Below are 143,334 nucleotides of genomic sequence, written 5' to 3'. Positions count from 1 at the left end.
TAACCCTGCACCTCGTTGCAAACGCTGAAGTCAGGGCATGGGCTGTTAAGCCAGCTAAATGCACTAGAGCAGGAGTTCTTTTGACAGGCATCCGTATGCTGAAGTGAAACCGTTCTAGCCTTTCCCTCAGGAGGGATAGATAGAAAAGTGAATGCGAGAGAGTCCTGAACTCCTCTCCTGGCAGTGGGACAAAGCTGCAAATGTTGCACTGCGCCTTCGCTGAATGACTCCGCCGAGGCCTGTTAGATGGGGAAAGGAGCGTGTGGCCTGGAACTGCAGGCTAAGAGGCATCTGTCTTGATGGTTCAACTCCCCAGGGCTATCTGGCACTGCAAGAACTGGGCCCTCTTTGATCTCGCAGGCAGCGCTAGGGCAGGAGTGTCTGTCTCTAACCTGACCCTTGGGGCCCTCTGGGGTTAATGCAACAGTGCGCGTGTGATGGTGGATTGAAAATGACTCTCCCTGTGCTGTGTCTGGTGACTCTTATGTTGAAGTGTTTGTTCCCTGGCACTCTGGTGAGGGGCCACTGCCCCCCGCCTCACACTGCCTACTGAGGTGCACTCTGGTCATGTCCACACTCCCAGTGCATTGCACATGGTAGCAGAGTGGTTTCGTCTGTTAGCAGGCCTAGTGGTCTGGGCTTCCGACTCCAGTCTTCTATCAGTTCAAGATGTCCTGGCCCCCTGCAGAAGGTCCCAGCTGGACTGGGTCTCTTTGCTGGTAACCCCTAGCTCTGCCCTCCTTGGGCCAGGAGTCATAGCTCTGGGGTAGGTAGGGGGACCTGGGCCCTCGTTGGCACTGGGTCCCAGCCGAGGGCCCTGGAAGTACAGTGGTGCAAGAAGGCCTAAGTTTGGCCAGCCTCTCGCGCACCTTCCCTGGGCCACTTCTTAACACCCTCTGCACCTCAGTTTGGGGTGTGGTCGGAGTTGACGTAAAAGCCTTTTCTTCAAAATTTCTGCAGTCTAGGCCTGATGCCTGCGGCCCTACTGTGCCTTTGCCCACGGCTCTCCTTCCCTCCCAGGGACTGCTGGGTGGGGAGCTGGGGGACGTTCACAGCTGGAACAGAATGGTCCCAATGGGCCCCTGGGGGAAGCCCATCCCCAGCTCATGACTCTCACCTGCCTTGGATATTAGGGGGCAGGGGCTTGGTCTTCTCCCTCTTCTTTGAGGGTAACAGAGTCAAACTCACCCCTCAGCCTCCTGCTCAGGAGGAGACCCAGGCGTGGGGCAGTCTGGGGGAAGCTCGCTCCATTGCCACCTGCACGGGACCTGCTCTGTGGCTAAACAGAGGGATTTAGTCTCCAGGGCCATTGTTGTTTGTGTTATCATAGGGTCTAGGTGGGTCTATACTGGGGACTTAGATTACCATAGCGACAGCTGTCAGGGGTGTGAAACCTCTCTCCCTCCCCCCCCGAGCACCCTAACCCCTGGTGTAGACAGCGCTAGGTTGATGGGAGAATTCTTCTGTCAACCAAACTTCTGCCTCTCGGGGAGGTGGATTAACTCCAGTGATGGGAGAACCCCCCCTCTGTTGGCATAGGTAATGTCGACACTGAAGTGCTGCAGCTGTGCTGCCATGGCAGTTTAAGTGTAGATGTGTCCCTCACCATGAGCCAGGACCCCATGGTGCTCAGTGCTGACCACAGACCCAAAAGATGCTCCTTGCCCCAAGGTGGCACTTTTAGACTGTAAGGTATGTGGGGCAGGGACCATCTTTTGGGTCTGTATGTACAGCACCTAACACCAGGGCCGTCACTAGGAATTCTAGGCCCTACTGTAATGCACCTAATAAATTATGTACAGGCCCCAACACAATGAGGCCCTGCTCCATGACTGAGGCTCCTAAATATGGAGATATACCTATGTCTTAGAAGGGACCTCAAATGTCATTGAGTCCTGCCTTCACTAGCAGGACCAAGTAAGTACTGATTTTGCCCCAGATCCTTAAGTGGCCCCCTCAAGGATTGAACTCACAACCCTGACTTTAGCAGACTAATGCTCAAACCACTGAGCTATCCCCCCAGGTACTGCTACCTTACAAATAATCAATAATAGCCTCTTACTAGCATAAGCTGGGAAGGAGCGTCTAGTCTTGATGTTGTGGACATAGCTGGCCACTTCTGTTTAACTTTCACATGAGACCTGCTCACTAGGAATCTCAGTTGGTCTCTTTCCCCACCTCCCTTCCTCTTAATCAGTGAGAATAAAATCTCCCCAGTGCAGAGATACTGATGTTCAGTCATTATCTTTCAATCCGAACGCAGTCGAGCTTCTCAGCTCAGCCTAGCAACGTGTGGCTTTGTGCTGTGCTGTGAATGTAAATGCTAGTGTCGGCGGTGGCATTGATGTGATGGCTAAATGTCTCTCTCTTGGGGAGGGGAGCAGAAGCTTTTTATGAGGCGTTGTTAAAAAGGGAAATCGGCAGCGCCACGGATTTAATTCTGGCTTGCGCAGCAAATGAGGCAAAGAAATGAGCAAATAAACCAAGAACTTGCTTAAAATTCAGGCTAGGCGACCAGGGACTTCATGGGATCAGGCCTAGCCTAGATTCTAACCTCTGGGCGTCGCAGGGGAAATGCAGAACATTTCAGGTGGATATAATAATAATATCTGGCTCTTATCTAGTGCTTTTCATCAGTAGATCCTAAAGTTCTTTGCTAAGGATCAGAATCATCACCAGCATGCAGCGAGGGGGTGAACCCACAAGTCTTGTTCTGCCACAAGAATGACAGTTTTCACGGTAGCTAATTTTGTTTCCTACTGCTGGTGGGAGGCGCCAGATCAGAAGGCTCCAAGTTATACCCAGATGAATAATGAGTAGTCAAAGTGGGAGCTTTCCTTGCCATAGTACAAGGCACTGATGAGACCTCATCTAGAATACGTGCACTGTACTTGTCATCTATGCTCAAGGAAGGGGGACTTGCTACAGGATGGTGGGCAGGGATGCTATCCTGGGAAGCAGGGACTCTGAAAAAGATTTGGGGGTCATGGTGGATAATCAGTTGAACATGAGCTCGGGTGGGACTCTGTGGCCAAAAGGGGTAATGTGATCCTAGGATGTCTAAACAGGGGGTGGACTAGGTCTGGAGGCCCACTGCTGGAGGCCTCATGGTTCTGCCACACCCAGCCCCAGAAAAGGGCAGTAGAGAGGTCCTCCAAGCTGCCTAGAGTAGCTGTGTGGGAAGCAGCCAATCAGGGCCCAGCAAGCTAGTATAAGAAGAGCTGCAGGGCCGGACTGAGGTCAGTTTCTGGCTGGACCTGAGGGAGTGTGGAAGGTGTACCAGGCTCGCTGAGGGAGCTACAGGGCTTTGGACACAGATGTGCTGGCAGAGGTTGAGAGGAATGCGAAGGAGCTCTGGGTTGGCTGCTGGGACTTCACCAGGACAAGGTCCTGAGGTAAGAGTGAAGAATGTGCTGGAGCCATGGGGAAGTTACAGGGTCATGGCAGATAGCTGCTATCTTTAGGGTCCCTGGGCTGGGACCTGGAGTAGAGGGTCTGGCCTGGGTACTTGCCACTGGGAAAGTGGCCTGGACTTTGATACACCCGAGAAGGGGAACTGAACTCTTTTAGTGGCCCAGCTAAAGAGCTGGGGCCGGAAAGGCCCAGCGAGGCGAAGAGTCTCCAGGGAGGGAGCCCTGGGCAACATGGTCCCAAACCAGGGCCAGGACTGCTTGAAGAGCAGGAACAATTCGAGGCAGCCCAGATGGGGCTGAGAGACAGTTCATACCAGGATGCTGTGATAGGCCCTACTGGACTGATTGAGGGTTGAGCCCAGAGAGAGGGCTGCAGATCGAGGGACCTTACAGAGGGTGCTGAGAGAGGCCCCCTGTTGGACTTGTATCCTGGAAAGGATTTGTTTTTTTGTTTTTGTGTTTGTTTGTGTTTTTTTTAATCTCACATACAGACTGTGTGACACGGCCGAGTCACTGAAGATTCACCACAAACATGCAGAGAGAGTGCAGGCACATGCACTGAGGCAGGGGAAGCTCACTAGAGCTGAGTTCACCCTGTTACTGGAGTGCTGTATCCAGTTCTGGTGCCCACAATTAAAAAGGATGTTGATAAATTGGAGAGGATTCAGAGAAGAGCTGTGAGAATGATCAGAGAATTAGAAAACCTGCCTTCTAGCCATAGACTCAAGGAACTCGATCTATTTAGCTTAACAAAGAGAAGGTTAAGAGGTGACTTGATTAGTCTGAAAGTATCTGCCTGGGGAACAAATATTTAATAACGGGTTTTTCAATCTCTAGCAGAGAAAGGTCCAACACGATCCAATGGTGGGAAGTTGAAGCGAGACACATTCAGACTGGAAATAAAGGGTACATTTTTCATGGTGAGGGTACTTAACCATTGGAACAATTGACCAAGGGTTGTGGGGGATTCTCCATCACTGACCATTTTTAAACCAACACTGGCTGTTTTTCCCCAGGTCTCTGGCCTGTGCTCTACAGGAGGTCAGATTAGATGATCACAGTTGTCCCTTCTGGCCTCGAAAACTAAATCCATGAAAGATGAAATCCAACTGAAAGAGGCCCAAAGCAGGGCTACTGAGATGACTGGGGAATAGAGGCTTGTGAGCCTAGCAAACTGGAGGCTGAGAGGGCATGTGATTGCTCTCTATAAATACATTGGGGGTGGGAGGGAGGGTGAACGTCAGGATGGGAGAAGAACTAGCGAAGCTGAAGGGCTATACTGGCACAAGAACTAATGGGGACAGACTGGCCATAAATACATCCCTGATGGAAATGAATAGAGAGGCTCTAGTCATCAGAAGAGGGAGGTTCTGGAACAGCCTCTGGGGGCTAAACAGCCAAACTCATTTTTAATATGGAGCTTGGCAAGTTTGTGAACGGGATTATATGACAGGGTTGTTTATGGTAGCAGGAGTCTGGTCTCAATGTTCCTTACGCAGGCCTTGCCAACGTGCTATGTGGTGGGACCACACCTAAGGGCTACCCAGGAGGTGTAATGAGCAGAGTTCAAACGAAATGCCCAGGGGAATGAAGAGGAAAGCACAGACTAGTGATGAGAGACAGAGGGATGTGGCTGGTAACTACTGCATCTGCTTTGAAAAAAGCAGCAAAGAATCCTGTGGCACCTTATAGACTAACAGATGTATTGGAGCATGAGCTTTCATGGGTGAATACCCACTACGTCAGACGCATGTAATGGAATTTCCAGAGGCAGAGATAAATATGCAGGCAAGAATCAGGCTGGAGATAACGAGGATAGTTCAATCTGGGAGGGCGAGGCCCTCTTCTAGCAGTTGAGGTGTGAACATGAAGGGAGGAGAAACTGCTTTTGTAGTTGGCTAGCCATTCACAGTCTTTGTTTAATCCTGAGCTGATGGTGTCAAATTTGCAAATGAACTGAAGTCGGGTCCTGACATTTTTTTTGCTGTAAGATGGCTACCTTTACATCTGCTATTGTGTGGCCAGGGAGGTTGACATGTTCTCCTACAGGTTTTTGTATATTGCCATTCCTAATATCTGACTTGTGTCCATTTATCCTTTTATGTAGGGACTGTCCAGTTTGGCCAATGTACATGGCAGAGGGGCATTGCTGGCACATGATGGCATATATAACATTGGTGGATGTGCAGGTGAATGAACCAGTGATGTTGTAGCTGATCTGGTTCTCACTGAAGGACTGTCTGGATATGTGGACTCTCTACTCAGACCCTACACCACCAGCACTCCCAGCTATCTCCGTGACACCACTGATTTCCTGAGAAAACTACAATGCATTTGTGATCTCCCAGAAAACACCATCCTAGCCACCACGGATGTGGAGGCTCTCTACACAAACATCCCACACACAGATGGAATGCAAGCTGTCAGGAACAGTATCCCTGATGATGCCACAGCACAACTGGCTGCTGAGCTCTGTGACTTGATCCTCATACACAATTATTTTAAATTTGGTGACAATATATACCTCCAGACTAGTGGCACCACCATGTGCATCCGCAGGACCCCACAATATGCCAACGTTTTTATGGCTGACCTGGAACAACGCTTGGTCAGCTTCTAGGAGTGGGAGCACAAAATCTAACTGGTTTCAGGACTGAGCTTCATATGTTCATGGAGGGGATGGTGTGATAGGATTGCCTACTATGGCATGTGGCCCATCAGCAACTGCTAGCAGCAAATATCTCCAACAGCCAGAGATGGGACACTAGATGGGGATGGCTCCGACCTACTACAGAGAATTCTTTCCCTGGTGTCTGGCTGGTGGGTCTCACCCACATGCCCAGGGTCAAAGTGGTTGCTATATTTAGGATCAGGAAGGAATTTTCCTCTGGGTCAGATTTGCAGAGACCCTTGTTTTGTTTTTTGCCACCTTCTTCAGCATGGGGCACAGGTCACTGGCAGGTTTAAACTAGTGTAAATGGTGGATTCTCTGTAATTTCAAGTCTTTAAATCTTGATTTGAGTACTTCAGTGACTCAGCCAGAGGGTAGGGGTCTATTGCAGGAATGAGTGAGTGCAGGTCACAGAACCTCAGTGTGCAGGCAGTCAGACTAGATGACTGTGCTGGACCCCTAAAGATTGTGCCCAGGCATAGGTGCTGGAACTAGGGGTGCCCCTTGACTTGAAGTGGCTTCCATTACAGATGCGCCCCGACTTACACAAGCATTCCATTCCAGGACGCCTGGTGGAACTCGAATTTTGCTTATGTCAGAAATGTATACCCAACCATTATGCAAAAAACCCCCCAACCAAACAACAAAACTATTTCTAGCTTACAGAACTCTTCCTGTAAGTGCAGATTTGCGTAAATTGGATTTGTGTAACTTGCGGGGGGTGTCTGTATTTTCAGGGTTTATAGTTTGGTTCAATGGCTCTCAGCACCCATGCTATATTGTTCCAGCACCCCTGTTTCCAGGGGGGCTTTTGATCTTCTCAGGGTTTTGTTCCACTGTTGCTGTTTCTGTGCTGGTCCACTCCCAGCCAGTGCAAGGTCTAACCCCATCTTCCCCACCTCCCACTGGAAGCCTCTACCTCTCAGCAGGTAAAATAAATAATATTCTGAGCCAATGGAGTTGGATTCAACCTGGACTTGAAGCTGTTAGTTGCTGACTGCTGTGCTCCTGTTGGACTGCAAGTGTTATGCAGTTTGGGGCCTATCTGCTTCTCGGAGAGGAAACTGGACTCCATTTCCCCCAGCTGACATCGGGTGGTGGTTGATAGTCAGTGCTGAACCAGGGATGCTGACAATGAGATAAAACCACAGTCTTTACTGCTTGTCTTTTAAAGATCCTATGACACGTGTCACTAGCCCCAGCCTCCTGGTGACATGTGATCCTGCCCACTTACCATTTCCTCTGTGGATTGTGTTCTACTTCACTTCTTGTCCGAAACAGCTGCATATTATTACTGGACGCTGTTCTGCCACATTACACCCCAGAGGCAGCTGCACTTCAGCAGCTGGGTAGTGACTTTTATAAATGCGGCCTGGAAGATGCTGTGAGTTGAAAAATGCTGCGGCAATGGAAGATCATCGGGATTGTAATTCTGCTCACACCGTGCAATCAGATCCCTGCTTCTGGGGAGGGCACTTCTGTCCATCTCTGAATGTTTTAAGAGTCCGTATGGGTTTTTTTCTCGGCAATAGCTTTCAAACCACAGAGCAGTTGCTGTGAGTAATTCTAAGGCGTATTGTGTCTTACATGATCTCTGGTAAGGAGTCAGCAAGCAGCAGATCAGTTCTGCCAGCCTCAAAGGCAGAGGGTTTTATAACGTTGCATATATTTTATGCAAATGCTGACTTCCCTCTTGGGGCAATGTCTGTGATTAAAGCTAATAAGGTTCTGACTCTAATAGTTAGAGTCCATAGCATCTCTATTAGTCTGCCTGCCACTTCGCCTTTGAATACATCCAGCCTCATTAGGTTGTGGGGACACCTTTGGTTTCCCTGTGGCTGTGTACGCACAGTGGCTTGTATAACATTGATTGATGCCTGTGCTGAATCCTTTGTGGGATGGTCCTAAGGCCGGATAGCTAATAAATCGCAGGTTGAAACGGGAGCTGCCAATGTCCAAAGGGAATTAGATTCACATCTCTTGCCTCAGGTCTAAACGGCCACAAAAGGTGAAGGGGAACATTTTCAAAAATGCCTACGTGACTTACAAGGGAAGCTGGGTCTTCACGATTGGGTTCCCCATCAGGAGATTGGAGACGGATGGGATGGGAGCAGAGCCCGAGAGAGCGAGAGGACTATGAGAGAAAGCAAGAGCCCGAGGAAAAGCTGCATGAGAAGCAGCAGCAGCGTGGACTGGTGATGGTGGAGCGGAGAGACATAGGGGGCTGCCCAGGGGTCAGTGGGGAAACACGCCTGCGGGGGCGAGACCCTGGGACAGAGAGAACTGTGGTGGTGCAGCCCCAGATGCTGAGGGACTGTGGAACCTGGGTGAAGTTCCCTGGGGTGAAGCCCCTCTCCCTGCCTATGGCCCAGATCCCTGTGCAGACCCAGGAGGGGTCAGGCTGGCTGGTAGTTGGGGTTCTCCAGGATATCGGCTTGGAGGCCCTGTTGGGGGGTGACTGTCTCCGTATGGGACAGGATCCAGGCCCTGCTCCTGTAACGGCCGAGGGTTTGAATTCAAATCCAGGGAACCAATTGGCTAGGATTGAAATGGTCAGTGAAAATGCAAATGACCTGGCTGGCAGAGGGGAGGGGCTGCTGGGCTCAGGATACCTGCCTACCTATAACCAGCCCCCTGGGGCTGAGTGGGAGGGAGAGATGCTCCCCGGCCCCCTGCACACCGGAGACGGGGCTCAGGCTGGCTCTGATGCTGTGACCAGAGCAGAGAGCTCGCTGCCTGCCCCCACTGGGACAGCAAGGGCAGTGCTGAGCATGGGGGGAGCTGAGACCCCAGCTGAGTGGGGGGACACCCGGGCAGGGCAGGTCAGCTGCCAAACAGGTTTGCCTGGTCCAGACATGCTGCTGGGAAGTGATTACACAGCAGGAAGGGAGCTACCAGGGACAGGGCTCAGGGGGGCTGTGACCCCAGGCCCAGCCAGCGAGAGGGAGCAGGTCCCACTCCCTGCCCCAGCCGCTGAATCCCAGACCGAGCTGCAGAGGGATCCCTCCTTGGAGAAGCTGGGGGAACTTGCTGGCCACAGTGCTGCAAACCCCCTTGGGGAAGGCTGCAGGGACAGAGTCCTGCAGGAGAAGGGATTCCTGTACCGGGAATGGGCTCCCCAAGGGGAAGTAGAACTGGGGGGAATCGGGAAGCAGCTGGTGGTGCTCCAGGAATCCACAGGGCTCTTCCAATTTGAGCTGCTGGATGGGAGGAGAGTGAGGGGACCCCTGGACCTGAAGAGGGAGGATTGGATGGAGAAGGGGGAAGACCCCCGGGGGGATCTCTTCCCTGAGGTGGGAGCCAATCTCCCCATCAGGTGTTCCGCATTCAGAGTCATTGGGAAAGCAACCCAGATCCTGGAGAGAGAGGTCAGGAACATGCTGGCTTTAGATGGGATCCAGCCGTTTTACAGCCCATGGGCCTCACCCATGGGGCTGATCCCCAAGGGAGACAGGAAGATTTGGTTTTATGGGGGCTATCAGAAGCTTAAAGCCATCACAGTGTCCGATGCCCACCCCATGCCTAGGCCTGGGGAGATTCTAGACAAGCAGAGGGAGATGGAGAACTTGGCCCTGGCAGACACTGATAACATGTGCATCTTTAGCCAGACCTGGGAGGAACAGGTGTCCCAGATGAAGAGGGGGCTGGGCTGCCTCAAGGAGGTGGGACTGACATTAAAAGCTGGAAAGTGTAAGGTGGGGACGGCAGAGGCATTGTGTCTGGGCCACAAGGTGGGAAGCGGCTGCTCAAGCCCAGAGCTGGCAAAGGCCAAGCTGAGGGCTCTTAACCAAGACAGCCCGAATTGCAGCCCAGAGTGCTGGGAGAAGACCCCATCCCAGTTTGAACCACATGGGTATTGGGGATGGCAAAAGGGTTCAAGCCGCATAAACCTTCCCACATGCGGCTTGCAAGTGCCATCAAGCACACCCGACCTAAGGGAGGGTGTGAGACTGGACTGTCCTGGTGTAACTCACATCGAGGAATGGGAGAGATGCTGGAGCATCCATAGGAACGTTGGTGGGTTTGAACTTCCCCAGGTCACTGGCTGGAGTGACCTCGCTCAGTTCGGTCTCAAAGGGGGGAGAGATGTGACGAACTGGGAAAGTTCTTAATGTTTTCTCTGAGTACTGTGTTGGTGCCTCAGTGTCCCCATGGCACTTCTCAAGTATCTGGCAGAGCAAAGGGCCAGTGCACCTAAATGCCTGGCACTCTGTCTCCTAGCAACTGATGGCCTGGGCCCCTCCTCTGCAAAGGTGCCAGCTGAAGGTGTTGGAGACAAAGGGATCAGGTGACCTCCTGGCCCTGGAAAGGGGCTGAGCAGAGAGGAGGGGCTGGGAGGGGTGGTTAGTCTGGAGCTGGCTGGGGTCAAGGGTGGAGGGCAGACCTGGGGGTCTGGCTCACTGCCCCCCCCCCAGAATGGACCCAGCCGATGGGTCCGGTTCGCTGTACCTACAAGCTCTGTTTTAGACCCTGTTCCTGTCATCGAATAAACCTCTGTTTTACTGGCTGGCTAAGAGTCACGTCTGACTGCAAAGTGGGGGTGCAGGACCCGGTGGCTTCCCCAGGACCCCGCTGGGGTGGACTCGCTGTGGGAAGCGCACGGAGGGGCAGAGGATGCTGAATGCTCCAAGGAGAGACCCAGGAGGTGAAGACGTGTGAGCTTCTTGCCCTGAACAAGTCTGCTCCAAGGGAGAGGAGGCTCCCCAAAGTCCTGCCTGGCTGGGTGGGGAGCAGTTCTGGAGCATCGCCCGGGGACTCCGTGACACAGGGTGGATGAGTGTCTTGCCCACAGTTAACAGGAGAGTTGGAATAGACCCCAGGCATCCTGCCACCCAGCAGGCTGTGCAGCAGCTAGCCAGCTGGGACAAGGCGGCTTCTGCTGGAGTCTGTCACCAATAAAGCTCCAGCTGCTAAGTGGTACCGACAAAGCGGCTCTAATTGCCCGTTCAGTGCCTGAAGTAGCTCGGCTTGACATTCCCACCCACGTGGCATGTTTAGCACAAGGCTGAGACACCCTCTTGGGAAGCAAAGGCCGGTGCGGTGAGCGTGAAGAGTGAGCTCAGTTTTCATGTGCTGGAGGCGATCAGATAATGGAGGCGCTCAGGGGTGAGAGGGGCTGGTATTAGCGAGTCCCTGTGAAAGGCAGGTAAGCAAGGAGCACCTGTCTATCTCTAGGGTGAGCCAGGCTGTGGTTGCTGTGAGGGACCTGCTGGGAGACGCTGCACAACGGGCTGTCAACAACCCGCCATCTTCTTAACGGAGCCTGCCAAGCCAACCCGCGACTGCCTCCTCGCTGAAGGGCAGAGCCTTGGGATGGCCGTGGAGTCTGGTGTGACATTGTCTGTCTTAGGATCCCATCTGTGGTTGTGGCCACTTGCTGGCCCCAAGGGGTGGCGGCTGGCTGCAGGTTGATCCTGGCCTGTTCCCATGCACTTCAGAAGGGCCCAGGAGTGGTGTCACCAATCAAAGCTGGGTGCATACATGGTCGGGTCACTTATAAGAGTCTGGTTTCTGATGTCAGACCATTCTTCACACCACCTCGACGTGCCAGAGAAATCTGGGCAGGACAAGTGGGCCCACAAGGGGTGCCTGAACAGCAAGCTTGCCTTTGGTTGGTCGAAGAGATCTGTGTACCACAGTGGGCTCAGGTTTTCCCTGATCTTCTCAACCATTCTGATTGTAACATCCTCACGACAGACGGGTGGAGGAAGCATATTGCTTAACGTGGGGCACCATGGTCCTGGGGTGGGTCAAATTGTCCCACTTAAAGTGAGCATGGTTGAATATAGTTGTGTGTCAGATTGCTTGACGTGAGCTGAATGGAGCCAGACCAGTGCACAATATTCTTTGCGGGGTAACAGAGGGCTAAGCCAGATGATCAGAGTGTTTTTTAGCATTTGCTCCCCGTGAAGTCCTCCCAGTTTGCTTAGAAGGTTGTTACACATTGTCCTCTTAGCCCCGGCTTTCCTCAAAGGGTTAAGACGTGAAAGATCTCTCTAGGGTTACTCTGAGGTAGACTGGGTGGGATTCCAGTTTTAAGTGATGACCACTGAGGAAAAATTTCAGTTCTTGATCTGCTCTGGCTTTATAAAGATGGAAGACGCTCAGAACTGTCTTGGTTTCACTTGGTTGTAATTGTCACCGGCTGCAGTATTTAACCATCTTGATCAAGTCTGCCCTGATGGTGTCTGGGAATGACTGGTTGTACACCTTAGCACAGGGGTCCCCTACACCGTGTCCATGGGTGCCATGGCACCTGCGGGGACATCTGAATGTGCCCGCATCTTGGCCAGCGGTGGAGCATCCGCTGAAATGCTGCTGAATTTCTGTGGCATTTCGGCGGCGACGCCTCTCGATGATGCTGCTTGCCACCGGCAAGTGACGTGATCGAGAGGCGCTGCCTCTGAAATGCCACAGAAATTCGGCGGATGCTCCACCGCTGCCACGGTCCTTCGTCTGGCGCCTGCCAGACGAAAAGGTTGGGGACCACTGCCTTAGCACATGTCATTGGCATATGTGAACTTGCGGGAGTGGCTGAGTGGAACTTTCCTTCCCTTTCCTAACGTTCTGGTCACTTTTTTGACTGCTGCTGCACATTGAGTGGATGTTTTTCAGAGAACTATCCACAATGACTCCAAGATCTTTCTTGAGGGATAACAGCTAATTTAGACCCCATCATTTTATATGGATAATTGGGGATTGTTTCCCAATGTGCATTACTTTGCATTTTCAACACTGAATGTCATCTGCCATTTTGTGGCCCCATCATGCAGTTTTGTGAGATCGCTTTGTAACGCTTCACCATCAGCTTTGGACTTAATTATCCTGAGCAACTTAGTATCCTCTGCAAACTTTGCCACCTCACGGTTTACTTTTTCCAGATCATTTATGAATATGTTGAGCAGCACTGGGCCTAGAACAGATCCCTGGGGGACACTGATATTTACCTCTCTCCATTCTGAAAACTGACCGTTTATTCCTACCTTTGTTTCCGGTCTATGAGAGGACCTTCCCTCTTATCCCATGACTGCTTAGTTTGCTTAAGAGCCTTTGGTGAGGGACCTTGTTGAAAGCTTTCTGAAAGTCAAAGTACACTATATCCACCATATATCACCTTTGAGCCCAAACTAGCTTGACAGGGACCCCTGTGGTCAGGAAAGGAATTGCTGCTGAGCTCAAACGGAGTCCTGCAAAGGGCAGGAACCTAGGATTTGCAACCAGGAGTTGGGTGTGGGGAAGAGAAGCACAAATGAGGCACTGAATTCACACTGGAGCAGAACTAAACAACCCCCCCCATCCCCAAATCTGTTGATCTGACTCATCCACTGGCCAGTTGATTCCTAGATATTATTTATTGCAAGGCAGATATATAACTCCTAGTTCTTTCTGTTTGATCTAGGCACTAGTGACTCACTGGCTTCAGTCAAAGGGATTTGTCAGAGCTCCCTGTGTGCCTACCTGAGCCTGTGCTCTCCATCTTCTACTAAAATGGGATTTGCCTTCTCTCTCCCCCACCATCTCTCTTCTGCTCCCTCAGAGCCTCAGCAAAATCAGCCTGCAAGGCACTTTGCCTTTCCATAGCTCGCCCCTGTGCAATCTGTGTGTCCACTCCAGGGCTTTGGTACCCAAGAAAATTACTGAGGTGACAGTCCTGTCTATTGCAACTGGCGAGAAATGACTCCTAGTGGGCATGGCTTGTATCTGTAGGGACTGGGGTGTGAACCTCTCTGCAGCAGGAGAGGTGCAATGAACCACAGCTGCTTACAGAGAGACACCACAGTGTAGTGGGGATCCTACCTGCAGCCCTCCAAATACTGGCTGCACTTCAGTTAAAGAGCCAGCTCAGAAGCTGTATGCATTAGCAGGCCCCCCTGCATGTGGCACCAGTCTTCCACATGTGCCCCACACCCCATTGGCTGCTGGGTTATCAAGGAAGCCAATCAGCATCAAAGGATGGTGATTTTTGGTGACAGGGACAGATCTCCACTAGGAATTGGGTGGCGCCTATGAGGTAGTTTCACTTGAGCCTCCTAACTGCCATCAGACAGCCATGTCTCTTGCTTGCTTCTTGCTCTGGGCTGGATTTGAACCGGTGACCTTGAAGCTAAGGGCTCGGTAGCCCAGGCTTTGGGCTATGTTCATAGAGCACGCTGCCTTTTGTGGGTTTGCGTCTCACGCTCACTGATCTCAGGAGACAGGTGTGAGATGCCCACCCGCCGCCTGGAGGCACTGTCTGTAGGGTGACCCTTGACACACTGAGGCCATTCAAAACCTAGGAAGTGAACACCGGCATCCTGGCCAGATCCCAGCTCAGGGTGTTTGGAAGCCAGGACTGGATCAGGTCCGTGTGGTCCAGCATCTTGTCCCAACAGTGACCAGCCCCTGCTGCTACAGCGCAAGGTGCAAGAAACGCCCTGACGGACACTAATGCAATAACTTGCTCTTGGGGGAAGTTCCTTCCTAACCTGAAGCAATTAGGCCCTGATCCTCAAAGGTATTTAGTTGCCTGACGTAGATGTCTAAACACCTTTGAGGATCTGGCCCTCAGTAGCTGCCTTATGCCCTAAAACAGGAGGGTTAATAGAGACATGAGGTTCCACTTCCGAGGCAGAGAAAAACTGGCCAGTGGCCACCCCTTACCAACTAAAAGGTCCTAGGATTGACCCAGCTGATGAATCTCAGCTCTGTCCTGCTTCCAGAGCCCTCAGAGGAATCCTACTACTGTATCCCAGTACCCCAGGAACCTGTATCCTGAATCCCAGGAACCCCAGGTTTTCCCGCCCCACTGCTTATCCCTTCCTGCTGGCAGGCCTCAGGCTCATCCTGCTTCCTGGGCTCTGGCGCTGAGAGGAGCTGCCATGGTTGTAGGGGTGAGGGCCCAGCACGCAGACCCAGGTGCCGGCTGTGCGCTCAGCCATGTCACTTGTATGGCTGATAGTTACAAGGTCACTGCCTGCATGGCTCTGCCAGTGCACAGCAACGAACCAACCAACCCCAGCATGTTACATCTTTTCACCAGCAAGGAGCAGAAAAAACAGCCAGGCTGCTTAAAAAATGGCCAGGTTGCAACTCTAGCGTCTGCAATGCAGAGCGGAATTGTGCCTGTAGATGTTGAACTTCACAGGTTCCTGTGGTTGCCATTTACAGATCTACACCTGCATGTCCAATGAGCTGGGCAACCTTGAAAAACTCCCGGTGCCGCAGCAGCGTTCGTCGTGGGATGTAATGAGACAACCCCAGGATTGTGGCGAGGACGCTAATTGGTGCAAAAGCACTTAGCAAAGGCTAATAGCTCTGCCAGAGGAGCTGAGTATCAGGTTGGGTAATTAGCTCCCGATTACATGGCCCAGGTAGGAGATTAGTTTCTTATTAATGCAATTAATGCCGTAGCACTAGTTTAAGTATTTAATTGGCTGATGAGGAAGCAGCAGCTCCAGGCAGGTGCAGCTCAGCTGCCGTGCTGGAAGAGCAGGGAGTTCTCCTAAGCATGGCGGGGTACTGAGAGGAGAGGAGAAGGCAGGGGAATCATTCGATTCAATGAGCGAACCGGGCTAGATTCTCATTACTGGGGGAAGTGCAGTCATTCCACTGAAGTGAGGGACCCCCTGCCAACTCCCAGCTCTTTCAGAGGCTCTTGTGGCCCAAACATCCCCAAAGATTGGGGGAACTTTGCAGCTGGATCCTGGCTTTGTGCTTTCTGTCTCTGCTCAGATCCTGGCTCTCGCTCCTGCCCCGCACTGGGGTGGTACCAAGCTGCCCTGCCCCAGCAAGAGTGCTGGGGGCCCAATATCTCCTAGCGCTCCCGAGCGGGAAGGACGGGCCAGGTTTTTAAAGGCATTTAGGCACCTAACTCCTATGGGAACCAGTGGGCTTTGGGCTATGTTCATAGAGCATGCTGCCTTTTGGGGTTTGCGTCTCACGCTCACTGATCTCAGGAGACAGGTGTGAGATGCCTGCCCATCGCCTGGAGGCACTGTCTGTAGGGTGACCGTTGAGACACTGAGGCCATTCAAACCTAGGGAGTGAACTCCTATGGGAACCAATGGGAGTTAGGTGCCTACATACTTTTAAAAACATGGCCCACGGTGCCTGCCGGCTGTACAATTCCTTAGGGCAGCTGGCCGCCTGCTTTGCTGGTCATTGGAGAGAAGGGTTAAGGGCCAAGGCCTCACCTCCTTCTTGCTAGTCGTGGGGGGGTTGTGCCCCCGGAGGCCCCAGCAAGGGCTCTTGCCTGTGTGTGTGGAAGGGGATCAGTCCTGGCTTGCGCACTAGGCAGAGCCACTTCTGGCTTTGGCTGAGCAGATTGGCCCTGAGCATAGGTGCTGTAACTGGAGGTGGGGAGAGGCTGCAGTACCCCCTGGCTTGAAGCAGTTTCCATTATATGCAGGATTTACGGTTTGGTTTAATGGCTCTCAGCGCCCCCCACTATACACATTGTTCCAGCGCCCAGGCCCTGAGCAAGGAACGGCCCCGTTTCTGCTCTGCTCAGGAGCCCTTGCCTGTCTCTGCGGTGCTGGAGGCTGAGGTTTAGCATCCTCTACCAGGGCCATCTCCATAGCGCTGGCTTTCTGCTGCTTGCCATGGCCTTACATCACCTCGCCGGGAGGGTGAGTAACGATGTACAAGCGTGGGCGCTGCCTCCGTTGCCTCTGGCACTGCCCCGCCCCCTTAACGATGGCAGAACCCTGCCGGGTTTGCAGGCTGCCGGCTTGGGAGGCGCTTGGCACCTTGGCTTTGCAGCGGCCCTCTCCGTGCCCTGTGAGCGGCAGTGCAAGGCATATCTGTGAGCGCGCAGGGCCAGGACAGCGGAGCGGTGAGGTGCAGAAGTGGGGTGGCTGCATTTCTGGGGTGAGTGTGGGGCTCGGGGTCAGGGAGGGTGGGCAGGGTACTGAGCTGTGTGTGCACTAGGTAGGGGGGTTATGGGCTGGGTATGAGATGAGTGGGTTTGGGGTAAGAGGCATGTTGCCATGCGAACTGTCCAGTTGATGGCTCTTGTGCTTAGTACTTCATGTATTTTTCAAAGGCTTCTTTAGAAGTGGCTTTGGCTGGACAGCCCCTGTTCGGGGACAAGAGGGGTCTGCGGCTAGGTGAGGAGTCGGAATCTCAGGGCTCTCGCTGATGGGGCTGGTTTCCCAGCACCTATGGGGCTCTGAGCTGGGGCAGTGCCATTACTTGGCTTGGGCCTTTTGAATCAACGTGGCCCCTTGCCCCCCAAGGGCCTGATTTGGCTGGATGCTGATGTACACGAGTGCAGCCGGGGCTCGACCCTCTCCGGGGGGAGGAGGGGAGCCACACTGGCTCACTACACTCCTGTGGGTCCGGGGAAATAGCCCGGCAGTCCTCGCGGCAATCGCCTGCCCTGTGGGGCAAGGGGCTCAGGTCCTTTGGCAGGGCTGAGTAACAATAACAGTTTAGGGCCCGGCCCTAGGTCAGGGCGGGGCAGCAAACACTGAGTCAGGAGGCTCAGGCCCCCAGGCAGGGCTGAGCGGTAATAACAGGCTTTGGCCCCCTCAGGCCAGGGAGAGGGGGAGTCTGCCAAGCAGGGGTTGGGTGGCAGGGGGGACGCAGGCCCTCTCACTCCACTGCGTCCCAGCCCGAGGCCCTAGCAGCGGCTGAAGATCTGCTGCTCAGTCAGTGGGGATCCTGGCCGCAACACACTGACATAGGCTCCAGTAAGGCTGCAGCCAGACTGGGGTCTGCTGTCCCCGGGCTACTTCCGTACTCCCCCTTGGGCCCTATCTGGGTCCTGGCGTCGGCCTCTGCAGGGTCCAGGAGCATGGGCTCGCGCGGCTGGGGCTGGGTGGCAGGTCCGGCGGCTCCTTCGGGTAGCGGGCGCGAGGGGGCTCCGGCGGCTCCTCCGGGTAGCGGGTGCCCGGGGGGGGGGCTCCGGCGGCTCCTCCGGGTAGCGGGCGCCCGAGGGGGGGCTCCGGCGGCTCCTCCGGGTAGCGGGCGCCCGGGGGGGGGCGGGCTCCGGCGGCTCCTCCGGGTAGCGGGCGCCCGGGGGGGAGCTCCTCCGGGTAGCGGGCGCCGGGCGGCTCTGGCCAGTCTGGGCGGCTGCCCTGGGTCACAGGAGGTTCCCAGTCTCGAGCTCCCTCAGGGACGTCTGGCCGCTCCGGCGGCTGGGCCCTGACTGAGCTCTGAGGGCCGGCCTTTATAGTTCTGGGTCGGCGCCTGACCCTTTGAGGGGCGGGCTCAGAGCTCTTTAGCTCCGCCCACTCTGGCCTCCGGCTGGGCTCTTCCTCCTCTGGGCTGGAGGGGAGCCACACCGCCTCACTATAGCTGAGCACCCTTCATACTCGGCATCTGCCAGATGGGGGTGTGGGGGGGTCTGAGACCAGGGTTCCTGGGAGAGCTGTTTGCATATGGCTGGTAACAAATGTTTACACAGTACATGTGCCTCCATCAGCAGCAGACGTGTCCTCCCCACTGCTGGCTGCTGCTGATGGAGGCACATGTATTCTGTAAACATTTGTTATCAGCCATATGCAAACAGCTCCCCCAGGAGCCCTGGACTCAGACCCCCTCACCCCGCATCTGGCAGGTGCCGAGTACGAAAGGTGCTCAGCATTCAGCCAAATCAGGCCCTAGGTGGGAAAGGAGCCACGTTGATTCAAAAGGCCCAAGCCAAGTGCCAGATCAGCAGGAGAAGATGTGTATTTGCCTTCCACCCTTTGCAACCCTGCTCTGCGGTTCCCGTTCACAGTCTCACTCCTCCTCCCGTTGCTCCAGGGCTGTGCCCGGCGCTCTGTGCACAGAGCTGGGCTCCACTGCCGCCCTGCCCCAAAGGGCTGCGCTAAGACACACCACAGGCAGGAGAACGTACGTACGGCCAGACTGGGTCCGACCAAAGGTCCATCTAGGCCAGTGTCCTGTCTGCCGACAGTGGACAATGCCAGGGGCCCCAGAGGGAGTGATGCATCCCCTGTCACCCATTCCCAGCTAGGAGGAGGCGGTGGATAACGCTGGTAGGCTCGCTGGGGTTGGGGTGCAGAAATGAAGGAGTGGAGGTAGTTGGAGGTGGGGAGACCTGGAAAGCTAAAAACACCATATGCTGCCCTCGCATGGGCCTTCTTCCCGGGCCAGTCACTGAGCTGAAGTCAGCCTGGTGAATTGCTCCTGTTTACACCAAGTCTAGAGTTTGACTCGTGCCTTGAAGGTCCAGCCGGCCTTGGCTCCAGGGATAAGCTGAACACAACAGAAGCTCTGACTCCTTGTCTCAGAGCCCCAAGCTGGAATCTAATTGGCATCCATAATATGTCCAGACCGGCTGTGTCTGTGGGTCACAGGCTGCGCTGCAGATACTGACCCTTCAGTGCACACCTAGGCTTCAAAGCTGAGTCACTTTGCAGGATGGGGTTTGCCTCTGGAGACCCAGGCGTAGGCCTGGAGGACCATATGCAAGGGTGTTTTTCGCCAGTACAAACAGAGGAGCTACAAGCTAGGATGGAGTTGTCCTGGCAAAAATGGGGGTGCACTGCAGACTAGGGTGGAAGTAGATGAGCAGAGCCAGGGATAGATTCTGTCTTCATTATATCTAGCCAGGGAAATTAAATTCCCAATCCCGAGCAAGAGCTATTCATCCCTCCCCTCTGTAATAGAAAGATTTTCCCCCCTCTCTCCAGCCGTCATTTCTGTGGCTAATAGCAGAACAGATGACGCTGAGGCAGAGAGCGAGAATGGGACCACTGAGCCATGCTCTGTACAAGGATGTTCAGCTTTGGGGAGGCATCTGACAATCCTGATTAACAGCCTCTTCAGCTGTTTGATGCAAGGAAATGCGGCGGAAGCGCTCAGCCATGGCAGCTTTAGAATCAAGAAGGCTGAAGGAAGCAATTTTCCCCTCCTGCAATCCAGTTAATTCTGATTTAATTGCTAGCTCATTTTGCATAGATTGCCCTGTATTGCTACTGTCTCCTTCCCTCTGCCATCCAAGCATGGGCCCTGCTGCTGACATGGATGCTGTTCTGGCTGGGATCATGTTTGGAGCCATTTCACCGCCCTCAAATATTTCCTTATGATTAACTAGTACCAGGGCAGAAATGCACTTCTTATAAGGTTGGATTCCTGGGGAACAGTTTATTACAAAGTGGCAACAAAGAACAGAAATGAGTTTATTGCGTTTTTGCAAAATCTAATGTGAACTAGATGCTGATGCAAGGTAGAGCTGGCTGGGAATCTTCCAGCAAAACATTTATTTTTAACAGGAGATGTGGTTTCTGCAAAAATAGATATTTTCCACGGTTTGATTTTTTTTTTGAAACTTTTCAGATTTCCATTGGGGAAAATCAGAAATGAAATATTTGGATCAGTTCAATGTTAATCTGTGCTTGCCTGAGCTGCCGTGGTTCCTGGTGGGATCTATAGCTCGGGTGCTTCCCGGTAGGCCAGGCTCCCTAACCGGATTGTGTCTTCTATGCAACGTCAAGAGGTCACGGACTGAGTGGGCAATTTAGCCTGGACTGCTGTCTCACTTCCTCTGACCCACAGACGAGCCACTGGAGCTGGGACACTGAGTGGGGAGGGCTCTGAGTTACTCTGGAGAATTCTTTCCCAGCTGTCTGGCTGGTGGGTCTTGCCCACATGCTCAGGGTCGAACTGATTGCCATAGTTGGGGAGGAGAAGGAATTTTCCCTGTGGTCAGATTGGCTGAACCCTTGGGGCATGGGCACGGGTGAGCCCCCCACCCCCAGTGCTGAGCCCCTCCAGTGCCAGCCATCCCTAGTACAGAGTCGCCTGCCCCAAGCACTGGGCCAAGCTGCTGGCCCCCTCAGCGCTGGGCTGGCCCCAACGTCACCCTGGGCCACTGGCCTGAGCCCCTGCCCCCCCATCCCCGGGCTGGCCTGACTTCCCCTCCCCCCGGGCTGCCCCAAATGCCGCTCCAGGCTGCAGGCTGGAGCCTGCCAGCGTCAGGGTAGATGGGGAGGCAGGGCAGGGCCTTGGGGCAGAACATGGCCTGGGTCAGGGGTGGCTTAGCCTATCCTGGCCTTTGATACCCACAGCCTATGCCCTAGGCATTTGTTGCCTTCCCCTGCAGCATGGGGCACGGGCAGTTGCAGGTTTGAATGAGAACAAAGGGTGGATTCTCTGTAACTTGAAGTCTTTAAATCAAGATTTGAGGAGGACAGTAACTCAGCCAGAGGTTCTGGGCCCGTTTAAGGAGTGTGGTGGGGTGAGGTTCTGTGACCGGGGGTGTGCAGGAGGTCAGACTAGACCGTGATGATCCCTTTCTGGCCTTAAAGTCTCTGAGCTGAGGGCAAAGGGTGTTTGGGCAGACTGCAGCACTGCTGAATCTCTGCCCCCATCCTGTGGCTCTCACACGGGTTCAGTTTCCAGAGCTGCCAATCCTGCTCCTTGCATGGAAGCAATTTTTAAAAAAGAAATTTGCTCCCCGGCTTTGATTAGACAGTGGATTTCAAAAGCACAAAGATCAGAGGAGAGGCCCTGCCGTTTTCCCTGCTCTCTGGGCTCGCATTTAGCCAGCAGTTGTTCTCTCCGCTGTCTCTCTGCTTGTGGGGAGTTGTAGGTTGCCAGTGCTGCGTGCTTGATATGATGATCAACTTATTGTTCTGTTCCCTGGCCAAGAAAATAAATGGTTCTGATTGCATTCTGGGACTAATATTTATAACTGTCATTTAGGATAATAGCACTTGTGATGTGTTGCTCTGTCCTTCTCCCTCGGCAATTTTCTTCAGGTAGTTGCCAAGAAACCTTGATGGTCTAATGGGCCTGCACATGTTTGCTACCTGCTGTCATACACAAGCTTTTTCTACCGCCCGCGCTTTGCTTTTGTCTAATGTCGCTGGTGAGACTCCTGCAGACACAAGACACTGAAGGCCTGAGGTGGATGAATCTGCCCTGTTTTCTGGTTCTTACTGATCTTTATGTATGTGTTCCCTGGGGCTGTGATTTCACCCGTTAAACTGGGATAGGCCTGCTCAGACCTTGGAGATGAAGCCCTCGAGGAGAACCCTGTTTCTAGTTCATTATCCCATCTGCTGCTGATGCCAATGTGCCATCATGGCACTAGGTGGTGATATGTTGTGGGAGGTGCCATCTTCAAAAGTGAGGTCAGGACAGTGGTACTTATAATATAGGTGGGGCTGGTAGTGCTGCCCATTAAGGTTGCTTGATACTTCCCATTACAAGACCCTGTTTTCAGTTACTTAGAACTTTGCTGAATTTTATCTGTTTTGGTTGAAATTTTCCATGCCAGGTGTCTGCCTCTGGCCGAATATTTCTGGAAATATTCAGTCAGAAGGGTTGGTTCAGCTGTTTCTGAGAACAAGGTGAGGGGGGGAAAATACGTTGGTTTGCCCATGTAAAAAACATTCTGGTGAACCTTTTTTGAGATGATCTAGCGACCCCATGTTTTGGAGGACAGAATTAAAATTGGGCCCGGAGGTGGCCTTTAGGTCAGGGATGTGCCTTTTGCGAAGCCCGTGAAAATCTGTCCACATTTGGCCAAGTTATAAGCCTCTGAAAAATTACAGTAGAGACGTCTACATTCACAGCTAAATTCCTCAAAGATCCCAGCAACACTAGGCATGGTCCAACCTCGGGCTGGGCAAGACTTTCCCTGCAATTGCAGCTCTGGGTCTGGATACCTGAATGGAGAGCAGGGAGCCTGTCTCATCTGGACTCTCAATGACCCTCCCTCTTGCTGGGTTCAGGGAGGAAGCTACTTAATTTCTATGCAGAGGGGACGAGAGCTGTATCAAGGGGGAGGGACAGGGAGCTAGTTGTGGGGTGGGGCTAGAGGCTGGCAGGAAGGGAGGAAACTGGGACTGGGAGTTTGGTGGAGGGTGGCTGGGCAAGGAGACTGGGAGTGAGGACGAGTGGGACTGGGGGAAGGAGGTGAAGAGGGAGGGGATACAGCTCTTCTGAGGAGCTGGGAAGCAGGAGGAGAGCTGAGTCTGGCTGGCTAAAGAGAGTGGGACAAGGAGTCTGAGAGGGGGTGGGACCAGGGCCGGCCCACAACATTTTGGCCCCTGAGGCGGGGAGCTCAAATGACTCCCCCATGCCCTCTCACTTGGGCCAAAACTTTGAAAGTTCTCAGTTCTGCCTTCTTCCTGTTCTACCGGTTGGATATTAGGAAAAACTTTTTCACTAGGAAGGTGATGAAGCACCGGAATGGGTTCCCTAGGGAAGTGGTGGAACCTTCTCTCTTAGAGGTTTTTAAGGCCCGGCTTGACAAAGCCCTGGCTGGGATGATTTCATTGGGGTTGGTCCTGCTTTGAGCAGGGGGTTGGACTAGATACCTCCTGAGGTCCCTTCCAACCCTGATATTCTATTATTCTACTCCTCTCATGGTACTGCTCTGCTGCCTACCCCAATAAAGGAGAACTAACAACTTAAAATGCCTTGTTCAAAAATTTTAAGTAACACTTAACTTTCGAACACCTGAACAACACATGTAACTTTTCTTGTCTGCATAGTGAACTCTGGCATTTTACAGAACCTTCCACCTGAAGTTCTCCAAGTGCTTTATGTACTTCAATGAACTGAATCTCTACATCACTCTCCGAGATAGACAATTGGACCAACTTCTGTTGGTGAAAATGACAAGCTTTCAAACTTACACAGAGCTCTTCTTCAGTCTGGGAAAGGCAATCCGAGTGCCACAGCTAAATACAAGGTAGGATGGATTGTTAAGCCTAAGGAGTTAACACATGTTGCAAGAGACCATTCAGGGTGAAGTGGGCAGGTAACATCTCTGCATGCATAGGCCAAAAGAGGGTCAGTGGGTTACAGATGGTTGTAATGAGCCATAAATCCAGTGTCTTCATTGAGTCCATGATATTTAGTGTCTAGCAAAGTTTTGAAATTTAAGCTCCCAGGCTCATCTTTTGAAAGCGTCACACAGGTTCCCTTTGATAGGTCAGATCTAGCGTGATCGCCTTGTGAAAAGTGTTCACCCACAGGTGATAGGGTGTTTGTACCTTTTATCATTTTCCTGTGTGAGTTCAGTCGAGAGCGTAGGGGTTGTCCGTTTTCCCCCACGTAATTGTTACTGGGGGATGTAGTGCACTGGATAAGGTACCCCACGGGGTGGGACAGGCATGGGTAGGACCCATGAAACTTGAAAGGTGTGGTGGTGGTGGTGAGGATATTGATCCTTATGGTAGTTTTTGCAGCTGCTGTTCTGGCAGGTTCTGGTGTTGGTCTGGCCTGGTCTGTGGGGAGCTTGCTTCTGATGGTGAGCTGGGCGAGCTTGGGGGAGTGTTTGAAGGCCAGAAGATTTTAGCTGTGACATTTGGCATGGCCTTTCCCAGACTTGACGAAGAGCCCCATGTGGCTGAAAGCTTGTCCCTTCCACCAACAGAAGTTGGTCCTGTAAAAGCTATTACCTCACCCACCTTGTCTCTCTCATATCCTGTGACCAACCCGGCTGCAGCAACACTGCAAGCAATCTTTGAGGCAGGAAAGGTTCTCTTTTATCCCTATGGTACAGCTCACACTGCGAGCCAGCACAGTGCCCCTCTTCCTCCTCCTTAGCCACAGGATCATTCTTCCCTTAGGGTCGGCTAGCCTCTTCTCCCCCCTGGAGTTATCCCCTCGCCCATGAAGCAGCTGTCCCTCTAAACCCCTACTGATGGGCACTGTAGGGCATAAAAACATTCTGATGAGCAGCAGGGTGTGCAACCGCCAGACACTGGTGTCTGGGGCCTCCGAGCCGGCCTGCCCCAGCCATGCTTCAGAAGCTCTGCATTAGAACGGATCCCAAAGCTTTCACCCACACACGCAAGGAACTACAAAGGCAGGGTGGGTGAAGTGCCAAGACTCAGAGCTCCTTCTACCTGCATGTGTCATCCCAAACAAAGCCAGTGACTCTTAAAGACCAGGCCTTCCCCTTACATAAATGCCAGGCTGCTAGATCTTGGGGTTTCTTATTCACCACACAAAGCTGTGGCCAAGGACACTCATGCTCCAAGGGGCCATGTCCCCCTCGCGCTAACCCTGAAATCTTGATCAAGTGTCAGGGTGGGCAATGACATTTTTTCCTACTAGCCGATGGGCCTGTTGGATGCAGGATCCGTGCCACATCCCTTTCCGAAGTGATCTGCCCTTGGAATAAGATGCTCAGCTCTAACTGGGCTGGAGATGCTGTAAAAGCAGAGGTAGGACTGACCGGTCAATATCCGGGCAGTGGGCTGAAGGTGGAAGGGACTAGAGCCTTACCAAGTTGTGTTGTCCAAGTGTGCTGCAATTTGGATCGAATGAGGGTGTCATATTCTGGGACCAGTCCCCTCAGTGGGCCACACCTCTGTATTGAGGACGAAGGCAACGGTGCCATTTGGAAGGATTCCAAGCCACTCGTGGCTCAGGCTTTGACCTCATCTCCCTTTCAGCCTCTAAAGTTTGCTGCATGCCCAGGTACTTTCTGATGAAAGGTGGCCCTGAGGCTGTAGTGGTGAAAGCCCAAGCCTGAGAGTCAGGAAACTTGAGTTTTCTTCTCAACTCTGCCACTGCCTGTTGCATGACCTCAAGCAAGTCACCGTGCCTCAGTTTCCCCCAGGGCTGGCTCCAGGCACCAGCTTAGCAAGCAAGTGCTTGAGGCGGCCACTCCTGAAAGGGGCAGCACGTTCAGCTATTTGGTGGCAATTCGGAGGAGGGTCCCTCACTCCCGCTCGGAGCAAAGGACCTCCTGCTGAATTGCCGCAGATCATGATCGTGGATTTTTTTTTTGGCTGCTTGGGGGGGCAAAACCCCTGGAGGTGGCCCTGATTTCCACATCTGTAAAATGGTGATAATGATCTTGACCCTCTGTTGTACAGTGATGAGGACTATGGGGTTTTTCTAACCCCTGGTGTAGAGAGCAGGAAAGGCTAGCATTTCTGAAGATGCTTGGGTAGCTCCAAAAGGGCAGGTGGTTGATGGCTTAGGCCTATCCATCCTGCTGGCAGGTATAAGAATCAGAGAGGCTCCAGCCACCTGCAGAAGGCAGGGAAAGAACATAGCTGTGACCACAGCCAGTGTCTGTTCCCCATCCCAGCCATGCACAGGAAACTTGATGCTTTGAGAAATAGGTTTCTTTTCAGCCAGTCCCCGGAGAGTGCTGGGGTGGCCTAAGATGCAGGGGAGCTGCTTCTCCAAGCCTCCTGCCTAGCTGGGAGCAATCCCCAGCCACACCAAGCCCAGTGCTCTCCTTTGTCATTGTAGCCCAGAGCCAGGGATGGGAGGAGGCTGCTGATGAGTCAGTGACAGGCGTGGAGCAAGGTGTTGGGTGGGGGATGGCTAAGGCCAAAGGTTCTCTAAGTCCCAGAGGACAGGTGACCCCATCCCCAAATCCACTGGCATAACGGGCCCTTTCATCAGAAACCTCAGCAAACAGGACTGGGACCCAGTGAGCCCCGGCGCTGTCATCTCACCAGAAGGGGTTGCACGTGGTCAGCGGGAAGTGGTTTGGAACTAGAGTCCATGCTTTGTGGCTTGGGGGATGTCAGCCTCCAGCACTCTCCATCTGGCATGTTTTACTAGCCCTTTAAAAAGTCTCCCCAGACGGGATCATCTCCCAGGGCAGAGGCCGGACTGTGTGTCCTGCCTTCACGTTTCCTCCAACCGGGAACAATCCGGCTCTCTGGAAATTTCATGAGAGCAGTAAAGCTCTGTCACTGCGACTGCTCTGACAAATGGGAGCCGGGCTCCTTCGGGGGAGCAGGGAAGGCAAGTGCGGGGGAATGGAAGGATTAAATATTAATTTGAGAGTTTCATGAGGTCGGAATAATAATACTGGGGGGGAGGGGCAGGGGGAGATGTCTCTGGGCAAACGGCAATAAAAATGCTCAAATTTGACATTTTCAGCTGTAACAGGAAATGAGATTTTCCCCTCCCCGCCCCAGCCTGTAGGGATGAACTTAACCCCTGCTTGCCCTGCATGTGGCTGCTGTGTATCAATACCATTTACATCTTTGTTTTTTTTTTTTTTTTTTTTTACTAAGTGGGGGACTCTATAGAGGCCTAGCAGGGAATGTGGTTAAGTATGTGACTGAGTCTCAGGATGCCTGGGTTCCATTCCTGGCTCTGCCGTGTGACCTGTGGGGCTGGGAGGAAATGTGGTGCCTCAGTTTACCCAGCTGAAAGTAGCATAGCAGAGGCCTGTTTCGTCCCTGCCTTGTGTCAGTACTTATACCAGTGCAAAGTGGTGTTAAGACACAGCCAGGTCTGACTAGGAGAAATGTAGAAATCCTACACGTGAGGTGCAGGGCCATGTGGGTCAGGCTTGACAAAGCCCTGGCTAAGATGATTTAGTTGGGAATTGGTCCGGCTTTGAGCAGGGGGTTGGTCAAGCCGGGACTTAAAAACCCCTGAGGATGGAGATTCCACCACCTCCCTAGGTAACCCATTCCAGTGCTTCACCACCCTCCTAGTGAAATAGTGTTTCCTAATATCCAACCTAGACCTCCCCCACTGCAACTTGAGACCATTGCTCCTTGTTCTCTCATCTGAAGCCACAGACTGTGGGTCAGGATCCCAAAGTGGGTCGGGACCCCATTTAATTGGGTCACTGGGGCGAGCATAGACTTGCTGGGACTGGGGTCTGAAGCTGAAATCCGAGCTCCACCCTCACCCAGGGTGGTGGGGCTCGGGCTACAGCCCCCTCTCCCCCACCCAGGTGGTGGGGCTCGGGCTGCGGCCCCCAAGCCCTGCCCCACCCCCGGGTCATGTAGTTGTCAACTTTGTTGTCAGAACAGGGTCACAGTGCAATGAAGTTTGAGAACCGCTGTAGAAAGCTGAATGGACTGTGATAGAACCCATCTCACATGCCTTCCACACCTCTAATCGCCTCGGTGCATCAACAGAAGAGTGGAGCCAGGAGAACTGGCTGGCATCATTTGACCGGGAGTTGAAAAAGCCCTCTGACAAAGTCCTTTCTCCCCTGCCCAGGAAGCTACACAGTTAAAAGGAAATATGTTTTCATATGTAGCCGGTGGAACTCACTGCTACTGGACACTGCTGTGGCCTGGAGTTTAGCAGCATGCCTAAAAGGCCTGAACCCCTCTCTCAGTTCCTATATTACTCCGTGTGTCGCTTCCCAGTGGAGTTGTACTGATGAGAGCTTTGAGAGACAGCTGAGCCCGTTGGTGGAGTGCGCAATCCAAGCTCCAGCTCTAAGTAAATGATGGAACTGCTGGCTAGGTGGGGCCAGGCACGGGGCCCCAGAATGGGTAGGGGGAGTTGCGGGGCGTTTTCCATTCCTGACTGTACCATTAACTCACCCTGTGACCTTTCTCAAGCCCCTCCTCCTTTCTCTGTCCTTGTGCTATGGTTGGAAAATGCTAAGCATACGCCCAGGGAGGTGGTGGTGGGGCACTCTCTGTCCTACACCAAGCCTGAGACTTTAATTTGCTGCTTCTCCTCCTTCCATCACCACTTTTCCGTGCATCCCTGCCCAGGATCCTGCCCTAGTGCTGTCACTTCTCCAGGTTGATGTCTAAGCCTTGTGCAGCCTGCGGTGGGGATGCTGGCAAGCTGGGTTGGCCCAGACATGGGTGCAGGCTGCAGTGTAGACATCCCCTTTGTAGCAAAGCCGTTGCAGAAGCAGAGCTGAGGGACTGTATGCCCATATGAACCTGGCCCAAGGGACTGTGTGACCGGGGACCAACATCCTTCCTGGGTGACATTGTGATCAAATCCAGGCTCTAAAATACGGACAGCGAACATGTACAGCGCCTAGTGTGGTGGCTGCCCCCTAAAGAGCACCCCCAAAAACCTGCTATATCCTGGCAATGAACTCTCCAGTGGTACCATATTGAACCAGGGTCCCCTGCACTCTCCAGTTGGGTGGAATAGTCCATCCCAGCAGCACGTGGGGACTGATTGAATAGTGACCTCCATGTAGAGCCTGGTTCTGATGTTGCTATCACAGACTGAGTGCCATGAATGAGACTGTGCCCAAGTTTTGTCCATGGCTGGGCATGGAGACATGTCCTGAATGAGCAGTCTCTGGATGTGTGGCTTAATTCGTAGCACAAACTTGAGTTCAATTCCCACTGCTGCCACGGACTGACTTCCTGACTGCGGGCAAAACACTTGACTTCTCCATTTCTCCATCTGTAAAATGGGGAGATTGACCCTGGCACACCTTGACGGAGAAGGGATTAGTCAGATGATGTGGTTCTGGCATGGAAACAGACTTCTTGGGGGCACTGGGGAGCTGGAATCTCTGGCTGGGACTTTTTTCCAAACACAAAAAATAAACGGGAGGGAAACAAAGTGACGTGGACACTTCACAGCCTTTCCACAGATTTGATGGACGTTCGGGTCTGGCAATGAGCAAAGGCTCCTGTGGAGAGGAGGCTCTTCCTTCCTCCGAGCAGGGTCAGCTACTCCTGGACCTGCTGGGTAACTGAGAGTCCTGCTGGGTGCTCCTTGGATTATGGAAGTCTCATGATGCTAGGAAGGCTGGTGCAATGGTTAGAGTATTAGTCTAGCACTTATAAGCCCCATATTCGAGTCACTGTGTGTGTGTAGTCATCTGGCCTCTGTTCCCATCTGGAAAATGGGAATAATAACACTGCCCTACTCGAAAGGCGGTTCCGAGAAGAATGCAATGAGTGAGCGGTGATCAGGTAATAGGGAGTTGTCGACATACTTAAGGTAGCTAAGCAGGGGGGGTGTATTTTGTCCCCATCCAGCAGCTGGGCAAACAGAGACAATAATAGATGTATTGTTCGTATCCGTCAGGCGAGTGCTCCTTTAGCTCAGGGACTTGTGTGTTTGGAGCCAAAGCCCTGGCTACTAGTTTTGGCTCCCCAAGGTTTATACAGGATCTGGAATTGCATCTGCTAGCGGCAGATGTGGACCTGTTAATAGCAGAGGGGTGCAGTCAGCAATGGGTAAATTCCAGCGATGGACAAAGAGCTCTCGAGTTCTTTCCTTTCCCTTTTTTGTTTTGGTCTTGTCACTGCTGTCAATGAAGGGCTGTCTTCGCAAGATTGCAGTCCCCGGGAGACCGAGAGCAGGGTGCTAAATGTCACCTCGACGCTACCCCATATGATGAAGGCTGAGCCGGCGTGATTTGTGAGGCGGGAGGCAGCCCCTGGAGAGGACTTCGTTTGTTAATCAAATCAAGGCAGCTAAATGAAATGCCGCCTGCCATCTGTCTCTCCCACGTTGCATTCTGGGCTTTGTGGTGTCGTCCCATTGAAGGAATTTGTGGGGGCTCCTGGTTTCAATCTGCCTCAGCCCCCAGCCAAAGAGGGACCCCAGGACACCTCCGTCCTACTGAGCATCCTCCCACATCATTCTCTAGCCTCATCTAGCGCTGTGGGAAATCATTAAACTCTGCCACTCTGTAAAATGCTCCATGCTCTGAAGCAGTCGGAGAATGAACTCCAAAGACACGAGCATCCAGGTGCCCAAGACAGCACTTGCAATAACAGGAGGGTCAATGGCTGGCCATGGTGGGGGGAACTGGGTAGCCCAGGGCGCTAGCAAGACCCTACAGAGCTTTCTACCTTTAGGTGTCTTCTTTAGAGCCACCCTGGCTGGGTAGCAACTGCAACTTGTCATCACCTGCCTGTCAGCTGCTTGGTTCATGTAACATGTCTGGGGGCCTCAGCCCAGCTCTTCCCTGGTGCCCCTCGGCCCTGTTCTCAAAAGCACCACTCCTGGTTAGGCAGTGAAACAGACTGGCCAGATTTTCCAAGGGTTTGAGGTCAATGGGGAGCCGCTGGGGAGCTGGGCACGTGAAAATCTGGCCTTTGTTAGAGAGGGTAAGGATGGAATGGGCCATAGAAACTCACCTGCCAGCTGACCCTTCTAATGGGCAAGGGTGAGGCCCATTGATGGGTGGGGATGATACCTGCCCGGGGGGAACATTCAAAAGCACCTAAATGATTTAGGCACCTACATCCCATTGACTTTCAGTGGGATTTGAGCATGTTTGGAAATGTTACCTGTGGTCTCCAGGGATGTCAGTCTTGCCCCTTCAAAACACCCTCTTTTCTGTATGAAGGAAGCCGGCCGGGACTGCACCTCCTGTGACTTTCAACTGAGGAGCGTTTCACAGCATCTTCTGCAGGCATCTCTGTTTCTGGGCGGGGGGCGGGTCACTTACCCAAAGGGAAAGGAACAGCACTTGTCCCTTGTGCCTCCACTTGTCCCCGTGCACGGTGCCTTCTGCTTGGTGCTGCTAGCGTGTTCAGCCGTGGGAGCCTCCTACCAGAGCGTGTCCTGCTCACGTGTCAGGCCACTGGGCTAGTGCTGTGTGTCGTTTGTGGCTGGGACGAAGCCTGTGGGAGGAAGGGGAGACAGTGGGGATGTATGCCTGTGAAAAAGGACATTAGTTCATGTGGAACTGGATGGGTGCCTATTAGCTCAGCCTAGATTTGGGGAGAGTCCCTCACCGCCGGGGGGAGGTTTTGGCTAGTCCTCCACTCACCTATGCTCCTCAGAGTGGCTGTGGAGGTTTTCTCTTCCCGTGTGGCTTTTTTTGGCCTTCCTTTGGCATAAAACTATTAAAAAAGCCGAAGGGTGGCCCACAGAATGTCTCTGAATGGACGTGACCCCAAGGGGCGCAGGTTTAACTAAACTGAGTCAAAGACCCATCTAGTGACCAGGGCAGAGCCTGGTTGTAGAGACACTGATTTCTAGGCCTTGCTTGCTTCAATGTAGAGGGCCTCGGGGAAAACCCCAGTGAGGGAGGAGAGGTACTGGAGCCAAAGGACAAGACTGGCACAAAACCAAATGTGGATCAAGTGGCCATGATGAAATGTAGGCTTGACATGAGAAGAGGGTTTCTAAGCAGCAGCAGAGGGAGGTTCTGGAACAGCCTGTCAGTAAGAGCAGTGGGGCCAGGAGACCCCAGGAGGCCGGATTAGATGATCATTGTGGTCCCACCTGGCTTTAGAATCCGTGAAGATGGAGCTTGATAAATTTATAAATGGGATGATATGGTGGGGTGGCCTCCGTTACCCAGGAAGTCCTACACCCTGTGTTTGAACAGGGCATCTCTTGTTCCCGAGACATATCGGGACATGATTGGAGGGTTACCACAGGATCATCTCGCCTTGCTAGAAGCTTATCAGGAGATCTGAGGACAGCAAGCAACAGCTCATTAATCTGGGAATTGAGAACTTCAGTTAATGTTTGTAGGGCTGTGGTAGCCGTGTTGGTCCCAGGATATTAGACAGACAAGGTGGGTGAGGTAATATCTTGTATTGACCCAGCGTCTGTTTGTGAGAGAGACCAGCTTTCAAGCTGACATTGGGCTGAAGACCTGAAGAAGAGCTCTGGGTAGCTGGAAAGCTGCTCTCTCACCAACAGACATTGGTCCAATACAAGATGTTACTCACCCACCTTGTCTCTCTTAAATATAATTATCATGTAATCAGCAGGAACCTATAATTATTATTTATGTAATAATATAATAAATAGATTTATCTATTATTTATATTTATGTGCCTAGTGCTTCTGCCCCTCAAGCTCGGCGCAACACGTGAATTAATTCCGCATGAGACTAACCTGACCAGACAGAGATGTTTGTGTCCAAGTTTCAGCGGTAAACAGAGGTCCGTGGCATGACATTCAGTTTTGATTGGCCTTGCCCTCGAGGAACTGCATTGCAATGTTATTATAGCTTGGCCCAGTTAGTGAGGAACAGCCTCGGAGGCCTCATGCAGAAATTCAAATAACACTATGGTTTTCCAGCCCTACCACCTCAGTCTGTGAATTTTCTCACAGTCTAAAGGGAGGCGGGGGGAGGGAGGCCAAAGGTCAACCTGGTTTCTGCCTGAAATGGCGTTGTAGCTACTGCTCAGCCTCCGAGTTAGTCCTGAACCAATCGCCCCACTGGATTACACTCACAGGGGGTGCTGTTCTGTAGGGAGTTGTGCAGGGGATTCAGTAGGGGGCGCTTTCCTCTCTGATTAAAATGCCCCAAAGTGGTGGTAGGGGGGATGCTGTGCTGCTGGGAATGGTGTTGGTGGCTCAGTAGGGGGCGCTCTGCCCTCTAAGTCAGCACTGAGCCCAGTACAATGCTGGGAGGCTCTATGAGTGGGCTGGCACAGTAGGGGGCGCTCGCCGCTACATGTAGAAATTTACAGGTTGAGCCATTGAAGGGTTAAAATCCATGTGCATTTTATATAACAACCTGGTACATGGATTGTACCAGCTCTTTCTCAGACCCAAAGTCCAGAGTTTGGTCAAGAGACCAGAGGCCTAGCAAATAGTGATTAGCTAAGAGAAAGCTGGGGTAAACACGATAATCTTGTTTTGCTAAAATAGGCCTGGTCAGCAAATTGCCAGGTGTTGGATCTAAGAACTAAATAATTGTATGTTATTCAGAGTTGCAGACTGAACGAAGGATCCCTGTTCCTATTGTGTCAGTCTCTTCTGTAGGGAACGTTCTTCCCACAGATCCAACCTTGAGTTTATGAAAAGTTAGCACCTCAGTATACGATATGGCATTCTTCCACCTCCCTTCCCAGGGACCAGTGCCTGCCTTAAGACACAAAATGGACAATCTTTATTGCCATATACTTTCACTGTTTCTTTACTTTACTCCTAGGAATGTACCTGCTGGACAATCAAAAGACTTGCTCCATTCCTATGGGACCCAAATCAGAATTCAACATATATATTTTATACTAATAACATTTCATCACAGTATTAATTAAATGTTAACTTGCTAACTTGAGACCATGGGCGGAGACATTATGTAACCTGTTATCCACTGGCTACTGTGCTATCTTGTCTTGCTGCAAAACCTATCCCTGGGTGTGGAACTGCCCACCGTGTCACTTTCCCCACCCATGGAAAATGTATATATTCTATTGTAATCAATTGATTGACAGTGTCTCTGAGCCTAATAAGCAAGGTGACACTCCGCCACTGCTCTGTGTGTAATAAACTCCTATGCATGGTGTGAATTTATGTCCTTCAGCCATGTAATCATTTTTCAAACATATCATAATAATAATTAGCACTTCCTGTCTGCAAACCACACCGCTGATCCCACCCAACTCCCCTCGCATATCATGACCCCAGTAACAGATGGGGAACAGAGGTGCAAAGGGGGCGGGCTTATGGGGCTCACATTAAAGTGACAGGAATAGTAATACCCACAGCGTACTTGTTAGCAGTAGATGCAGCGCAGAGTGGGTAAGTAATTTGCCCCAGGACAGAGCTAGGAAGAGAACCCAGGTCTTCTCAGCTCTGTCCACTAGGCCACACTGCCTTCCAAGTTGCCAGGTTAATTCTACAGATCATCACCCAATTTTAGCTCATTTGGTACCCAAAAAGAAATAGCAGGAGCAGGTTCTGCTTTGTATTTTGTGCCCTGGCTTCAACCCCTGATGCTTCTGATGACCATCATCGGCTGCCCTTGGATCTGAGGGTATTTAGCCCCTTCCTGGCTCTGGTCTTTTGGAAGCAGTCCCTCTTGAGGTGTCCTAGATGTGGGGAGAAAAGGCAGGACTCCGGGGTGCCATTCAAGAGGTGTGAAGAGCCATGGCTGAACCAACTCTTCCTTCTCCAGGGCACAAACACACCCGCAAAGTCCCAGTGAAATAATTAAAAGCAGTTTTAATCGAACAGAGTTGAGAGTACACCGGGCAACACACAGATTTTTAAAGCAAATTGTGTACATCTGAACAATCGCATAACAGGAGGATGAAATAAATAGTGACACACACACAGAGCTGCTTTTTGTTGTCGTTTTTGAAAAAAAAAATCAGATTGCTTTGTGCCAAAACGACATGCACTGCTTTTAAAATGCTCTTCGACCTAGGACTTTGCAGCGGTTTCTTAAAGTCAGTGACGTTATCATTTCGTATGTACAGTGAAAACACCCCCAGGGCATATCCCTTCTGTGAAGCAGAAGCTCCATTGATGTCTCCCACTAGCATACAATGGATACATCAAACTGACCTCGTGGGCAGCCGATTGGGGGTTCTGGGTCATGATTCAGCTCCCAGTTTGAAATGCTGCCCTTTGCTGAGAGAGGACGGCAGTGAAATCTGCACACATTGCTGTACCAATGACAGTATGGCCTTGCTGATTGGGATGTAAGCTGTGTGCTAGTCAAAGTGCTCGGAAATCCTGTTCTGTTGCCTGGACAAAGCAAGGCCTCTCGGAGAAGAAAATAAATCATCGGGGTTTCATTTTGTGGCTCTTAGGTGAGATGGTTCCAAATCCTTATGCAGGTGATTGTTCTGGTGAGGCCCTTCCATGCTGGCCCCTGGGAGCAGGATACAGGGAGAGGGAGAAAGGGATTAGTCAGCCAGCTTGAGGTCTCCCAAACTTGCATCGTCCTGCATCCATTCTCCTGGGCACCCAAGGGCAAACTAAGGTCATTGGCCCTCATGAGGGGATACCAAGGAGGGAGCGCACTGGTCCTCGGGGCTGATGGATTTCCGTGTTAAAGTGTATCCCGATGGGTGGGAATTGCCTGGAGGTGATGGTTTGTTTAGGCAGCAGTTTTTATAGCTTGTGGGATGACAATGTTTGTTTCGGTTATTTGATGAGGTGTTAGGCTGCAGGGCAAAAATCTGACCGTGAACTCATGAGGCACTGGTGCCATTCCACATGGCACTGGCAGAGAGCTGGCAGGATGTAGGGTTGACAGCAAGCTGGGCATCCCACGTCGGCTTCAGTTTCCCTGGAATCTGATGAATGCTATTCCTGGATCTGCTTGCGCTCGTTTCATTCTCTTTAGAGTTCACTTTCCATATCAGATCCCTCCACACCCTGGAGCAGGTGAGCGTTGTTTGACTTTGCCTATTGTAAACGGGTTCGTTTGAGTCAGGTTCTACGTGGCAGCCTGGTGCAGGGAATCCCATCCAGCTGGAAAACAAGGAGTTCCTGCCAGGGGCGGCTCTAGGCATTTTGCCGCCCCAAGCATGGCAGGCAGGCTGCCTTTGGTGGCTTGCCTGCAGAGGGTCAGCTGGTCCCATGGTTTCGGCGGACGTGCCTGTGGAGGTCCGCTGAAGCCGTGGGACCAGCGGACCCTTCGCAGGGACGCCTGCGGGAGGTCCACCGAAGCCACAGGACCAGCGGCGACCGGCAAAGTGTCCCCAGTGGCTTGCTGCCCCAAGCACGCGCTTGGCGTGCTGGTGCCTGGAGCTGCCTCTGGTTCCTGGGTCCCATTCCTGGCTCTGACACGCTGTCAGCAAAGTCCTGAGCCACTGCCTTGTTCCTGGAGCTGGCCGCCACGTTTTTATTGAAATATTGTTTTGCCGATATCAAAATATTGAGAAAAAGTGTCAATTTGACAACGATGCGTTTGGCAAAACCTCCCCCAACGAAGCAATTTGATATTATCCTAGCTCGACATTTTTGGCGTGGACCGCTGTGATTTTTCAGTTTGAAATGATTTTTGACATGCAATGTATTGCATTTTCTTATATTTTTTAAAAAGGTGGAAGGGTTTCCAAAGGTTGAAATTGAAATGAAATGTTTTTTGATTTTACCAACATGAAACCCATGGACCCAAAGTGATTTTTCCTCCCAGAATTTCCTTTCGCAGGAAAATTAGATTTTGTTTGTTTGTTACAGATTTGGAAGGGAACAAATTTAGAAATTGTGGAATTCCTTTTGAAATAGAAAATCCAGGTTCTGCCCAGCTCTACTCATTTCTCCACAATGCTGCAGCACCTCGCAATTATTTTGGGGAAGTCCTGTCTATGGCCTATATTGTACAGGAGATCAGACTAGATGCTCACAAGCAACCCTTCTGGCCTTGGTATCTATGAACTTCTGTCTTCAGGTTGTGACGTGGTTTGGATGCTATGATGTTGCGGCATCACCATGTGCTGGTGAATCACCCCAATGAGAGAGCAACATCTTCAATTAGAACATGGTAACTATGACCCTCAGCATCAATTTAGGGCATTTTCAATGACCTGTGGGTCGTAAAGCAATTTCTGCTCATGTCGCAGCTGGTCATGGAAGGTCCAGAGATGGAGCTCAGTTCAGGGAACAGTTTTCATTGTGTGTTTTCTTCTCCTCTCTAGCACCTTTCATTCCAGGATAACAAAGTGTTTTGTGAATATTAATGTGAAGCCTCAAAACTCACTTTTGTGGAAGTATCATTAGCCCCACTTTATAGTGGAGAAAAGTGAGCCACAGAAAGGTGAAGTGACCTGCCCAAGGTCCTACAGCGAGTCAGTGGCAGAGTGGGGATTAGACGCCAGGGGTCCTCAGGAATGATGCATCTCCTAAAGCAGAAGGAAGCTAGTCTAGTCAGACCTTTAACCATTACACCAACCTGCCCTTTAATAAGTGCCCTATCCTTGCCCTTATTAGAACTGTTTGTAATGGCAACACTGATGAAATCTTGGCCCCAGTGCAGTTAATAGCAAAACACCCATTGACTTCAATGGGGGTCAGAATTTCACCCCATGTTGGTAAATTTAGAATTGGGCCCACCTGCCCCCGAGCACTAACTAGCTCATGTTCAGGGAGGATTAAGGTGAAATGGAACCCACAAACCACACCCCTGCTTTAGCCCCTTTGCCAGACAGACGATCCTTCCTACACCCTATCCATCCAGGAAATATTCTGCTGTGAGAACTGCTGGCTCGTCAGCCATGTGGAACTGTCAGACACAAATGTGACATGCGTGTGTGGGGAACATGGGACAGTTCAAACAAGCACAAGCAATGGCCATCAGGAGAATTGGCCAGGACCCCAGAGAGAACCAAGCCTGGTATAGGCTCACCCTGTCCGGAGTGGTACTTCCTGGAATGAGACATGCTGCCTGGCTAGCACTGGGTCACCAACCCCAGTTGTCCTTCTCTGAATAGCACAGCCTTGTGAAGTCATAGATTTTAAGGCCAGAAGGACTCTGATGATCAGCTAGTCTGACCACCTGCATACAACAGTCCTGAAAACATCACCGTGATTCTGGCAGTAGGACAGGCCCCTTTCAATTTAAAGCCTCCCGGTGATGATGAATTTGCCAGGCCCCTTGCTAATCTGTTCCAAGAATTAATTCCCCTTGGTGCATCTGGTTTCCCTTTTGAACTTTCCTGGCTGCAGCTTCCAGCTGGTGGATTTTGTTCTGCCTCTGCCAGCTACCTAAAAGAGGCCTCTATGACTGATACATGCTCTTGGCATAGGTATGGCTGGATAAGGCTTCTGTGTTCAGGTTTTAACTGATAAACACTGATCAAACACCCCGGATACAGAACCCCCAAACCAACCAGTGTTTATCCAGTAAACACTGAAAAACACCAGAAATGGTTTCTCAATTTGCGTGGATTTCACCCCTTTCCCAGCCCCTGTGTGTTTACAGAGGTGATGTCCCTACTCACTGGCTTGTATCTATAGGCTTGTCTACACGGAGCACCAATGCGGACTACGGGAGTGTGACTTCTAAAGCGCACAAGCGTGCTGTGCATTAATTGGTCTGTGTAAACCTTGCTGGTGTGCACCAGTTTCCCTACACAGTGCAGTTTGCTACAGTACGAGGTGTATATCCAAAGGGAAAGCCTTGAAAATAACCCAGCTTTGGGATAGCTACACAGAACTAAAAAATGGCTAAAAATACCCTTCCCCAATGAAGTTAATAAACCCTGAAAAACAGGACCCTACTCATAGACCACAAATAAATTGCCCTTTAACCATCTTGGATAAACAAAGCAGATGGAGCTCTATTATACTCTCACTGGAAGGCAGTTTTTGCAGACCCTGAATCAACTGTATAGATTTTTTCTAAACCCTCGCCAGTTGTTGAACATCCTTTTTGAAGTGCGGACTGGATTACGTCTCTCTAAGGCCGTAGACGGAGGTAGGGCCATGGAGTGAGAGGGGTATTTCAGAGAAGACGCTGGCACTTTTGGTAGAACTTAATAATGCCGAGCAAGGACTTTCAGAGAAAGGTCAGTAAAAGGAGATGGGTGTAGGTCTGTCACATAGGGTTGGGTGGGAAATAGATTCCCCGTCCCATGAGCATTTTTCAGATTTTGAACATTTTTCCTGTCCCAAGTTGGGATGAAAAGTGGAACTCTCAAACATTTTCATCACCCCCCTCACAACCTCCCTCCCCCAAATTTCACTTTGAGCCAATTGAAACATTTATTTCAATTTCAACCATATATTTTTTAAAAGGTCGTTACTCTAATTAGCTTTAATTTCTGAACGAAAAGTGCTTTTGACTTGGAAAACCATTTAGAAAATGTCAAAACGGGACCTTTCTGGAACTTCGAAACTTTCTTTTCAACAACTGAAGAATTCGTCATAACTCAGCTGTTCCTGAGAAAACTTGCAGTTAAGAAAAATGGACATTTTTGGAAGAAAAGCCGGTTCATCGAAGAATTCTTGACTAGCTCCACTGTCACTACCAGGAGTTTACGGGCTGAGAAAAGCAGGATTTGCATTTCTTTGTTAGCCATCTGCAATTTTTCCGCAGAGAAGGCACAAGTAAACCCTGCCCACAAACGAGCTGTTCCCTGGCTCTCAGCTAAAGCAGTTCAGGGCAGCTGGGAATGTTTGCCACACAACTCTACCCACCAGAGGGTGTAGCCATACAAGGCCGAAGATCCAGAAATCTGGAGGGTTTATGCAAATGAGTCAATATCATAATTTGCATACTAAATGAATATGCATAAATATGCGGAAGTAGCTGGATTGTAAAACTGCAGGTTTCAGAACATGCCACCCACGGCTCCATGCTTTCTGTAGTTCTCCATCTCAGCTGTACGCCCTTCGGGAACAAAGCCCGGAAGAGCAGCTTGAGACCAGGGGGCAGCTCAGCCCCATGGCCCCTCCTGCATCCCCACAGCTCTCCTGCGGGAATTGCGGCCTGTAGACAATGCAGCAGAGTTGGACCAAATTTTGCTTATGTTAGAAAAAAAAATACATCAAAGCCATGTGGTCTGATGAAGCATAAAACCAAGGTGCTTTATGTGTGTGTGAGTTGCATGATTGTGAGTGTGTAGGTGTGTGTAGGAGAGTGCATGTGTGTGTGAGGGTGTATGTGTGCGTGTGGCTTTGGGAGAAATTAAGATTTTGTGGCGCTTTTGGCTTCCTCTTCCCAAGGACCTGGGTGTGAACCCAGGTGTCCTCCAAATCCTTGTCTTGCCATGAGCAGAAGCCAACACACCCCCAATTCAATTTTCCCTGGTGTTTCAATGGGAGCTGCCTTCCTAACGCCAGAGGAGTGAGCATGAGGGCTGGTCCCTGGGGCAAATGCTGCAGTGAAGTCTCAGGCTCAGGTTACTCTCACAAATGCTGAATTCACACAGCTACGTGCGGGCCTGGCTGCCAGGCACCGCGTGCTGGGGTTGGGGGGGGCAGCAGGGTGACCCCAGTGCTGCAGCAGGCTGCATGGCAGGAGCTGCCGCATGACCGCACCAGGTGTCCTGCTTGGTGCGGGGCGACAGGGTGGATGTGGAGGGATGAATAATCACAGGGTCGTAATAAAACGCAGGCATAAGGCAAAGCACAGGAATGGCCCCCGGCAAACTGCGTTCGTGGCCCAAGCAGCCGGTCTGTCTTCTGGGTTAACACACATCAGGGCATCCCTCCCCATCACCACTGCTTGCAGAGGTTCTTCAGGTCACCTGCGCTGGCAGCAGGAGCCTGGAAGCAGCGTTTACCAGCCTTGCCCCCTAGAATGGGTTAGCAGGGCCATGCGGTAGCAGTGGCTTCTGACAGGGCCGTTCCCGAGGTGCCATCGCCATATGCCACAAACAGGGCTTTCACGACACCTTTGGATGCAGGCCTGCCGTGCGGCTGCTGAACCAGAGCGAGGAATTTATACCCACAGTGACGTGCATAGGAATGGGGAGAAAGGCAAGAACGCAGACAGGTCACATCCCAGCCATGTGACCAGTGCTAGCAGGACCGGGGCTCTCACTGGACGAACACGGGTTTCCGCTACACCTGCTGATAGATCAGGATTGGGTCGGATGCTGGACTCTGCCGTATCTCCAGCAAACCTGGCATCACTCGGGGAATTGCTCTGCCCTCAGCCGGCCTTGGGATAATGTGAAGCCCTCACTGGATCATTGTCCTCAGTTTCTGTAGACTTGCCAGGGACACCAGATACTGCCCAGACCTACAGTCCTGGATCAGGGGGGTTCTGGCCTCACAAGGGTTTGAGAGAATAAGAAAGAGCTTCTCTGAGATCTGGTCTCCCAGGGCAGACACTGGCGAGGGGGTTCTTTGGTGTCGGACAGTCCCCGCTGGGGCTCTGCTGTGCTTCACTGGGCTTGTGGGGCGGGGGTCCGTCCTGGAAGTACATGACCCATAGGCCGTGCTCAGTCTGTAATGCAAGCAGCGGAGGCTCTGCTGCAAACCTTGGCCCCCCTCCTGCACGATGGCTTCCTCCCCGCTCAGACAGCTGTTGACTGCTTGATGCTGTGGAAGCTGACGCGTGTCGGCGACGTAGGGATGGACATAGCTCTGGCCACGCGGGCGCGGATGGAGTGCTTGTCCTGCCACCGGTGCCATCTCTTCCGCACGGCGGAACGGACCTGCCAACACATTGCAGAGCGCACAGGGCATTTACTACCATGCTGCCGGAAAGGGCTTTCCTTAGACCTGAGACAGAACTGGGGCAAGATTTCCCTCTCCCACTGCACAGCCTTGCAATACATCTTAGAGCTAAGGGACTGAAAGCAGGTTACAGACATCAATGAACTAAGCCCTCAAGCTCCCCAGGAGGAAGGAACAGTTCATGGCATTATCCCATTTTTGTAAATGGGGAAACTGAGGTACAGAGCAGAGACATGACTTGCCCAAGGTCATCCTGGAGTTCTGGGGCTTGCCTTATGCTGGAGATCAAACTAGGTGATCAGAGTGGAGCCTTCTGACCCCCAGAGCCTACAAATCTGCGAAAAATTCTTATCCCAGTGTGCCGGGGGGAGAGTTGAGGCAGATGGGGGGGCAGAGCATTTGCAAAAGGTCACCCCGCTGGGTCGTGGCAATGGGAGATTCGAGCCCAGCAGTTCTGACTCCAAACCCTTTGCTCTAACTGACAAGGCAGCCTCCTTCCCAGAGCCAGAAATAGGGGCCTGACTCCCAGGCCCGGCTAGTCACTCTCCATGGCTGGCCACTGACCTCAATAAATCCCGTCTTTAAAGGTCTGACAGGAAACGAGAGCAATGAACCCAACTCTAGGAACATGAAAGAGCGAGCAGGAGATAAATCCAGACTGCAGCTATAATTAAAAGGGGCTAGCGGCTCAGAAACCTGAGACTGTCCGTGCGTGACGGAGGGCAAGCAAGCGATGGGCTCACAGAGTCCCTTTATTACTTGTCTGGTCTGCATCTGTGTCTGTTCTAACCTAGAGCGGCGCAGATGCCTTGGGTGGCTGGTAAATATCGGAGATTCACAGACTCCAAGGACAGCGGGGCCTATCATGCTAATCTAGTCTGACCTCCCAGATGCAAAGAGTTACTGCAGGAGGGTGGCTTATTGACAGCAAGGTGCGAATTCCACCAACGGGAATAGAAGCCGCTGGCGCGGATGAAACAACTGCGTGGGGACAGATTTCTTAGTGCCCGTCCTTAGCCTTCCAAATATTTAACACCCGGAAAGCTGGGCTGCTAACTAGCTGGCACTGCCCCCTTTCCGTTCTCCTGGCTCTGAGCTACTCGAGTCAGTGCAGGGGACAATTGTTTCCCACGGAACCGCCCCGGCAGGCAATCCAGTCTCGGCGCTGCAGCAGAACCAGGCCACACGCACCACGCAGCCCAGCAGCATGTCCTGTCCGACAGCGGAGCTAGGAATGGGATCGAAGAGCCTGGTCTATGTAATGGCTACTGGGTGTGTCTGCATCTCGGCGCTTCATGACCCTGGGCAAGCACTGAAATTCCTAGGTCGTCTCCAGCGGGGGTCCCATCCTAAGCTGCCTGTTACTTGCTCACAGGGGCAAATGCCAACTGCTCGCCCAGCTTGCCCTGTTGCAATCATATGGGAGGCCCCGACAGCCCGGTGATGAGATGGAGAATCATAGACTATCAGGGTTGGAAGGGACCTCAGGAGGTCATCTAGTCCAACCCCCTGCTCAAAGCAGGACCAATCCCCAACTAAATCGTCCCAGCCAGAGCTTTGTCAAGCCGGGCCTTAAAAACCTCTAAAGGATGGAGATTCCACCACCTCCCTAGGGAATACATTCCAGTGCTTCACCACCCTTCTAATGAAATAGTGTTTCCTAATATCCAACCTAGACCTCCCCCACTGCAACTTGAGACCATTGCTCCTTGTTCTGTCATCTGCCACCACTGACAACAACCGAGCTCCATCCTCTTTGAAACCCCCCTTCAGGTAGTTGAAGGCTGCTATCAAATCCCCCCGCACTCTTCTCTTCTGCAGACTAAATAACCCCACTTCCCTCAGCTTCTCCTCTGCCCTCTGCTGGACTCTTTCCAGTTTGTCCACATCCTTTCTGTAGTGGGGGCCTCAAAACTGGACGCAATACTCCAGGTGTGGCCTCAGCAGTGCCGAACAGAGGGGAATAATCACTTCCCTCGATCTGCTGACAATGCTCCTACTAATGCAGCCCAATATGCCATTAGCCTTCTTGGCAACAAGGGCACACTGCTGACTCATATCCAGCTTCTCGTCCACTGTCATCCCCAGGTCCTTTCCCACAGAACTGCTGCTTAGCCAGTCGGTCCCCAGCCTGTAGCATGCATGGGATTCTTCCATTCTAAGTGCAGGACTCTGCACTTAGAGACACAAGGGGGCTGCTGCTGATGGCGTGAGCTGCCGAGGAGAAGGCTCTTGCACCCACGGTGTCTATAGAGTTGGGCAGAGAGGGTGCTAATGCTAAAGGAAGGGAGTGGGGAGGGCTGTACAGAGAGAGAAGGTCAAAGGTGGAGTGGAAGGTGGATTTTGAACTGGGTCCAAACCGTGCTGGTGAGTGGGGTGCATGGGGCCATGCTTCTTTGAGGAGGGAGGCAGCATTCTGCACTTGCTAGACTCTGGAGAGCTGTGATTGGGGATGTGGCTGGACAGCAGCTGCTGCAGGGGAATAGACCTGTAGGGACCAAGGAGGAAAGAGACAGACGGGAAGTCGTAGCATATGCGGGATGCTGCAGAAGGAAATGACAGGCAGATTTGTGACACAGGAGATGAGGGAGGAGAAGAGGAGTTCAGGGTCAAAGATCCACATGGAAAAAAATAGCCTCTCTCCACCTGCTACAAATTCAGTAGCTGGCAGCATCTTCCCCTTGTTCTAGGCTTCGAGTTTCTTTATGATTTAGACAGGAAACATGCTTTGGAACACACATCTCAAATAATATCATTGTTCTATGTAGCCCTGCCATTGTTATCAGAGGGCAGTGCTACATATAGACCTACACATTCTTTTTCTTAGTGTGTGAACAAGTTTTTAGCCTTGGAAGAAATGCTGTGTTGTTGGTTTTCAGATGAAGTTTCCTTGGGGGGAGCTGTTGCAAGTAGCAGGAGAGTTTGCTCTCTGCCTTAACCTCTGTAAGCAGAGTCTGTTCTGGGGACAGAGTTGGGAGCTGGGCATTGGGATTTTGGCTGTGTGTACTGAAAGAGGGGATTGCCTGTGTGCTATCTGTGCCCATCTCTGTTCCAGGACTGATGAATATACAGTAAATAAACAAATTACACCAATATCCCCAGCCTCCTCATTACCGATTTCTCCTCTAACAGGATGTGGTCTTGCAAGGTCCCGACATCTGCTACCTCTCCACAGAGGGGTGCTGTTATTATTTACCACATGCTGAATGCCAAGAGGACTCAGGGCACACAGAGGAGTCAGGGCTCTGCCCCATGGAGGTTACAAGCTAGTCTGCAGGGAAGCTGATAACAGAGTCACACATCGGCTCCCTGGTCTCCAACACGCTGCATTAAAACCCTCCATGAGTAACCTGGAAAAACCAGCACTGGCCTTCCTTTGTCCCCATCTCGGCTGCCTCCTTGTGGGCTCAGGAAGGATTCCGAGCTGCTTCCCAACAATCCCTGTTGGAAGTCCCACTTTCAGTTCCTCCACGGCCCTGGCTAATTTGCAGCAATGCATCCAGTCACCAAGACGTCTGTCTCTTCCCCTCCATGCTGATCTTAGCATGCGTTGCAAAGCTCCCTGGATTCCGAGTTCATCCCATCCCATATCTCCCCTCGGGGTTTCAAGCTCCCCAGGAGCCATTCCAGCACATTTATCTTTTCAGCCCCTTTCAAGCTAATGTTCCTTCCCTGTTGGAAGTGACTGTTGGGGCAGGAATGCTGTCACGTGATTAGAGGAAGAGACATGGAGTGGGACTCACTGGCTCCTATGCCTGGCTTTGGGAGGAAGTTCTGGTTAGTGGTTAGGGCAGGGAAGTGGGCGTCAGGATGCCAGTTGCACTGCAAACTCTGCCACTGACTCACTGCATGACCCTTGTCCATGTTACTTCTCGAGTTCTCTCTCTGTAAACGGGGGCCAGGCTAATTCTCCACGGGTGTGTTGTGAGGATGAATTGGTAAATAGCTGAGTGCCAGGCATTATGGCGCAAATCCTCAAGTGCTTCCACCAGAGGTTAGGAGCCCAAACACCTTTGAGGATTTGGGCCTATTTAGAACATAAAAATGGCCAGACTGAGTCAGACCAAAGGTCCATCCAGCTCTGTGTCCTGTCTGCTGACAGTGGCCAGTGCCAAGTGTTTCAGAGGGAATGAACAGACCAGGAGATCATCAAGTGATCTGCTCCCCTGGTTGCTCCTTGGTCACTTTTGGCCTGACTGACAGCAGCAAACTGCCTGTTATCAAAGCGTAAGCCCTGAAGGGGCTTAGAGCATCAATCAGCCCCAGTGACTGAACAAACGCCCCCACCTTGGTGGCGGGGAGGGCAAAGCCAATCTCATCTTTGAATTATTAACTAGACCATTTTGCTGCTTTGCAGAAGGTGGGAAATGGTTTAAAAAAGAAAGTTTTGAAAATAATAATAATAAAAAATCCATCCACCAGGATCCCGGGACAGAAAGCAGCCACGGTGGGTGAATTCTTTAGCAAACGCCAGACGGTTAGCTCACAGAGCTGCTGGCTTGGGAGCTGTCTCTCCCCGAGAAAAGGCTATGGACGGGTACAGCAAAGAGATGCCGTGTTTTCCTTTGGCGTCGGAAAAGGCTTTTTATGCCCCCCGTCCCCTGGGATCTGCTGTATCTGTCTGGTACCCAGCCGTCTGTTCTTACAGCTAGCAAAGGTGTGAAAGCAATTGCAGGGAGGCATAATACTTAGTTCTGCCATGAGTGCAGGGGACTGGACTAGATGACCTCTTGAGGTCCTTTCCAGTCCTATGATTCTGTGCAAAACACAACTGATCAGTCCAGAGAGGGGCTTTGGTTTGGCCAGCCATGTTCCTTTTCTCTTGGGTCACAATGCACTAGGTTTGGGGAAACGATCTCTGTATTCAAACAGATGGTGCACCCGCCACTGGCGTGCCGTCCCGGCAAACTCTGCTCCTCTTGGGAAAGGGTTTACAGGAACCCTACCTAATGGACAAATTGGACTGGGGTCTCGTCGTGACGGTTTTCCCATGTGCTGTGTCAACATAGCCTCAGGTTCCTTCAGCCAGCCCAGCGGCGCCCTTTCTCCAGCCATGGGAGCAGAGTTGGCTGAAATGGCCTCATGGAAAAGGAAGTGAAATGAAAAATGGGGCCAAACTGAACATTTATCCAGAAAGTTTCGTTCCGGCCGACATTTCCCAAGACCGAATTGTTTTTCAGCAAAAGCCTTTGGTGAAAATGTTGGGTTTTCAGGAAAATGTTTGGTTTCTGATTTGCAAAATCTGACCCTTTTCACCAACCCCCCCCTCCACCCAACTTCCCCCCCATACATGTTTTTAAGACACTGAAAATATTTATTTCCAGTTTTCCTTTTTTGTTGAAAAAACTCCCAAACCCAAGACATTTTAATGGGAAATTCTGATGAAAGCGATTCAAGCCTGAGGTTTTCCCATGACGAATACTTGCCATTTTTTGACCTGCTCTCCTCAGAAGTGACGTGTGTGAGCGTCTCCTGCTTACACATATTCGTACCTTGGAAATTAATCCCAAGGAGGGCGACAGTCCCAGAATCTGTTCAGTACAGGCAGGGATGGTAGCAACTGCATACAGCTGTGAATGCCTCCTGGCCTTCCAGACGATGCAGTGCTGAGTTTGTTCCTGAAATGCAGGGCCGGGAGCTGGCCTATTTGTGGATAGCGCCGATTACAAGCTCTGCGGGAACAGATCTGGCAGTGCCGGGGGAAGATGGCCTCTATTGATGAATTGACTCCTTTGGGACCGCACCCAGCTCTGCAGATGCACCTCGGTCCCAGGCCTTTAATACCCCTGCCAGCTGATTTGGACACACGTTAAAACCACCATTATGACTCTAAATTTCAGGTCTCCCAGTTGACCCGTCCTGGGCCCATCTCCCCATCCATAAATACAGTCGTCAGATTGGGCAGGCAGGGCTGTTTCATTTGCCAGGCACAGAGGGAACCACCATGTGGGAGCTGTAAAGCTGAGAGATCCCCTTCCATCCCCCCATCTCACCAGGAAACGCTCACCTCGCTGTTCAGGAAGCAATAGAAGACAGAGACAAAGAAGCCCTAGAAGAAAGAAACACAGTTGTTATGATCTGTGGGGGACCAGGGCCCACGGGCTGCTCTGGGGCTGACAGCCACCTGCGTTGCATTGATCAGACATGTCCATTCTTGTCATATGTGCTTTGCTTAAAGCCCGAGCTCCTGGAGTCAGGTGATGGACTGAGAATCTTGGCTGCAAAACAGGAAGTTTCTAGCCCTGGTGGTTGCAGAGAAAAGCTGGAAATGTGAGCGAGGTGTGACTAGGGTGACCAGATGTCCCGATTTTATAGGGACAGTCTCGATTTTTCTTATATAGGCTCCGAATCCCCCTCACCCCTGTCTCGATTTTTCACACTTGCTGTCTGGTCACCCTAGCTGTGACCGATAGGCTCAGAAATCAGAAGGCAAAGAAATAGACTCCCCTCAATTCATGCCTTTAATCTCATGATTTTTAAGCCAATCTCTGGTTTGCTGAGGTGTGGGGCCCGCCTGGCAAAAATCTTGCCATTTCACAGGGTTTCGTGTAGAACCCAGCAGTGATGGTGGCCACTGGTCTCAATATGGCCTGGGGAGCTCTGAATCCCCAGGATGTACATCTGATGCAACTTCAGGTATATTTTCCAGCTGGGAGACACGGGCCTGCCTGTGCAGGCAGGGTTCTGGCCAGGAGGGGATGATGCTGGGTGCATACCCCTGGGACGCATACCTGGAAAGATTCCAGGAAGGAGTTGAAGTAGATGAAAACGACCCGAGAGATCTCGTCTTCCCCCGGATTCACGAAGAACAGCATGTAGGTGATGCCCAGCAGTGGCAGCAGGACCAGCGTGGCCTTCACTGCTTTCCTGAGAAAGGAACATGGGGTTTGACCACGTCAGCACCGCAGCAGATTCCTCCCCCTGCCGCTACCCTGGGCAGATCCGAGTGGGGAGGCTGGGATCACTGTCTCTTACTGGACAAAGGTACAGCAATCAGATTATTGTGAGCCAGGGGAGTGGGGCAGCCACAGAGGCTCGCTGGAACGATGATAATCAATGGGTTGTGGTAATACCGGGGTACAAACTATCTAGGCATGAAAGAGTAGGTTGTGTGGGTGGGGCAGTGGCACTGTATGTGAAAGAAAGCACGGAATCAAATATTGGAAAAATCTTAAATGACTCAAACTGTGCCAGAGAATCCCTCTGGATAGACGTTTCATGCTTGATTAATATAAGTATAGCAGCAGGAATATATTACCGACCACCTGACCAGAATGGTGCCTGGGTCACTCCAATGAAATGAATAGGCAGCAGGTTTATAACAAACATAAGGAAGTATTTCTTCACACAACACACAGCCAACCTGTGGAACTCATCGCCTGGGGACGTTGTGAAGGACAAAAGTATAACAGGGTTCAAAAGAGAACTAGCTAAGTTCATGGAGGACAGGTCCATCAATGGCTATTAGCCAGGAGGGGCGGGGACACAATCTTGTGCTCTGGCTGTCCCTAAGCCTCAGAAACTGTCAAGGTAAGTGCAAAGCCATCCTCGTCTCAACCATGTGCTAGGTACATCCTGGGTCCTGTCCTGCAGGGGAAGCTCTCCCCAATAACATTAAGCTCCTGTAAGGAAGGCAGTCCCATGGGAATGAGGCCCATAACTAGTTTTAAAAATCTGGACTAGCATCCCTGCAAGATCCCTGGAATGGTAGGACTTGGCAATTGTCTCATTTTCGAACACGCTGTCCAGCAGAGGAAGGGTTAAATTTTCTGTGCCACGTGCGGCAAAAGCTCTGGCAGGCAGGTGTTTGAGCTGCATTGATTAATTCCTCCTACTTAGTCTTTTGCTTTGCTCCCAAGTGGCGATTTAATTCTCACCTCCGTGCCAGGATTGGCAGGGCCAGCTGTGGGGAGCAGAAGGGTAGCTCCCACTGTGGGAGGCTTTTGCAAAGACAGTCATCCAGCTACTAATTGCTCCCTTTTGGGGAGGACCCAGCAGCCCGCAGTCTCTGGCATGGGCTCGCTGGCTGGCATTTTCAAAAGCCTTGAGTGATCAGTGTGATTATGGTTAATGGGGGATGTGCTCTGAAGTCACTTTGGCGCTTTTCAGAGGGAGACCCCAGCCTCTGAAAGCCTGGCCCATCACACCCCCTGACCCGTTGCGCTTGGCTAGCAGGGCCTGGCATCATTGTCCTTTTTGCCTGAGTCCCCGTCAGTGTGAAAGTTGCCAGCACCCCTTGGGGCCCCAATGCCCCTGCAGGAATCGGAGGAGATCATTCATTAATGAGGGCTCCAGATGGATTCAGAGACAGTGCTGCTGAAATGCAGCCATCTCTGGGATGGGGCATGGCAAAGTGCGTGGGAGGAATGGGGAACATTTGGCCAGGAACAGCAGGGCAAAACCAGAGTGCTCTCAGAGCCAGGAGCAGGGATCTTTACATAGGGTGGCCAATGTTATACTCACATGAAACCAAACACCCTTGCCCCGCCTCCTGCCACGCCCCTCTTCCAAGGCCCCGCCTCTTCCCCACCCCTTCTCCAAGGCCCCGCCTCCTGCTCACTCCATCTGCCCCTCCCTCTGTCGCTTGCTCTCCCCACCCTCATTTGCTCATTTTCACTAGGCTGGCTCAGGGGGGTTGGGTGAGGGTGGGGTGAGGGCTCCAGCTGGGGGTGTGGGCTCTGGGGTGGGGCCAGTGATGAAGGGTTTGGGGTGAAGGAGGGGGGTCTTGGCTCAAGGGTGGAGCCCAGGGGTTCGGAGTATGGGAGGGGGCTCTGGGCTGAGGCAGGAGGTTGAGGTGTGGGAGGGGGTATGGGCTCTGGGCTGGGGGTGTGGGTTCTGGGATGCGGCCAGAAATGAGGGGTCCAGGGCATGGGAGGGGGCTCTGGGTAGAGGCAGGAGGTTGGGGTGTGGGAGGGGGTATGGGCTCTGGGCTGGGGGTGTGGGTTCTGGGATGCGGCCAGAAATGAGGGGTCCAGGGCATGGGAGGGGGCTCTGGGTAGAGGCAGGAGGTTGGGGTGTGGGAGGGGGTATGGGCTCTGGGCTGGGGGTGTGGGTTCCAGGGTGGGGCCAGAAATGATGGGTCCAGGGCATGGGAGGGGGCTCTGGAATGGGGCAGGGGATTGGGGTGTGGGAGGGGGTATGGACTCTGGGCCGGGGGTGTGGGTTCTGGGATGCGGCCAGAAATGAGGGGTTCAGGGCACGGGAGGGGGCCCTGGGCTGGAGCAGGGGATTGGGGTGCAGGGGAGGCGAGGGCTCTAGCTGGAGGTGCGGGCTCTGGTGTGGGGCTAGGGATGAGGGATTTGGGGTGCAGGAGGGAGCTCCAGGCTGGGGCTGAGGGGTTTGGAGTGTGGTAGGCAGCTCCGGCTGGGGGTGCAGACTCTTGGGGTGGGGCTGGGATGTAGGAGGGTGCTCAAGGCTGGGACTGAGGGGCTCAGAGGGCAGGAGGGGGATCAGGGCTGGGGCAGGGTGTTGGGGTGCAGGATGGACTAAGAGGTGCAGGTCTAGGAGCCGGAGTTACTAGATTATTGAACTCAGGGAGCTGGCGCCCAGGACCCAGTGCTAGGAGCAGCCAGTGCCGAAGGTAGAGCAGAGAGGCAAGGCCGGGGCATTCCCATGCCATGACTACTGCCCAGCTTTTGAAAGGCCCATGGAGGCCTTGGGCAGCTGGTGGCTAGCTGGGGCAGCTCTCCCTGGTGCTTTATTCGTATGCCAGGAGAGAAGTGAATTGGGGGCCCTCCTCAGCCAACCTGTCACTCCGCAGCGCGGGCTGTCAGTGGCATTCAGGTGTGCGTGCTGCTACCTGTACTGCATGGTCTCCGAGGTGGTCGAGGCTCGGAGCTTGGTCATGAGGATTCGGACGATGTTGAATAAGAAGATGAAGTTGATCTGCAAGAGACAAAAGGTGGAACGTCGCCAGTGTTCACATGGCTCCCACGCCTCACCCCGCGCGCCGTGGAACAATCCTGAAAGCAGCAAAGAGTCCTGTGGCACCTTATAGACAGACAGACAGACTAACAGTCCTGAAAGGACTCCTGAAAAAATAAAATCTAGTGCCCAGAGACCAGCAGAGCCTCTGCCCATAGCACAAGCCTTCTCTGGGCACCTGCACTGGGTCCTGATTTCATGCCCACGGGGAATGAGGTTGGCGTTTCATTCCATTTCCTAGCAGGCATCCATCCGTAGCATTAAGTTCCCCTAGAATCTGGCACAATTGGTCCCTCCTTAAAGGATCGGGAGTGGACTAGCAGGCAAGCTTGGGGTTGTGGACAGAGCTGCAGGTGTGGTACTCAGGGATGTAACGGCAGTGGGTGGGGTGTCGCATCTCCTAAGCACACTGGATTTTGCAGGATGTGCCATGTGTTTGGCTGTCAGGCACAAGCTCCTCACCAAACACCCCACACCCTAGGGGATGGCAGAGCCCAGAGCCAGAAGCCAAGGTGCTTAATTCCCACCTTGACTGGCTGCTGGGTCTGTTTCTGTGCCGCTTCCAACCCTTCTGCTGACCCAGGCCTCTAACGCGGCAGCTCTGTGGCTAATCCACTCAGCCACGAGGCTTTCAAAGCCCACGGGCTCAATACGTGTGTGCTTTAGTTAGTCTGTCACTAACCTCGGCTCTGACCACTAGGCCACACTCCCCGCCCAGAGTCTGGACTCCTGCTCTCCGCTGTTCTCCTGCAGGCTAGCAGTAGTTTGCAACCCACTGGCCAAGCATGCGTCAAATCCTCCTCTAGTGGCCAGGCTGCAGAGCATGTTATTTATCATGATTATTACGGTTACGCCTGAGGACCAATCAAGAATGGGGCCCCACTGTGCCAGGTGCTGTACAGACGTAGGGTAGTTGCTGGTCCCTGCCCTGAAAGCTTACAAGTGAAATAGAGCAGGCAGACCCAGAGCAGGGAAGGGATAGGAACACATAGCCGTGAGTTAGGAGGGGATCAGCTGAACACAAAGAAAAGGGAAGGGCAGGGGATGAGGGGGACAGGGCAGGGGTGATGGAAAGTTCTCTGAATGTCCCAAGGTTCCTGCTTTGGCTGCTTTTTTCTCTGAGCAGCTAGAGTCCCTGGCTGGGTCCTCTCGGCAACTTTCCCCTCCAGCCATGGCTGCGTCTGTTATTCAGACGCTGTGCCCCTCCGGCTTCCTGGGTGTTTCTGGGGCCTCTTGGTCGGTCTGGGGCCACCCGGCCGAGTGGTTTATCCTGCATGGGGCCACGCAGCTTGGCTGCCTCCCTGATTGTGGAGAAAGAAGGGTGGCTTGGATCTGGCTGCAGGTCAGGCCCAGGCAAGTGTCCAGAGGGCCAGGACTGGCTGCCGAGAGCAGGTTTGGGCCCCAATGAAAAATTTTTTTTCGGGCCCCCCAGCAAGGGCGGACCGGCTAAACAGGGCCGACGAAGCTGGGGAAGCTGGGCCCCCCTCCGGACCACTGGGCCCCGATAATTTGAACTGGCTTCCCCCCCTCTTGTCAGCCCTGGCCAGGAGAGGTGGATGGCTAATGCTTTAGGCCAACATAAGTCGCTGGGCGCAATCCAGGCATCACTGGGTGAACTTTAAGGGCTTGTGATATACAGGAGGTCAGACTAGAACAGGGAATCAAATAGCCCCTCTGTAAATCTTATGTGGCAGAGCCCCTCCATTTAGAGATGCAGCCCAGCCCCCATCTCTTGGGGTTCAGTCACCAGATGAAGCTGAAATCTTAACGCTGTTTTGCTTCAGATGATGGGAAAAAGCACAGCCCCCCACCATACTTCTCTGTTCCCACTCCCAGGGTAGCGACGGGAGCTGGCTGGAGAATGCAGTTACCTTGATGGCTGCTCAGTGCCATCACATCCGGGTGGGAGGAGGTGGGAATCATTCCCCAAGGGCAGAAACTTGCAGCGAGAGCCGTGGTGCCAGGGAGGCGTGTGTCAGAGCCACCCTCGCCCGGCCTTGCCACCCTGCCTCCGCAGCAGGTAGAGGATGAAAAGGCCTCATTACCGTATGCTGGTGGGAGACAAGTGCTCTCTTTCCCCGGGGGCCAGTTCTGAGTGGACAGGAGCTGCTGCCCATCCATCCAGATGCCCCCCTGCCTTGAGCTGTGTGCAGGGATTACCCTGGCATGAGGCGGGCATCAGACCCGGCCGAGCCAGACTCACTCACTGCACGCAGGAGTAGATGCTGCTGCATGGCATGGCAGGGGGAAACAGGCCCTAGAGGGGAGCAGCACCCCCCGAGAGCCGGGCCACCTGCCCTATGCCCGCTGGGTGACTGATGTATTCATCTCAAGGCAGCAGGTCTGATCTCAAAGGGCTCATATTGTGGCCCGGGAGCCGAGCTGGACTGAGTGCAGTGCGCTGTAGGGAGGGTGGAAAAACTGGCTGCACCTGGCCCTGGGGCGATGCTGTGGGGCTGGCTACACTGCCTCTGTAGTGATCCCCCTTGCAATGGGGGGATCGTCTCCCCTCGCTGCTTGGCACCTGGCAGAGTCAGCAGAGCTCTGGGCAAGTGAGCTACAGTCTAGTCCTTCCTGTGCGTCAGCCACAGAACTAAGTTCCAATCAGCCACTCCCGTGAGGTTTTTAAGGCCCGTCTTGACAAAGCCCTGGCTGGGATGGTTTAGTTGGGGTTGGTCCTGCTTTGAGCAGGGGGCTGGACTAGAACCTCCTGGGGTCTCTTCCAACCCCAATCTTCTGTGAGTCTATGAAACTCTCTCAAGCCCCTGGGCCTGGCCCAGTGTATCAGACTGGAATGTAGCCAGCAATTTGTCTGACATACTACCGAGTGCCTCAGTTATTCCTTTAGTCCTGGGGATGCTGAAGGAAAAGGAAAAGACCCAGCTTGACTCTCAGATCCCAATGGGTGTCTGTAGGAAAACAAGCTTTCTGGTCATAAATGGGGCCCATGTGATGTGGAATCATCGAGTTGCCTCAATCTTGCCGTCTCACAAGGGAGGAATTACGTGCACTTATAAACTTTTTTGCCTCCATTTTTGGGGCAATTCATGGAGTCATTTCAATATGATAAAATTCTGTGTGTGTGTGGGGGGGTTATGGTTTTTCATCAAAAAAACCCTCAAAAATAACAATGTAAGTTTTGTTTTAAAAAAGTCATTTTTTTTGCTGGAAAAAAAGCTTTGATGAAAAAAATGTCAATCCCGCTCTAATTCTGATGGAGTCTTTCATGATTTCCACAGGACCCGGCCTCGTTCAGTGCAGAGGTTGGATGGCACTCGGAGAAGGGGGCAGCGTCATTTAGCACCTGCAAAGCATTTTATTAGCAAGACATTCGGGGGGCAACTTCAGTATCACGTCTGGGCTTTGTTCCAGGGGAGGGGAGACGTGGTGGGAGATGGAGAGCTGGAGGGGAAGGGTTACAAGACAGAGGGGTGGAGAAAGGGGTGAAAGAAAGGCAAAGAAGGAAGAGAAAGAGAAAGGTGCGTAAGCGTCTGTGAGTCCCGGAGGCAATCGATCCACTGCTGGGCAGCAGCCCTGATTGCTGCTCCATTAATGAGGTGATGAAGGGAGCTGCGGACAGGGCCAAGCAAAACCGACACAGATTAAAACCTGTCTGACTACCTAAAGGGCTGGGAAATGAGACGCCAGGCCCAATTAGCCAGAGGAATAGAGGGGAGGCCAGTTGATACCGGTGATTAAAAGCCCTGGGTATTATTACTGATCGGCGAGAAGGGACGAGTAGTCACAGTGGCCTTTCACATGGCGTTTCCCCTCCTGCCACCACATCCCAAGTCCCACCTGCCCCAGAGCAAAGCCGTGTCTCACTCCTTCACTTCTCCTGTTTACAAGGGCTGGTCAGCTGAGCAAGGACCAGAAACAATGCCACGTGGCTGAGGTGCCCACGGTGGCCTCTCCAACACCTTGTGAAAAATCCCGTCTGGCGAGTCCTGGTTCATTTCCTCGCCAAGCGCACTCAGATCCCAACAGGTCTTGAGAAACCAGGGCTGGTCTGATGCGTGCTGTGTGAGCTGCTGTAGCAAAGACGCAGTGGAATGGATGCTCCCTGAACTTCCCAGGCACAGGGAATATTTTGGCATCTCTATAGGATCAATTCATTCAAACAGCATTGCCCTGGCTTGTCACTGCAAACCCTTTGGGATGGGGCACGCTCTGCTTGGCACAGACCTATACCTCTGGACAGTGTTTCACTCCACCACCTTTGACGTACGAATGCAGGTGCAGGATTTTCAGTGCCCCCGGGTTTTACTGCCCCTTCTCCAAAGGTGGGGGGAGCAGAGGTGTCTCCTCCCAGAGAACTTCCTTTTGTCAGCCCTACTAGTCCTTCTCTCTCTTCTGCTCCTTCTCCCGACACGGCCTCCCTATGCTCTTCTCTCCAGCCTCCTCCTTAAGGGGCTCATTCGCTTCCCCACCCCAGTCTGATCTGATCTCCTCAATCAGGCCCAGGCTGCTCACCGGTGACTAGAGTGCTGGCTCAGCTGCTTATTCCCAGCACTCTGCCCCAGGGTCCTTCCACTGGCCCTTCTCCACTGCGTCAAACACAAACCGCTCGTCTCGTTTCATGGCCTGTCCCCGCCTTGGCACTCGTTCGCTACCCAGATGCTGACGCCCTACTCTGCTCGGCCAGAGACGCTAGCCTCCGGTGCCCGTTTGCGACATTTTCTAACACGCATCTTGGTACCTTCTCCAGCGCGGCCCCTCACGCTCCCTGTAAACGTCAGCAAAACCACCTCGCCGCCCTCCTCAAAACTCCCCTTCGCCATGAGCCTGAAAAAAATCTAGATGCCGGTTAGGTAGCTGATGTGCTGATACCGTCTGCTGACTGTTCTGCCGACTGGGATTGTCTTGTTTTCCCCTGGCTGTTGCAATGACCTGTTGTCTCTCAATGTTACCCTTAGGCTGTAGCTCTTTGGGGCAGACACTGTCATTGGTCTGGATATAAGTCGACAGTGTGCCCTTATTGCCAAGAAGGCTAACGGCATTTTGGGCTGTATAAGTAGGGGCATTGCCAGCAGATCGAGGGACGTGATCATTCCCCTCTACTCGACATTGGTGAGGCCTCATCTGGAGTACTGTGTCCAGTTTTGGGCCCTACTCTACAAGAAGGATGTGGAAAAATTGGAAAAAGTCCAGTGGAGGGCAACAAAAATGATTAGGGGGCTGGAGCACATGACTTATGAGGAGAGGCTGAGGGAACTGGGATTGTTTAGTCTGCAGAAGAGAAGAATGAGGGGGGATTTGATAGCTGCTTTAGAAAGAAGGTTCCAAAGAGGATGGATCTAGACTGTTCTCAGTGGTACCTGATGTCAGAACTAGGAGAAATGGTCTCAAGTTGCAGTGGGGGAGGTTTAGGTTGGACATTAGGGAAAACTTTTTCACTATGAGGGTGGTGAAGCACTGGAATGGGTTACCTAGGGAGATGGTGGAATCTCCTTCCTTAGAGGTTTTTAAGGTCAGGCTTGACAAAGCCCTGGCTGGGATGATTCATTTGGGGTTGGTCCTGCTTTGAGCAGGTGTCACGGAGTGTGGGGGAGTCCGGCCCTGCACCCCTTTTCCTGGGACCCACAGTGACTTTTAGCCAGCCAGTAAAACAGAAGGTTTATTGGACAACAGGAACACAGGTTACAGCAGAGCTTGCAGGCACAGTTAGGACCCCTCCACCGAGTCCTTCTGGGCTTTCAGGGTGCTTGGATCCTAGCTAGGATCCCCTGAATTCCGCCCACACAGCCCCAAGCCCAAACTCCAACTGCTTCCCTCCTGCCACTCCCTTCCTTTGTTCCCCTTCCCGGGCAAAGGTGTTTGACCTTTCCCCTCCCTTACCTAGCTCAGGTTACAGGCCCTGGCATCGTCCATCCCCTAAAGTCCTCCCCTGCTCTCCCACTCCCCACACAGACAGTCCCTACTGCATCACAGCAGGGGGTTAGACTAGATGACCTTCTGAGGTCCCTTCCAACCCTGATATTCTATGATTTGGGTCTGTACCATGCCTAGCCCAATGGGCACTGATCTTTGCCTTGGGCCTGGAAATGCTGGGAGAATCCAAGGAATAGATAATGTTACTAATCTGGGCAAACCAAGTTGCCATGGAATTCAGGATAGTGCCCATCTGGGATGGTTGGTAGATGTCCATTGCAGATGGTTAGCTGCCTACACTGTACAGCTGACTCGATTCAGACCCAAGAAGGCGTTTGGCAGTTGGGAAAAGAGGGGAGCAGTGATAACACTGCAGCGGGGGAAGGTTTGGAATTGGGGGGAGGCAGGAATGGGAGAGAGAGACCCAGGGTTACAAGTGGGAGGGTGGTTTCCGGCTGGGAGAGGCCTCAAGCAGGGAGGGCCTCCTACCAGCAAGGTGCAAAGGTGGGGTTGGAAGTTGGGGTGTAGGATAGCTTGGGGGTGCAGGAAGGGGATCCATTTTCAGTGTGATTTCCAGTTATTATTTATACGGTGGGAGCACCTGGAGGATCAGGGTGCAAGATGCCGTACAGAGAGAAAATGGCCAATGTGCTTAAAGAGTTTATCAGCTGAGAGCCAAAGGGGTCAGATTTTGCAGTGTGGTAGGGTTAGCAGCTGGGTTGGGATCATACAGTTTGATGCGGGCCTTGTCTCGTTAGCCGCTCAACTGCACTGGCTGGGACGTCCAGTGCTGACCTCGGCAATTGTGTCATGTTCTAAACTGTCTTTCCTGCTGAAAGCAATGCTGGCCAGCTAGTGCACTGGTCTGTCCATGACCTCGCTCTCCTCGCTCACGTCACCCTGTCAGGGGGCTGCCAGCAAAGCACAGTACAACAGCTGTCATGGTACCCGCAGGCTTTCTCCAGGGCGCCCCACAGAAGCAGCTGAGTGTCAGACACCCCGACTGGCTGGCTCTGGAACATTGCTCGGTGGGGTGAAACACTGAGGGGTTGTGGTTATTTCCAAGGACACCTCAATCTGCTGAGGCAGATGCTCTCCTAAGAAACGTTCCCCCTTCACCCATCCCATGGGCAGGGATGCTCCCCCTAGCTGAAGAGGCCTGAGCAGCTTAGGAGAATGTGGCCACCACAATCAGGACAAGAGTGAAAGTATCATCAAGGGAGCAAGAACATCTGCTCTTACCAGGAGCACCAGGATCATGGGGCCTTGGTAGATATAATCGGTATAGACTCCTGCTCGCTTCCCGAACCAGCATCTGCAAGTCAAGCAAACAGGGTGGTCAGCATCAGGGCCATGAATCTAGGCACAACTTCCTCAGAAGAGCCCCTCCTAAGGCCTTGTCTACATGGGAAGTTATATCGGTGTAAGGTAGGGTGTGAATTTAAAGCACAATAACTCGTTGGCTATAACTTCCCATGTGGAGACTCTTAATCCGGAATGGAGGCTTGTCTACACCTGGAGTTATTCTGGAATAGCTATGACTGATCAGCTCCATGTGTGGATAGGCTTCTTCTGGAATAAAAGGACCTTGTTCTGTTTTAGTTTAATTTAACTAAAGAGGAATCAGGCACTCTTATTCTGGAAGAAGGGGGCGTACGCGTGCAGTTAGGAAGAGCAATGGCACTTTAAATTCACACTTTACCCTAATCTAAATTAAATTTCAAGTGCAGGCAAGCTTTAAGAGAGCCTTAGTTATGTCGAGGGTTAGTTTATGTTGCTTCGGAAGTAGTCTAATCTAAACTGAAGAGACCCTGTTCTCCAGGAATTACAGCATCCACACAGGCAGTTAGAAGGGTATAACCAAAGCGGTAGAAGTATACAAGTCTAACATCCCATGTGGACAACCTGGGTTTTGCCACACTTTAAGGGCATCTCAACTGGTGCATCTCCTGTGGGAGCGGGAATGTTCTTAGAGTCACAAGGCAAAACCACGGCTGAAAAACAAGGCAAGTTGTCAGGCGCCGAAATGGGCTAATTTTAACCCCACAGTTCACATGATGAACACATCACGTTCCAGCTAAGTCCTCCCTTAGCAGGTCTCTGTGAAAACAGCACAGGCGGAGGCAGCATATAACTGCTGGCAGATTAAATCCCAGCTCCATTTAGCAAACACTTTGTAGGATCCCAGGCTCAGGCCAACGTCTCCCCTTCAATCCTCACTTATCACATCAAGGGGAAAGCCCAGCGGCCGCCAGTCACTGAGCGGGACTAGGGCTTGAGCCCAAACCCAGGAAGAATCTTGTCTGTCTTTCCCCACCTCCTGCATGTAGCCAGCCTTCCACAAATGCTTTAGGGTGGGAACATATCCACCTCTTTGCTTGTACAGCAGCCATCCCGAGCAGTGCATCAATATCAATATTTTCCCGATGATAATAGACGTAGTAAAAATCAGGCTTACTTCTCATTGTCATAGTACAGCTTTCCAAGGGCCCAGGCAATAATGATCGGAAAAGGGATACCTGCGAGGAAAGAAACAGATCGGTTTGAGTGGCAGAAGTACGGATGAAGGTCGTGGGAAGATCTATTCCAGATTCCTGACCAGGACTCTGAGGGCACTTGCGAGACGCTGCCCCCAAAGCGCTGGCTCAAGGGGAGTCAGTTGGAAGATGGTTTCTGATGGAATTTGCAAATTCAAAATCTGGATATTGGGACAAATGCAGGTGATGTTTTCATGAACGTTCCTCCTCCACCTCCTTGTTTTTTCAAGCCAATATCGGGCTGGCTTGGAAGTGTGAATGTCAAAATAAAAACGAGGTGAACGTTTTGAAACAAAGACAACACGAGTACGGAAAAGAGTCCTTTCAGCCAGATTTACTGGTGACTATGCGGATACATTTTAGTCAGCAGCTTTCTCCTTCTTAAGATTAAAGATTTTGTATCTCGTGAAAGTTATTTCTTTTTTAGAAGTCCACCTTATGTATGAGGGACACTAACAATGATCTTAATAAAGGAATGTGCTCAACAAACACTCTCTAGGCACACTGACATGATTTTAAAAAGAGGGGCCCAACTGAACGTTGATGGGACTTTTGTGCTTGTCTGCTCTGCATGGATCCCCTGCATGAGTGCTGATATCCACCCTGGTATCTGCACGGATCCCCGCATGCAGCACTGGCATCCACCCCTGCTGTCTGCACGGATCCTCGCATTCAGCACTGGCGTCCACCCTGGTATCTGCATGGATCCCCTGCATGAGTGCTGATATCCACCCTGGTATCTGCACGGATCCCCGTATGCAGCACTGGCGTCCACCCCTGTTATCTGCACAGATCCCATGCATGCAGCGCTGGCGCCGACCCTGGGACTTACACCAGCCGATGCAGATGAACATCCACTTGCGGAGCTTGTCGGTAGAGTAGGTGAGCACAATGGCCGTGTGGAGGTAGCAGCCCTCACCGAACATCCAGAAGAAGTTGGTGACGTGGAAGTAATTGTAGGCGGCTGTGACCAGGCGGCACCAGGCCTGCCATGGTGGGGAGGGACACAAAGGAAGCAGGAAAGGATGTGTGTTAGGAGCAGACCATGAAGCAATTTCAGAGTTTCTTCTCCCTTCTGGGCTGCTTGATTCATCTGGTGCTGAACACAGACAGCACACTTCCTACAGGCGCCCAAAGTAGGAAGCTCCATATTACGGAGGGGAAACTGAGGCACACAGAGACAGTGACTTGCCTAAGGAGACCCAGTGGGTCAGTGGCAGAGAACACAACTCTCTCGAATCTACTAGTCCCCGTTATTGTAGCATCAAAGCATCTCACAGTCATTCATTTATTTATCCTCACAACACTCCCTGTGAAGCAGGATGCTGCCATTATCCCTCTGCGGCACATGGGAAACTGAGGCACAAACTAACCCAAGTGCTCGGTGGCAGAACACAGATTTGAACAGAGAGGCGCAGGGATGGCGCAGTTAGGGGACTGGCCTGGGACTGGCCTTAGTCCCAGGCCAGTCCTCTAACTGCGCCATCCCTGCGCCTCTCGGTTCGCTCCATGGCCTTCCACATACAATAAATTAACTCAAGGGGTGACCTGCTTGCAGCGTGATACCCACCTCCAGGGCTGACTGCACATCGTGCATCTCACGTGGGCGATTCCCTGCTGAGAGGCCCCAGGCACGAGCATGTTCCAGGGGTGGCCTGGACATGGACTTGGCTTCTTCTCCTTTGCTATGGTTCATGCCTCTCCTTTCCCCTCCCCTCCCAGAGACCATGTAACCCCTCATCTCCCACAAATCACCGCCCACAACGCCTGGCTGGAGCCGGGCTGACCTGAAAGCGAGGGCTGCTGGGAGAGGGCTAGAAGGGGCCGGTCCTGCTGGACACATCCCAGCCCTGGGTGCGAACTTCGGCAGGGGGCGGTGGCTCAGGAGCAAGGCGCGTCAGCATAGCGGAGGGCAGGGGAGTTTGCCCAGCACCTAACCCCATTCTCAGCTCTTGGCCGACTGTGAAGAATCCAGTGCTGCCATGAGAAGCAAAGCACTGGAGCGCCCCTGTGCCCTAGCGCTAAGGGATCCACTCTGCAGGTGTTTGCAAGGTGGCTTCTCACCATGGGTGCTGGCGGGAGCCGGGGATATTTACCCCTTGGCCTGCACCCCTGGGGGACCCCACTGGGAGTCCAGCCAGGGCAGCCTGAAGGGTTTGAACCCAAGCAGCTGCACATCCGCCTGCAGACAACTAGCCAGGTCTGTGGAGGTGGGGGGCAGCGGGGAGGCGCCCTGGGGGCTCCGGTGCCTCAGTTGGAAGCAGCAGTGACAGGCAGATCTGTGGGCGGGGCGGGGGGCATAGACTGACTCTGGGGCCCCTAACATCCTCCCCAGGCAAAGGTCAGGGGTGCACGTCTCCTCCCCTCTGCACTAACTTGCCGGGGAGGCCTTGGGGCCGGGACGTCTCCTGGAGGCCGAGCGCCAGGTTAATTACGTCCCCTCGGAGGCAGGCTGCTTCGGGGGATGAACTCACACAACAGACGCAAGCCAGGGCCCTGAGGGGTGGTGATGGGCTCCCCCGTCCCTGACAGCTGTGCTGAGGCTGCTGCTGCTGCTGCAGGTCCCCGGTGGGACTCAGAGATAATGGGGCTGTGAATGCCCTCAGTGGGGCCCCAGCAGACCCAGTGGGGCCCGCTTCTCTCAGTGGGTCCTGCTGTGACCTGGGGCTCTGCCCTCTACACTGGGGGAGCCTACATCACTGGGAACCAGCCTGAGCTGCCTGCCTGCTGGGAGCGTGCACAGCACCGGTCACTGCCATGAGCAGGGGGTGATGCCCGTGCTGGCAACTCCTGCCTCTTTGGCTAGTGCCGCTCTAGCCGCAGCTGCACTGACTTGTCACCATGACAACTCTCGGCTGCAGGGCCCACTGCCCAACCGGGCTGGGCCGCAGCTCGCCCACGGGGCCAGGCAACACGTGCCATGTGGGGGCAGCACTACCCAGTGCTACAACTTAGCACACTGGGTATTGCATATCACCCTGGGCTGTGCCCGGAACACTGGGTATCGCATACCACCATGGGCTGTGCCCGGCACACTGGGTATCGCATACCACCATGGGCTATGCCCGGCACACTGGGTATCGCATACCACCATGGGCTATGCCCGGCATGCTGGGTATCACAAATCACCCAGGGCTGTGCCCGGCATGCTGGGTATCGCATACCACCATGGGCTATGCCCGGCATGCTGGGTATCGCATACCACCCAGAGCTGTGCCCGGCATGCTGGTGTGCAACATGGCACTCAAGGCAGTGCCCAGTATGCTGGGTGTGCAACATTGCACCTTGGGCAGTGCCCAGCATACTTGGTGTGTAACATGGCATCCAAGGCAGTGCCCGAGATGCCAGGTGTGCAATATGGCACCCAAGGCAGTGCCCAAGATGCCAGGCATGGAACATTGCACCCAAGGCAGTGCCCAGCATGCTGGGTGTGCAAAATGGCACCCAAGGCAGTGCCCAGCACGCTGGGTGTACAACATGACACCCAAGGCAGTGCCAAGTATCCTGGGTGTGCAACATTGCACCCTGGGCAGTGCCTGGCATGCTGGATGTGCAACACTGCATCCTAGGCAGTGCCTGGGACGCCAGGCATGGAACATTGCACCTTGACCAGTGCCCTGTATGCTGGGTGTGCGACAGTACTTGGCATTACTTACTGCACCAGGTGAGCTCCAGCCCACCCTGGGCAGTGCCCGGCGCCCTCAGGAGATGTTTCCACTGCATCTCGGGTTTGTGACTGCAGCCAGGTGGCCAGACCAACGCTAGCTTTAATCTAGTGAACACATCTAAAAAGAGCAGCAAAGCTGCGGGGGCCAGGGGCTTCAGTGCCCCCAGTGCCCCATGCCCCCCGGAACCATGTGACCAGCTAGTGCTGCTGCAGAGTCACTGTGATTGTTACTTGAGCTGGGAAATGCCTGGCACGCTGGATGTGTAGCAGCCCACCCTGGCTGCCGCTGGACTCACCACGTTGCTTTCATGCACGGCTGGGTTCATTGTGAGTTGCACCACGAACCAGGTGGCATTTCGTAAGATGAAGGCTGTGATCAGGTTCCAGTGAATGATGTTCCGCAGGCATCTGATGCTCCTGAGCACACAAGAGGGGAAGGGATGGGGCCGTTCGGAGTCAAAGCGGTACCAACCTCTGCTCTATCTAATCTTTCCCCCACGTCCCTGAAGTCCACCTGCAGAGCTGGCCAATCAGTGCCACGCGCGGGGGGGAGTTTGTGATTGGGGAGCTGGAGTTGAGACATACCTAACTCATTGTGACCCTAAAAGCTCCCCACGGCCAGAGGGCAAGGGGCTCCTGGGATCAGATGATGAGTTTCAGCTGGCCTGACCGATTCAGTGAACCCCAGCACACCGGGGGTTATACTCTGTATCTAAAAGGGTGACACAACCCCTCACGGGTCTGGCTCTCGCCCCAAACACCGTGACACTCATCTCAGCCTTCTACTAGGTGGAAGCAGCTCTTTGTCCCCACTGAGCTGGGATGCAGTCAAACTGGTGACCTACAAGCGACTTAAAGAGTGGGTGTCCCAGAGCCCAGGCTCCCGCCCAAGTCCGAGAGTCTACACCACAATTTTACAGCCCCAGCCCTGTGAGCCCAAATCAGCTGACCTGGGCCATCCATGAGTGTTTAATTGTTGTGTAGAGGGACCCTATGTCCCTGTAGAGAGGGGACTTAGTGGTGCCTCTCCACAGTGTGTGTGTGTGTGTGTGTGTGTGAGAGAGAGAAAGAGAGAGAGAGAGAGCCAGGACATGCTGGCCGAATCTCCTGAGCAAATCCCTCTGGCTTTATGTCTGCAAGGCCCCTGTTTGTGAGCCTCTGAGCAAGTGTGTGTGTTTGGGGGAGCCAGGACAACATGCCAGCCAGGTCCCCTTAGTAAAGCCTCCTGGCTCTTTGTTCGTGCCGGTGGTTGTTTCTGTGGGATGGAGGCCTGTCTCCTTCCTTCTCCACACCTGACTCATTTCACACAGGCAGCCACGCCACCATCACTTTCAGTCATGGACAGCCCGGGGCCTTAGTCTCTTACTGCAGGTACAAGTAACGCCCATTGGCTTGAATCAGGCTGTGTTTGCTGGCCTGGCTCTAAAGAGTAAAAGCTCCTGCACTCAGGTCCCTGGGCCGTCCTGCCCCGTGCAGCACAGAACGTCTCCCAAGCTGAGCACCAACATTGCAGCCCGGCCCAGTGCCGGTCAGAATCCCATGAACAATTTGGAATTTTGAAAAACCTTCCCATCTTGAATTGGGACAAAAAGTCAGAAATTCCAAATTTTCTGCCAACTCTAAATTTTTTTACAGTAAATGAGCTTAAATTTTGAAATGAAAAGTCATTTTCAACCTGGAACTTTTCATTTAGAAAATCTCGTAATGGGATGTTTTGACAAATTTGAATCTTTTTTTAGGGGGAACTTTGTCAAATCAGACTCTTTCTCGCTAATAGTTTTGGTTTGAATGAATTGGAATTTTCCAACAAAAATTGTTTTGTTGAAAAATTGTCCACCAACCCGACTGAGCGGAAAATGACATGAACAGTTCGCCTTTTATGCAAAGAGGTAGTGATCCATTCCCCAAGCTCTCCGATTTATAGGTCTGTGTGGAGTGACTGTTGGGGAAAATGGAAAAGATGGGAAATGCAAGAAGGGGCTCAAAACAGTGCTTCCTAGAACTGCTTGGAAATTTCCTGTCTAAACTGTTTTTGTGTCAGAAAATCAGATTTTTAACTAAACAATTGTTTCTGTGAAAAATGCCTGCTTTCCTTGGAAATTTTGTTGTTGAAAAACAAAAGGTGCCCAGTCAAAATATTTCAGCCACAACCTCAAATATTTCAGTTTTGATTTACTGCAGCAATGCCTCATGGCAGTTGTAGTTCAGGTGCCTAATATCCCCATTGTCCTTCATGGGCCAGGCTCCCTGGCTGCTCTACATCTCCCACGATGCACCTTGGGATGGACTCCCATAATGCACCATCCCTCCTCCCCAAGACTGTGGTTCATCATGGGAGATGTAGTCCAATTAGAGAGCCTGGCCTATAGAAGAGAATGAAAGCATGAAGGACCAGAACTACAATGCCCATGAGGCATTTCCAAATCAAAATATTGAGGTTTTTGGCCGAAATTTGTAGTTATTCAAATTTCTGCTGAAATACTGAAATTTTCCATGGAAAATGTAGATGGAGACAAAAATGTTTCTGACTAAGCCTAGTTCTTCCATCTCAATCCCAGCAAGCCGCACGAGAGGACCTATCTCTGGCTGCTCACTGGCGGGAGAAAGGAGGAGAACAAAACCTGGACGCCACTTGGACACCCGCTTCTTGGGTCTCTTACCTCAAGCGCATGAAGAGGACAAAGGCAAGGAGCAGGGCCCCTAGCGAGACGCAGTGGCCCAGGTAGTTTATGATGACGGCAATGTGGTAATGCAGCTTGCTCTTCCTCTGAGGGAGAAAAGACACAGCAACGGTGGATCAGCTGGAAGTTGGTGGCCACCGAGGGCCACTGCTTTGTAAAGTGCTTTGGGACCTACTGACGAAAGAGCTCGCTATTGTTATTGTTGTCCCTGCCCTAAGGAGCTTACCATCTCTGTAGCCAAGACAGACGTAGGGCAGGAGGAAGGAATATAGTTAACACGTGAGCAGAGTGACGGTTTGCAAACGCCTTGCTAGGTTCCCGCTGGGTTTTTCGTAGCATTTCTAACCACTCTGTCCTACTGCCTCTCTCCATCCAGCTCTGGCGGCTTGGGGTCCCCAAGCCTTTTTTAATCCATGCGGCTGCTCTTCTTTAGATTCCAGTCAGCTGCTTGACATCTTTTCTATAGTGCAGGGCCCAGAGGTACCTGCAGCTGCCTCCTTCCTGGGCTGTAGGAGCCCAGGGCGGAAGAGCACAATGAATCCGCAGGGGGCGCTGTTGGCCACAAAAGCCCTGCAAGGAGATGAGACCGAATGTGCACACGAGCCTGCGCTCGATAACGTCTCAGCCCTGCTGTGGGAGCTTTGCTTAAATTTTTTTTTTTATTAAAACTTTTAGAAAGTGGCAAAAAAGGAAAATACAAGATCTCGGCACAGACCTCATGGAGCCAATCACCAGGATATCTCAAGACAAAAATTCACGGCCTTGATTTGCATCGACATTAAGGCTCTGACAGTGTGGAAGATGTCCAAGCAAGCGTAGACGGAATTCACTCCCACTTGCAGGGCCCTTTATGGAGCGCAAGCTGTCCTTGACATCAGTGAAAATCAGGCCTGACATTTTTTAAAGGTTCCTTCCCTGTTTCATGTCTAACACCCTGAAGCATTAAACTGGAAAGGCTGGTGAAGCTTTTCAAAGGTGTCTAGTGATTTGGGGTCCTTCAATGTGGGCTGCTTCAAAGGAGACACTTACCCAGGACCTGATTTCCGGAGTATGGGTGGGTCAGCAAATTCTGAACATTCAGCCCCTCGCTGGTGTCTCAGCTTGAGAACCCGAAGTCTGGGGCACCCCCCGTATCTCAGGCCACTTTTGAAAATCTGGGCTAGAATCTCAATCTACAGGGGAAGGATGGTCTGAAGAATGTAAGAGCTTCCACGCTGGGTCACATCATGGTCCATCTGGCCCAGTATCCTGTCTCTGACAGTGGCCAGTATCAGAACTTCAGGGAGAGTGCATAGAACAGGGCAATTTGGAGTGATCCACCTAGTCTTCCTCTTTTGGCTTCTGGCAGTCAGAGGCTTAGGGGCACCCCGAGCATGGGGTTGCACCCTGACCATCTTCGCTAATAGCCACTGATGGACCTATCCTCCAGGAACTTATCTAGCTTGTTTTTGAATCCAGCGCTTTTATAATTAAGGCCTGGGAGGGTGGGTGGCAGCAGTGATAATTGTGCTGAGAGTCATGCCGTGTGCAGCCAATGGATTATTTCATGCCACGTGTAAAACCCTGTGGGCTGGGATACATTTTGTTCTGTGCTGGTCATGCAGCGTGTCCTTTACTCCCTAGGTGGCCATCCTAAAAGCTCCCGGTGCATCGAGATGGCTGCTTGTGAACACGGATGGCTCAGGACGCACACAGTGTGTAACCCACGCTCACTCAGTGTGGCATTCTGTCACCTTGTAGCGGTGCCTGGGTCACTTACAGAGAAGTCAGAGACCCTGCTGTGGGCCTGGCTAACATCACCGGGTTGTTTAAGTCAGGGAGCAAGGGCACGTACCTCCTCGTTGAGAATCTCCTGGCACTGGGAATAATTGACGCGGGCTGCCCAGCTCCCTGCCCCCCAGCTCATTATTTTATTTAATCTATCTATCTATCTATCTATCTATCTATCTATCTATCCCTATCCACCCCCTCTATCTATCTATCTATCTATCTATCTATCTATCTATCTATCTATCTATCTATCTATCTATCTATCCCCATCCACCCCCTCTATCTATCTATCTATCTATCTGTCTATCTATCTATCTATCTATCCCCATCCACCCCCTCTATCTATCTATCTATCTATCTATCTATCTATCTATCTATCTATCTATCTATCTATCCCCATCCACCCCATCTATCTATCTATCTATCTATCTATCTATCTATCTATCTATCTATCTATCTATCCCCATCCACCCCCTCTATCTATCTATCTATCTGTCTATCTATCTATCTATCTATCCCCATCCACCCCCTCTATCTATCTATCTATCTATCTATCTATCTATCTATCTATCTATCTATCTATCCCCATCCACCCCATCTATCTATCTATCTATCTATCTATCTATCTATCCCCATCCACCCCCTCTATCTATCTATCTATCTGTCTATCTATCTATCCCCATCCACCCCCTCTATCTATCTATCTATCTATCTCACAGCAAAATGATTGAGCAAGTATTACTATTTTATCAACTACGATTGGTTAATAACATAGTAAAAGGATCCTGATTGGTTAATTACTTAGATTAATATTCAATCACGCTGTGTCTTAATCTGTGCTGCAAAGAGCCGCAGGAGACACATTACAGAGCCACTTGCAGCTTCAATCTGAGTAGCGCTGGCCTAGACAATGGTTCCTAGGATTTTTTATTTGAAGGGATGCAGGGATTTGTTGTGTAATGTCTTGCTATCGAATCAATAGAGGACACGCTCTGTCCTGCATTTCAGTGATAATTGTGCTGTGAATCATGCCCTGTGCAGCCAATGGATTATTTCATGCCACGTGTAAAACCCTGTGGGCTGGGATACACTTTGTTCTGTGCTGGTCATGCAGCGTGTCCTTTACTCCCTAGGTGGCCACCCTAAAAGCTCCCGGTGCATCGAGATGGCTGCTTGTGAACACGGATGGCTCAGGACGCACACAGTGTGTATCTCACGCTCACTCAGTGTGGCATTCTGTCACCCTGTAGCGGTGCCTGGGTCACTTACAGAGAAGTCAGAGACCCTGCTGTGGGCCTGGCTAACACCACCCAGTTCTTTAAATCAGGGAGCAAAGTTTTGCGTGTTATGATCCAGCAGCCTTAGGTTTGATTCCCCGCTGATGACTTGTTAACGATGTCTCCTCATCCTTACATGGGCTACTCTTCTCCCTAAAGACGCCCATCCACCAAAGCTTGTTGCTGTCAAACCCTAAAACTTCCTGAAGACACCTGCTTCCTTTTGCAAGTTGATTTCCTCTTCCTCCTTCCAACCCCCTGGAACAAGCACGACCTGGTTCCAACGGTCTGTGGGCACGTACCTCCTCGCTGAGAATCTCCTGGCACTGGGAATAATTGACGCGCACTGCCCAGCTCCCATTCAGGAGGCATTCTCTGTACCCGTTGTCTGGAAGAAAGAGACACAAACACAGTGAATAGCACAGGATGCAGGGCGCTGGGCACAAACCTTTTTAAAAAAGAGATTTGCAAGTTGCTATGGCGAGATTTGCAGGTTGCCATGGCACCGGGCCAACTGGATCTTTTTTCTGTAATACTGACTCATTGACTTGATTATTATTATTTAAACATGGGAACCTGTTTGCCACGTTTGTTCTTTCAAAAACTTTCTTTGCAAACAAGGATGAAAGCGGGAGCCAAGAAGGAAAGAAAGAAAAGCAAATCTAGAGGAAAGGGCTGGTGGTAATTTTCCCTTCGTACTGGCTGTTCGCCCGGATGATCATTCCCTTTCTGTTTCAACACTTTCTCGGTCATAATGTGAAGCTGGCACCTTATTCCCTGCAATAACAACTTCCTTAGCATATCGGCAAATTTCATTTTCACAGGGATAACTCTAGACACCATGAGCTGAGAAGGCAGCTCCCGCGGCAAGCCCAGAGCAGTATCCTATTAGCGTTAGCACCAGCGGAATGACAGAGCGAGGGGGACATTGCGGGTCTATTATTCGCAAACAAGCCTTTGTGCCCTATCAGAGAAATCGGATTCAGAGATTACAAGGCCGGAAGGGACCTGTCATAGGCCCAGGTTCCAAACTGTGCCTCGGTTTCCCCTTTGGCTGTATAAACCAGTCTGAATCAGACTTTACCTTCACTAACCCCTTGTTCACGGCAGACATTAGTCACCGATAAGCAAAGAACTAGAATAAGGAAATACCCCAAGCTTCAGTTTTCTCCTCACCCGGAGACGCCTTTTTCTTCTTGCCAGCTCTCATCAGGACATTGCCAGCAGCTCCCCTTGCCCCCCAAACTCAGCTGCTTCATCACCAACCACACTGGGGCCCAGTCTCTTGTTCTGCTTTTCCCCCTGTTGGAGAGCTACCTGCTTTGGACAGGCCTGGAGGCTGGGTTTCAGAGCCCAGAATACCGGACAGGCCGGTACGTCCAGGATTGGTGCGGCTTGCCCCCACCCGCGTGACCCCGACCCCGCTGGCATGACCTCGTGAGCATGGTGCAGGTGAGGTCATGCTGCACGGAGGACGCCATTTCAAAGAGCGCACCGCGCCGCCCAGCATGACCTCACACGCGTGTGCGCAAAGTCCCACCAGTGGAGGTGGAGCGGCGCGCTCTTGCCAATGGCGTCCTCTATGTGGGATACCAGACAAAACCTCACGTCTGGTTTTTGTCTCCGCCCCTTGGTGCCAGCGATAACCTCAGTGCGGTGCCAGGAGGCGCTGGGCTGCAGGTAGTAGGGCGGGTAGAGCAGTGGGGGGTGATCTCCCTTCAGTGACAGTGCTGGCCCCAATGCCCGAGCACCGTAGCAGGGGGCACCCTCTCTTGAATGAAACATGAAGCCAATACCTTTCCCACGCCGGGATGTGGTTAGCTTCCTCCTGCCGGCCACCCTCCACCTCCGTAGTGCCAGCTTTGCGGTGGGATGGAGCTACAAACCCTTTGCCATTTGGTGCGAATGCACACAGAACACCTTGGTACCCTGTGTACTTCCCGCCCCCCAGCAGTGAGGCACTCAGATAGCCCAGTGATGAGCATGGTATCCATGTGCCCATAGCTAAATGGCTTGGATAGGGAAACCTGTCCTTTCACCCCCCTCGGGAGGCCTGTGGCCGCTAGATGTGATCACGCGTCATTTGTTTCTCATGCACACTTCACACACACCATCAAATGGGAGGGTTAGATTAGTGATGAGAGATCTGTGAATGTGAGTCAGAGACCACACATTACAGTGCCAGCCGTGGAGAATTCACAGGGACACAGACAGCCCTTAGATTGTTTGTTAAATAAAACATACAAACAACCCCCCACCCAGGGTTATTGATGGTGTAATGATTTCACAGCATCTTCCTGCACACCACCTCCCCTCGGACCAATTTATGTCCTCAAATGCCACAGAGCTGCGACAGGTAGCGCTGATCCCAAACCCAAGCCCAAGGCTAATTTATCGCACTCACCACTCGTGTTGCCCCTCCGGTCAATATACAGCCACTAGCAGGGCTGGCTCCAGCTTTTTTGCTGCCCCAAGCAGTGAAAAAAAAAAATGAAGCCCTGATCGGTGGCACTTAGGCGGCAGCTCAGCCGTGCCGCTTAATTCTTCAATGGCAACTCAGCGGCGGGACCTTCACTCCGAGAGGGACCGAGGGACCCGCCGCCGAATTGCTGCCGAAGACTCTGGACGTACCGCCCCTTTTCATTGGCCGCCCCAAGCACCTGCTTCCTTTGCTGGTGCCTGGATCCGGCCCCAGACATTAGGGCTGTCAAACGATTCAAAAATATATTCGCCGTTCACCATGAGATTAAACAGAAAGAACCGTGCTTAATTGCAGATTTCATTGCGCCATTTAACACTAACAATACTCATTGAAACGTATTCTAAGTATTTGTGGATGTTTCTCTACATTTGCAACTATACTGAAAGTGAAAGTACAACTTACAAATGTCGAAGCTAAACACAGATATTTAGAGCATCTGGCACGGAAAGACCTTGCAGCGTCGTCGACAAGAGTGCCGTGCGAACGCCTGTTCTCGCTTTCAGGTGACATTGCAAATAAGAAGCTTGTTTGCCTTAGCGATTGGCTGAACAAGAAGCAGGACAAGTGTAGGCTCGAAAGTTTTATATGGTTTTGTTTTTGAGTGCAGGTATGTAGCCCCCCCGCAAATCTATGTTTGTAAGTTGCACTTTCACGATAAAGAGATTGCACTACAGTACTTGTATGAGGTGAACTGAAAAATACTATTTCTTTGGTTTATCTTTTGACAGTGCAAACATTTGTAATCTAAAATAATGACATAAAGCGAGCACTGTACACTTTGTATCCTGGATTGTAACTGAAATCAACATCTTTGAAAATGTCGAAAGCATTCCAAAGCATTTATAATACATGTAAATTGGGGGCCTATTATTGTTTAACAGTGCGATTACAACTGCCATGAACCACGACTGTTTTTTAAAATCTAGTTACTCTGTTTTGTGTTAATCGCGTGCCTCTAACTGCAAGTAATTGACAGCCCCGACGGCAACGTTTCTCCACAAAGGCCGCCAGTGCTAATGAACGACGGTAGAGCTGGTTTGTTCGCTGCATAATTCAACACAGGAATTGCAGTCAGTCCAGCAGAGGTATAGGCGGGGCCAGCTGTAGGCACCAGCACTCCAAACATGTGCTTCGGGTGGCACTTTCCAAGGGGCGGCGCTCCGGCTCCTTTTCTTTTTTTCCCTTGGGGCGCAAAAAGCCAGGAGCCGGCCCCGAGCGGAGGTGAGCTGTGGTGGTGGGGGACGCGGGGAGGCCGCAGGAAGTAACCCTGGGTGGGGGGGCAGAGAAACCACTCCCGCCCCCAGCTCACGTCCGCTCCACTGCTGCCTGCTCCTCCGAGTGCACCACCGCTCCACTTCTCCCGCCTCCCTCCCAGGCTTGCCATGCGGATCAGCTGTTTTGCAGCAAGCCTGGGAGAGGGGGAGGAGAAGCGGAGCGGCGGTGGCGCGCTCAGGGGAGCAGGCAGAGTGGAGGTGAGCTGAGGCGGTGGGGGGCACGGGGAGGGCTGCAGGAAGTAACTGTTGGGGGGCAGAGGAACCGCTCCCCCCCAACTCACCTCCGCCTCCTCCTCCGAGTGCACCGCCGCTCTGCTTCTCCCCCCTCCCAGGCTTGCCTGGGAGGGAGGGTTAGGAGGGGAAATGCGGTGTGCCCGGGGAAGGAGGTGGGTCCAGGGATTTGGGGAATGCATTGGAATGGGGCGGGGAAGGGGCGGAGCTGGGGTGAGGCCGAGGGGGGCGTGGAAAATTTTTTTTGCTTGGAGCGGCAAAAAACTTGGAGCCGGCCCTGGGTCTAGGCCTGTAATAACCAGGTACCGTGGATGAGAGATGTATTGGCAGAATTGCATGGGGATCCCAGGACTGGAATAGCAGGGAGTACTGCAAGCTAGGAAGGGAGACACTTTCCAGCTGTGTGCGTGTGCACGCGAGGGGTGCTGCACTGGGATAATGGTCAGAAGCCAGGGCAATGTTACTGTGTGTTTCACAGCCCACTGGGTTAATAGTTAATGCTACATTTTGCAAGATTGGGACCAGTCTACACCTAAAACAGCCTCTCAGCTCCTAAAGCCTTTAGGGTGACCAGATGTCCTGATTTTATAGGGACAGTCCCGACATTTGGAGCTTTTTCTTATATAGGCACCTATTACCTCCCACCCCCGTCCCGTTTTTCACACTTGCTCTCTGGTCACCCAACCTGTGCTCCACGAGGAATCCAAACTGGATGCAAAATCTGGAGAGAACCCAGGAAACTTGATTGGACTCAGGACATGGCCAACACTGAAGTGGATTGGCACGAAGTACAGAGGACTCTTTCCTATGTGCCTGGCTGGTGTGTCCTACTCACAAGCTCAGGGTCACACTGATCACCAGAGGGGGGTCGCTAAAGAATTTCCCAGGGGGCACAGATTGGCACCTAATCAATTCCCTGCCAATGCAGGGGCCTCGGGCATGGTCTCTGCCTGCGGCACACAGCTGTCTCAAGAGGACTTAAATGCTTGAGTCTAACCAAAGTCATTGCGCTCAATACGGGGTAACCGGTGAAATGTACAGACCTGTGCTATGCAGGTCAGACTAGGAGAGGTGAAGGTTTGTGGGACGCTTGGATGGTGTCTGCACCATATTGTGAATTCTAAAAGTCCCACAAAACAGCTAAACAAACAAAAAGTGGGGCCGGGTGGGTCAAGGGGTCACAAACAACACTGCAAATTTGGAGCCACCTTGAGCTTCCTGTTTGTCACTACACTGCACAAGACGGCTACTCAGAGCTTAGTGGTAGGAGCGGCCTAGGGACTCAGCCTGTCCTGCTTTCAACGCCCAGGTCCCCCGACACTGAGCTGTAGGAGAATCTTCATTTGCTAGTAGCAGCACTGGGTCTAAGACACACAGTTGAGTAGCTCTGATTCTACCCAGTAGATTGCAGTGGTACACACACACACACACACACACACACACACACACACACACACACACACACACACACACACACACACACACACACACACCCTTAAAAGGATTCAAGGCAAAGTGACTTGCCCAAAGTCACACAGCGGGCAGTGGCACTCAGGTCTCCAGATGCCCACTAACCGAACCGGGTCAATAGCTGTGAGTACAAAGCGCTGGCAGATGGGCACATTAATTCCGAGAGTGTCAGGTGCCAGGATGTGGCGAAGGACAAAGCGGTGGAGGAGTTATTTTGTGGGAAGGTCGCTGAGCAGGAGAGAGCGGAAGCGAATACGTGAAGGTAAGCACCAGCTGTCAGATTCCTCTTTATGCTGATTGCACCAATTGAGGAACTGGAAGACGCCTGGGTCACGGGTCCTGCTGTCAGCTTCAACAAGGCAAGTCAAAGGGCTGCTCACGTTGGGAGCTCTTTAGGGCAGGAGCTGTCATTTTGTTCTGTTTGTACAGCGCCTGGCACAATGGGATGGTGGTCCATGATGACAGCTGCTAGCCGCTACGGCTAATGATAAACATCCAACACAATGCTGAGGCAAGGGCAGTATTGCTGCAGTGAGAAAGGAACTGGTGGGGGGGAAGCTTCTGTTTGAATAAAACCACAGTGATTCCCTCTGAAGGAAGGATGGGCCAGTGATTAAGGGGATAGCGTATGACTTGGGAGTCCTGGGCTCCGTCCCCTCCTCTGCCACTGACATCTTGTGTCACCTGGGGCAAGTCATGTAGGATAAATCTACACAGCTCACGGCAGCGAGCCTCCAAGGCTTGGTCTGGTGGGGGTTGTGCCCGTGTTATAAAAATGGTCATGTAGCTGCTGAATCCAGGGTCTGAAGCCTACCCCCTCTCTAAGCTTCAGAGCCCAAGCTCCAGGATAGCTCAGTGGTTTTTAAGCCTTGGCTTACTAAACCCAGGGTTGTGAATTCAGTACTTCAGGAAGCCATTCAGGGACCTGGGGCAAAAATCTGTCTGGGGATTGGTCCTGCTTTGAGCAGGGGGTTGGACTAGATACCTCCTGAGGTCCCTTCCAACCCCGATATTCTGTGTTTACATGGCTATTTTCAGTGCAAGCCCAAGTCTGTCTATCTGGGCTGGGAGGCTCGCTGCTGCAGACTGTGTGGACAAGCCCTTAGCCCCATTGCAAGGCCTAACTGATATAGGAGCCCAAGTTTAATTTTTCAAAAGGCATTTAGGCGCTGTCTAAGAGCTCACATTTAGAGCTGATGAAGAAATGGGCTCTTCCCCCACTCTCCATGGAAAATGTGGACTTTTCCTTCAAAAATCAAAGATAAGAAAATGTTCCACAGGCTTACGCACTTCCATGTTCAGCCAAAAGCGTTTGCGATGAGATTTGGAGATTTTCCGTGGAAAGCGCTTCCTTGTGGTGAAAGGGCGCCAGTTAGCCAAACACTCCACTCTCCGTCGAAAAATAGTTTAGCCAGAATATTTCCCACAAGTCCTAGTCACATTCTGTGGGCCTGACCTGGCAGCCCTGGCCAAGGCAAGGAGTGCCAGCGAGGTCAGATCTGCTCTAGGAATTATTTTGGGGGCAGTTCCCTGGCTTGTGCTATACAGGAGGTCAGACTGGTTGATTGGCCTGGTCCTTTTTTGCCTTAGAATCTATGTCCGTGGGATCATATGATCCAGTGTTTGCTGGATCAGGGGCTAACACAGGGTTGCCACACAACATGCTAACCAGACTCACGGCAGACAGATCACTTTTTGAATATGCGCGTCTCGCTTGGCTGCTTTCTTTTGCAAAGGCATTACAGAAGAGATGGTGGCGCTGGGAGATCCCGTGGCCTCCTCACCTGAGCAGAAGTTGCACACTTCATGGAAGATTCCCATCCCTGCTCCGCAGGCCAAAGAGGTTCAGCGTGTGGAAGAAATTTCCCAATGCCAGGTATGTGGAAGGCTGGTGCACTAGTCAAGGCGCCAGCCCCAGACTTGGGTAGACCCACGTTCCCATTGTTAACTACGAATCTCAATACCTTTGAGGCCTCTCTTTTCCATCTGTAAAATGGGTATATGAGCACTGCCCGACCTCAGGGGGATGTTGTGAGGATGAAGATTGTATGCGGCTCTGATGCTAAGATAATAGGAACCTCTGATAAATAAATAGCTCTGAAATGACCAAGGCTTAGCCTCACTTAGTATAAATTTAGCCATGAAATTGTAAGGAAATGCGAGCCCAAAAGGCATGAAAGCGATAGGAAAAAGTGACCAGCATCCCTTACATCTCTGTCTGTGAGCCCATCTCCCCTCCTAATAAACTGAAGACGCTGGCTAGCGGTGTCGGGTTGCAAAGCCACCAGCGAGGCACTCTAATATGCTTTGCCAAACAAGGAAGACATCAAAGCACAGCCAGGCAGGAAGAAAATAAACCTGCTCAATTTCACGGAGCAAAGCTACCTTCCCAACAATGAAGGCGCCCCAGAGATCAAACAAACAAATCCACGCGGCCTTGCAAAGAAGCATTGCCGGAAAGTCCCCATGACAACAAGCTGACATCACAAAGGTGGTCTCATCATTAAGTCATTAAATATAACGCCATGTGGACAATAATGATAATCAGCAGCTTAAGAACAGTAACGAAATATAAACCCATTATCCTGTTCCCTGGGAGAGCCGGGGATAATTCATGTTTCTGATGGATTTTTTTTTGGTTGATAATTATCACCACTTTGAGGGGAAAAAAGATACCCTTCTCCGTGCCTTAGCCATTAACCAGACTAGAGGTTTCTCCCACCCCCTTCTCCCCCAACCTCTAGCTCTCAGCAAAACTTCGTCAGCCATTGCAAGTGATTTTCGTTAAAATGCCGTGAACAAGAATAAGCAGAAAACAATTCCCTTCAGGGCCCTTATGTCTGAGGGCGCTTGGAAATGTGCACTTTCCTTTTCTCTGTGGAAGGATGAGACCATTCCTAAAAACAGAGGCACAGACCTGCTTTCTACCCACATATTTACTCCTGAGGCTGATCCGGGCTCTTTAGATAATAACCTACTATTCTTTCTCTCAAGCACACTGATATGGACCTACGGTGCTTATTTCCCACCCCCATGATATCTGAACACCACACGGGTGCTGGGCAGGTGCCCATGTCAACGACAAAATAAGCAGAGGCTCTTTGGTAGCCATGAATGGGGTTCTCCTTTTGCCCCATTGCCCTGTCATAGCCCTGTGTGTGTGCATCTGATGCCACACTCATCTCTGGGGGGTCAGTAACACTGGTGCTGCTGCCCCCTTCCCATTACCTCCCCATCAGACCCACGTGCCTTACTTGTGGTGTTGTATCGGACTCCGTAGAAGTATTCGGGGCAAGGGCGGGCCACCAGCTGCCCCACAGCACTCCGGGGCCAGCATGTACCGATCAGGTCTATGGAGGCGTTGCACTGGAGACCTAGGAGAGACAGGGGAGAGGGTTACCAGAGATCCCAAAGTTACCTGCATGGAGCTCCCCTTCCCCCCGCAGCACCCCTTGGGCAACAGAGCAAAGGGAGTGAACCCTGCAGAGCTGGGGGTATGGTGGGCGAGGGGATTTGTTGCTGGCTTCTCACTGTATCCCATTCCCATTCCCAGCTGCTTGCTCTATCCCATTATTCCCTAACACACTGGAAGCTTTCTTGCTCTGAAGCCGTCATTGCTGGCCACTGTCAGAGCCTGTTTCTTCACTAAATAAAAAAGAGGTCTCTCTTACGAGGTAGCGAACTTGAAATAGCCACAGCGTTGCAAGCTCCTAGTGGAGACGAGGCACGGGGAAGGGTTACCTTGCTGTAGCTGGCTATGGTGAAACCCTACACCACTGGCTCCTAAACCGCACCAATTTATGAACCACCTTCTTAAAAACTTATTGTGAAGCAATGGACGGAACATTAACCTCATGTACCATCAGTGGTATATGGACCACAGTGTGGAAGCACCTGCCTTAAACCCTCCCCCTCCATCCTTTATCTCAGCCAGCAACTACTGCTACATCATGGTTTCCACTCGCATTTTACAGCAAGACAGCTAACGTGCAACAGCTTATCTCATTGTAAAAACACACCTCTTTCCCTAGTGAAGGCAAGCCCAGGAACTGGACTAGCTTGAACGTAGGTGTGACTGGGGAAATGCTTGCCCTACCCTGGGTTGGAGTCTGTCTGGGGATACCTGCGTTTCAGACTCCAGTGCAAAGTGGATTATAATAAGCGGGCCTGGGTGGACTTGGAATTGGAGGGAGGCAGCAGAGACTTTCAGTCTCAATTGGGTGGTTCAGCTCCATCCCTGGTGAGAGGGAACCAAAAGTTGTGACAATAAATGAGAGCTTCCTGCTGTCTTATGTATAATGAGTTGTTTGGTTATGTTTAGAGCTGGTTGGAAAATGGTGTGTGCGTGTGTGTGCACGAATACCAAAACATTTCAATTAGGAAATTCTGCTGCAATTGCCTCATGGGAGTTGTAGTTCACTTGCCTCATGCTCCCATTCTCCTCCATAAGGCAGGCTCCTTGGTCAGACTACATTTTCCATGATGCAACATGGTGTCCCCTCATAGTGAGAAGAAGCAGTTGTATCTTGGGAGTCCTTGGATATGGTGCATCATGGGAGATGTAGTCCGACCATGGAACCTGGCTCATGAAGGAGAATGAAGACATGAGGCAGCTGAACTACAGCTCCCATGAGGCACCACAACATCTTAGCTAACTGTTGGGTTTCTGACCAAAAAAAACCTCACAAAATTTTCAAAGAAGGCAGAAAATTTTCATGACAAATTTTGTTTCGCTGAAAAGCCAATTTTCTGTTAAAAAGCAAATTTTAATGGACATTTTCCAACCATCCCTAGTTGCAGCACCTGCTATAAAAAGCCACATCTGCTGGCCAAGGAAGGACTGAATGGGCCAAGGAGCTTGACCTGGGGTCTTTCGAGTAGAGCGCTGACCCCGGTTGGAAGAAGATGCAGTCACGGTGGCCTTCAGCCTCCATGTCTATAGAAACAGCAAAAAATTCATGTATACACTGAGAGAATAACAAGGTACCAGGGGGTTTCCTGTGGCACAGAGAGCCCCCTCTGTTGAGGTGTCACCATGTTTGCAGCGTGAAACCTCCTCTTTCCTTCTCTCCTTCCCCCCAGGTTGCAATAATACTTTATTCCAGGTAATTTAGAATTCAAGTTTCAGTAGGGCAAGTTGGCAGCTGCATGGTTAACAGGGTATAACACATAGTTTTATTAACTCATTTGATGCCAGTAGTTGTTTCACAACCCAGTCCACCAGTGCAGAGCATGTACTGAGAAAAAGCAACAGCTCATCCTTCTGTGGCACCTGCCCCTCTCTCCCATTACTCCTTTGCAGGCTCCCCTACCCTCCAGTGGTCCTTCGGTTGGTTCCTATTCAGTTTTCAAGCACTCGGTCCTCTGGAAGAACCCAGAGGGAGTTTGTGCATCATGCTGCCTTTGGGGCAGGGAAAGAGGCATGATTTGGCTCACAATGTTTTGGGCACATGTTCATCAGCTGGAGTCCATTTGTGGCACCTGGAATTAAGCATGTTGCTTTCAGGGTTGAAAATAATTCTGCACCCGTAGTGCTATGTGCGTAACACTTTCTGCGTGAAAAGATTTTTCAGTTCATTGCAGGCGGAATAATCCAACATCAAATTTTAATGGTGGCTTTAACTCTGACCTCCTTTTCTTGGTGTGGGTTTAGCACTCAGTAAACTGTGGTACTGTACAGGAAATCAGCTCTATCCGGGCCATGGCTAATACGGCTAATGAAAGCACAGTGTGTTAATTTAGGCTTTATTGAGGCCAGATTGCAGAGTTATTTATATATATTTTTAACATAGTACAGGATGTTCTGCAGCAAAATATGTCTTTGTTACATCTGAGGATTAGATACAAAACCGATTTCTCTGTGTCATGTCAACATAATTCAATAATTAACATTCTGCAGTTTGAAGAGGGGTGTGCAACAGACCTTGAAAGGTGTTTGTCTGGTTTAGTGCAGAGCACTTATAGTTACTGAAGATACAGCAGCAGTTTCTGGGCTGAAATGAGTGGTTTCATTCTTTTCCAACTAGCTTTCAGTAACTCCGCATCTCAAATAATGTGCGCGTGAATCTGAGCTCAGTTACACCAATTCTACATAGGACTTGAATGGAGTTACTCCATACTTTTGTTGATATGAGAGCAGAATAGACCCAAGTGTATCTCGGTAGCTGCAGTGCATTCTGAGGGAGTTCTGGTTGCAAATGGACATTTTAAGATTCATGTTCAGGTGTCTACGTTTCTCCTACACTGCGTATGAATAAAGCTGGCCAAAAACAATTGGCCAAAAAATTGGATTTTTGATAAAATGCAAATATGTGTGCAAAAAAAAATCCGTTTTTCACTGAAAAACTAAAAGTGGACTGTTTGATGAGTTTTTGATGAAAACGCAGAGTCCTTTATAAAAATTGCTGAAAAAAATGTTTTCCTCAAAAAATTATTGCAGGAAAAAAATCATTTCCCTATAGTTCTACATCCGAATTGTAAAAGCGTTCAGAGTTTTGGAAACAATTCCATATTTTTCTGTGGTAAGGTGTTTTTAATTATAACTCTATTTTTACTAATGTTTATGTTGCTGTAGCAACCTTAAGTTGCCCATTCCTTGGGGAAAAAAATCATGGTGGTCATTCTGACTTGCTGTGTGATCTTGGGCAGATCCCATTTAATCCCATGTTCCTCAGTTTCCCCATTTGTAAAATGGGGCTTATCACCTGCCTACATCACAGGGGAGCTGGGAGGCATGAGGTCTGCATAGTGATGCAGCACTGAAAAATGAGAAGTCAGAATATTTATAAAGGGTAAACAGAATGACCTGAATAACTAAAGGTTTACATAGCTTGACATTGACCCCGGGCATAATAATGGAATGGCGGATATGGTGTGCTATCAATACAGAGTGAAAGGAGAATGGAAATATAATTAATATCAGCCAATAATAGTTTTCACGGAATTTAGATCTTGTCAGACAGACATGCTATTGTTCGGTGAGACCGCTCCAAGCGTGGTTGATAAAGGCAGCTGTCTTGATGTAATATACTTACATTTCCAGAAGGCATTTGACATCCTACCTCGTGACTTTCTGATGAAAGAATTAGCATGATACAAAATGAAGGTGGGCCAAAAAGAAATGAATTAACACTGGACCGATCTCAACGGAGCATTATCAACCAGCAGGAGTGCTGGTGGGCTCTGCCAGGCTGGTACACGCGCCCTAGAGGCTGCCGTTTCTACTGGGGAGAGGAGCCTGTGTAAACCTCCCCTCACTTTTCTACCAGATAACATTTCCCCATATTTATATACCCTCCCCGGGTAATAGCTGAATATTTTTGGCTCTGCATTGTATTTAAGCATCCCAATGCCTCTGTGAGGGAGAGCACTGCAGAGATGGGGAATCGAGGCAGAGAGACAAAGGGACTTACCTAAGGTTGCACAGGGAATCTGTGGCACAGCAGAGATTTCCCCCAGAGGCTGCTAAGCCCAGGAGGAGTGACCTACCCACTGGCCCATCCTTCCTCTCAGGGTCCTCTAATGCAACCACCACTATTCAGGATGAATAGGCCCCTGCTTCGTCTCCTGCCCTGCCCCGGGACCAGCATTCAATGAGCCTTTGTCTGGTGGTTCAGATCCCAGTTCTGCCAAGCAGCCAGGTCCCGCAACCTTGACCCTGCGACAGAGTGTTCAGCCGGGTCCCGTGTCTCCGCAGATGAAAGATTTATGGCGTCAGGCAATGAATAAACCCCATAAGTCAATCCTGCTAACGGAGCTGCCTGCGGCTGGTGCACAGAGAGCTGAGAGCTGCTGCCTTTCTGGGACTGCGACGGCCGGGTGGGGTCGGGAGGTCCCAGCAGCTGGCCTGAGGCGGAGCAGCTAAGGCAATACTGCGGCCAGTGGCAGATCAGTTAATGTCCAAGCTCAGACAGTGGTGGGGACAGACGGGTCAGGGGGGATTTGGAAGGAACTATGGAGCCCTTTGCCTCTAGGTCACCATCCTGAGCAGCCCTGGGGCAGCTCTAAGCTCTGCAACAGCGTCTCAGCAGCTCACTCAGTGGCCGCCTGCTGCATTGCGAGAGAGGGAGAAGAGGCACTGTGGCTGCTCCATTGGCTACTTCCCAGCCAGGCTACAGGAGCCCAGTGAAAGCAGGGAAGGAGCACTGAACCTGGGGTTGGGGGGGAGGCTAACACGGGATGACCCCTTTCCTCCAAACAGCCCCCGCCCCCCGGCAGCCCCGGCGCAGGGAAAGGAGGAGGAGCTGGACCCCAACAGACAGTTGTGCCCCTGACTCACTGTCCGAGCTCTAGGGTTGTTTTAACTTCCACCGGCTGGCAGCAGTCTCATAGGGACCACGCGCCATCTGGGATTAGCTGGAGTCCGGGGTGTGGCAGCCACTCCCCCTCCCCAGCCTGGACTGTGCCGGGGGCTGCAAGGATGGGGGCGAACCGGCTATGTCGGCTGCATGCCCACAGGGCCCTCCTCCAACAGGGGACTTGCAGGTGATGTCTGCCCCCTTTGTGTTGCCCGAGGGACTCCAGGGGATCTGCCCAAAGTAGGGATTGCAGCCTCTCGACCCTGCTTCAGTGATACACTGGCGCCCTGGCCGGAACGGCTGGATATCCCTGCGGCAAGGTATGCCTGGGATGCTTGACCTGCCCGGGCAGTGCCCACTCTCTGCCTACAGGGACATCAGTCTGGCACCCTTCACATGCACTACATTCAGCGTTGTGTGTGTGTGACATACAAAATGAGCCTGCTCGGCAGTCTCGGGGGGAGGCAGCAGGGCCGCGGGAAAAAAGAATCTGTCCAGGCCCTAAATGTGGGCTGGGTCCTCCCTGTCCTCGTCTCCTGTAAGTGTCACAGGCGTGACCGGGAGGCTGGATCCTGACTGACAGCACCTAGCGCCATATCCTGGGAGTTAGGGGCTTCGATAGCTGTCAGCAGCTGGGCCTTGCCCTCTCGTCAGGAGGTGGCCGAGGGCTGAAACTGGTCACCAGGCAAGTCCCGCTGAATGCGAACAGGATTCTGAAGCAGAGGATGTGGGGCGGGGGCTTACATCACGGAACTGGAGGGCCCAGACCCACTCCCAGTCAGCCGGAGTGGGATGGAATATGAATCTAATTCACAGCCCAGAAGCTGGCCTGGAAGCACACGAGCCACACCAGGTTTCAAGGAAATCAGATAAACTGTGCAGATTTTACAGTCTAAACCTTAACTAGAGCAGAGCTGGTGGTCTGCCATAATAAAAAAAATGGGTGTTGCTAGGTGAATTATTTAAGCTCAATACCAATGTGGACACAAGAACAAATGGATATAAACTGGCTATCAGAAAGTTTAGACTTGAAATTAGACAAAGGTTTCTAACTGTTAGAGGAGTGAAGTTCTGGACCAGCCTTCCAAGGGGAGTAGTGGGGGCAAAAGACATATTTGGCTTCAAGACTAAGCTTGATAAGTTTATGGAGGGGATGGTGTGACGGGATAGCCTAATTTTGGCAATTAATTGATCTTTGATTATTAGCAGGTAAGTATGCCCAATGGTCTGTGATGGGATGTTAGATGGGGTGGGATCTGAGTTACTACAGAGAATTCTTTCCTGGGTGCTGGCTGGTGAGTCTTGCCCACATACTCAGGGTTTAGCTGATCGCCATATTTGGGGTTGGGAAGGAATATTCCTCCAGGGCAGATTGGCAGAAGCCCTGGGGGGTTTTTGCCTTCCTCTGCAGCATGGGGCATGGGTCGCTTGCTGGAAGATTCTCAGCACCTTGAGGTCTTTAAACCACGATTTGAGGACGTCAGTAGCTCAGACATAGGTCAGGGGTTTGTTACAGGAGTGGGTGGGTGAGATTCTGTGGCCTGCGTTGTGCAGGAGGTCAGACTAGATTATCATAATGGTCCCTTCTGACCTTAAAGTCTATGAGGTTCTGTTCCATTTGTCCCTCATGACTAGCTGCCAATTGGCTGCACCTGGCTACCAGCGTTTAGAGCACTGCTTAGTGTGGAAATTATATTGATCAGATACGAAATGCATCCATGTTTTCTTTTCCAGCCCATCCATATTTTAGAGGGAATTATTCTGCAAGCTGCTTTCTGCAAACACCTGCTCTGGCCTTGGCAGAATTGTTTATGAGAGTGACATTGTTTATTTTCTTCCCAGCATGATGACAATAAGAGGCCGAGGGGATCTCTGCACATGTGTGTGCGCGCTGGTGAGTTACACTGGTGCACACCAGCTGTGTTCGGGCGCAGAATGCCTTCCTCTGCGTTTAGTGTGCATTGCTTTGAAAGCAGCACAGACCAGCTGTGTTCGGGCGCAGAATGCCTTCCTCTGCGTTTAGCGTGCATTGCTTTGAAAGCAGCACAGACTTGACTGGAAAAAAAGCACTGTTATCACTGAATAAGGGTATCCACATAGGCATAACCACAGCAGGCTAATGAGACTGTTAGAGGTGTGCTGGTAAATCTCCCCATGTTGACAAGCCCTATTCATTAATTGAAACCTGTTTCTAACTGACTTAAGATAAACCAAAAAAGAAAAAGTAGGATTTAAACTGAAGTAAGAGCGTCCACACTGCCTTTGGCAGCGCAGTTTACAGCTTAAGCTGGTGCAAGTCCGAGCCACGAGTTGGAGAGCTTGGTCCTGTCTTCATGATGGACGAGAGGTCCAAACCCAGATACAATTCTCTCCCAGTCAGTTGTGGGCTGGCAAGGAGCTCGGGGAAATGTGGGCTTGCCGTCAAGAAATAAGACTCCTGATCAACTCCCTGTGGAGGCAGTGGAAACGCCAGCACTTGAGCTATTTCAAACTGGACTGGAGAAAGACTCCCCAGAATATCTAGCAGTGCAGGGGTTATTTCTCCACATGCCACTGGGTGAGTTTAAAATCGGTTCCAGCTCTCGGATCCACGATTGCTGCTCCCTTCTGTATCTCACGTTGCTCACAAATCTGGTACGACACTCTGACAAAGGGCTCTGTGATGAGCACGTCCGTGAGATGGAAATCACATGCACGCGGCAAGCAACACGCCAGGTTTACACCATGTACGTCTCTTTCTTCTTCCTTTTTGCAACCCCGGGGGAGAAACGTGGCTTTGACGTGACTAGCTGGTATCTATACAATGTAAATATGATACACACGATTCTGGCATGTCACAGCCTCTCAGTCTCAGCCAGCTAAATGCTGACAATACCTTGTGAGCCCAAACTCTGAACTAGTTTTCAGTTCTTACCCAGCTAAACTCTCCCTAAAGCGAATGGGAGTTGTGTTTGCAGATGCCATAACCTTGTGTCATAGGGGGAAAGCTCATCTGTGCAGGAGATCGAGCTTGCTACAGGGCTGGTCTGAGATGAGGGGACGAGCTCCCGAGGAGCTAAGGACCATCCCAAACCTCCCCAACTTCTGCTCCGAGTGCCAGGAGCACTTCCTCAATTACCTTCACTTGTACAAAGACACAGCAATGTGAGCGTTGGAATTTCCCTCACACAGCAAAAAATCAAAACAGCCCCCTCCACTGCGCACCCCATTCTGCCCCTGCGGAGATGATGAGAGAGAGAACGAACCACACGTGCCAGATGTTAGTCCTGTCGCTTAATGCAGATGTTCGGGTAGGACGGTGCAGGGGGTAGGGTTAGCACAGAATAGAAAGGATTGATGAGTTTCACCCTTGATGCTTGCAGTATGAAACTCGCCTCCCTGCAAAGAGCCTGCACAAGGCCACAACTGGCCTTAGTGGGAGTTAAATGCTGCATATAGCCATGCTGGTTCCTTTGCCCAGTGCTATGGGAATTACAGAGTTCTCTGAGATCCCCAGAGGACAGCTGTTATACAGCCGGGGTCAGCAAAGACCCCTACAGCATATGTACAGCACAGTCACAAGTCCACAAAACCACCCATGCTGTCAGCTCCATGATGGGCTGTTGGCACCTTCTGAGCTCCCACCTTCTCCGGCGGGAGCCTCTCCCTGCAGCCTCCGCAGGAGAAAGAGGGATACTCACACTCAGAGACTTTAAGGTCAGAAGGGACCGGTACGATCATCTAGTTTGACCTCCTGCACAATGCAGGCAACAGAATCTCACCCCTCCACTTCTATAACAAACCCCTAACCTATGTCTGAGTTATTCAAGTCCTCAAATTGTGGTTTAAAGACCACCAGGTGCAGAGAATCCTCCAGCAAGTGACTCGTGCCCCACGCTGCAGAGGAAGGCAAAAAACCTCCAGGGCCTCTGCCAGTCTGCCCTGGAGGAAAAGTCCTTCCTAACCCCAAATATGGCGATCAGTTAAACCCTGAGCATATCCAGACCCAAAGGTGGCCATTCAGTTGTTCTGTTTCCTTTTTGGTCATCCCATGTCCCAGCTCACCTGCAAAGCAGTCCTTGGGAGGTAGTGACACACAACAGCTGTCTGGAAAGCTGCACAGCCTGCTCCTCAGAGATGTTAATTCACCCCTGTTCACCTGTTTCGCCTCCTAATCCAGGAGCTAGCGCCCTCTCCATTACTTCCCTCAGTGCTTCTCTGTTTGAGTCCATTTATAGAGTCTCATAATTCATGGACTAGCCTAAGATTTAGAAGACCTGGGTTCTAATCCCTGCTCCACCTAACTTCCATGTAACCTTGGGCATGACACTTAGCCTCTCTGGGCCTCAGATCCCCATCTGTACAATGGGGAGAACTGCCCTGCCGTGCTTCCGAGGGGGCTTGTAAGGCTAATTCCATTAAAGGTGCTTGAGATCTGCTGCTGAAAAGTGCTATAGAAGAGCGTAATGGTGGTGTTCTTCTTGAGACAGGGCGAAATGGAAGATGTCTGACCGACCTTCTCCAGCCCAGTCATTATTCTGTGTATCTCCAGTATGTCCTCTCTTAGGTCTGGTGTACACGCAACTTTTCTATACCTCCGTAAGCCACAGGTGTGATGTATAATTAGAGCAGTGCAGCCCCTAGTGTGGACGCAGTTACACTGGTATAGAGGCCTTGTACTGGCATAGCATGTTGTTCCCTTATAGGGAAAAAGCTATTCAGTACAAGCACTTTATTCCAGTATAACCGTGTCCATCTTAGGGGGTTGTACAGCATTAAATATACCAGTCTAGTTAAAGAGGTCAAATGTTTGTGGCTGTCCAAGTTCTTATTCATCTGCTCTCTACGCTCAATGGTTACAATATGTTCGGATAGAATTTTTTCCAGACTTCTGATCATTTTACATCCCCCATCTCTGAAATCCCAATTTAGTTCCTCAGCTTGGTACATCTACATCTGTGTGAAAGACGTGCGAGACTGAAGGGGAAAGAAATGCTGATGTTGTTAATTTGACCTTTATGGATTGAAATTCCAGCAGCACCCCAAGGGAGTCGTACATGGCTGAGAAAGCGAGTGCGCGGAAAGCTATTGCCTCAAGGTAACAGTCTCAGGGATCTAAGCTAGGGCTGGGGCAGTGTTTTTGATTAAAATGTGGGCTTTTTTTTAATGAAATGTCTTGCAAATCATAGCAAAGTATTCGGAAAAATAACCATATTAGCTCAACTGTGCCAATTGTTTGCCAAAACACAAATTTTGTTTGCATTTAAAACCAACATTTTGTCGGATTTTAGTTTTTTTGATGACACATTTTAAAAACAAGCTCAAAACCTACATTAAAAAAAAGAAATAAAAATCACACGTTTGATTTCTATTGGATTCAAATCAAAACAGACTTTTCTTTAGAAAAAAATCCATTTGCTGAATTTCTCTGAAAATCTGGCCCTCCCTGGCATGAAAGCTGCAGTGTGCTAAGCATTTCGGGAAATCTAGCCCCAGTCATGAAATTTTTGCGCTGAACAATTATGAAAATATAGTCCCTGGAACCCAAAGGTCCAAAGAGCTTTAAACAGTATGTTCTGCTTCAATTGCTTCCACCAGCCCCAGAGGGCAAACTAGGAATGAATTGTGCATATCGCCAGTCAGAAAATGAGAGGGGTTTCCACTGGAACTTTCCATGAAAATGAAAAAAAATCTTTAAAACTTTTTGTTGTGTTTGGGAAAAATATCAGAAACCACAAAATGTTCATCCGAAAACTGTAAACCCCCAAGTTTTTATAATTTTAAGCCAAAATGTGTAGGTTGCAGAGGTTTGATTTTCTGACAAAACACGGGAAGTTTTCAAGGGAAAAGGACACACATTCTGTGACAATTTTTGATAGGTCCAAAATCCAATGTTTGCGACGTTTTTGGACCAGTCCTTGCGGTGCAGCCCCCGCAAGCTCCCGCCTAAACCAAGGTCTGCCCAGTTAAGAAGCTAAAACAAGATGCCAAAAGGAGGCGGCTCGCTGTCAGTGCATGGTGCCGATCTTCATGAAATGATTGTCTCTCTGCTTCCTTTTGTGTTTTGATAAGCAATGGAATAGTTAGCAAAGTTGCTGAAATTTACATTATAGCCATTCTGCTTCAGAGTTAACAACCTGATGCTCGGGTTGGTTCACATCTCTCTGACCCATTGTTTCAAGCTTTCTGCAGGCTCTGGCAGCACACGTATAGCTGGCCCAGCAGCAGTGGGGCCAGAATAATTGAGGGTCTGATCTTCCCGAAGCTTTGGCCAGCAGGAGTAGCTGGAGAGGCCACTAACTGCTTATATTCCACCAACCACTTCAGTTGGTAGAACCAGAGGAGGAAACAATTAGCAGGCAACTTCCAGATCCTCTGACAAACTCCAGTATTTGCCTGAGGACAAGGCAAACACAGTCCCTTCTTCTCCCACCCTAATAATGCCTGGATCACCATCATTTCAAGGTCTACTCTAGTTATGTCATGGATCTGGGTCATAAGTGTGTCTTAGGGTCTGTCCTCACAGTCATCTCAACTTCTTACTCGGGCTGTGATAAATGAAGTGGGGGAGGGGGGAGAGGGACGGTCCCTTTTATGGACACCCAGCCAGCCAGTAGCTATAAAATCCCTCTTAGTAGCTGTTCTCTAATTGCTCTACCTGTAAAGAGTTAAAAAAAAGTCTCATTGCTATGAATAGGTAAAAGGAAGTGAGTGGGCACCTGGCCAAAAGAGCCAATGGGAAGGCTAGAACTTTTTAAATTTGAAAAACGACTCCCCTTTTGTCTGTCTGTTGTTGTTCTCCTGGGGAGAGGTGGATGGGGCTGAGCTATGCTGTGAAATACTTGGGCCAGGTATGAAAAAATCATCAGTGTCGTACCTAGGAATGACTCATTTAAAACCCCAGTTACGTAAGTAGATTAGGAAATGTCTAGGAAGAGTTTATCCCTTTTATTTCTTTATGGCTTGTGGCTTCCTCTGTGCCAACCCCCAGGGCTTTTGCCTTTACCTGTAACCTTTAAGCTGGACCTCAAGAGAGCTATGCTTGCTGCTTAATTCTGGTGATTGCTCTTCAAAAATCTAGCAATAGCTGAGTTCCCAGATATATTTTCTTTCCTTTTTTAAAAATAAAATTTACCTTTTTTAAGAACAGAATTGGGGTTTTGTGTCTTAAGAGGTTTGTGCACATGTTTAATTAGCTGGTGGCAAGGCTTTCATCCACTTAGCTACAGCCTCTCAGGGAGGCGGATCATCTTTGCCGCTGGGTGACCCCTACTGATGCATTACAGCAGTGCAGCGCCCTGCACAGGGCCGTAGGTCGGCTTAACCATGTTGCTCAGGGATATGGAATCCTCCCCCGAAAAATGCAGCTGGGTCAATCTAACTTTTCTGTGCGGAGCTGCCCTTCGTCGGAAAAGCCTTGTAAGGTCTCCATGTCCATCCCCTGATGGAAAATATTGCTGACCCGCCTTTTTAAAATGCTTTCAGGCCTACAGAGGTATCATTATTATCCTCCGCAAGGCGGTACCACCTCAGAGCCCCAGGGCCAGGGCCGTGTTGTGCTGGGTGCTGTTCAGACACAGAACAAAGAGACGGCCCCTCCCTGAAGATCTTACACTTTAAGAAGAGCTAAACATCGTATTATTACAGCGAGTCCAACATTTTGCGCTGAGAAAGTTTCCTGCCAAAACAATATTTTTCTGCCGTAAACTATACAAATGATATTTTTTGGCGAGGACACATACACTGGAGATTGTGAGGCGTTCACATCCTACCACGACTGGAGCCAGGTAAGGACCATAGATACTCTCCCACCTGCCTATGTTTTGATCCAGAGCCTGGAAATCCGGTCTCTGTTCCCCCTTGTCTCCCATTTTCGCCTGTCCACCCTCCTGTAGCATGGCGGAGCACCCTCTTCAGTGCCTTGTTTGTTCTGCCAACCCTCTTTGCCCCACACCAGCCAGTTGCCCATGTGTTAACGGTGACTGTGGCAGGGGCATCATTTCAGAAAAACCGGGCAGGGGCACAGTTGGGTCAGCATACATGCAGTGGGTCTCAAACTTTTGTACTGGTGGCCCCTTTCACACAGCAAGCCGCTGAGTGCGACTCCTCCCTTATAAATTAAAAAACACTTTTAAAATATATTTAACGCCATTATCAATGCTGGATGCAAGCAGGGCTTAGGGTGGAGGCTGAAAGCTCATGATCCCCCTCCCTATAATAACCTCATGACCCCCTGAGGAGTCCCGACCCCCAGTTTGAGACTCTCTGACATAGAGAACAATTATGCTATGCAATTATATTATAGCCTATAAAGTCTGGTTGGAGGTCAAAAAGTGGAGCATAGAGACCTATGAAAAGCTGAAGGGGGGAACAAAGGTTCGGGGCAGCAGCTGCCCCCCTGGGCCCATAAGCAAATGACCCCTCTGCTCTGTGGCTTCTCAGAGGGCAGACCTGCCTTTAGAATCTCTGCAGTGCTCAGGATCAAAGCGTAAGTGGCTTCCTGCATGCAAAGAGGGTCACTTCAAATGAACACCCTCGGTGCAATTGCCACAACAAGGCATGGAGAGCACTACACACAATTCCACTCGAGCGGCTGCTGCTGAGCAGCTTGGAAAAGCATCGCCCCCTTCATTGGAAAGAGGCTTTTAAAACGGCAGTGATTTTTCCCTAACAAAGGGTCAGGGCTGAAGAGGTCCCACTGGAAACATTCAGAACTATGGTTTGCACCAGGAATTAGCAGGAAACCGGGCTCCGTTCTGAGCAAAATGCCTGACCGGTCTCATTGCAAATAGCTCTCCCATAACAGCTGCTGTAAAAAGCCAGCTGCTGGGTGCTTCCCCGGAGAGAATAAATCCTAATAATAAGGCTTATAGCCCCACTCCCATCATACTTTCTTTAGATGGGAGTTATTCAAGCCTTCCAGGCTGGCAACCCTTCATGCCAAGCCAGGAATTTTTGCAAGCCTCTGACATTCTGTTATGCTCACAATGCTAAGCTGGGTGTGCAGTTCAAGAGGCTGGCACAGAACAGTTAACCTTGATGGGGAAGGGTGCACAGGCAGCAAGTGTTCCTTTGCTTCTGATTGTAATACAACATCTAATGCTTTTTTGTCACTCCCTCTCCAAACCTCCTAGGGTTGTAACCCACTAGTGGGGAAATACCTGTTTAGAGTGTAAAGCCACTGAGGGCAGAGATCATCTCTCCTCTGTGTTTGTGCAGCACCACACACAATGGGGCCCTGATCCCTACTGGATTTCTTTTAAATTTCATGGAATATCAGGGTTGGAAGGGACCCCAGGAGGTCATCTAATCCAACCCCCTGCTCAAAGCAGGACCAATCCTCAACTAAATCTCCCAATGGCCCCCTCAAGGATTGAACTCACAGCTCTGGGTTTAGAAGGCCAATGCTCAAACCACGGAGCTATCTCTCCCCCTTACCTAGCAATTTTCTAGGTTTCTAATGTTCAATATTTGGATAATTATAACATTCTTATAGAGTATTTTACCCTCAGTGATTGCATCATTTACATCAGATGCCCAGAGGTCATGGTGACGGGTCATGACGAAACTGCACACACTGACAATGGGACAGCTAACATTTTTTAAAATATCCTTTTGGGGTAATATTCTGCATTTAGGGTCAAATTCACCCCTGTTCAGAGCTGGCACAAGAAAAATCGCACTCAAGATCCAGGAGCATAAGCTTTGTGCTGGTCCTTTGCGCAGGGGTGAAAGATGGGCATGGATAGCGACTTGTCTCACAACCCCCTGGGCCCTGTGATTTTTTCCACTGGGCTCAGTGCACGCTACTTAAAGTGGAACCTTGGCACATGAGGTTAGAATTTTCAAATGAGCCTAAGGGAGTTAGGCACGTACTTCCCATTGGCACTCAAAATCCGAGCCTGAGTGCCTGGTCTGCCGAGATCCTTGCAGAGGATTCTTGTCGCTTCTACAGCTGGTGAGGCCAGAAAACCGGGATTATTTTATTAGCATTTATTGAGGACCTATAGTGGTCCTTTTGCCTGAACTCACAGAAAAGGAGAGGTGGACCCAGCCCTGTGGGGCTTACGATCTGTAAGGGGCTGGTCTACACTGGGGGGCGGGGATCAATCTAAGATATGCAATTTCAGTCGAAGTATCTTAGTTCGACTTACCTGGCCGTCCTCACAGTGGCAAGTCGACCGCCGCGGCTCCCCTGTTTACGCTGCTTACTCCTCCTGCCGAGGTGGAGTACGGGCGTCGATTCATGGATCGATTTATCGCATCTATGTGAGACGCGAGAAATCGATCCCTGATAGATTGATTACTACCCGCCGATCCGGCGCGTAGTATAGATGTACCCTAAGATACACAAAGCAGTTCAGGTACAAATAACGCAGAGGATCATATACACCCAGTAGCTAGGAAGAGTCAACCCTAGGCTTCCTCGTAGACCGGCCGTGCTCACGTACACATTATGAAATGGGACTTGCCCTGCCTAGACCAGGTACAAAGTCGTCTTTAAGACCACATTATTTAAAGCACATTCATTAATGGATTTTCGGGCACAACTTATCTTCCCAGACTAGACAAATATCCCAGAGAGATCGCCACTGAAGTGTAAGTCTGGTCAAAAATTTTCCATCCAAAAATGGGGTTTTCCATGAAATGAAAATCCTAGCAGAAAATGTCTGCTTTCGTCGAAGATGTTTGATTTTTCACTGGAAACTGAAAAATGTTGACTAAAAACTGATTTTTTTGTCCAGTTTTTGACCAAAAATGTTTGATTTTGGTCAGAAAACAGGTGTGTACAGGATGCAAACATTGGGTTTGCAGACACTTTTTTGGCTTGTTTTCAGGTTTTCTATGAAAAGTTGAAATTTTGCATGGGGAACCCACCTGCCCATTTTCTGAGTAGCATGACTGAAAAGGCCTCGTGGAAGGAATGTGATATAAAGGGGGGAATCAAATGACGATGGAGAGTTGGCTGTGGGACCCAGAGATATGGAGCTGAGCATGTAAGAAACACCATGGAAGAAGGCATGAAAATGAACATTTTAGCACAGTGCCATTTTCAAAATTACGGCCGACTCTGAATGCAGAATCAGCAACTATAGAGGTGGAAATTGGGAGACACATCATAAGCCCCAACATTTTGACTTTATAATATAATATAATTAGCACTGTCAAGTGATTAAAATATTAATTATGATTGTGTGATTAATCGTGCTTTTAAACAATAATGGAATACCACCGATCTAAATATTTTTGGATGTTTTTTACATTTTCAAATATATTGATTTCAATTACAACACAGAACACAAAGTGTACAGTGCTCACTTTATTTTTGATTACAAATATTTGCACTGTAAAAACCAAAAGAAATAGTATTTTTCAATTCACTTAATACAAGTGCTGTAGTGGAGCATCATGAAAGCTGCACTTACCAATGTAGAATTAGATACAAAAAATAACTGCATTCAAAAATAAAACAATGTAAATCTTTAGAGTCTACAAGTCCACTCAGTCCTACTTCTTGGTCAGCCAATTGCTAAGACAAACGAGTTTGGTTACATTTGCAGGAGATAATGCTGCCTGCTTCTTGTTTACAATGTCACCTGAAAGTGAGAACAGGCGTTCTCATGGCACTGTTGCAACCGGCATTGCAAGATATTTACGTGTTAGCTGCGCTAAAGATATCCCTTCATGCTTCAACCACCATTCCGGAAGACATGCGTTCATGCTGATGACGGGTACTACTCGATAACCATCCAAAGCAGTGCTGACCAACACATGTTCATTTCCATCATCCGAGTCAGATGTCACCAGCAGAAGGTTGATTTTCTTTTTTGGTGATTCGAGTTCTGTAGTTTCTACATGGGAGTGTTGCTCTTTTAAGACTTTTGAAAGCATGCTCCACACCTCCTCCCTCTCAGATTCTGGAAGGCAATTCAGATTCTTAAACCTTGGGTCGAGTGCTGAAGCTATCTTTAGAAATCTCACATTGGTGCCTTCTTTGCATTTTGTCAAATCTGCAATGAAAGTGTTCTCAAAACAAACAGTATGTGCTGGGTCATCATCCGAGACTGCTATAACATAAAATAAATGTCAGAATGTAGGAAAAACACAGAGCAGGAGACATATAATTCTCTCCCAAGGAGTTGAGTCACAAATTTAATTAACAGATTATCTTTTTAATGAGCGTCATCAGCATAGAAGTGTGTCCTCTGAAATGGTGGCCAAAGCATGAAGGGGCATATGGATGTTTAGCATATCTGGCATGTAAATACCTTGCAGCGCGGGCTACAAAAGTGCCATGTGAACGTCTGTTCTCACTTTCAGGTGACATTGCAAATAAGAAGTGGGCAACATTATCGCTCGTAAATGTAAACAAAATTGCTTGTCTTAGCGACTGGCTGACCAGGAAGTAGGACTGAGTGGACTTGTAGGCTCTAAAGTTTTACATTGTTCTGTTTCTGAGTGCAGTTATGTAGCAAAAAAAAAATAAATCTACATTTGTAAATTGCACTTTCACGATAAAGAGATTGCACTACGGTACTTGTATAAGGTGAATTGAAAAATACTATTTCTTTTGTTTGTCTTTTTAATAGTGCAAATATTTGTAATAAAAATAATAATATAAAGTGAGCACTGTACACTTTGTATTCTGTGTTGTAATTGAAATCGATATATTTGAAAATGTAGGAAAACATTCAAAATATTTAATAAATTTCAGTTGGTATTTCTACTGTTTTACAGTGCTATTAAAACAGCGCTTAATTTTGAAAATCATGATTTTTTTTGGTTAATAGCGTGAATTAGCTGTGCTTAATCAACAGCCATAATATAATATAATATAATATAATATAATATAATATAATATAATATAATATAATATAATAATTAATTAATTGCCAGTGTAACCTTAATTCATCCCCTTGTGCATATGCCTTTAATTACATGATCCCATAATATTTTTCCACATGGCTTTACAAACATTCATAAGCACTCCCAATGAATTAATTATCATTAATTACAGCATTCCTGTGGAGTGGGTAATGGAACTCTAGGGTCACCGTACCCACGTCCCCTGGATGAGAAGATTGATGGATGTGGCTCTTAAACAACACACAGCAATGCTACGTGATGAGGAGAGGAGGCCATGTCTCACATGTACCTAGTTTTACCCTGGTGTAACTGCGGTAATGCTAATGGAACCACTCTCGACTCGCTGCGGGATAGATGAGCGGTGGATCAGGCCTGTAGTGAAGAAGAACCCCAAATCTAACCAGAGCTGGCGTGGGAGTTAGGGAAGTACAGGGGAATTGCCTGAGTTGGAATTTGGCTGGAACACCAACCTTAACATCCCTCTCTTACGGGCTCTTTAATGGAGGCTTTAGGTCTCATCTGAAAGATGGCACCACCACGAACACGGACCCTGCTGGCACTAACGCCAAGGGAAATATGCCAGCTACCACCTCACCAGCGGTGCTCCCTGCTTTCACCTGGTATGCTTCTCTGGAGGGAACACACCTTCCCACCCAGCCTCCTTGTGGAACAAACATTACAACGCCTCGAACCTCAGGACTTGCCCGAAGCTTCTGGTCTGGGCCCATCTCTCACGGGCAGCAACAGCTATGGCACTAGATCGTTCCGTCATTCTCTCTGAACCACTCCCAGCAAGAGTGAGATGGGGCTGCCTGATAACCTGAAGCCAAGCTGACATCTTAACGCCTGGCTTTCTTGTGCTTATCGCATACACAAGACGGACCTGGAGCGCCTCGGGGCTTAGCTCTTGGGAATGCATCCCCCTGATAAGACGCTCCAGGGGCCTGATCCATCAGAGCCACCCAAGAGGCTTAGATGATTGCAGTGCATGCTGGGAAGCCATGGGGATCGGTGAGGGCTCAGATTTTAACTGCTCTGGAATTGGGATTCTTATCTCTTTGCCGAGCAGGATCTGGGGATAACCAGAGGTGGCTTGTTTGTGCGTTCATTTTCATCCCCTTGAAGGGAGGAGCGGGAACTGGCACTGCAGGTACATCTAGGGGCATTAACAATGTGTGAGGAAGAACAAATGTCCCAAACCCTTCCTAGACGGTTTGCGGCCTTTACAAAACCACCCCCAAGGACCTAACACTGATTAATCCCTTCAGACATACTCGGCCTGCTTTCCCCCACATTTAGTGTTGCCATCTCACATTGTTTTATTGCAAATCTCATGCTATATGCGTTTTCACTTAAAGCCCCAGCTCCTAGAGTCATAGGATTAGGTGAAACTCTCAGGTTTCATTAACTCGAGCTATTCTTAGTGGAGGGAAACATGAAAATGTGAGCCCTAAAGGCTGAAAACCCAGAAGGGAAATAAAACAAACTCCACATTTATGGTTTTTAAAAATCTCATGATTTTAAGGCAATCTTGAGATTTTGGAGGCTTTGAACACTTAGGGTTGGCAATACTATGTCTACAAAAGAAAATTCCTCACTGCTACTGCTTTGCTGAAATTCTGCTTTCAGAGGTGGGATGATCCAGTGGTTATGTCATGAGCGTAGGACTTGGGAACGTTGTGGGGTCAAGGCCCTGCTCTGCCACAGATTTCTTCTATGACCTTGGCCAAGTCACTTAGCTCCTGTGTGTCTCATCTCTAATGGTACATCTGCACTTTGAGCTGGGGATGTAATCCCAGCTGGAGGAGACATACCCATGCTAGGTCTGGTCAATCTAGTGCTAAAAATAGTGTAGCCAGGTAGGTAGCCATCTGAGATGTTAGTTATATACTAAATGTTCGCATTGGAAAGGCTGCCACTATCTTTAGCAGACTAGCTAAAAGACCATGGAACAATTCAACGCTGACCATCAAGACCAAAATGCTAGTGTACTAAGCCTGCGTCCTCAGCACTCTCATGTATGGTGGGGAAACATCGACAACTTACGCTCATCAGGAGAAAAGTTTGAACAGTTTCCACCTAGGTTGTTTACGCCACGTACTCAACACCAAATGACAGGATAAAGTCACCAATGCAGAGGTTCTTCAAAGGGCAAATTTACGAAGTGTGATAGCCAGGCTCATGTGAAGACAACTGCACAGATTGGGCCATCTGAGTAGGTTGGAAGACGGACACATACCCAAGGACATGCTACATGACGAGCTATCAAAGGGAACAAGAACAACAGGACGTCCCAAGCTTCACTATAAAGACACCGTGCAAGCGAGATATGAAGGAATTTGGAACTGATCCTGACCAATAGGAAGTCTTGGCAAGTGATCGTAACAAGTGGCGTCATTGCCTCCATCGGGGCATCAAAGTCCATGACAGGAGCTGGCTCCTACAGCTTGAAGAGAAAAGAGCCCATAGGAAGCAAGCCGCTCCCAACCAAGATACAGACATTTGCAATAACTGCCAGCGATCATGCAAGTCTTGGACTGGACTATTCAGTCACATGAGATAATACAAACCATCCGCATCATAGGCTGCAATTCCCACCGTCTCTCGCAGACGAAAGGATGCTAACACATTATTCCAGCCAGCTAGGTACCTAGCTGAGATATTCGTTATATACATGGTGCCACTAGCCACTCCCACTGCTGCAGGTATGTACCCAGAGCCTTGGACAGGCACACGCTTGGCTACGCTCTATTTTTAGCGTGATTGTTTATCAGAGCTAGCATTGGTATGTCTCCTCCAGCTGGGAATCACCCCCCAAGCGTGACATACTTGAAAACATGGAGACTAGCCCTGCCCTGCCTCACAGTGGGGTTCGGAGCAGAAATGCATTAACGATTGGGAGGGGCTCACGTGCTATCAGAAAAGGGGCCGGATAAGAACCTAAGTGAGATAAAACCCATCTCCAAAATATTTTTCGATGCGAAAAGCGATTTCGCTGCAAAATGCCAGGAAGCCCTTCCTCTGCATTCAGCGGACACCGAGCTCAACAGCCTGCCGCTCTTGAGGCTAATCATCCTCCTGTTATGAGCACATGCCAGTTCCCCAGTGTTGCACAGACATTAGCTAATTACGTATCACAGCCCTACTGTGGCTCTCGTTAGCTTCATTATAAAACTCCTAATTTAAAATTACCCCGAACAAAGGTTTCCTAAATTCCCCTGCAGTTTTGTTGTTGCTGGCTCACGTGAAGTTGAAACCCACGCCAAGGGAAAGGGCTGCAGATGAAATCTACTTATCTAGAGATGAGAATGGATTAATCCAGTTATCCTGAGCTCATCTGCCCAGGTGGCTGGGGTCCGCTCCTGGTAACAGCAGCAGAAATCCTGAAATCAAAAGGGAGTTGGAAATCGCACTACAGGGAAAAAAGGGATAGGAGTACTTGTAGCACCTTAGAGACTAACAAATGTATTTTGGCGTAAGCTTTCGTGGGCTAAAACCTACTTCATCAGATGCATGGAGTGGAGAACACAGTAGGAAGATATATATACACCGAGAACATGATAAAATGGGGGTTGCCACACCAACTCTAACGAGACTAATCAATTAAGGTGGGCTATTAGCAGCAGAAGAAAAAAAACTTTGTAGAGATAAGCAGGTGGCCCATTTCAAACAGTTGACAAGAAGGTGTGAGTAACAGTAAGGGAAAAATTAACATGGGGAAATAGTTTTTACTTTGTGTAATGACCCAACCACTCCCAGTCTTTATTCAGGCCTAATTTAATGGTGTCCAGTTTGCAAATTAATTCCAGTTCTGCGGTTTCTCGTTGGAGTCTGTTTTTCAGTTGAAGAATTGGGACTTTTAGGTCGGTAATTTAGGTCTACAGGGGAGTTGATTCTGCTGTGTTTTAAGGCTTGTCTACACAGAGCCGCCTACGGGGGGCATGACCTGTCGAGCGCTCTGCTGTGTTCTGTTCTAACTGCCCTGTGTAGACCCAGCTGGCGTGAACTAAACGGTTCTGAGTTCATGCTGATGTCGTCCTGTTTAAACAGGGCTCTGTTAATGCACACTTGGTACCGTTTAGTTGGTTCCAGCGGGGTCTAGATGGGGCAGTTAGAGTGCACCATGCTGGAGTGTTCTGCAGGTCACACCCCATACTCCAGACTGCAGCGTCGTGTAGACAAGCTCTCAGACAAGTGTTGACCCCAGCAGGAATTGCATCCATGGAATGGAGGCCAGAAGAGAGCCCCGGCTGCTTATAATGCACACATCACAGCCGCCATCCCTCGAGGGACTGCACGTTTGATTTATAAAAAGCCAGTGGGGCTTAAAAGAGCCTTGGATGAAAAAGGCAATAGATTGTTCTTATTACCCTGTAACACATTGGGGACTTTGCTGACACTACGCTGCCCCCACAGCCACTCAGAACTTCAGGGAGGCAACAGAGAGAGAACTCAAATCCTCCTGCTCCGCAAGCCCAGGCCCCTGCCCCTAGAGCTAAAGGAGAATCTCCGTTTGCTGTTAGCAGTATAAGGCCTGTGACACACAGTTGAACAATCCCACTCTTACTCAGCGGAGGGCATTGATGCTCATACATCCCAGCCAGTTCCTTCCAGTATTTGTTTTCCCAAACTCTCAGCTCCTTGTCAGCCAAAGGATTTGGGGGGACATTGTCAGAGAAAAGCGACACAAGTAGAACAACTTGGGACACATTTCCACAGAGCAGGCATTAGAGAAGAACATGTCCTTTGCAGTCTTTCCCGGCGCAGCTGTGTGGAGAAATTCCCACTGCCCGGAGAAGGCAGAAGGGGAAATTTGCTGTTTGTGGAAAAGCATCAAACAATTCCTGTCCTAAGCTTACACCTTTCCCTACCAAGTGGTGGTTTATGCTGATATCAAACTGCAATACACCTACAAATCACCTGTAATTCACCCCTCTCTACTCTCATTGGAGCATAGGAATTGCTGGACTGGATTAGACCAGGATTGTCTGACAATAGTAGCCAGAACCAGATGCTTCCAAAAAAGGTGCAGAAAGCCTGGTGGTGAGCAATAATGCATTAACCCGAGACAATATCAGGACAAATCAAAGAGATGGAGTGTAACTGGCTCACTATGTGCTCTGATTAACGATCCCCTAGCATCTCTCAAGGATTGTGAAGCACAGGAGGGATCCTTCCTCCCACCCCCCTTTAAAGAGGTCACAGAATATCAGGTTTGGAAGGGACCTTAGGAGGTCATCTAGTCCAATCCCCTGCTCAAAGCAGGGCCAATCCCCAGATAGATTTTTGCCCCCCCAAGGCCTTCTCAAGGATTGAACTCACATCCCTGGTTTAGCTGGCCAATGCGCAAACCACAGAGCTATCCCTACCCACTTGTCCCTAGCTAAGTATCATCTCCAGCTTGCGCTCGGGATGCAAAGCAGGGAGGTCACACAGCTAGCTAGAGGCACAGGCAAGTCTAGCATTCAGGAACTCCTGTCTCCCAGACCTGCGTTCAGATGGGCTGCCTTCCTCCAAGTGAAACTGGCACTTTGCCCTGATCAGGGCTTTACTAAGGACAGTCCCAGTAAAACTCTATATGACCAGAGTCCAAACCCTGGAGGAGCAGTGTCCACGTCTTCATGGTGGCAACACTTCCCGGTAGCCCCCCACGGTTCTGGACATTAGAGTCATGCTTTTCTCATCAGCTGTGTTATCCCTCCACCAACCTCACCTTCCGTTCTGACCCGATTTTAGCGGCGGCTCTCTAGTGGGGTGACAGAGTCAGCGAATGAGGCTTCCTGCTGCCGGAAAGAGTCTGGTTTTAGAGAGCAAAAGGAATTGGTTTCTCACTCCACCTTTGATAGCCCGGCTGCTCAGATGGAAACTGATGGGAAAATGAAGCAAGCGCAGGTCCAGCGTTCCAGATACAGCCAAGCAGAATGGTCCTGCTGTGCTGCTGAGCATACCAGGCAGGCCGCCGTGCTGAATGGAGCAGGTATATTAAGGTAGAGTAATGTACCGGCTGTCTTGCTGAATGGGTCAGGGAGGCCCCCACATTCCATTTCATTGGGTGGACACAGCGCTGAAAGGGTTACTGTTTTCCCTTCTCCCTGTGACAGCCAGCCAGCCCTCAGTCCCTGTGTCTATCCATCAGTCTTTCTTTGCGTGAGTCTATCAATCTAGGCAGCTACACAGCAGAAGGCAGACAAATGGTCCTTGATCAGGAGACTATTGGGAATGAAATAGATCAAGAACCCACAAAGCCAGGCACACTGCGGATCAGGGAAGATGAATAAGAGAAAACCAAATGCCATTTATCACCGCCTAACACTCCCAAGGACAAATGACACCTGCACTAGCAAGGTAATGAAACCCTTCAGAGAGGAAAACAAATGAATTATGTCCCTGACTCCTGCTTGCCCTGTGTCCCAGCCAAGGCTGTGTTGGCATTTCCATTACACGCCTTGTTTTCACCCTGGGCTTCGTAACTTCATCGCATCGCTTTGCTGGAGCGTGTGTGAGGGGGAACCTGGTACACAAGGAGTCTCCGTCCCAAAGGAGGCCGGGTCTACCCTACAGAATTACTTGGGTGTAACTACGTTGCTCGGGGGTGTGAAACTATAGATCTACTGACCTGGGACCTGGTGTAGACAGTGTTACGTTGGTGGGAAAGCTGCCAACACAGCTACTGCCTCTGGCGGAGGTGGATTAACTATGCCGACAGGAGAGCTGTCTCCTGTCGGCATAGAGCGTCTTCACTAAAGCGCCACAGCAGCATCAGGCAGCATTTAAAGTGTAGACGTGCCCTTAGATTGGATGCTTTCTGGGGAAGGGATCGCCTTTTGTTCTGACTTTGTACAGTGCCTAGCGTCACAGGGTCTTGGTCCATGACTGGGGCTGCGAGGTCCTACCACAATACAAATAACAGAATAATAATAATAATAATGGAGAATTTCCCATGGTGATGCCAACAACTGACCCCCCTCTGCCTTCAGCCAGGCTGGCAGCCCCCTGCAACTGGAGCTGGGTGAAAAAGCAGCTTTTTGGGGTTCAGTGGCAATTTTAAAACGTTGGGGGGAAATTCACTTTGGGTTAGACTGAAAAAGCTTGTCAGCGAATTGAAAATTTGAAAAAAAAAGGTTTTAGGTCAAACAAAATTGTTTTGTTTCAGTTTCGACCGTTTTGAAACATTTTTGAATATAAATACAAATAAGATAAAAGCATCTTGAAATGAAAAGTTGTTTCAAGCTGAAAAAGAGAAATATTTTGTTTTGAAAACATCAACAACAGATTTTGGGGGGAATTTTTTAGAAGGTTTTTTTTTTCCTAGATGAAAAATTAGGTGAAATCAACATGTATTCGATGAACCTTTTGATGGCCCCGAACCGTCATTTTTTGCCGAAAACAGCTGTGTGTGAAAAATTTGGCCCCACTCAACCTGGGACTATCAAGAGCCCTCATTTACACCTCACTTTACTCAGACATCGTCTCGTTTCTCCATCCTCTTTTGTCTGTTTCACCTTGTCATAATCCTGAGCTAGGAGCTCTCTGAGGCAAGGACTGTCTGTTTTCATTAGGAACACAGGACGTGCCAGACCGGGTCAGAACACTGGTCCCTCTAACCAGTATCCTGTCTCTGACGGCGATGCTGGTAGACCATCTCTTCCCAAGGCTGTAGCTGTCAGCTGAGTACTGACAAACTCATTGCTGGAAACCAGACCAACCAGTATGTTACTATTGTTCAAGACAGGTGTTGGACTTGGAACTATTTAGACTTTATAACAGGGGTAGGCAACCTATGGTACGTGCGCCGAAGGCAGCACGCGAGCTAATTTTCAGTGGCACTCACTGCCCAGGTCCTGGCCACCGGTCCAGGGGGCTCTGCATTTTAATTTAACGTTCAGCGATGCTTCTTAAACATTTTAAAAACCTTATTTACTTTACATACATCAATAGTTTAGTTACATATTATAGACTTATAGAAATGAGAACTTCTAAAAACATTAAAATGTATTACCGGCACATGAAACCTTACATTAGAGTGAATAAATGAAGGCTCGGCACAGCACTTCTGAAAGGTTGCTGACCCCTGCTCTGTACAATGCTTGTCAGTTGCTGCCTGCGTTAATCAGACGTGTAATGTCTGTATCCCATGCTAAGGTAATGGGTAAGTTTTGCTCTGTAACTGTACAAATGCCTGCTCCGCGCCTGTGAACTCAGGCAGGCGCAGTGGTTCCCCCGACCATTAGGGAGGATTATCAGAACTAGATGGATCATTGTGGCACATCATGTTAGACAGACTTTGCTAATTGGCCCTACACAGGCTACGTGCTGAGGGGCTCGTCCCATCCGTTTGGATTCCGGAAGAGCGAAATGAAAATAGCTGACGTGAAAATGTTTCATCTCTTTGCTGTTTGGACTGCCTCGGCCTGAGGTTAAGAAACAAAAGCAAACATCCCCCAGGCCAACCTGGGTTAGCCCAAGAGGATGTTCAGAGCTGACAGATTGCTACAACTCTGTCACTTTTTGGAACCAAAGTTGGTAACTCACTGGTAAGATACGTTGCTTGCTTTAATCAGTAAATAACTCTCTTGTTTCTTTTTCCTAGTTAGTAAAGCCTTCATTAGTTTGTTACAGGATTGGCTTGGCTGTGAGATCTAAGGTACAAAATGACCCGAGGTAAGTGACTGGTCTCTTGGGAACCTGAATATTTCATGATCTTTGGTATAAGTGATGATCTATCGCTAAGTCCAGCTAGCCTAGGTGCAAGCTAGGCCAGAGTGCTCAAGGGAATTGTCTGGGGCTCCATGGTAAGACTGGTTTTGTGCATCAGGAGTTCAGAACTGGTACTGGGTTGGTGAAATCTAATCACAGAACGCACCGCCAGTTTGGGGGGTCTGCCCTGCTTTTGCACAGTCTGATATGAGCTACTCCAGACAGCACGGCATCCTCACCAGCTGTTTCTAAAGAAGGCCCAAGAAACTCTGAAGCTGACTGCTCTGGGATAACCTCCCTCCAGGAAAACATCTTCCAGACCACCAGTAGCTGGGGTGATTGGCCAGTACCCTCTCGCACTAGAGTTTATTTTTGAATATTGGCTATTATACTGGTTTGTACAGCGCCTGACACAGTATGGTCCCGATCCCTGAGCAAGGCCTCTAGTTGCTAACCTAAGAGTCCTAGCAATGGATAATAATGATACAGACATCTGCTCCTCGTAACTGTGAAAGGCTTGATTCTGCTCAGCTACTGCAGGGCAGCACAGGGGTCGTGCCAACACAGGACACCTGAGGTGTGGGGCAGGAGAATCAGAGCCTTAACTCGGGCTGGGAGAAATAGAGCAGCTGAGGCCTGGTGCTTGGAGGGAGCAGGATGCTGACATGGGGCTCAGAGGGAGCAGGGGCTCATGGTTGCTGAGTCTGGGGCTCAGAGGGAGCAGATGCTCATGGGAACTGGGTCTGGGTCTGGGGCTTAGAGGGAGCAGGGGCTCATTGGAGCTGGGTGTTGGGCTCAGAGGGAGCAGGGGACCATGGGAGCTGAGTCCTGGTGTGGGATTCTGAAGGAGAAGGGGTTCATGGGAGCTGGGTCCTGGTGTGGGTCTCAGAAGGAGCAGGGGCCCATGGGAGCCAGGACCTTCCAGGGGCGTATAAGGGCAGAACCCTACATGTGAGGGGAGAACCTCAGGGGAGGGAGCAGTGCCTCAGGGGAAGCTGAGGTGGGCAGTGGATCCTCCTGATTTCTCAGGATATTTATGGCTGTCGACACCACTCCATGCTGTGGCCAAAGAGATTGCTGTAGAGCAATGCAAACCAGTGGCACCTCCTTCCCAGGAACCACGCATGTGTCTAGGGTAGCTGTGGCACAGTGAGTGGCAGGAGGGGCTGGCCACCCTGAGGATATGCTTGGGGTCTCAGACAGGTACCCACTTGGGGTTCCTAGTCCCTCCCGCCGCTTGCACTGGGGTGACTACACTATTTTTAGTCCACTCTCCTGATCAGGGCTAGCATGGGTATGTCTCCTGAAGCTGCAAGTGTGGACGTCCCTTCTGTGTTTCTCCCAGCTCCCATCCTGCTCCGGACCTGCACAGCCTGAACTCGGGCTCCCAAAGGAGGGGGCGAACTGCTGCCGCAGTGCCACCAGCCCTTTCCCGACAGCTGTGCTGCGAGCCGCGATCCTAGGCCGCAGCCATACGGCTCGCTTTTTGCGGCCAGTTCTCTCCCGAGCGGGGTTTCCTCGTCCCCCTCCCTCCCCTGCTGTGCGGGGCATGCAGAGTGTTTGCTTTGCTAGCTGGAGGCTCTCTACTCTCCAGCAGCCGCCAGCCGGAGAGGGAGGGAGTCACCCTGCCCCGGTGCCAATATTTAATTTCAGAAAGTAGTTTGTGAGGCATGCTAACTGGAGCTGCGTGGCAGGGATCATCCATCAGCACGGCTCCTCTGAGTCCATCAGTCACCCTTACCGGTCGCCGATTACAGGGGCTGGGTCAGGCCAGGAGATTTCTTCGAGGCTACTGTTTCTTTCATGCAAATTGGAAAATAAACCTTTCCAGCATTTTCATGCAAGAGACCAGCGAGGCTCTTGCTTTCCTTTGCATCCTTCCCCAGCCCCGCTGGCTACATGACACAGAGATGCGATTGTCCTCAGGGGGAAATACTGATGCGTTTTAATTGCTGGTGGGGAAAATAAAAAGAAAAGACCTTCATTTTGGATGGGAACCCAGCATGGCGAGAGGGGTCGGACAGGCCTGCAGGGCACTGGATAGGCACAGCATGGAGACTGTAACAAGGCACCCCTGCCCCCCACTTTCCCCACTGAGAAGGGGGATCATTCTCCATGACCTATTTCACCTGTAGCTTCAAGGTGTAGATTTCCAACAAGGCCATTTGAGATGGTGGTGCCGGATTGAGACCTGCCAAACTCGTTTCACTCGGGAGACCAAAGGTCCATCAAAGGGCAGTGACTCTCCTGCGCCGGAAGGGGATGCGAACTTGCCACCTTATTGCAAGGGAACAGCTCAGGAGCCATGGAGCTAACTATGACTCAGCTCACAAATTACAGGCAGTGTTTTAATTCCTACACAAATCTAATGCAGGAGAAACTCTACCAGTAAAGCCGGTGCCTGGACTACCTGGGAGTATTTAATTAATAGAAACGAATACCAGTTATTAAAGGCAGCACTCAGCAGTGCTTGTCAGATAGACACAGTGTTTCTCGTGGCCGTTGCTTAGCTTATGTCTGTTTTGTCGTGCAGGTATAATGCTAATAAGCAGCCTGTGCTCTCCTGGGGCGGGCGAATGACTGTGTGTCTGTGACCGCCCTCTACTGGCTGGCTGTGAGCGCCATGGGCTCTCACAGAGAAACCGAGACCAGCATTTAAAGGTTGCTCTGCAGTGAAAGGCTACATGGACATAGGGCTGGTCTACACTACGGGGGAAAATCGATCTTAGATACGCAACTTCAGCTACATGAATAACGTAGCTGAAGTCGAAGTATCTAAGATCGAATTACTCACCATCCTCACAGCGTGGGATCGATGTCCGCGGCTCCCCCTGTCGATTCCGCAACTCCGTTCGGGTTGGTGGAGTTACGGAATCGATATAAGAGCGTTCGGGGATCGATATATCGCGTCCAGATGAGACGCGATATATCGATCCCCCAGCAATCGATTGCTACCCACCGATACGGCGGGTAGTGAAGACGTACCCATAGAGATGTCATGCAGGAGTGTGGAAAATCCACACCCCGAGAGACATCTTTAACTGCCCCTCCCCCCCAAAAAAGCCTAGAAAAAGGCAAAACAGCTCATTTCATCTTTTTCCAAATGATGTTTTAGTCTGAAATGACTTTGTTTAGAAATGTCCTTTCATTTGGAAGGCCAAAGGACAATTGGGGTTGCAGCTAGCAAGGGAGGTCAAGGGTAACAAGAAGGTTTCTACGGGTGTGTTAGCAGCAAGACAGTGGTCAGGGAAAGTGTGGGGCCCTTACTGAATGGGGGAGGCAACCTAGTGACATGATGTGGAAAAAGCTGAAGTACTCAATGCTTTTTTTGCCTCGGTTTTCATAGCCAAGGTCAGCTCCCAGACTGCTGCACTGGGCAGCACAGTATGGGGAGGAGGTGACCAGTCCTCAGTGGTGAAGGAACCTGGTTAAGAACTATTTAGAAAAGCTAGACATGCACAAGTCCATGTGGCTGGATGCAATGCTACTGAGGGTGCTGAGAGAGTTGGATGATGTGATTGCAGAGCCATTAGCCATTATTTTTGAAAACTCGTGGCGATCGGGGGAGGTCCCAGATGATTGGAAAAGGGAAATATAGTGCTCATCTTTGAAAAGAGGAAGAAGGAGAGTCTGGGGAACTACAGACTAGTCAGTCATACCTCAGTCCCTGGAAAAATCCTGGAGCAGGTCCTCAAGGAATCCATTTTGAAGCACTTGGAGGAGAGGAAGGTGATTAGGAACAGTCAATGTGGATATGGGGAATGAGGTGGACGTGATATATCTTGACTTTAGCAAAGCTTTTGATACGGACTCCCACAGTATTCTTGCCAGCAAGTTAAGGCAGTATGGATTGGATGAATGGACTATAAGGTGGATAGAAAGCTGGCTACAGGATGGGATGGATTGCACCCTTAGCAAGTTCGCAGATAATGCTACGCTGGGGGGTGAGGTAGATACACAGGAGGATAGGGATAGGGTCCAAAGTAAGCTAGACAAATTGGTGGATTGGGCCAAAAGAAATCTGATGAGATTCAACAAGGACAAGTGCAGAGTCCTGCTCTTAGGACGGAAGAATCCCATGCACTGCTACAGACTAGGGACAGACTGGCTAAGCAGAGGTTCTGCAGAAAAGGACCTGGGGATTACAGTGGACGAGAAGCTGGATATGAGTCAACAGTGTGCCCTTGTTGCCAAGAAGGCTAACAGCATATTGGGCTGCATTAATAGGAACACTGCCAGCAGATCGAGGGAAGTGATTATTCCTCTCTCTTTGGCACTGGTGAGGCCACATCTGGAGTATTGTGTCCAGTGTTGGGCCCCCCACCCAGAAGGGGTGTGGACAAATTGGAGCGAGTCCAGCAAAGGGCAAGGAAAATTATTAGGGGGCTGGGGCACATGATTTACAAGGAGAGGCTGAGGGAAAAGGGCTTATTTAGTCTGCAGAAGAGAAAAGTGAGAGGGGATTTGATAGCTGCTTTCAACTACCTGAAGTGGGGTTCCAAAGAGGATGCAGTTCGGCTGTTCTTGGTGGTGGCAGATGACAGAACAAGGACCAATGGTCTCAAGTTGCAGTGGGGAAGGTTTAGGTTGGATATTAGGAATCACTATTTCACTAGGAGGGTGGTGAAGCACTGGAATGGGTTACCTTAGAGGTTTTTAAGGTCAGGCTTGACAAAGCCCTGGCTGGATAATTCAGCTGGTGTTGGTCCTGCTTTGAGCAGGGGGTTGGACTAGATGACCACGTGAGGTCTCTTCCAACCCTAATCTTCTATGATTCTATGACTGTATTTAAAAAAAAAATCAAACAAGTTTAGAATGGTCAGAATCAAAATGAAACGTTTCATTTGACCTGTGTTTTATCTTTTTGATTTGTCAATGCTTGTGAACATTTAATTTTCAGACTAAAGACCAAATAATGATTTTTTTTAATGGCTAGTGAATGGAAAAATCGTGATTTGCCCAGATCTGCTTTCAAAACCAATTGCAGGCTATAGAGAGGAGAATCATTTGGCTATACAGCAGGCCCAGTTAGCTAGCTCTCTCACCTAACCAAAGGTTAGCTGTGTCCCCTGGAGGGGATTTCTCAGTGACTGAAGCGGGAGAGAGAGACAGGAGACCCTTCCCTGGTGTAAATCAGTGTCACTCCATTGACTTCACCCAAGCTATGCTGACTTATGCTGGCTGAGGATCAGGCCCAAACTCAGTGTTGACAGCTCACTCAGTGCTATCACAACTCTCATGACATTTAGTGGGTTTTTTTGTAAAGCCCCAGCTCTTGGAGTCATGGGATTAGGTGATAATCTCAGCTTTCATTTTTTGTAGAAGTATATTTCCAACTTGTGATAGAGCGAGCCCCCACCTGGGGCACCCTCCAGCCTCAGGCCATGGCACAAGAAGTGTGCCTGCCTCAGTTTCCCCTTTTGTGTGCCCAAGAAAGGAACATAATCTCTCTGTGTCCAACACAGAGCCTGCCTCTGGGCATAATTTATTCACATACAGTGCAGCAACTCCCCCCCCAACCCCAACCTTGTAATAAAAACCATTCTCCAATTCCCACAATAAAGAAAGATACTGCAGGGTTTTTTCCATTCCCCTCTCCAGAGACATCACCTCCAAGTCACCCACCCGAGGGTTAATAGCAGCACTTTGTTACCAGTTCCTTTTGGCCCTGATTGAGGGCCCCATTGTCCAGTATCTTCCCCCAGGCAGCTCCCCCTCCTGCACTGTCCTGCTCCTCCATGCCTGTACCCCTCTCAGCAGGATCCACTGTCCCACAAGAACCCTCTGGCTTCTGGGCTTGGCTTCCGCTGACCCAGCTGGAGCCTCCCCTTTCCGAGGGGCCACTGCCTGAGCCTTCTCGTCCCTGGGGGTCCTGAGTTTTGCTCCGTTCCCACCGACAGCTTTCTTCCAAGCTCCCTGCTCAGTTACTGCTCCCCCTTCAAACTCAGCTCCCGCCAGCTCTGCCTTGCTGCTTCTGTCTCTGAGTCCTCTCAGGGGCTGACATTCTGGGTTTCTGCGGGTACGTCTACACTGCAACCCAAGCCCGGGTCGGTGGGACTCGGTGTTTCCAAGCTCACGCTTGAATGTCCATGCTGCATGGTAAATTTGGGTTTGCAGTGGCCAGATCTGGGTCTCACAGCCATGCGCATGCATCCGTGCTGCACTACGCAGACCTTCTGACTTGGGTCTGTGGCTTCGCCTGCGTCCACACTGCAAAATGACAGGGCTTGGACCTGAGTCATAGCGGGACGTGGGCTCTGACCCACGCCCCAAACAGGATCCAACGAGCCAGGTCCTTGGTGCCAGTCAGACTGACAGGCGTGTGGATGGAAGTGGGGGCTTGGGCTCGAACCCAAGTCACAGCCCAGGTTTAGTGTGCAATGTGGACACACCCTGTGTCTCCTGCTCTTAGACAGCTCTCGCTCACTGCTCATCGCCTCCTTCTGCCTAGAGTTTTCTACTGACGACAAGGCTGATGACCAATAGTGCAGGGCGAACACCCAAAATATGAATGATGTAATGTGGCTCTAACTGGCCAGCAAGGATGTCCCCCCACCATTGTAGGGAGTGCTGAGCGGACACAAAGCTCTGGTGCCCCTCTAGCGCAGGGGGCAGGAGGGAGCGAGATGGAACATGTCTGCACTCCGTCAGTTCTCAGCTGGCGTGCAGTCCCCTGTGTACAAGGACCAGAATAGCATAAAGGAGCTTAAAAGCCCCACCACCCCCTGGGGCTGGCTGAGGTACATTGAGGGCCTCTCCGGCCCACGGAGCACCCCAGGCCTAGGAGGGCATAAAGGTGGATTGAAGTCTCTGAGCCCCACAACGCCAAGAACAGAAGGCTAGGAGGTCTATACTGCACCACTTAGAGACCCCGCCCAGAATCTGTCTCGGGGTGTCCTTGTAACTACTGGGGCGAGGTCTGAGCCAGAGCTGGGAGTCAGGTTCTAACACCCAGGACAAAAACTCCCTGAAGTTTGCAGTATGGGCGATTTGACCCCAGCGGAACCCCAGAGCCCTTCAGCCCAACTAGCCCTTACCCCAGTGGAGAACCTGATCACTAATGTCCATTCGGCAGCTCCAGGAACAAAGCTAGATGGGACAGGGAGGTTGGTGGAGGGGAGGGTGGGTAGCGTGCTTACCAGTGATGTTACTGCTCGGAGGTAAATTCTCACAGTATTGATCCTGGATGGAAGCCAAGACGGGGCTAATCCAGAGGATAAATACCTGCAGACAGAAGAGGAGGAAGCAAGCGCTGTTAGGGCTGTGGGTGGCCGTCACAGTGGGCGATTCTGATCTCACGTACGTAACTCAGGTTTGCTTTGGTCACATTGTCCCAGCCTCCTGATGGGGCCTCAGAGACCTTCCCTTGTATCAGCCCTCTCTGAGTGAGGACTGTGCACAAAACCACCTGATCCTGGCCCAATGAGCTGCTCAGAGCCAAATCCATCCCTGGCGTAATGCCCCTGGAGCCAGAGGAATTGCTCCCGGGATGACTCTCAGACCCACCACCGCCCCAGGGATCACACTGCAACCTACTCTGACCCACCACAGCCCCAGGAAACACTTTGCAACCCACTCTGACCCTATTTAGCAATGGCACAACAATTATCATCTTCCTGTTCAGCCTTAGCAGTTGCAGGTACCACGGTGCGGTGAGAGAAAAAGCCTGCAAAACTGTCTTCACATTCAAACCCTGTTCCCTTATGGAAGACAAATAATAAATACTATAGTGCTGCTAATAAAATCAAAGACTTTTACTACATTGTTAAGCTGGAAGATGTTAATGGCGTCCATCAGGGGGGTCTTTGAGCTACAGACAGTCACAAACCTGGTTAAAGTTGGTGGATGTCCAAAGCAAAACACAAGGGCTTGTCTGATTGGGGAAATCACCCAGAATTGCTATTGTAGAACGAGCTGCTCTGGCACCGCTACCTGTGTGGACACTCTAATCTGGAGTAAAAGTCACTTTTATTCTTCAGTGATTAGTGTGCTTCCAAAATGGAGCCATTAAACTGGAATAAAATCACCCGCCCGCAGTCCGACAGAGAGCGTGTACCACAGCGAACGCTAACTCAGGTCTCCTAACACACAGGCTGGCCCCCTCGCCACTGACCCGTCTGTCCTGCTTTATTTATGGGCACCTGGGAAAATTCTGGCCCATGGTAAAGCAAGATGCCAGGCAAGGGCTGTCCTTCGACTGCAGTCGCTGGCAGAGAGAGGCAGCGCCTCTGATTTCTTCGGGTGCAGCGTTATATCCTAATGTACTGTCATGTGGTTTGTTGAGATGAGCTTTGAGCTCCAGGTCCCCGGAATAAAAGCGCCTCCCTCTGACGAAGATAAATAATTGGGATGCTTGTCAGGAATGGCCCGGGAAGGTCATTTAGCAAGCCCTCCCCTCGCGGCAGGACATTCAGCGGCAGGCTCTGCTCATTGCAAAGCAGCCTGGGCTCGGTCCTCAGTCACTTGCGATGAAGGAGGTTGTCCGAGGGCACGTTGTGTTCCATTGGGAGCATGGGTTTGCCTAGTGTTACAATGAGGGAGTGGAAGGGTTTAGTGCCGAAGGCAGCATGCGAGCTGATTTTCAGTGGCACTCACACTGCCCAGGTCCTGGCCACTGGTCCGGGGGGCTCTGCATTTTAACTTCATTTAAAATGAAGCTTAAACATTTTAAAAACCGTATTTACTTTACATACAACAATAGTTTAGTTGCATATTATAGACTTATAGAAAGAGACCTAAAAACATTAGCATGTATGACCGGCACGCAAAACCTTAAATTAGAGTGAATAAATGAAGACTCGGCACAGCACTTCTGAAAGGTTGCCAACCCCTGGTTTAGTGCTTTGATCAGGGGAGTCAGGACTCCTGGGTTCTGTTCTTAGGTCAGGGATGGGAGAAGGGACTAGTGGTTAAAGCAGGGAACCAGAGTCAGAACTCTGGGGTTCTATTCTTAGATTGGGGAGGGGAGTTTAGGGAATAGAGAAGTAGGATGAGCAGATGTCCTGATTGTCTAGGGACAGTCCTGATATTTGGGGCTTTTTCTTATATAGGCTCCTATTACCCCGCCCCCCCAGTCCCTGTCCTGATTTTTCACACTTGCAATCTGGTCACCCTATAGAGAAGGGACTCCTGGGTTTTATTCCTAGTAAAGTCATTGGCTCACTGTGTCACCTTAGGGAAGTCACTGGGTCATATTCATCCCAGGTGCAGCTGCACTAACCAGGACAGAATTTGCCTTAGTTTACCCATCTGTATGAACAGGACGATAATTATTTTTCTCCCTCAGAAGGTTGTTAAGAAGGGTAGGTAATTAGTACCCATAAAGTGCTCTAGTGAAACGCTGTGTATATGATGTAAAGTATCAGAGGGGTAGCCGTGTTAGTCTGGATCTGTAAAAGCAGCAAAGAATCCTGTGGCACCTTATAGACTAACATGCTCATGCTCCAAAATGTCTGTTAGTCTATAAAGTGCCACAGGATTCTTTGCTGCTGTGTATGATAAGCACCAGGGATCTGTCTATTTGCTTCTTGCCCCAAATTCTGGTTCAGGGTTGTGATGCTGCCAGATGTTCCACCCCACTCTGGTTTGTGTGTTGCTCTAAGTTCTCAGGGTCCCTTCAGGATGAAAAGTCCCTGCGGTGTGTGTGAAGGCTACTCTTACTGGCTGTTCTACCAGGCCACCGATGGGAAAGGCTCCAGACTTTTATTACAGTCCTGATGCTCCAGCTGACTCTCCTTTCCACCAAGTCTGTTCTGGGTAATTATAGGCCTGTCAGCCTGACATCAGTCCCGGGCAAGATAATGCAGCACTTGATTGAGGACTCGGTTAATAAAGAATTAAAGGAGGATAATGCAATTAATGCAAATCAGCATGGGTTTATGGGAAAATAGATCCTCTCAAACTAACTTGATACCTTTTTTTGATGAGATTATAAAATTGATTGATAGAGGCAACAGTATTGGCGTAATACATGCAGACTTCTGTAAGGTGTTTGATTTGGTACCACTCAATATTTTGATTAAAAAACTAGAAGAATATACAATTAACATGGCACACGTTAAATGGATTAAAAACTGGCCAACTGATATTACTCAAAATGAAACCATCAATGGAGAATCATCATCAAGTGGGTCTGTTTCTAGGGGGAGAGAGGTCCCACAGAGATCAGTTCCTGGCCCTAGGTTATTGAACATTTTGATCAGTGACCTGGAAGGAACCATCAACTCATCACTGATCAAGTTTGCAGATGCCACAAAAATTGGGAGAGTGGTAAATATGGAAGAAGACAGGACATGGAATCAGAGCGATCTGGATTGCTTGGTAACCTGGGGGCAAAAAATCAAACGTATGTAGCTAGGAACAAAGAATGTAGGCCACACTTTCAGGATGAGGGGGGGACTCTATTCTGGGAAGAACTGACTGAAGAAGATTTGGGGTTTGTGGTGGAAAATCAGCCAGACATGAGCTCCCAGTGTGACTCTGGGGCTGAAAGAGGTAATGTGATCCTGGAAGGCGTAAATGGGGCAATCTTGTATATTTGGCATTGGTGCGACTGATGCTGGAATCCTGTGTCCAGTTCAGGTGCCCCCAGTTCAGGAGGATCTTGATACATTGGAGAGGGTTCAGGGAAGAGCCACATGAATGATTCACAGCGTTAGAAAACATACGTTATAGTGATAGACTCAAAGAACTCAATTAACAAAGAGAAGGCCAAGGGAGGGGTGATCACAGCCGACAAATATTATAAAGGGGAACAAGTATTTAATGATGGGCTATTCCATCTAGTAGAGAAAAGTATCATCCCATCCCATGCTGGAAGCTGAAGCGAGTATAATTCAGACTGGAAATAAGGCACAATTTGTTAACAGTGAGAGTAATCAACCATTGAAACAAGTAACAAGGGCCGTGGGGGGTTCTCCATCACTGACAATTTTTTAAAGCAAGATGGGCTGTTTCTCTAGCGGGCCTGCTCTAGGAATTATTTCGGGGCAGGTAACGCAGGCGGTCACACTGGATGATCACAGTGCTCCCTTCTGGCCTTGGAATGTCTGAATCTCTCAATTGCGCCTGCTGCAACGGGGCTAGGGAATGCGGGTACTTGGTCCAAACCTGGTTTCTCACACCACACCTCCAGCACTGGGGGTTATTTCGCCAGCAGGGGAACCACACGGCTGGTCTGTGAGTTGCTGGCAGAGAAGGATAGCTCTGGGCATCTCAGTCCTTGTCTCCTGCCCCAGCTTTTTTTTAAATTCGTACAGCTTTCGGCACAACTGCAAAAGTCCCTGATGCCCCAGTGCATGTGACCTCCTCCTCCCAGCACAGCTCAGAATACTCACTGTCCTGTCCCAATGATCCCACTACTGACACCATCTTCAGTCCCTTCCACTGGAGCTCTGCATCTCTTTACATCGGACTTAGCTCCTGTGTGGCACACCAGGCTCCCATAACCTTCACCCTCTGGGATCCCATTTCAAGCCAAACATTCCTTGCTCAGTCACATCAAAGCCAGTTCCCGCCAGGGGAAGGCAGTGCCATGATCCGCCCTGAGGGCTTGTTTCCTTCGATTGCAGCATTCAGCCCTTCACCGCTTTGGCTTTAGAGATGGTGAATAAATGGCAAGAATATTTTTCAGAGGGCAAAGTGTCCTTTCTCTTCTCGTCCTCCAGGGAGGCAGATCAGTTTCATCGCTGGGCAGAGACCGAGGCCCGTGCTATCCAAAGTGGCTAGGGTTCCTGGGTACTTCAGATTGGGGACTCCTTTAAAAGGAGTCTGATTTTCATGGTGCTAGGTGTTCTGCCCTCTCTTAAAGGCTGGCCCCTTCGAGGGGTCTCCTGTTGGGGCCCTGTACATTGAAGACTTTTCACCCCCTAAAAATAATTAAAAACCTCCTATCAAAATGAGACCCTCCCCTGCATGCACTTTTAGGATAAGAACAAACACAAGGGTCAGGCCCATGGAAGGCGCTCAGATACTGCAGTGATGAGTGTGGGACAAGAATCTGGACAGAACAGAATAGAAGCCCCCAGACTCACTAGTAACTTTGGAAAATGTAGGCCCAGCCACGGGCAATGGCAGACTGGGAGTTAGGAGCAGAGGCTTAGAATGGAGTTTGCTCTGCAGCTCTTATCAGAGCTAACGGTCAGCAGGGCCCCCTCTGGCCCTGGTTCCAGGCCTGTTTTCCCCAAGCTGGGGCTCAGATGTTCCTCCTGCAATGCCAGACAGGTGCTTGGGCTATCACTGCACAGCCTTTGGCATCACAGCAGGGAATTATAGCGGGATGCTGGGAATAGAATTACGCCTGGGATGTTCCTGACTCTTGGGAATGAAGAACGCTTCAGCCTTCTCTTTGTCCGCAGGCCAGCTGTGGAGGCTGGATTAACGGGCTTTTCTCCACACTAGTCTGCGAAGCATCAGCATGTTCCTCAGCAGCTGTTTTTGAGAGGAAGGCCTAGTGGTTAGGGCCCTAGTGTAGAGGATGAGGGGTCAATTCCCTGCTCTGCTACAGCTCTCTTGTGTGATGCTGGCCAAGTCACTCGGTCTCCCTGCGCCTACCTTCCCCATCTGCAAAACGGGGGTAATGGCACTTCCTTGCCTCGCCGGCGGTGAGGAGTAAAGACTGGGCTGAGCTTTGAGCAAGGTTTAGGAAAAGTGCTACAGAAGAGCTGGCAATTAGTATCTGAAGACGCTGCAACTGCATTGTGCAGATAACCTTAGTACTTTAACAAAACCGCGAACTGAGCTTAACACACTAGATAAGTAGGATATAAATTAGCAAATTCTCACCCTGAGTGATAAACAGGCTGGCAGACTCTTAAGGCACGAGTCGCCTTGGCTTTCCCAGGTTTTCACACTCAGGCTAAAAATCCCTGTAGCCTGGGACCATTACTTTCCCCAGTGCAGTCCCTGTTCCTCAGGTGTTTGCAGGTCTGTTGTTGTAGGGAGAGTGAGGTACCATCATGATGTCATTTCTCTCCCTTTTATCTCTTCTCCTCACTTGCTGGAAAGCTCTTTTGCTGTGACCTGGGTCAGACAGTTCCCATTGTGCAGTGCTCTGCACACAGTTCCTGGGGTAATCCTGGTGCTCGTGTGCATTTCCTCAATAAGCCATTCACATTGTTTGGTCTTTCTACTATTGTACCTGAAAGGCTGCTTGTGGGTGTTTTCAACCTCATGACATGTTTCAGTTACACCTACCTAGCCAAACTTCATAACTTCACACACGATGATAGCACACACAATCCAACGAGATATTAACGTCGAGCAGATCAAGACTTTTAGAGTGACACCTCACAAGACATGCTATGTATAAGGCAAATCCTCATTACATGACAATGGTGAATAACGGGGTGCAAGGGTGTCACAGTCACTTCGGCATTTCTGGCACTTTTACCCGAACTCTCAGTCTTCCTATCCAAAAGCAGCATGTAGAGGGATCAGTCTGCTCACCACGGAGACCTCACCACTTACAGAAATTTGTTTGCCAATTCTGCCCGGCAGCTTCTTTCGCAACACGGTGGCTTCCTCCAGCATGGCCAGAAGTGGCAAGTTCAGTCCCCAGCAAAAAGGGAAAGTTCCCCCCAATAACGGGGTAGCAGACTTTTCTGAAAGGTGGGTCTGGCATTTTGGCCGGAGGCTGGGAGATTTCCCTGTGTGAACTGAGCTGACCTGCCCTAGCAATCGATTTCCTTTTTCTCTTTCTCCCTTTGTCTCCAGGATACCTTTCCAAGCCAGCGGGTTTAGGGGCAGTGGAGCCTGGGACTCCCATTAAAGCCACAGCTGCTCGACACTCAGGAAGGACATGCCACTACCTCCCTGCCCCCGAAGTGCCGGAATTAATAACCTGAACATTGACTCTGAGAACAGGCTTGATATTAATATTGACTGTGTAGGCTGAATCCACCTGGATGCTATCTGATGGCTGCTGCCATTGCCCGGATTTAATTGGAAAAGCTCATTGTCTCCTGTCTAAAAATAAGTGATGGCACTTCGGATGTGGGAGGTGGGAGACAACCCACTCCATTTTTCAAAGGGACAGCCCCAGCCTGTCTCGCTGGCTAGATGGAGGGTCACGAATGGGAGGAATGTAATATCTAGGCTGGGTCAATCCACCAGCTAGATGTGCCATGGTTTCAAAGCTGGGGGACCTATAAATGAACATCTCATCTATTCTGCCTCAAGGGATCCTGCTTAAGACAGAGAGGCAGAGCCCTGGGATAAAACATTCTCCCTACAAGGGAAGCCCTGGTCCACAAGGAAGTTATTTCAATGTCAAGGGATTCACAGCCCTTTCTTTCTCCTTGAGGCAAGCTGGAATGCAGCCATCTCTGGGGTGGAACGTGCGTGTTGTTTAACAGCACTACAGAACAGAGTAGGACTGGAAGTGAAGAAGAAGAGGGGCAAATCCAATTGAAAGTATCAAGGGAGATTTTAGGGAAGTGCATTTTAATCAAGACACCTGGGCTAACACCTGGTTTCTTATCAAAAGTGCCAGCGGCTCTTCGATGAATATAACCTGCCAGGACCTTGCTTTTACCTGGGGACTGACGGACGGAGAAGTCATGCACCATTTAAAAGGCTACTCCCCAATTCTGCTACATGCCACTGGGCTCTTTGAGTTCATCTTTAATCTGATACAAACCTTCCTGAGTAAAAGGGCATGCCATTTTGGGAATTTGCACCGCACAGACATTTGGATAACATGCCAGCCTCTGAGCTTTGTTCTTGACCCTGAGAGCCTCCAGCCAGGACCCTGGGCTCTGCTGGACGAGAGGGGCCTGTGAAAGTGACTTGGGCTTGCACGGCTTGGGCTCAGGAACTGTTCCACTGCAGTGTAGACATCTGGACTCCTACTGGAGCCCGGGATCTAGGGGGAGGGTCCCAGAGCGTGGGCTACAGACCAAGCCGCAACGTCTGCACAACAATTAAACATCCCCTGAACCCGAGCCCAAGTCAGCTGCCGCGGGCCAGCCGCAGGAGTCGAACGGCAGTGTAGATATACCCACACTGACTTCAGAACTAAATAAAACCCTAAGCAACCCTACCTGGGGCGCGCTCTCTGGTCTCACACCACCACCTCCCCACAGTGTAAATCACTGGCTGCAGCGTAGTTACGCACTCCTCTTTTACACCCTTCGATGTGACATCAGGATCAGGCCCTGCTGCCAGCTAGAAGTCAGGGCTCTCACTGCAGCCCCTGTTCGGTTTTATAAAGCCCCCTGTGCAACGCACTCTCTGGCACCACCCCCCTCATGGAATTTAAGGCTGGAAGGGAGCACAGATAAGCTGGTCTGATCCCTGGGACATCACAGGCCCACCAGCCCCACCCTGCACTCACGCACACCAAGCCCAACCTCTTCACTCTGGGCAAACCATTGCTGGGTGGGACACTTCCCAGCCCGGTCAAGGCCGGCGTGCATCTCCGGACACTTCCCAGCCCGGTCAGGGCCAGCATGCATCTCCGGACACTTCCCAGCCCGGTCGAGGCCGGTGTGCATCTCCGGACACTTCCCAGCCCGGTTGAGGCCGGCGTGCATCTCCGGACACTTCCCAGACTGGTCGAGGCTAGCGTGCATCTCCGATTTTGTGCATTACTTTTCCAGTTCCTCCCTAGCCTCAGAGAAGAATCTGGCCTTGACCACGTACTTTGTGGGCCGGTCTCCTCCCTGCTGGAGAGAAAGGCAACGGCTGAGAGACAAGCTGTCAGCACTTGTTAGCATGAAACAGCTCGGAGGAGAGCCCTGGCGGTGACTGCTGCTAAGAGGTGTGTGAGCGGTGGACACGGAGACATGTTGACCACCCCTGAGCCGCCAGTGACCTAACAGCAAAATCCTAATTCATTAGCATTAACGCTGAGCGTTGCTCCATCTCCAAAGTGTCCAGAGCCATTAACTAATTAATTAATGTCCAAGTCCAAGCATTTCCCTGCTCCGGACAAGACCTGAGCGGGGTGGCTTGAAGGCCTGCAACAGCTTCGGAGCAGAAAGATGGACGGGCAGCTGCCTAATTAGCAATGGGCGATGGAGCTTGGGTTTCCCCCTCTCAGCGGGGCTGAAATTGGAGCGCGAGCCACTAAGCTTTATTAAGCAAACTATTCCGTGCGTTGCAGAACAAAGACATGCCAGGCAGCTGTGTTAGTGTCTGTGTTCTCGGCAGCACCTCGTGGGGTGTCCGTGACAAGTGCTGGGAGACAGAGGGCAGTTTAATAGAATCATAGAATATCAGGGTTGGAAGAGACCTCAGGAGGTTCTAGTCCAGCCCCCTGCTCAAAGCAGGACCAACCCCAACTAAATCATCCCAGCCAGGGCTTTGTCAAGCCTGACCTTAAAAACCTCTAAGGAAGGAGATTCCATCACCTCCCTAGGGAACCCATTCCAATGCTTCACCACCCTCCTAGTGAAATAGTGTCTCCTAATATCCAACCTAGACCTCCCCCACTGCAACTTGAGACCATTGCTCCTTGTTCTGTAATCTGCCACCACTGAGAACAGCCAAGCTCCATCCTCTTTGGAACTCCCTTTCAGGTAGTTAAAAGCAGCTATCAAATCCCCCCTCACTCTTCTCTTCTGCGGACTAAACAAGCCCAGTTCCCTCAGCCTCTCCTCATAAGTCATGTGCTCCAGCCCCCTAATCATTTTCATTGCCCTCCACTGGACTCTCTCCAATTTGTCCACATCCTTTCTGTAGTGAGGGGACCAAAACTGGACACAATACTCCGGATGAGGCCTTTTCACAGCTGGAAGTTCCCTGCCAAGAGTTTGGTCCCTTCACTGTCAGACGTGGCTCTGACCACGCCCATGCCTCCCCTGCATCAGCTCACTTTTTGTGTGCACGTGCCCAGGCAGCAATGGCCGAGGTGCGTTTAATCGCCTTGTAGCTTTTGGGAGCCAGCGCAATTCATTTTCAGGGGGAAGCAGAAGTCACCCATAAAGGATTATTCGTCTAAACAGAGAAAGAAATGATGCATCTGCCTCGGGCATTGGGAGACTGGGGGTCCATTCCCAGCCCTGACAGGCTTGGTAGGTGACCGGGAGCAAGACACTGCCCACGTCTGTGCCTCAGTTTCCCCATTTGAGCTCTACTCATGAAAAGTGATGTAGAACGGCTATGGCAGGTATTATCAAGGGACGGGCCCCACAGCTTAGGGTGAGAGGCAAATACTTGCAGCGAATAGCTCACAAACAGCCTGTAGTGTCTGGCTTTGCAGTAATGACCATCAAAGGGCTCCTGTATTGAAGCTGGCTGGACACGGACAGACCCAGGGGTGCTCGCTAGCTCCCAGCTGGGCTGATGCAGCCTGTGGAATGAATCAAATCAACCAAAACCCAGCCCTAAACCAGAGACTGCTCCTACCTGGAGAACCATGGTCCTTTCCTGCAGTGTGATAGAACCTGGTTAACTCCCCTGGCCCCTGGCACTATCCAGGGTTACATAGCTCTGCAATTCCTGATGGCAGGGCCAGAAACGGCTGAGGCGACAGAGTGGATGCATCCCTCATCTCTTGCTAGCAGGGAGGATCCCCCCTCCCTCCTGTCTGGTGTCCTCACTTATCCCTCTGCAACAGGCGTTTGAAAAATAGACCAAGTCAGTGAAGCCGTAAAGTGAAGCTGAGGCCCAAGGGCTTTGCCTTTCCAGAGTCCATCTCGACCCAATTCGCTGCAACGCTGCGGGGGAGGACTCAGACTTTAGCTTGGCAGGCACAGCGCCCTGTAAGGAGCCCGTGGCAAACCTCTCTGACGATACCAGACCAAAACCAAGGGGGAGGATGGACACAGACATGACAGCACCCTCCTGCTCGCTCTCGGTTCCATCCAGATCCCAGGGACCCGCCGCACTGCCTTTGAACAGCAAGGATTTTCACCGGCCAGTCGAAGGCAGGCGGACCTGACAGGCGGTGCATGCCGGGCTGCCAAGCTGAAGGCCGGACAACTTTCTTCCACGGCCCCAGAAGCACAACAGCTGCCCTGGGCTTTGCAAGTCAGCAGAGGCCCTGGCTGAGAGAGCCCCTGAGAAGAAGCAGAGCGAAGGGGCTGCAGCTCTATTAGGTTTCAGTTGGTCATTTCTTGGAGTATTTAAGGGAGGAAGTGATATATCTAGTAACAGATATAGAGGGTTAAGTGAGCAAAGTGGGGCAGTGGCACAGCTACAGTTCAGGAGCTTGCTGTTTACTGGCGAAGTGCCCTAGAAGCCACGTGCAGGGTCAGCTTGTCCCAAAAGTTCCCAAGCTCCATCGGGGGCCAGGGTTGTCTTGGTAGCACAAATTTGAGGCCATTTGGCCAAGGGGTTCCCAAGATACAATGCCCCTAAATATTTCCAGTCCTTTTCGCTTATTTTTGCTCATACCAGAACTCAAGCTCACCCCCCATACCCCCTCGGCTGACCCCAATCTGACATCACCCCATGTGGTTTGATCTTGCCCACTGCCATTTCAGCAAAGCTGGGCCCACAAACTCCAGCAGCCCTTAGCCACCGTCCCATGGTTACGGCACGGGTGAGGAGAGGTAAGGTTGTCCGGCTGTGTTAGCTGTGACTTTCCGAACTGTGGCATGGGTAGGGTTAATGGCCACCAGGGGCATGGCTAATAGGGTCATAGAATCACTTTCCTCTGAAATGCACCACCCCGGACGTGTGTATCAGGGCTGGGCTAAATGAACGGGGCTGACCAGTCCCAAGCCTCCTGGCGCCTAAAGGGGCAGGCTGCCCTGTTACAGATTATACAGTGATATACGTTGGTCCCTCTGCTTGTGTTTTTATCTGTTCCCCTCCTGCACCCGAGGTTGGTCTTGTCTTGTCTCTTTAGATTGTAAACTCTTTGGGGGCACTGGCTGTCTTTTTGTTTTGTTTGTACTGCACCTAGCGCAATGGGAGCCTGACTAGAACTGCTAGGCTCTATGATGCTACCAATACAAAGTAATACAGCTAATTATAATAATACAGACAGACTCAAGGACAGTATTTTGTAAGTTTCCTGTGCTGTGGACGTCTTTCTTGGCTAGAGCCAGCCAACGTTTTTTTGACCAAAGCATTCTCCCAACATAGCGCGGCAAACCACCTTTTTCATGGGCAAATGTCAATTTCAACAAATTTCTCCCATGGGAAAATTTTGAATGGAAACATTTCATTTCATATTGACGTTTTGAAACATTTCTGGTTGGAAAATGTCCAAACCACCGATGTTTTGGAAGTGAAATGTTTTGCTTCAAGTGATAAATCTTCAAGTCAAAAATGATATGCTCAGACATTGCTGATCTGGAATTGTTTGGGGGCCTTTTGTGCGGCAACACAATGTCAACATATTTTGGTCCCGTTTCAGGACAAAAAAGAACGTTGAAATACAGGGCTCCTATGGGATGGGAATTCCATTTTCTGAACAGCTCTGGTCATAATATATCCCCTCAAGGTGAACTTTTCAGCTCAACCCTGCAGCTTTAGTTTTCTAACAAGCATGGGATGTGCAAATATAATTAGTTCGCTGAGAGTTTGCAACTGGGACCACTGTGGTTCTTGCCTGGGACAAGACCTGAGTTCTGCTACCATCTCACTCAGGGGTTGTGGGCACCTCAGTTTATCCATCCATGGAATTGGATAATGATACTCACCCTTAATTTAGCACTTTGAGCTCTACAATGTAAAGGGAGAAGTTTTTCCGGAATATCTAGGTGAGGTTCTCTGGCAGGTGTTTTGCAGGAGCTCAGATGAGATGGGAGGAGGGATAGCTCAGTGGTTTGAGCATTGGGTTGTGAGTTCAATCCTTGCGGGGGCCATTTAGGGATCTGGGGCAAACATTTGTCAGGGACAGTACTTGGTCCTACTGTGAAGGCAGGGGCCTGGACTTGATGACCTTTCAAGGTCCTTTCCAGTTCTGTGAGATAGGTATATCTCCATATATAGATCACATTGGTTCCTTCGCCGAGGAATCAATGAACTTCTTGCCTCATTGAAGTCAATGCAAGTTTTACCATTGACCTCAATGAAGCCACGATTTCACCCAGAGCTTTAGCTATGAACACCAGCAGACTGGGGAAGGACTGTACATGAAAAAGAAAGACAGACCTACCGCCTTCGAGTAGGCACTATACGAAGGGAGCTGTTCTCTGTGTGTGCTCATGGGACAGACAGGGGACATAATGCAGAGCCCAGATTTAGGGAGAGTGACTAGGAAAAAGACACAAGCCAAAAATGAATAGTGCTTCAACCTTATGTGTGTCAGCTGTTTTTCAGGTGAGTTCCTCAGAACATGACTGACTAGAGAGGAGTCTAATATTGCGGCATAAGAAAAATGGCCCTTCTGAGTGAATTTTTTCATCACTCAGTCTCCTCTCCAGTCGCTGTCACTCCAATGAACCTGTCAATTAACTGAAAACTGCGCTGGTTCTCGCAGCAGCTCCCCTTCCCAGCCTGTTTGTAGATGAATTTCTGTTATTTTCACCGTCTCTGGTTTTCTCCTAGTCCAAAAATCAATAAGTACAGAAATGAAGGCAGAATTCTGATTCTAAGGGAAAGGAGCCAGCCCCAAATCCAGGGCAACCTTTCACTGCACAGAAATAAGCTTCCAAGGGGGTCACGGTTTATTGAAGGGCTTTGTAGTGCGGCCCTCATCTTTTGCATTATTTCAAAGAGAGAGACTCAAATTGGCCGACATGCTCAGAGTGGATGTGCTCTGTACAAAGTGACTCCGCAGGGATTGGGAGGGCACGAATTCATAGGTTTTTTAAGGCCAGAAGGGACAACCGTGCTCACCCAGTCTGACTTTCTGCATCACACGGGCCAGAGAACCGCTCCCAGTGATTCCTACATGCGGTCCGTAACTTCCAGGTGAACTAGACCATGTGCTTTAGGAAGACCTCCAGCTTTGATGTAAAGGCTTCAAATGATGGAGAATCCACCTTCTCCTGGTCTCAGGGGTTAATTGTCCTCCCTGTTAGGAATTTGGGCCTTGCTTCCAGTCTAGATTTGCCTACTGTCAGCTTCCAACCACTGGATCTCATTATTCCTTTGTCTGCTAGATTAAATCTTTCCCTAGACGCAGTGAAAAAAATGCTGGTGATGCATAACTCCACATCTATTCACTCAAGACTAACCACTCAAGAGAGGCTTTTGGGATGCAAACCTTCCAATGGATCTGTGTAAACATATGCAGGGACTCTACACAGGGTTTCTGATTTTCCCATTGGCTTCTCAGATTGTATTTCTGTACCGCCATCTGATAGCAGTGATTGCACTATTATCTCATTTGCTGGAGACATGAAACGATCCAGGTGATTAGTTCATACACAGACACAGAAACACACACACACACACACACACACACACTTCCCTCAGGCTTTTGAGCAGAGGTGTCTCCGTTTTGAATTTCATTATTACTATTATTAGAGCCGGGCAAAAGATTGGCAGCAAAAAGGTTTCTTTCCCGCACCTCCCTTCCCATCAATTTTGTGGCTGGTAAAACAATTTGGAAATTGCAGTAATTGTATGAAATGTCAACATTTCCTGACGAAATGTCACATGAACATTTTTGGTTTTTTTAATCACTTGTAGGATAAGGGTGAACTTTTTGAAGCAAATTTTCACATCTTTCTCTGGATTTTTTACCGCCATCCAGCACCACAGTATCTGCGCAAAATTGACAGCAATAGCAAAGTCCCTAGTGGATTTCATGCCATCTCTGGCAGTTCTCTCTTTTTGGAGCAAACATTCTACTTGGAGGAGGGGTTTAATTTTCTATTTCCTTTTTTTAAAAGTTTAAATGACTTTATTTCTTTTTAGGTTGACTTCTTTCAGGCTGGGTTGCATGGTTGTGATTGGCTGCATAAATCATTTGACATTGGTTCTGGTTCCCTGATTGGTTGAACTCACTTGGGTGGTCAACAGAGTTAGCAGAAGCCATATTGGCTCATTGTCTCCGGGGCCCTGGTTGACTTTTGAGCCACTCAGAACATCTCTGTTCCACTCTGTTGCCACGTAGGAGGGACTCTTAGTTCTCTCAAGCCCTGCAAAGACTGCCCAGGACTTGAGCAATACAGAGGCCATACCTGGTTTGCCCCTGAAGACACTGGAGAACAGTCCATCTACTCTACATAGACAGGATGGTAAGAAACCACCAGCCTTTCCCTGGAGAGGCCCTGCCTGGGAGGAACTGATGAGAGCTGCTGGGAGGAAAGTATTGGTGTGGGAAGGGAGGTATGGGGCATGGTGTGATCCATCAGAGGTGAGTACACTGTATGTTAGTTCAGATAACCATCTAAACCAGGACCCTAGTGAGGGAGATTTAGGTCAGATATTAGGAAAAACTTTCTAACTATGGAACAGGCTTCCAAGGGAGGTTTTGAAATCCCATCTTTGGAGGTTTTAAAGAACAGCTTGGACAAACACTGTCAAGGATGCTCTAGTCTGCAGTGTTGTTGTAGTCATGTTGGTCCCAGGATATGACAGAGACAAGGTGGGAGAGGTTGGACCAACTTGTGTTGGTGGAAGGGACAAGCTTCCAAGCTATGCAGAACTCTTCCTCAGGTCTGGGGAAGGAAGCAAAGTGACTGATATCTACAGATGGGCGAGGTTTCCTTGGTCCCGCCTGAGCGCAGGGACTGGACCTGATGACTTCTCGAGGTCCCTTCCAGCCCTATAGTTCCATGATTCTAAGAGGTGCATTGACATGTAAATTTATTATGGTGAGTCTGGCGTATTACTGATTATTTTACACACACATCTCGAACCTACTGTTGCTAAGGCTGCTCAATTACTTCTGTTCTCATCCCTCTACCCCACTTTGTGAACTGATCATAATTTCTCAAATCGTTCGGGATGGAATTCTCCAGAACTGGTCTCTGCCCAAGGGTGAGTTAAACTTAGAAAGAATGATCGGGGAAAGGTTCAGCTATTTCTGCGATCAAAGACAGTGGAAGTATAGAGGACCATTTAAATTCTAACTCGAAACAGGCAATATTTCCCATTATTTTTGTTAAAAAAACCACCACGGAATTTAGCTATAAAACACTCTGTTAATGCAATAGGATAGTTGCCCAATTAAAAATCTGAAACTCAGGTCATTCAAGACAGAAGCTTCCAACAGCTTATTAACACTTATGAACAATTATTAGCGATTGTTGGCACTTTTGACTCCTAGTTTTGCTGCTTAAAATGAGCATCTAAATACTGCTTACCGTTCCTGTTGTACAACATATAACCTAACATGCAGACACACAGCGTGCAAACGGCTACTGTGCTAAAAGGGATGATAGAACTCGAACCTCTGCATTTGCTGACTGTCATTTGAAGGATGCAGCCTTTACTGTGCCATTAAAGCAGTGTTTTACATAGAGCTGGTCAAACACACTTCCGTCAATACATTTTTGGTCAAGAAAAATCTGGCATTTTTCAATCCACATGTCCAGTTTGGTGAAAAACGTTCAGATGCTCATCGAAAAACAATCCCTCCCCATTTGGCAATGGAAGAACATTCGGTTTGTAAGTGTTTGGTTTCTCAATGAAACCCTGAACATTTTCATGGGAGAAAAAGAAATGTCATTTCCTGAGCAGCTGGAATGTTGCTTTTTCTGCGCCTCTGAAAAATGCAAAGGCGGCGACTGCTTTATTCAGAGCAATTTTGTTTTAAAGTATATTCCTTTGAAAAGAATGTTTATTTCAAAAAGCAGGTGGGGAAGGCATGACATGTATTTGCCATGCCTGCTTCTTCCCAGCCAAGGCAGAGGGGGACTTTCCTCTCCTGCAGTTTAAGGAAACCAGTGAGCAGATGGCTTTACTAGGAAATGAAGCAAGAGAGGTACGGAGCATCATGCCAGAGGATTTGCTTGGAGGAAAGATGGACTGACACTCTCTCACTGCTGGCTCACTCTCTAGGACACCAGAGAATGTCCTTTAAGCCCATTTCCTTGTGGGTGCCCAGCTCCCAATACTGAGATTGAGTTTTCTAATCTGCATGAAAGCAAAGTCATGCAGAAACTACCTCCACTTCTCTTTGCTTCCTGGCTGGAAGTTCATCTGGTATGTGCACCGATGTTTCTGTTCAGGGCACTCTCTCCAAACTACAGTGTCACCCAGCAGAATCCCCAGCACAGTGTTTCACAATCCAGGGACACGACATCCCAAGGGGGCCCTATCTCTGGGGCGGGGGACAGGGCTGGCAAACCCAGCAGGAGAACCGGAGAGGCTCTTACCTGAAGGAAGATATGAGGACATGTCCACAGCACCATCCTGGGGCTTTTAATTCCTCCCCGGCCCAGCTGTCCCAGGCATGCTCCCTTCTGCTGGTTGGGAGCAAGGCGCTGGGCTGTTTTCAGAGGCTCTCGTCAAGGAGAAGGGGTTGGGAGGAAGCCAAGGTCTCCCAGCCTGGGGAGCGTGGTTTCTGGGAGCAGGCGCTGTCCCTCTGCTCCAGCCTGTGTCCTCCTTTTATAAACTCGCTCCTCTCCGGCTTCTGGATCGCCACCTTCCAGCTCCCCTGTTCGGATGGGGCTGGCTTATATCTCTCCTCGCCATCCTCCCACCAGCTTCTCTCCTCCTCCTCCACAGCCCTCCCCCCTCGTCTTCCCACTCCCTCGCCCTTTGCAACAGTTACTTCCAACCTGCCCAGCCAAGGGGAGGACCCGATTCTCTGCAGCTCCCTAATCCCTCGGCCAGTCCCTTCTCCTGCAGCAGCGGGTCAGCCGGCGGATGCCAGCAGCGAGGCTGGCGCTGCAGAGGCTGAGCCCGGCGCATCGGCTGCAGGGGGGAGGCTGAGGCCGGGGGAGGAGGCAGGATCCTGGGTATTTTTAACTCACTCCTGCAGCGCTGCAGGCGCGGAGCCGGTGGGACGCCCGGCGCGGCCGGACATGGCAATGGGAAACTGTCCAAGGCAGGGACCGAGGAGCCCGGCCGGAGCGCGCCAGGCAGGCTGGGGCGCAGGGCGCACGGCGGAGCCGGGGGGCAGCAGGCTGCAGGGAGCGGGACAAAGGCTGGGAGCTGTCCCGGGTGGGGGTGGATCTCTGCCGCCTGCCCGCAGCCCTCGGGGCTGGGACCCACGCCTCTGCCAGCAGCCGCCTCTGGTGTTCCTAGGGCGGTACTGCGCCCTGGCGCCTTCCTCCGTCCTCCGGCTCTGCTGGGGGAGATGCGGCTGGGCAGGGGATTTTAGGAAAGTCTCAGCAGCTCTGGGCCTTGTCGGACTCTGCCCCCCCTTCCGCCCCCACTCCTAGGACGATTATTCCCCTCCACAGCCCAGGGCACCCCCCGTCTCCTTCTATGACAGCCCTGGACTAACCTGCAACCCCCAGATTTAAATTCACAGGTGTCTTTGCAGACACATGGCTCATCTCCCATACCCTAGTCCCTTGTCTGACCCCGGAAACGTGAGAGCTTCAGAACAAGTCCTGTGAACTCCGACGCCAATGAACTTTGAACCCGAATTAAAATCAGTGTAATTTATCCCTATCTTACAGCAGGGGAAACTGAGGCACAGACCGGGGAAGTGACTTTGCCCAAGGGGACACAGCGAGTCGGTGGCAGAGCCAGGAGTAGAATCCAGGGGTCCTGGCTCTTAACCTCCAGTGCTCTAACTGCCACTCCAGGAGAGCCTGGGAAGTGCTCCGAAAGAGAGCCGAGAGAGAGCCCCCAGGGGTGACAGCTCCCATGGTCACTTTCCCTGGGACTGCTAGGGGATAGAGTCAGGACAATATAGCTGCCGCTTCTTGTTTTGTTTCTTGGTGTTCCAGGAGCCAGGGTACAATTTTCAATTTGTTTCCAGGACAGGAGGGATAGATCGGGCAGAGGATTTTATTCCTGGCTGCCTAGTGGGCCTGGGCAGAATCATTTCCAGGAGAAGCCGGCAGAGGAAGAGGTGACTTTCTAAGAGGAGGTCAAGCAGTGGTTCAAAGTATTGCAATGCAATAACATTGCTACATTTCTGGGGGCCATAATACTCGGGCTACCTGGATGGATGTAATATTCCCTAACGGTCCTAGCCCTTGTAGCGTACTGAGGCGTTACTGAAGTGTTCAGGGATGCTATATTGTAACATTTTTCCTATGGGTCAATCTCCATTAATGGAACCCGGGGTTATCCTGCTTCGTGTGAGGTGCACCCCAGCACTCTGCAGTCATGACCCTCCGCACCCCTGCTTCCAGAACTGCTCCTGCAGGCTTTGGTGGGGCAATGGTGGTAGAATGTGGTGCGGTCTTGTAGAAGGGTGATTGGGGTTAGCCAGCGCCAGGGAAATGAATTGGGAATATACCTGCCTGAAATGAAATTGGTGCCTGTGAAGGAAACTGTCATAAACAGATGGTTAAGGGTTAATGTCTCTTTTACCTGTAAAGGGTTAAGAAGCTCAGTAAACCTGGCTGACACCTGACCAGAGGACCAATAGGGGGACAAGATACTTTCAAATCTTGGTGGAGGGAAGTCTTTGTTTGTGCTTTTTGTGTTGTTCGTTGGTCGCTCCGGACTGAGAGGGGACGGGACATCATTCCAGGTTCTCCAAGTCTTTCTGAATCAGTCTTTCATGTTTCAAGATTGTAAGTAATAGCCAGGCAAGGCGGATTAGTCTTATGTTTGTTTTCTTAACTTGTAAATGTGTCTTTTTGCTGGAAGGATTTTTACCTCTGTTTGCTGTAACTTTGAATCTAAGGCGGGGGGGAGTCTCTCTGGTCTATATGAATCAGAATACCCTGTAAAGCATTTTCCATCCTGATTTTACAGAGCTAATTTTTACCTTTTCTTTCTTTAATTAAAAGCTTTCTTTTTAAGAACCTGATTTATTTTTCCTTGTTTTAAGATCCAAGGAGTTTGGATCAGTGAGAAGCCTCTCAAGGCAACCCAGGGAGGGGAAAGTCTGGGGGGAAAAGGAGGGAGATGGTTAATTCCTCTTTGTTTTAAGATCCAAGGGGTTTTGGATCTGTGTTCCCCAGGGAAGGTTTTGGGGGAACAGAAAGAGTGCCAGACACTAAATTCTGGCTGGTGGCAGCGTACCAGATTTAAGCTAGTAATTAAGCATAAAGTGTTCATGCAGGTCCCCACTTTTTGTACCCTAAGGTTCAAAGTGGGGGAAAAACCTTGACAGAAACAATCAAGGGATTCAATAGCATTTTATCTGGTGAATATGACCAGTTACCAAAACAGGCTTTTTAAGTGGTTGGTCCTGTTGAAGAAGTTATTGCTAAAACTCAGAAGCTGTCTGAAGAACATGCCCAAATGGGACTATTATATTTGCATTTGGTCTTTTAAACATCTGATACATGCGTACATTGTGTGTGTGAAACAGCTCCAATCTCAGAGGTCTCTAGTTTTTTTCCACATCTACTGGAGAGAATTAAAGTCCTTTTTCCTGGAAAAAAACAAAAAAAAAGACTCAGTAGGAAAAAACCAGCTAGTCACCGAGGTCCTTTTCTGTAAGCAATCACAAGACCTCAGGGTACGTGCATGTGGCATGAGCAAAAAGGAGTTAATGGCAAACTCCCTGCTTGAAGGTTCACCCCAATCCTATCACCTTGCACATGGGGACCAGCTTCCCCTTATTCTCTGGACTGGCCAACTACTATCCCTTCAACTGAACTGGGGCAAAGGGAGCAGCACCTGCCCTGACATTCAGGCTTTATTCACTAGGAACGGTGTAATAATACCAACACCTGCTTTTTAATGTACTGCTTTTCATCAGTGGATCACCAAGTGCTTTACAAAGGTGGGCAGCAGTATTATCCCCATTTTACAGGTGTGTAAACTGAGGTACAGAGAAGTGAAGCAACTTGCCCAACATCACCCAGGAGGACAGAACAAGGAACAGAATCCAGTGCTTCTGACCCAGTTAAGTGCACTGTCCACTAGGTCACACTGCCCCCCTGCTCCCTCTCCTACTCCTGCTTGGTTCTCTGGGTATATTCCAAAGATAAGGCATTTGCTTCATAATGAAGCCATGGTGGCAGAAGTCAGCCTCCAGCAGAAGCAAGAGAACATAAGAACAGACATACTGGGTCAGACCAGTGGTCCATATAGCCCAGTGTCCTGTCTTATGAGAATAGCCAATGCCAGGTGCTTCAGAGGGAATGAACAGAACAGCCAATCATCGAGTTAGCCATCCCCTGCCATCAGCTCAAATGGCAGGTCCCTGTCAGTTCAAACACTGCTTCTGCAAGTTATTATGACCAAGAGCAACCCTGGGGTTCAGAATATCCTGGACAGATAAAGAGGAGGTCAGTACTGTAAGAAAGCTAGGGTATAAAACAAACCTTAGTTAAGCAACTGCTTAGCTGATTCCTCATATCACCATTCTTAGGGCTCTTTGAATTTCAATTGCTTAACTAAAGAAAAGGACCCAAGAGTTGAATTTAGTTTTATAGAGTTTTGTAAAATATCCCTAACAACAGTAACTCATAGTATAGGATATAAGAAGGCAAAAATGGATCACTCGATGATTAACTGTGAAGCACCTGGCATTGGCCACTGTTGGAAGACAGGACACTGGGCTAGATGGAGCTTTGGTCTGACTCAGTATGGCCATTCTTACATTCTTACGTATTGGACTATGACTTGGCTAACATCCACTAGAAAACTGGTCAAGATAACCATTCAGGTTTTCAGAATCAAAGTACACAACCACAGTAGAACATATACCTTATACTCAGTCACTTTGGAGGGAAGGTGACTTTGTTTACATTTTTGACTGAGTCCCTTAGAATAGGACCTCACTTGTGCCAGTTGGTTATCAGCTCTGGGATTGCTAACACACTATAGGAAAAACAGTCCAATGCTAGGTCACAGACTATTGAGTCAGTTACTGCCAGTTTACCAAGATCTCCTTCCCAGTGGATCTCTAGTATTCAACCCTTGTTACCTCTTTCCTCATGAATTATATTAGCCTCAGCATCTAACGCTCCTAACTATCTAAACTAAACTCGTACATTTATTACAGACTTAGTGAAGTTAAAAAAGCATGCACAGCTGGTCTCATTTTATGTCTCTACCCCCCTAGAATGTTAAGGGCAAGGTGAGACCATGAACCATAATAGACACATGTACAGAGAATTACATTCTTAGCTAACAATAACTGGTTCCGTTTTACAACAGTCTTGACTAACCTGCTATAAAACAAAGACACAGTAATTCTCTTTAAAATGCATATATGCATCCTTACTCAGTTTCAGAAAGTGGTCAATTGACTGATTTAGGTCATCACCCAAGAGAAAGTGTCTGTGATGCTTATCACCAGATCTTTGCTCAGCCATCAGTTTCAGCTCAGTTATTGTTCACAGCAGGTGTTGACGCTGCAAACAAGGGTGGAGCGAAGGACAGACCCAGCCATAATCTTTTCCCAGTGTGTTAGTGGGCAACCTGAATTGCTGGAAAATAGAATGAGACAGTGAAAGGTGCCTAAGTCCTTGATTTTACCAGGATGCCCAGGTGGCTAGCCCAGGACCTCAGTCATCTCTCTTCCAGGTGTCTTTGGCTTTCAGGAAGTGATGTGCTGAAGGAGATAGGCTGTTTTACCCTGTTTCTGCTGTGTGGTCCAACTTGGTTCTTCTTCTTGGAGGTGCAGGCATGGATCAATCAGATGGTGACCCATACATCTTCTGAAGATTCAAAATGTCCAACCAAAATGAGAGCCGTCCTCTCACCAATCCAATCTGGGAAGGAGACATCAGCTTTTGAGATCTTGCAGCTGGGATTGGAATTTTCCAGTCCGTTTGTGCAACATATTTGATCACACCACCTCGTTTAAGGCAAGGTAGGCCGGAACTGTTGATACAACCATCTTTGAACAAACCTGCAACTCTGGCAGCTTTGTGCCGTTCAGCCACTTACCTCCACAAGTCACTTTTTATGGGCGCTTTTGTGGTACACCCTTTGCTCAAGTTTGCCGTAATGTTTGCTCATGTTGCAGCATTTCCTTCAGTACCCTGCTAACTGCCAAAAGGGCCACTTTAAAGTCCAGATAATTTATACAATTTCTCTCCACATTCTTTGATGGTCTTTAAACGTGTTTTAGACATCCTGCAAAGTCACATCAAGAACTGGAGTTCTCTATCTAGCTGGAACAACTGTATAAATCTCCCATTTCTGATCTCCTTGGTCTAACAACAATGGTGGGACCTTGGCATGCTTGGCTGAGCTGTGTCTGTGCATTATTCACCAAACATTATATTTCTGATTATTCCAGTCTGTGGTCAAATGTTATAAACACATTAGTTGGTTTTAGTTCCCTTTATTTATCGCCTCTCTCAGCACAGGTGTATTTCACTAACTTGAAAGCATACGCCTACTTCGCTTTATCATTTAAACTAAAAGTGACCCCGATGAATGCAGCCCCTTTCTTTCCTAACTGGATTGCCCCCGAGGTAAAACCGGGCATTAAAGTTTACAATCTTTGGTCGACTTCCCTTTCCTGAACATTTTAATTATAATACTAGAGGTCATCAGGTTCCACATTTTCCCAGCACATCGTATAATATCAGTGTTTGCTATTAATTTAACAGGATTTAAAATTCTTTTACTTATTCACAGAAGGGAGGAAAAGGAGGATGTCTCTTTAGCGGCACCGGTGGTACGTTCTTGCGAAAGGCTGCCGCAAGAGAGAGATTTCTCAGACTAGTGAAGAGATTTAGCCATTAGACCCTGGGTTTTTATTCGCTTAGCCTGCTGGTCTAGCTGTCTAAAGGGTCTTGATGCCTGAGCAACTGTGAAACAGTAACAACTCGTCATTCCAGGGCCCTGGTTGCCCTTTGATCTGTTCATGTCTCTTGCCTTCCTCTGGTGATCCTTTCCAAACGTGTGTGTGGAGAGAGATGTCCCACCAACACATTTTCAGATCTGACCACCCCACCCATGGTCATATTTCCATGGCAACTGTCCCGCTCAGAAACCAAACATCATATCTCAAGCACACCAGCGGGGGCCAATACATCAGCAGATTGACACAAGACCCAAACACAACGCTTGGGCCTCGTCTGTTATCTAGCTCCCTAAGCCCTTTGTCACTTCAGCCTGACGACTCTTCTCCCCATGGGCTAAATCAGGCTGATTAGCTCCATTTTGTGGGTAGGGAAGTGGGAGAGTCAGGATTAGCTCCTCAGAGCTGCTATGGGGAAACTAAGGCCCTTCTGGGGCCCCTGTCTCCATGATACCTGAGCACAACCTTTAACACAATGAGTTTCAAAATCCCCTTGCGAGTCAGAGCAATTCCATTATCCCCATTGTACAGCTGGAGAATCGAGGCCCCGAGAGGCGAAGTAACTCGCCCAAGCTCACACAGGTTAGGGTAGAGGAAGGAACAGGCCCAGTTGGCCACCCTTCCTCTCATGCTACCTACCAGACTGCAGCTCCTCCTGGACCCAGGAATTGACAGTTCCTTTCCTCAGGGCTCATCGTTCTAGGGAAGCTATGGCTCTCCTTGCATCTCTGCGCTTTCTAAGGATCATAGAATATCAGGAGATCATCTAGTCCAACCCCCTGCTCAAAGCAGGACCAATCCCCAGACAAATTTTTGCCCTAGATCCCTAAATGGCCCCCTCAAGGATTGAACTCACAACTTTGGGTTTAACAGGCCAATGCTCAAACCACTGAGCTATCCCTCCCCCACAACTTCTTGCATCCCGAGCTGAGGTGTTTGTAGCGGGAGAGAGGCCGTGGGACCCCTTCCCCCAACAGGGCTCCTGTGGGAGAAGTGGTGCAAGGAGTCGCCCCTGGGCAGAGCATGTCTGAGTTGGGGTAGGGGCTGCACCTATGGCTCTGCCCACCCCTCTAGGCCGGCCCAGCACCAGAAGGGAAGCACATCGTGTACATCCGGCAGGTGCTGTGGGGAAGTGGCTGAGTCCATTGCCCATCAGTGCATCGGCGCTGACTTTTATTTTTCCCTTGTCCCACTCCACCCGAGACCTCCCCCACTACACCCTTTCCCCCAAGGCCTCACCCTCGCCCTGCTGCTTTCAGCCCCTGCTCTGCCCCTTCTCTCCAGGCCCTGCCCTCACGTTGCCTCTTCCTGCCCCCTACTCTGCCCCCTCCCCGAGGCCCCCACCCGCCTGCTGCTCTCCCCCAAGCCTCTCCCCTAGCCACAAAACAGCTGTGGCTCCTGGGTATGGGTGCTCCAACCCTGGAGCACCCACGGAGTTGGCACCTATGCAGCCGTGTACCAGAGTCTGGGTGGGTCTTACGCTAGTCCAGACCTCCACATGTCCACCTACCCCAGCGCCACTGGACTTAGTCTTCCAAAATGGGGTTCACAGACCAGTGACAGCTGATGGGGCAACAGAAGCAGAGGATCACAGATATACATAAAGCCTGATTCTTCTCTCACAGGACATGCATTGACTCCAGTGGATGACTTCCCCTGAGGTACGTGAGAATCAGGCCTAGTGTTGTCATAATATAACAAGAAGGCACTTAGATACTAGGAGGTTCAGTGATGGATGTGACATAAAACCATCAGGGTACCAAACATGAGTGATCCCAAGGCACCTTATTCAAGAAGAAGAAAAATTTAATATCTGATTTCCTGGTCAAATTCCAGCCTCGGTAATTACATTCCTCCCACCTGAATTCTGCCTGCCTTTGCAGTTGGAGTCAGAATTCCTCTTCGCTTCCTGAACTAACTCTTAGGTAGTTTTGCTGTGCACTGATAAAACACCTGCTGCGTTCCGCACCAGTGGTGGCTGCATTTCAGTGACAAGTGAAGTGATTCCTGTCTATATTTGTAGGGAGTGTTGGTATGGAAGGGACTGTAGGAATCGAACAGATTCTTTCAATTCCTGATGGGCACATGCTCTAGGCACTTTCAATAAAACATATAATATACTTACTTTCCCCCTACCTGCTGGCCGCTTGTAATCTATTAAGGGGGGTTAGCCAGCTTTTACAAACTAAACTCCTCAAATATTATGATGTGTATTTAGCCAAGAAAATAGTTGAAAATCATGAAAAGCCTTAAAAATTCAAGCCATTTATTATTTGTTTCTTATGTCTCATAACATCCCAGAGCACCAACAGGTGGTGAAACAAGACAGTAGTCTTTACGGTCCAATTCTGTTTTACTTCAACAGCTTCCATATCAAGCCTATATAAACATATACACTAAGCCTTGGAACTCATTGTGGCAGGATTTTATTGGAACAAGCAGTTTGATATGATTTTTTAAAAAATGTTCGACTCATAGGCATAAGAAGAGCCTCCACACTGGAATTATACTAACTAGGATAAAAATTACATGGAGTAGCAATCCTCATGCTTCACGGCACGAGTAACTCCCAACTGAGGTCAGGCAGAAATGCCTCAGATAGTTATATACGATAAGGCCCATTATGTTTTAGTTTTGTCTTCTAAAGCATTTGGTATCAGCTACCTTGGGAGGCAGGAACTTGGATTATAATGGGAGCAGAGCTGGTCAAAAATTTTCAGAGGAAACCAGTTTCTGCGAGAAAATGCTGATTTGTATGAAATTGAAACATTTCACAGGAATGGATCCATTTTTTAAGCATTTTTGCAGGAAATTTTTGATACGTTTTGTACTGACTTCATTACTATATAATATAATATAATATAATATAATATAATATAATATAATATAATATAATATAATATAATATAATATAATATAATATAAATCATTCTGATAAAGTCAAAACAAAATATTTGCTCTCTATTTCATATTGCAACAAATTCTGAGATTTTCCCTTTTGGTCCTAATTTGGGATGAAAGCAAATATTGGAATTTCCTCTGGGACTGAAATGCAGGATTTCAATCATCTCTAAAGGCTAATTGTACCTGAGTAAGGGCTACAAGACTGAAGGTATATCTACATTACCCGCCGGATTGGTGCGGAGTGATCAATCCAGCCAGGATCAATTCATTGTGTCTAGTCTAGATGCGATAAATTGCCTCCCCGAGAGCTCTCCCATCGACTCCTGTATTCCAGGTGGAGTTGACAGGGGAGTGGCAGCAGTTGACTCACCCCGGTGAAGACACCTGGAGTACTGTGTCCAGTTTTGGGCCCCCACTGCAGAAGAGATGTGGACAAATTGGAGAGAGTCCAGCGGAGGGCAACAGAAATGATTAGGTGGCTGGGGCATACGACTTACGAGGAGAGGCTGAGGGAACTGGGCTTGTTTAGTGTGTGGAAGAGAAGAATGAGGGGGGATTTGATAGCAGCCTTCAACTACTTGAAGAGGGGTTCCAAAGAGGATGTAGCTCGGCTGTTCTCAGTGGTGGCAGATGACAGAACAAGGAGCAATGGTCTCAAGTTGCAGTGGGGGAGGTCTAGTTTGGATATTAAGAAACACTATTTCACTAGGAGGGTGGTGAAGCACTGGAATGGGGTTACCTAGGGAGGTGGTGGAATCTACATCCTGAGAGGTTTTTAAGGCCCTGGCTGGGATGATTTAGTTGGAGATTGGTCCTGCTTTGAGCAGGAGGTTGGACTAGATGACCTCCTGAGGTCTCTTCCAACCCTGATATTCTATGATTCTTCTATGATTTTATGATTTATCCCATTCACCTCTCCTTCTCCCGTTGCTGGCCTGGGACCAGCTCAGCACTGACCAGTGGCATAATAGCAGGGCAGGGGGATGCTGTGCAGGGGGCACATGGCAACCTCAGATGTGAGCACATCCCAATTTTAAAATCATCTAGCAGAACCATGATCTGCTTTTGCCCCTTCTCCCGCATTATAAGGGATCCCTGTCCTGCAGAGAGGCATAAGCGCTGGATCAACACAGCGGCCGGCTGGGGGCAGAAGCTGGGGCTGGACCCCACTGTCTTCCAGCCACAGGCCTCTTTCCCTGAGCTAAAGCAGGACTAATTTAACAACCCTCAACGGCATGGTTTAGCCTTCCTCAAGGTCCACCCACAGGAGAGGATTGCCACCCCCGCACTCCTCCACACAAAGTCAATGCACGATAGCCATTGCCACCTGGAATGAGGATTTTCCAGCACTGCAAACTATCTGTTCATGCAAAGAACAGACTGCAGCAGAGTGGCTCCCATCTAGGTCTGGGTGTTAACTCTTAGCCATCCAGCCTGTCCGTGAGTCCCAGGGAAGGAGGACCTCAATGACAGTGCATCTGAGATGCCAGGAGAAAGGAAGGAGAGGCAGGGGAAGTGAAGCCAGCCGGCACTATTTTTAGCCAAGGAATTGGCTGCCAGGGACATTAAGCTAATTCCAACCCCATACATCAAGGAAATGACTGCAGAGCTGTTTTAAAGGCCTAATTGAAGGGATTTATGGCAAAAGGCAACTTGTCAGAGGTGGCAGAGGAAAAATAAACCAGTCCCTGAGAAAACTGAGACAGTACATTCGTCATGGTTAATCTCAAATTCCTTTACATGGCGGAGATGCTGAGGCAGGAGCTGGTATTACGGAAGGGTAAAGAGAAGAGAAAAAGCTTTGCTGAAAGATCACATGGGGGGAAAGTCTGAACTAGACTTTTATGCCTTTAAACTCTTTCCCGCCCCTCCTTCTGTAAGTGCTTCTGGTGTTTCTGGGTCCCCAGCAGCGTCATCTCAAAGCCCGTTATTTGGGGCGATCATTATGAAACCCCAAAGTCAAAGCTCATGTCATCGTCTCACTCAGCCAAGCTGCCCCTCTGGGTACATCAGAGTCAGATCTGCTGGCTCTGGTGACTAAAAGGACAATTGGCCTTTGCTCCGTCCTGCTGTGCAGCTCGGCTAAGGGCAAGGCAGATGGAGTCTATCTCTGCTTGGATGCTGTCTGCAGAATTATGTACTGAAGTACAATCAGTGACACTTGGGCACACCAGTTGACAGTAACAGGACTGCACTGTGGGCCTGCTTTGCCCTGCAGACCTTTATTCCTAGTGATGACGCAGTTTGAATTCATTTTAGTCGGCAGCTGAGCACTTTTGTTCTGGGATCACTAAGAGACAATAAACATGAAGCCCCATGGTGTACTGGGACACGCACGAAGAATGGCACAGTAAAGTCAGAAGTCAATTTGGTGCCTCAGTTTCCCCATCTGTACATTGGGACCTTTTATAAAGTGCTCTGTGCTGTGTGGATGAAACACCCATGGTGAGCGCTGTTGTGGAGTGCTGGTAATTACTCCACAGAAATGGGCCTCAATGAGTCTCTGCCATGAGCCTCTTACTGGCTCTGTCTCTAAAATCCACAGGCAAAGGCACGTTGAACATCGAAACTGATAAATTAGGTCTGAGGCAAAGGTTGAATTTTCCCCTCAGGTCTGAAGTTTACTGAACAAGGTGTTCTCAAAACCTGGCAGCCAAGGAACGCAGGCTGCTCCCCAGAGTTCAAACAGGCTAATAGATTTTGCCACTTGGTTGCAAAACAACTTGAGAAGCAGGGAGAGAGAAGGTCGTGTATTGGACTCATCTGGGTGTGATCCAGCGCGGGAGGCCGAAGACTAGTTGGTTTAACTTGTAGTTTTAAAGTTAAGATTTCAAGCAGCGAGGTCGGAATGGCTCAGTAGCCTTAACAAGCAACAAGCCCTTGAGCTGGTGCAGCCGGCCACCTGGGTCAGTGATGACACCTAGTCTGAGGGAGTAGCATTTGAAGCCTACTCTTTCACAGCTGGTGTCTGTCTTGGGTGCTGGTCTGGCCTCTTTACCACCCGCTCTGACCATCTATAATGCATTCACCTTCCCAGCTCCCCAGCGAGGCAGGGCAGGGCTGTTATCCTCACTGGGGAACTGAGGCCCAGGAAGGCTCAGTGACTTCCCACGGTCACCCAGCGAGTCTGGGGCAGGTCTCTGGGAGCACAGGTTAGAACCCTAACCACTGGACCATCCTTCCTCCTTGTGATGCTTTCCGGGGGCACCCAGTTGGGCAGCACCTCGCTATCACCTGCCCTTAGCATGAGGAGCCTTGTCTGGGCCTGTTATGGGTCAGCTCACTGGCTTCACCAGGCTCCACTAGCTCTCTAGGCTGAGGGAGGCCCCCGCTATCTCTCCCAGCTAGCCACAGGCACCCAGAGCTCCGTGGTTGTCTCCCTGGAGCGGCCAGCCCCTGTTGCACCGGTTGCTCACAGTATTTTCTGGTTTGCTGCTTCCCAAAAGCCTGTGCAGCCCAGGGTCCCCATTCCCCTCTGCGCCCTGCTCCGCCCGACATGCAGCACTCTGACGGGCATCTGGTGAACACACACACATGCAGATTTGACAGAGTCAAGAGATCCCAGGGATAGCAAGGAGGATTGGAGACAAATGGCATCATCTAAAATAGAACCCTGAGATGCATTCTAGAACCTAGACTCACCTAACGGGATCATTTCATGTCTTATCGAGCCATGCTCAACCAGTATCCTTCCAGCATTTCGCAGCCAGACTCGGCGACAGATCCTGCATGTCTGTTTGCACCCCCAGAGAGATCAGAACAATCCATTGGCCTTGTTCATAACAGGATGCCCCCCCTGAGGGTTGATTTTTCCCGTAAACACCTTTCGGGTAGATTTTATTCTCTCTTAATCAGCTCAGTTTGCAAATAGGCCTCCGTGGAAGCGGACAATACACAGAACACATATGACCAGGCAGGGAGAGAAGCATCTATTACCCCCTGCCTGAGAGGGGCCAGTCCGAGGCATGTCCCCTCCTGGTGACCTATTTACCTTGAATATCTGAAGAATATTATTTTTAGTGTAGATACGTATCTGCTTAAATGTGACCCTTACCTGCAGTTCACAGTGACTATAGTGACCGGCAGGCTACTGGCTCTTGGTAGAGATCTTACATGTCACCGTTGGTGAACTAATATGCATATATCTGATCCCTGTAAAATCCTACGCACCCCCGTGCCCTCTGCCTGGCAGCATCAGGAAGCTGTCCACATGGGAGCTGAGGGAGGGCGGAAGTCTAGTCGATGGGAAAAGGAGACATTCCCAACCAAAGCTGAAGTTAATCAGACAAGCAGTTTGCAAATGAAGAGGCAATGTAATCACAGTGCCCGGTGTCACATTCAGACCGTTCCCTGGCACCTTTGGCCAGATGCCCACATTGTCAGCAGGCAGCAGGAGTCAGCTGGGATGAAATTTACTGGATTCACCTGTCTACAGGATGATTGGACACTGCAAGTCTGGTCGCCCTGGTACCCCTCTCCTAAGCAACTCGCTTCCTTAGGAGGTGTATGGAGTCTGTAGAGAGGGTGGGGAAGGAGGTGCAGGGGAAGATGGAGACACCTGCCTGGCTCATTTGGTCCTCGGCTACTAGTCGGTGGCTGTTGCGATGAGCCTGTGGTTGCGGCCCATTTTCGAAGCAGTTCCAGGGCTCTTCCCTGGGCAGCCCGGAAATAACAGGAACAAGCCCCTGTTCCCGAAGCACGTGGCCAGACAGACTCAGGAAGGCCAGGACTGGAAACAGATCAAACCCAACTCAACCCCAGGGAACATCCAGGAGAGAAAGTACGTGAAAGCCACGCCCACTCTGGACGGTGTGCTGCCCTCTTCCAGAGGGGTGGCTGGGCTATCTAGAGACCCAGGATCCTGTTTCAGCATTTTCATACAGCATTGCGGCTTTCAGCTGAGGCAGCAGCTGCTAATGGATTAAGATGCAGCAGTCCCAGGCCCCACCATGGATGACCGGCATAGGGATGTTAGGTTGCATCCCTCTTCCTGTACTCTGCAAGAGGCACTTTGCTGTTTCAGGGAAACCTGACTTGTCTTCTTCCTAGATGATCCAGGTCATGGAAGCATGAAAGACCAGGTCTGCTCCTTGTGCATGGGTGAGAAAGCAGCAGGATTCAGGGGTTGGAAGGCTGAGCAGAATCACCAGGGTTTTGCAGTGTTATGGGGCCCGGGACTGGAACAGCTGCTTCAAATGTCTGTTTCCTGCAGCTGCGCACCTGAGCCTTGAACTGTT

General features: G+C 50.3%; 1 protein-coding gene across 1 annotated transcript; it reads right to left on the bottom strand.

Annotated features, from left to right (window-relative positions):
* Positions 1-41,276: 41,276 nt before the first annotated feature.
* Positions 41,277-129,240, bottom strand: CRHR1 (corticotropin releasing hormone receptor 1). The gene is made up of 13 exons (XM_050934965.1): positions 128,724-129,240; positions 111,693-111,777; positions 77,968-78,087; positions 69,559-69,644; positions 66,189-66,295; positions 63,825-63,945; positions 60,694-60,847; positions 59,783-59,843; positions 58,567-58,639; positions 51,329-51,414; positions 48,261-48,396; positions 47,537-47,578; positions 41,277-41,507 (listed from the first exon to the last, which is right to left on the bottom strand). The coding sequence occupies exons 1-13, from the start codon at positions 128,757-128,759 to the stop codon at positions 41,367-41,369; spliced, it is 1,248 nt and encodes a 415-aa protein (XP_050790922.1). The 5' UTR covers positions 128,760-129,240; the 3' UTR covers positions 41,277-41,366.
* Between the last annotated feature and the right edge of the window lie 14,094 nt (positions 129,241-143,334).

This window comes from Gopherus flavomarginatus, chromosome 25 (genome assembly GCF_025201925.1).
Source record: "Gopherus flavomarginatus isolate rGopFla2 chromosome 25, rGopFla2.mat.asm, whole genome shotgun sequence".
Classification (NCBI taxonomy): Eukaryota; Metazoa; Chordata; order Testudines; family Testudinidae; genus Gopherus; species Gopherus flavomarginatus.
Note: the sequence above shows the minus strand (reverse complement) of the source record. Positions and strands in the feature narration are given on the sequence as shown.

Coding starts and splice junctions, on each gene's coding strand:
- CRHR1 (XM_050934965.1), bottom strand. CDS start 128,759: ATGGTGCTGTGGACATGTCCTCATATCTTCCTTCAG. Junction 63,946..66,188: donor GTCCTCTTCATGCGCTTGAG/GTAAGAGACCCA, acceptor TTGTGTGCTCAG/GAGCATCAGATGCCTGCGGA. Junction 48,397..51,328: donor TCGGAGACCATGCAGTACAG/GTAGCAGCACGC, acceptor TTCCTTTCTCAG/GAAAGCAGTGAAGGCCACGC.